The 144,179-nt window shown below is 43.6% G+C and overlaps 1 long non-coding RNA gene across 1 annotated transcript; it reads right to left on the bottom strand.

Annotated features, from left to right (window-relative positions):
* Nucleotides 1-34,386: 34,386 nt before the first annotated feature.
* On the bottom strand, nucleotides 34,387-96,976 carry LOC141568260 (uncharacterized). The gene is made up of 5 exons (XR_012491356.1): nucleotides 96,845-96,976; nucleotides 63,437-63,574; nucleotides 62,696-62,837; nucleotides 60,315-60,419; nucleotides 34,387-38,977 (listed from the first exon to the last, which is right to left on the bottom strand). It is a non-coding gene; the product is annotated as an uncharacterized LOC141568260 (long non-coding RNA).
* Nucleotides 96,977-144,179: the final 47,203 nt, after the last annotated feature.

Here is a 144,179-nt window from a genome sequence, read left to right as displayed (position 1 = left end):
TGAGGTGTTTTGTTTCATCATCTCCACGGGAGGAGAGATTTGCTAACTTCAGAGTTTTTCCAATTCCTTAAGTTTCCCTCAAAGACCCCCCCCCGTCTCTAACCACAGGACCATCCTCTCACAGGATTGCAATCACCCCACCTCAGCCCCTACAGTGCAAGTTAGCTGAAGGCTACATTTACAGAATATCAGAGAAAGATGAAGAATTACAGTATCCTAGTTGCTGGGAGGCTAGATTATAGCTATTTCAGGAGAGAGATTTACAGCAATATTTAATGAATATAATTAGTTTCTTTATCAGTCAGTAACCATATCCATGTGTGTGTATGGGGAGGATTAAATTAAGCCATTATAATAACCTTACAAAAGGTGACTATTTGGCGATGGCAAGTCTGGCTAAAGGAAATTGCATTTGCTGGACGCCATGGTATTTTTCAGTTTGACACAGGTTGTTGGTCAAATCGGCTCAGAATGTGCCTCTAATTTGGGAGCATTTCCCTTATGAAGGAACATGAAAAGGTCTAGTCTTAGCATGCAGAAATTATTGGAGTTATCAATCTCAGCCTACTTAAAAATATCACTGGCTAAAACTTGGGAGCACCGTTCTTTCGCAAAATTAACATTTTCCACCTTGGAGCGATTTTCACACATTCAGTTTTACTGGGAATTATTTTTTTCAGGGATTATTATATAAAGGGTCATTATACAGATAAGCTAAATACTGGAAGATTTAGAACATTAATTCAGATTTTTAAAGAGTTGCTAAGAAAAAAATATTCAGCCTGGAGCTCATGAAAAATGATCAATAGACAACCACGGGTTATTTTAAAGTCTTCATTTAACCTTGGAGATTTGGTCATTTATACATATATTTAATTCTGAGGGAATCGTGCCTCATTAGTAGATTTTGGAAGTAAAATTTCTTAATTATTTCTCTTTCCACTGATATTTTTCTATTTTCTGTTGTTCAAACTTGAAATAATCTAGGCTAAAGAGAATAAGTTGTTTGTTTTGTCACAATTTTCAGATTAATATCTGGGAAGGTCAGCAGTGCACTGTTAGTATTTTTGTTTTGGCAACCTGATTGGACACAGGGTACAAATAGTACAATTATGTAAAAAAATAAAATAAAATCAGGATTCTTAGATTTTTCTACGGAGGAAAAAAAAAATCTGAAACTGGAGAAATTGTATGGCGATGTTTCTTAGTCTCATGTATGAATATTTGCTATGAGATGCTTATCTTGTGCCACTGAAAAATGTAAGCATTGCTATCATACAACTCCCCAAATTCAGACCCTGGCACCCCAAAGAGACACATGACTCACCCAGCTGATCCTGCAGCCGTCGGGGTCCAAAGCTAAGCTGAGAACCTCCTAAACAGTCTGGTGTTTCCGATGGATGGACTCAGTGTGTGTAGCCCCCTTATGAGAATAATTCTAAGCAACAGTGCAATTTAGAGGCTCCAAAGGTGAGCCCATGGGGGATTGGCAGAGTTTGTTAACCTCCCGGCCTGAATTCCCCGCTTCCAACAGCACTTCCCTGAGTAGACACAGTCTTATACAGTCTGCTATCCCCCTTCTCCATGGTCTTCCTGCGGTTTGTAGTCATATGTCTGCCTGGTCATAGTATAAAAGTCTCTTTCTCCCAGGTGATGACTCCCTCTACTGTATGTACCTTACCTTAGCATCCCCGGCACCTGTCACAGCACCTGCCACATGGTAGGTGCTCAATAAATGTTTGCTGTGTGAGGGAAAGGGTCCATTAAATGATTCAAATGTGTTCTTTCATACAGGATACAGACCCAGGGGGCTGTTCAAGACTGAAGTCGCCTCAGAGGTAAGTGACTTCATCTTCCTCTAATGATGATGGTACCTACATTTTGTGGAACATATCTTCAAAAAGTTTATTTCAGCTATGAGATTGACTTAGAGGAAAGAGGAAGGAGGCTTCAGGAAAACCCCAGCTGTCTTGGAGCAGTATTTGTTTAATGTCAGTGACATGTTTCCAGCAAGCAACATTTTGTATATTTATTTATGTGCCTAAAAAGCACTCGGTTCACACGGTCTGAGAATCCTTTCTGAGCTGGGCAGATAGTTTGGGCAAAATGAAAGGCAGACGCCTCTTATGTACGTAAAATAGTTGCTATTAATTCCTTATTAGCTATTACTATAAAAATTTAAATAACAAAACAGCATGTCTCACTGTAAAAAAAAAAATTCACAGGTATATTAATGAGAAAGACACTTGACTCTATTGAATGTTTCTCTCCTTTCCTCAAACATCAATGCAATTCTAATTTAAAATAACCAATTTGCTTGTAAAACAAATGTTATATACCATTTAAAAACTGACTTTGTAATAATACCTCTGAGTTCTCCCGTGCTCTGGATATTTAAGTATTTACATATATATTACTAACCCCTATTAATTTTACATTGCCATCAGTGGAGGCCTAAATTTTATTTTTAGCTAGTGAATTGCTCCTGCCTCAGGATCTGTTTCAAGATAAAATTAATTTTAACCTACTAATAGGAAGGGAGAATTTTAAATCACATTCAAATTTTACATTTTAGCTAACGCTTTCTTTATAAATTTTCTTCAAAGCATATATTTACCAAGGGATTTTTATGTCTTCTCACTTCATAAAGCCTTTTAAGACTCAGTTTCGTTAATGTTGTAAGGAATTTTATTTATCTAACTAAAAATTAATAATTAAACATTTGTGGATTTAAAAAATCACCATCCCATACCATTAGCAGGCACTAATTCTTAAAAAAAAAAAAGAAAGAAATCACCTACAATTTTTTGGCCCATATCTTCACATGGTTAGTTTCTTATGGACTTAAACAATCTGTGTTTTCAGATAAATTTATTAGTAGCTTTGACGGTAAGCTTTGCTGTCAACTGCCTTCCACAGCGCACACACAAAGTTGTATCTCAAGAAAGCGTTCAAGCTGAAATAGATCTTCGGAACTTTTCAAAGGTTTAAGAGTAAAAGAGTCAGACCTACATAACCCAGAGTTGTCCTGCATGGCCGTTGTGGGGATACTAACCCTGTGACTGACACGTCAATTCTATCCCATTCAGACGCATTTTGATGCCCGTGATATTAGCAGCACTGCCCTGTCGCTACTGGCACGGAACAGTCCCTGTAAATGGCAACACACGTAATTCTAACCTCCGACTCTCTGACAAGCAGCATAGATCCTCTCTGCTGCTCTGTCTTTCATTTCCGTGGCATCAAAGGAAAACTCGAGGCGCCTCGGAAAATCACTCTAGCCCCATGTCTCTGATAAAATAAAATGCTTACCCACAGACATAAATTACCATGGAAATAAAGAGAGGACCAAAAAAAAAAAAAAAAAAAAGAAAAGAATTCACACAGTTTCCTAAAGCTCTTACAGCAGAGGCAGTGGAGGGCCGTGTGCAGAGCACAGCCTGGCTCTCTGGTGAGCAGCCTCGGTCGGCTTTCACCCAACAGGTGTGCCCAGTGGATGACGGGAGAGCAGGGTCTTCTAATAGTCATGTCTGTGGATGCCCGCTTGGAAATTTTTGCTCTGGAGACGTTCTAAATTAGAATTCAGTCAACAGAAGCCAGAGCTGGGAGGTTGGCTGTCACAAAACTATTGCCCCAATGGAGTTCCAAGCAGCAAACACAGTGACAATCTGCCTCCATGCCCACCTCATAAGCCACGATTTTCCTGTCCATCAGCTTCCCTTCTTCCTTCCTTCCCTCATTCAGAACTCCCTTCCCAACGTCCTTCTTTATTTATGCCCGAGAAACAAGTCTCATTGAAAATAAACACACACACAAAATTAAATTGAAATCCCGTGTGGCACCTACTTTTTCCTCAGAGGTAACTATTGCAAGCAATGCGTTTTGCATCTTTGTGGGTTGTTTTTGTACATATGCATGGACAGAAATGTAATTGGTGTGTTTTCAATCACAAATAGGATCGAACTGTTTGTTTGCAAGTTTGTAAAATGTGAACAACGTCACATATCAGTACATAGAGATTTGCCTGATTCCTTTAACACACTGCATAATGTTCCATAGTACAGATATAGTTTATTTAAATATTCCTTTCTAGATGAAAATATAAATTGTTTCTCGTTGTTTGCTATTGATGACCATGTTGTAAGGAGTAGATGTGGGTGGGACTGGTGCACGTGTGGGGCTTTCTCCAGGGTTTAAACCAGAAGTAAGAGCGCTGAGATAACGAATGTGTCTATTTGCTGTTGTACTGGGTGCTGCCATGTTACCCTCCAATGCAGCAGGATTGACTCAAGTCTCACCGGCCTGTATGAGACTTCTCATTACATTACATCCTCTCCAGCTCTTGGGACCGCCAGATGGGTTGACTTTTGCAAATCTGATGGGTTTGAAATGATATCTCATTGAGATTTTAATTGTATTTCCCTGCTTGCCAGTGGAGTTGAGTTTATCTTCATTTGTGTATTGACCTGTGGATTTCCTGTTCCACCCTTGCCCTTTAGAAAAATAGCAGCTTATTTCAGAGGTAACTCATGAACTTTAAAGTTCACCCCTTTAAAATGTATAATTCAGTGGTTTTCGTATATTTACAAAGTTGTGTATTGATCATTCTCAAAAGAAATCTCATACCCATTAGGAGTCACCCCCCCCATTACCCTCCCTGGCAACCATTAGTCCATTTGTCTCTAAGGATTTGTTTCTTCTGAACATTTCATGTAAGTGGAATCATTCAATACATGGCATTTGGTGACTGGCTTCTTTCACTTCATGTAGTGTTTTCACATTGACCTCCATGAAGTAGAATGAGTCAGTACTTCACTCCTTTTTGTGACAATACTAGTCCATGGGATGGAGAGGCCACATTTATCTGGACGTTCTTGGCTGCTCTTATATTATACATTATTTTATTATCTGTCTTTGAGATCAATAGTAGAGTTTATTTAAGTTCCAAAAAGTCCTGTTGCTATTCTGTGTTGGGTTTTCTTAAATTTATAAATCCCTTTGATAGAGTACTGTCATAATTATAGTCCCCAGCATTACCATCTGGGGGTGTAGGATGTCTCTTTATTTATTTGAATCTTGTAGAGCCTACTACCTACTTTCATAGTTTCCTTCAAATTTCTCATAGTGTGACCTATTTCAAGGGTATACTGGATGGCCAGTTTTGGGGAACTGGAGCCCGATTTTCTGCAGCAATTATGTAACAAGTGGTGGTTGGTTCCCAGACAGAGCCACGTGGGCTGTGAGTCAGAACCGAGGGAGGCGATGGAGGTTGGTGGTCAGGGTCTGTGTCCAAAAGGTAGATGATCTGGGGACATCCTCCTGGCTGTGTGACACTGAGCGTGTTACCCTTTCTTTCTGTGCTCCTTTTGTTGCACGTACAGTGGTGATAATAATACCTCCCTCGTAGGGTTGTGATGTCAGACACATAGAAATGACTGAGTACACGCAGCTCTTGTTATTTGTTTCCACGAGGGCCTGATTTGAGATCCAATGCAGAGCTGGTTTGCACACACGCCTGACTCCCTCCTAGTTTTTCGGCTTTGTGACTGAGGCAAAGCTGTAAGGAATGGATCTGGGTCGGTACGTGAGGTCGGGAGCCTTGGAGAGTTCATGGAGGAGGGAGGACACAGAAGCAGGATGGGATTTAGCGATAGCCATTTACACACGAGAAGCAATTTGGCTGCTGCCTTCTCTCTACCAGAGGCTGCCCCACCATCCCAACAGCTTCCCTACGACCCAACCCCCTCTACAGCCACAGGGATCTCCCTAAAATGCAGATCTCATCATATCATTGCCTTGTCTTTAGCCCTAATGGTTCCATGATACCCTCAAAACAAGAGCTAGGCTCCGGAAGTGGTTGTAGAATCAGGCTCCTTATTTTCCAGTAATACCTCCTTTCTCTAGTGAGCTCTAATTTCTTCCAGGCCCTCCCTCCCCCTCCCCCCTCTTTCCTCCAATCCTCTAGGTTTGAGGCAGAAACATTTCCTTCTGGAGAGCTCCCTGCACGCTGGTCTCTCTCCTTACAGGATAAATATTTGTTGTTTTGTTGCTTAAATTGTCTTCCAGAATCTAGTTGTCTTTAAGTAGCTTCTAAAAGTGTCCGTGTCTGGCAATTGTCCATATTATGTCTAGCGAAAGATACTGTGAAGAGAAATGTGTTCAGTGGATGCACAGATATTCTCCTTACCCCACATTTCATGGCCCTCTGCTTACCACACAGAGATTGGGTGGAGATAAATACGGTACAATGTCTATAGGTCGTCCGTTGACTTTCTAGTTAATTTATACCATGCTAGCGTACGTAACATACTGCACATATCCCCCCCCTGCCCCAGACACACATTTTGGGGTCCTGCACAACTTAAGGAAAGCTGAACTGCTGACCAGAAGATCAGCGGTTAACCCTGGCATTGCTAGTCGGGGATGGGTGCCAAGATGAGTGACACCCAAGATAATGGAAAGCTTAGCTTGCTGTTTCTGTGAAAGGACAGGCCATGATTCTGAGTGTTCCTAGGAGCAAAGAGGACAGAATGCTCATCCCAGTTCTGGAACTGGCCCTCTGCCCTGGAGAGGGTGTGGAAGGTTCCAGGTCTTGTTCATTTACGCTCCTGTGAACCATGCAGAGGCTCCCCAGGGTTCTCCATGGTTTCAGCTGACTAAGAAGTATTGCCATTTTGCACCTCTCTCCTAGGGAGCTCATAGGTATTTGCTGCATTCTGAGTGATGGGTTTAGTCTTTGGTGAAGGACGCTGGAAACACAATATCTGACCCCTCCCTTTGTGGGATTTGCAGTATATTACAGAACTAAGTGATACATAGGCCATTTACTTTAATTTCATGTTTGGTGTCTTGAGTTTGCATAATGAGCCTATTTGTTCAAAATCCAATTATCCATTCTATTTTCTCACCCTCAACGACATACGTGAATACGTTCATTACCCACTTCCCCAAGCCACTCCCCGTGCCACAGAACACATAAAGAGAGCTTTGTGAAGGGGGAGGGTTTCAAAGCGCGGGGAGGGGCCGACTGAAAGGGAAGGCATTATTCCAGGTCTCGGAGCCAGTGTGGAGGAACTAGGAAACCAGGAGTGGGAAAAGCAAACACCAAGGGGTTTCGTTTGGAGAGAACAGAGCAAGCCCTGAGGGCGAGGCTCTTCGGAAAGGACAGCGTGGAGAGAGAGGAGTGACGACAGTTTTTGAACCGGTATTCAATGGCAGGTCCACAAGAAGAGAGACAAAGACCAGAATTAATCTTCACAAAGAACAAACTAAGGCATAACTTAATAAAGATACTGAAGTGCCTCAAATGGTCCCCTTGTTTCCCTTCATTAAGGATAAAACTGGGCAAGGTCCAAATACCTACCCATGACGTGGCCTTGAAGTGAGACATTCGGTACCCGTCCAATTATATCTGTAGAGTCGTCCGCTAGGCATCTGTTCTCTCATCAAAGCAACGTGACATTTAAGACACAGAGTCAAACAGATGGCTGTATTTTGCTGAACTGGACTTTAATGAAAAAGTCCAGATCCTTTCGTGGCAGAGAAAAAGGGATTATCACCTTCGAGGAGATTCATTGCGGGGGAAGGAAAAGCTAACGCTACATCAAAGACTTGAAACGGAAGAGGGAATATTGCGATGAGAGAGAGAGAAAAAAGAAAATTTAGATAATGCAAACTACTCCCAAATCATGACAGAGCAAGTTCAGTCAGGATCCATTGAAAATCCCAGGTACCCTAGTTAAAACGAAAGAAAATTCAGTTGACCTGACGGAGAGCAAAAATCAAGAAATGCTGAACAAGGGCACCTGCAAAGAGGTGTAACCACTAGCAGATTATCAGAGGGGGAAGATGGCAAAAATTCAAATTTTTCTCCAAAACCTCAGCCTTTCAAGCTAACAGTTCCCAAGTGACAATGGTACTGTCATATTTGAAAGGTTGTGTGGTTTTTCATAAAGGTTGTACCTTTATGGATTTGCCAAAAGGGAAGCTAGACATCAGCTGTGTCTCATGGCATCTTTTCAGAAATCAGCACTCGCGTTTGGGACCATACCTGTCTCAAAAACAATTTCTTAGTCTTAATGATTTTTTAAAAAAATGCAATTTAAATGGTTTAGAAACTCCTGACTTTGGAGTTGCCATTTCCCAACTAATTCTCTATGTATCATTTTAAAAGGGAAAGTGTAGACGAGGATGTATGGATATGGTTCTTTTCCAAAGCTCATTAATTGAATGCAAGTAAAGTGTCAACTCAGTATAACGTGGGGTGCTTTAATTAAAAATGGGTACATGTGATGTAATAGAACCAATAAGAGAACGGACTTGACTTAGATTCGATAACCTCTTATAAAAATAGTTCTTCATTAGTTGAGCAGGAGGGGGGCACAAGAATATTTGAGAATAGCTGATACATGTAGATGCTTTTCCAGTAACTGTCTTTTTAAGTAAAGTCATACATAGGAAAACGGAGTGGAGTGGAGCATTCCAGCACAGGGCTACTCAAGATTCTGAGAATCGAGTGTCTCCAGAGAGGCTTTTATTCGTTCACTCAGGACCAACTCAGGATCTCATGACACAGAAGGTTTCAAATCATGGGTTTTAAGTGCATTTTCTAATAACTACAGGCAAAGGAGAAATCAGCTTGCATGCCTCTAACTCATCAAAATAGCACCGATTGTCAAGTAAACATAAAAGGAAGTTATCGGTGAACTTGACTTTGACAAGTACTAAAGGTTCTTCAGCGGCATGTGTGAGAATGATCACATGTTACCTTGGATGTGTCTACTTCATGTGTCAACCTTCATGTGTGTACTTTCCCCACTTGATATTTGAGTTCATTTAGTTATAAAACATAAAAAAAAGAAGAGCAATTCTCAGTGCTCTTACAGCAGGGTAAACAAAATCAATAGCGTTCTTTTTCTTTTTAAAAAAATACTCTTATTATTACAGACTTTACTTCTGTTGAGGCCTATGCTTCTGGATCTTTCTATGTGCATGTAGGTTTTGCAGCAAAATGAGATCGTACTATACACACAGTTTTGCAATCTTCTTTTTCCAGGCAATGACTTACATGTTTCCATTTCAGTAAAAATTCATTACTGATCTTCAGGCTGTGCTTGGATCACACAATTGACACACACTGAACTTGGCTGTGATGAGTCTTTTTCAGTCGAGCACGTTTCCTTTCCCCTGACTACGCCTTGTTAGAAAGGATGGGCCGGAGGCTCTGCTGAAGGTCCCACCTTTTGGACAAGTCTGCTTGTTTCCAGTTCTGCTCTTTTTGATTCATCATAAGAAGAGTCTTCTTTTGCTCGGATGGTCTGGTTTTATTTTTTTGGCTAGACATTAGTGATTTAGAGACTAAAGGATAAATTTACATAGTAACTACAGTGGCTAATAAAATGGTCAGAAAGCCGAATTCGAGTTTTCACAACACTGTAGCATCATTCACTGGCTTCCTTGTAGAATCCTGAGCTCTCTCCATGTGGACAGGTAGATTTAACAGCAGCTTATTTCAACATTTCCTTCCCTATTCTCTTGCTTTCAGTACTGTGTGGCTGAATTCAAAGTTTTGTTCGTAACATCCTTTAATAATAAAAAAAAGGAGATAGAAGATTCAGTTCTTAGTGGTTTGCTTTGTTTCCAAATAATGCTCCTGATAAGTGGACAGCATGAATATATGCTAATATATTGTAATAATTGGAGATCATTTTCATTGTCCTCATTCCTGGGGAGAGTTATGAGTTGCTTTTCTATATTGCACCTCTCTCTGAGAATCGTTCCAAAATAATGATGAAAATGGGTTCGTAGTCGAGGTGTCAATCATTTTCTCAATCTCTCTGATTTTCACGTAGTTATGTGAAAAAAAAATCAGAGAGATTTATTTTATCTGGGGCGGAATTTAATAAGCCTTTTAAACCAATATTAACAGCAGACCATGCAATTATAACTAGATAAGAGCTTTAAGACTATTTAAAAATTAAATACTCTTTTAAAAACTAGCAAGAAGTCTGTATCAGTGTTACTGTCCGTGAGTTATTTGTCAAACAAATATATTATTACTGTCTGGAAGTAGATACTTAGATTTATTATAATAAAATGGTAACATTTAAAAATAGAAAAACTTACAGAGGGCTTACTATGGGTCAGGCATTGGAATAAGTACTTGGTGAGAATTATTTTATTATATTTATCCCTCACAAAAGCCCCTGAAGTACAGATATTATTTCTGTATCCATTTAACATTTGATACAAAAAATAGAAAAGTTCAAATGTGTTTTATTGTGGGGAGAGGCAAATGTTTAATTGTGTACATTTGTTGAAGAAACAAAAGTAGGAAGATACTTTGTGACCTGTAGTTTCCAGATGTGTCTATTTTTGAATAATCCCCTGGAGAAGTCGTTACCATAGCTGGCTGCATACACCTGGGGGCAGGGGGCCAGATATTTACCCAAGGCAGTAGCACTTTATTCCCTAAATAGGAGGGGCCAGGAAATGGGGTCCTGCGAGCACTCTGAATTTGCCTTAGGTATTGATCTATCGAGTAACTGAGCATGTTGTATACGAGGCAGTTTAGATTAGCGGACCTTTGAGGGTTTTCATAGTAGATACCAGTTTGAAGGACCACCCCTAATATCGGAAGAAGCCTTTTAATGGAACCCAGGACACTGCGTGATTATTTGCCTATGGGTCTAAAATGTAAACAGTGGGGATTATCAAGTAGATATTATAAGAAAACCTACTTCAAACCAGTTTCTTACCAGCCACATAATTTACCTTAGAAATTCTCTCAGTAAACACCATGCACCCAAAGAGAGCTGACCAGTGAAGTCCGGTATACAGCATGGCTTCTAACACATAGTATGTGCTCGCCAAATTGCTGTTCTTTCTTTCTTTTTAGATTAAAGAATGAATAATAGACATTAAAAAAATCCTGAAGTATAGGTTGTCACTTTTGTAATGAGTCACACATATTACTTAAAAAAAAAAGATTTTCATTAAAATATAACTGACGTACACTATTATATTAGTTCAGGGGTACACCATGGTTATTCAACACTTATAGACCTAAAGAAGTGGTCACCCTAAGTCCAGCCACCATCTAACCCCAGACTACACTGTCACAATCTTATTGACTATGTTCCTCATGCTGCATAGTATGTCCTCATGACTTATTTGTTTCATACCTGGAAATCTGAACCTCTCTTTCCCCTTCACCTTTCTTATTTGGGGATGCATGAGTGTCTCAAAAAAGGAAGAGAGGCTGCAGAAACCAACACCGCTTTAATTATCTGACTTGCATTTCGTATCGGGTGCGGTTCCTGACCTTGGAACTTCACAGAGGAGCTTTCAGTCGTGCTCCCTTCGCTGGGGCAGTAAACGGAGCTTGAGTTAGGCTCCGCGCTGGCAACCCACTGAAGGATCAGACGGCAGCATCTAACAGTGTAGGTCTGTCTGGCTCGAATGCTTTCTAGATGCTCTGGACACCCAAAGTGGGAGCAGCTACGACCCTGGAGAGAATTGCACGAAGCCGGTTCACAGTGGGTCCATTTAGCTTTCAAACTGGCCAGAATGTTGACTGCTACACGTTCCAGGTAGCTTTCCTTTGGGTTTTCTATGTAACCGACAAAGGAGACAGTGAGCAAAGAGCGCCAACACGGGGGATGGGGAGAGGACACATTTTCCTGTGCCTCCCTGGCTTGTCAGGCTGCGGGCTGCAGTCTGGTTGTGGTTCAGTCAAGGAAGCAGGAACCTTCCAAGTTAGAGGAAGGCAGAAAGCAAGGACCCTCCGCCCCGACTGGGGTCAGGGCCTGGTCGGCACTGACTGGTCTGCCCACGGACAGATATGGTGATTCTTGGCTTCTGTCCTGTGTCCTTTTCGTCCTCTGTCATTGGGCGTATGCCTGGCTTCCTCCCAGGTTTCTAATTCCCTCCATGATTCAGTGTGTGACAAGAGCAAGGGACGTTGCAAGGAAAAAGATGAACTTCTAATAAAACAGAGCTCTTGCCATGGGTGATTGGGGGAGCAATGCAAACTCTGTATCTGAGTTTCTTATCTGTCAAATGGGGCTAAAAATACTTCTTTCTCGTAAGACTGTTGGAAGCGTTAGAGAACATAATATATGTAAATGGAGCCAGCAGACATGGGTCATCAGGTATCATTTTTCCTGTTATTATAATTAGTCATTCACAGTGACATGGATTCTACTTTTCGCTTCAACTGTTGACCAGACCTCGGTGGCTGGGCAAGCACCTGGGGACTCGGCCAGCACAGCGGCCCAGAGGGTAGGCTCAGAATTCCATTTTTGTGCAATAACAGTTGCCTAACTGTAGCCTAAGTTTTTACACAATTAATTGCCTCTCCTTTGTTATTGGACTCTTTCTCTTCCTTCAGCTTTTATTAAAATGATGACAAAAATGAATCGTACTGCACACTGTACAAGGCAGTTTTACACACAGGATCTCATGTCACCCACAGGAGAGCAAAAATTAGTGTGAGGTGACTGACCTGAAATGAGTAAGAAGTGAGTGAGGGAAAAGCAGAATGGATACATCCAGTCAGGGTTACAGAACTGCTCTCTAGACCCTAAATCATTGACTTGGCTTTAACGCTCATAAAGCCCCTCCCTTTGAATCTCTAACCTATGAATAGAGAATTTATGTTTACCAATTTTCATCCCCCACGGATGCGTTCCCACCTTTTAAATAAAGAGCTTCCTCTGAAAATCAAACAGGGAGCTGCACCTAGGAAAACGTGTGTCCCCCGGAGCCCATGATGGGAGATAAACCAGTGCCCAAATTACTGCCCCTTTCTTTCATTTACCTTCTTGTAATTAATCATACTGGACTAGAAAGCGTTTTTCCAAATTCTCCTGGCTGGCTAAAATACTCGAACGGTTAACACATAATGACCAATTCTTCACGTGTTAAGACCAAGAACCGTTAAAACAGAGTAGAGGGCCATTTATCTGTTTTCTTTTAAAAAATTTAAATATGTACCATATCTGAATATATATGTTGTGACTCCTCACACATATTATAAAAACATTGAAACCTAACAATCGTGCTTCATTCCTGGCCTTTGATTTTTATACCCATGCATGTTAAAACAAAAAAAAAAAAAAAAAAAAAGAAGAAAGGGATAACTAAACATGTGTGCTGCCTTTTAATAAAGATCATATTAAAAATTCAATAAATAGCAATATCTCTGATCTCTTAACAAAAGCTTCTGGTGTACAGGAAATTAAATAAAAAAAAAAAAACCTTGTTAATCCTTTTTGATTTTTGTACATTGTAGCTAGAAGCAGAATTCTTTACCTCACAGATTTCTCCTTTTTTTTTTTCTTTTTAACATTTTTTAATCTTTTCTCGCACAAACGTTGTCTGGGCAACACTGTAGATGCAGCTTGATTCTTGGAAACATTTAAAAATAAAGGGGGGTGGGGGAGGGAGCGAGCCAGTCGTCTCATTGTCTCTCGTCCCGCTGGCCTCGCGAGGAGGAATCCACCTCGAACCAGGTGATAACCCGCTAGACCTTATCTTGTCTTCTCCTGGCCTCCCTGAAGCCTGCCAACACTTCGTCTGGCTGTTAGGCATTTTAAACGTCCCCCCAGAGCCCTAACCTCACCCCCTTTCTCTTCTTGTCAGCTGGAATGTCTCGGAGCTGTCAGAAGCTTGTTGCTTATTGATGTTTCCGTGTGTTTTATGTCTTTTCTGAGATATGACAGGCCCTGACACAGTGCTGATTTCAATCGAGCTGCTTCTGGAGAGGCCTAAGATTTTGAGTTGCACAATCCACGTCTCGGGTGTACTGCAGAGGCTTCTGTCTAATGAAAATGTTTCAGGAGGCGAAATCGAGGCCCATGGCTCCACAAACAGCAGCAGGGGAATTCACAAGGCTTGAAAAACACGTGTGCGTGCGCGTACACACACACACACACACACACACACACACAGTCCCCCTGCCCCCTCCTTTCGTCATAAGAAAAGCAAGAACAGAAAGCGACCTCTTGAGCCAAAGGTTCTGACACTGAATCAAATCCCTTTAGACCTGAACTGACAGGCTAGGCCCGGCTTTAGATTACGTTATCACATCTCAGAGCGGGGCTTGTGTGGACCTCAGGAGTCCCCACATGTAAAGAGCTGGTGATTTTAACCCTCTGCCTATTAAGTCAAGTTCTGATGACTTGTCGGGAATGAAAAGCCTATCACACAAGAGGGCTGGAATAAAGGGGGAGGGGACACACCAAACCACCAGAAATGGAAAATACAACGTGTAGCTGGTGGCGAACTCATGTCTGTTATCTACAAGGCTGGCTGTGCGGAGATGGAAAATATTAGGAAACTATTCTTGGTAAATCATATGTGATTTCCTGAAACGTACACAAACAACTAATTGTATACCTACCCTGTTGGACATATTTAAACAGGCAAGTGAAGGGCTCCAAATACCGAAGGCATTTTCGTTCGCCCACATTAGCACACGGATTCAAAGGCTGCCATCAAATTCATCCTAGAAACCTGAACAAGAGTGTAGACCTTTTGCGTGTGACATGCACACCTTGGGTGTATGTGTCTGGCACGTTGTACACACTCTAGCTCGTCAAATGACCTCTCTGTGTCTGTCTCTCCAGTTTAAAAGAGGAATGCTGTAGTCTGACTCCTCGGCAGAAGGGTGGCGTCTCATTGCGGGGCTTTCGGACTTTAAAAGTCAAGCAGTGCAATTAGCATGAGCTTCTCAATAAGTCAGTAAGGCCTAATGGTGACCAGATTTCAGGACTTCTCAGAGGCTCCTGTGTTTCTTTTCTACATGACAACACACCCCTCGCTGGCCTGCAATGAATATTTGTGATAGAACTAAGGATTTCGGGGCGGGGGCTTAGATTATAATATTATGCCAAGAGCATCTAGAATGAAAACATTTCTTGAAGGATAAATATCCAAAGAGGAGCAGGTATGAATCAAAGAATCTCAAAAATAAATTTTTTTTTTGGGGGGGTATTTATTGGTTTTCTTTGTAGGGAAAGTGTGGAATTGGGCAGAGGATACAGTCTCGTGATTCACTGTGCTAATGTTTAAAAAGTGAGATTCCATATTAGAATAAGGCTTTGGGGCCTTTTGGAAAAAATCAGCCAGTCTAGAAATGGCAATAGTGAGCTGGCTGAGCTACAGCAGCCTTCACTCGACTAGCCCTACATACTCCAGGGGCCGTCGTCGACCCCCAACTTTTGTCTCCCCTATATTTAGGGTCTGTCTACGGCAGCACCTGATTTAAGAAAAACAAAACCAAACCCTAATTTGAAGCCAGGCAGCCTTTTTGGTGGGTGTCATCTCTGTCACCTACTAGCCGGGTACCCGAATGTTGCGTAAAAGTCCCACCTCAGCTAGTATTTTGATGACGAGTTGACATTACAAATGCATAAAGTTGGGCTTTGGGCTCCTAGGAAAAAAATCCCGTCAGTAGACGTCATTCCCATTTCCTATCCCCTGTTTGCAGGGATAGAAATTGGATCACCTCGGGGCTTGCTCTATGTCCAAGTCCGGTTTTTCACTGTGCTAAGTTAGAGTTTTAGTGGTTTTAGCTTGAGGGAAAAAAAGAGGGTCTGCCTCTGAGCCACGCTGAGGGAAAATCACTGCTCCAAAAAGTGTCCCTCCACCTTCATTCCATTTTTTAAAAAATGTTGTGATATTTTTAACAATATTAATATAATGACAGCAGCATGTGTTTATTGGGTTAGTCTGTACTTTATGACTTAGTATCGGATTTATGCCTTGTTTCTACCAGCACTGTCACTATTCATTTTTGTTCCCATTTTTTTCATCAGCTGGAACATTGTCATAGGACTATTGCCTGCCTGTGACGAGGTGCCTTTGCTACGATTATTTCAGGTCTGCTTATCAGCCGTCACCACATCCCCCCAAATTACTATTTTTTTTTTAGAACAACTATGTGATCAATTTAACCTCTTGGTCACCAAAGGGCCCCTTCCCTTCAGCCACTCCTGAGGGTTCTGGAGTGCTGTGCTATGAAGTCAGAGAATTAAGAAGGCGCTCAGAAAGAGAGCTGTCACGACGAAGATGCTGTGGGAGGAGGAGGCAAGAATGATTTGCGCTATTACTTTAAGGTAGAAATTTATATCCGTGCTGACTCCTGACTCAGCCCTGGCCAACTGCGGCCCGGGAGCCACAGCTGCTGCTGACCCTTGGAAGGGCTGGTTGGGAGAGAAACGCTGCCTGGGAAACTCCCAGAGATCACGGGCCTGCCAGGCTTTCCGAAAATGACTGCCAATTTGGCCTAGTCTCAGCTGACTGCATGCCCAGGAGGGAGGGAATGGCAGTAATAAAGCAGTTTAGTGAAGAAAGATATTGCTTCCAGCTCCCAAGGCCTCCGGTCTACTTTATGACAACATTATTCACACGCGGGCACGTGCACACACACACACACACACACACACACACACACACACAGACATGTGGATGCTCATATAATAATCAGGATTATATATAACCTTTTGAGCACAGAAGGAATGATCTAGGCCCAAACTGGAGATGTTATAGCTTAAAGCTAAAATTCAGATTATCCCAGGAGTGGTGGAACGCTTTAGAGTTCTCCTTCTCTAGTTCAATAATGTCTGGATGGCATCTTCTGATTAATAATACTTTGCTAAATTTTGCCATTTGAAAATATTCACGCTTTTCCAAACAACAACAACAACAACTAAAATTCTGACACTTCATAGGAGAGGAAACAAGTAATGGGTGGGGAGAATTTTATATACAGAGGGTGCCAAACATATATATATATATATATATATATACACACACATACACACACACACACATACATACATTTTAAGAAAGGGAAAAACTATTAAAATTGTAATATTCAACATATACTGATAACAAAAGATGAATACAAGTCACGTGTGACGTCTGCAATTACAAGAGGTGCTCAGAGTGGTTCCCATCAGCGTCCAGACCCTTCTGATGACGGCGAACTACTGCTTGAGCAACACTGACCACAGTGGCCACTTGTAGACATTTTTTTGGCACCCCCAGTATTTTAGCGTAGTCTCTATTTGAGGAGTGCCGTCACCACATTTGATCGTGATAGTGAGAAAGCCGATATGCTTTATAGTGAACACGAAGAACTGAATTTTACTTTCTGCCGTGAGATCGAGAAATAATTATCAAGTGCTTGGAATGCTCATGTGTTTGTGAAATCCTCACACCCACGTGGAAAGTTGGAGGCATCCCTGTCCCCACTTCATGAAGGGGGATACTGAGGCTGGCGACCTTACACAGCATACTCAGAGCCACCCAGTTAGCATACGAGAGAGCTAACGTTGTCACCCAGGCTTTCAGATGTGCTGCCGCTAATTGTATTACATTATACAAGTTTGTATAAACAAACTGCTTACATGTCGAGGCTCCTTGTAGCAGAATTTTGTTACATAAGCACCTGGCGATACCTTAAATATTTTATACACATTTCTAGTAGGAGTATAATTTTTTGCAATACACTTAAATTTTTTTTATTACAGTATAGTTGGCATACAATAGTATATGAGTTTCAGGTGTACAACGTAGTGATTCAACGTTTATATACCTTATGATGTGATCACCACACTAAGTTTAGTCACCATCTGTCACCATGCAAAGTTATTACAATATTATTTACTATATTCCCTGAAGAGCACAATTTTTCAAAATAAAAATAATAATGCCACTTAACAATACCTAGCTGAAACTAATAGATGTTATTGCAAAGTGTTTCTGCAGCATCTGTCTGCCACGTAGTCTCTAAGATGCAGGTAGAGAAAGTAAAACCGTCTCCGATCCATTTTACACACGGAAGCCTTTCTCTTCACACTTTCTGCAAATTGAGATTCAAATGTAAAGATTTGATCTCCAACATCGGAAGGGAGATAATTCAGTCTTTCCTCTCTCGTGCAAGTAACCGCATCTACGATTGACTAATTACAAGGAGAATTGGGCATTCCATGAAGATTAGGGGCAAGCAGCTAATTACACCCACAAGTGGCTAACAGCAGCTACAATTAGCTGTTTATAGGAGCAATTATTGGTGCAGCCAATTTTGTACCCCAAAATAATTACAGGTGCAAAACCTCACAAGCCATCGGAAAATTTCTGTTTCAGAATGCTGGCCCTGTGGGTGTAGGTCTCGCCTAAAGAGAAAAATAACCAGAGAGATCCAAAATTTTGAGATGAGCAAATGGTATCAACTTTAAAACTGTGTTTAATAAATTTGTTCTTATGTTTGACAAAGCTATAATGAATTTCCTTCATATGCTGTTAATATTTGAAGCATTAGAGAAAGCAGAAGGTACAGGTTTCTATTTTCTGAGGATAATTCACTAATATTTTAAATTATACTGTATTAAAACATGTTCTGAAATAAGGCCAAGCTATAATGTATACTACAAGTGTTATTGTTCAATTTCCATGTCAATTCCTTGACCTTGAATCAGCATTCCTTCATGTACTCAGTAAGTGTTTCTGGAATTCCTAATATATTCCAGTATTTTCTGGATGTGCAGATTTGAAAGGAAAGGCACTCATGGGTGATTTTTAACTTTCCCAACTTCCTGAAATTTATATTCTGCCCTGGGCAGAAATCTAGATATGATCAGAGTTTATTTTTGGCTCAGAATGGAAGCCAATGACCTAATTACTTTAATATACCACCCCCAAATAAACAGTTGTACACCTCCACCCCAAAACAAACAACAAACTACGGAAAAACAGTAAGTCATGACTGCTGGATTTCAGAAGTTTTCTATTTACCTTCTAAATTACATAATAATATGATTTTTTACATGCCTACATTTTTTATCGTTTTATGTATCAGGAGTTTCTCACTAAGGAGAAGTAGTTTTAGTTGTCGTGCTATTCTATTGTGGATTAGTTCAATAATTATTTCCTTGGAGTCACTGTGCAGAGTGTAACCGATCTGAGTCAACCAAGGGGCATTATTTCAAAGCTGTAATGAAAAGCCAAGCTTGGGAGGCAAGCATGAGACTTAATGAGATTGTGATCTCTTCATGACTGTGTATTTCCTGAAATGAATCAAAGTCCCGAAAAATTCCAAATCCTTTTGGTTGAGACATATAGAGAAGCTACTGTTTGATCAGCAAACGGAGTTATTTATAAGCAGAAAAGGGGAGGGAAAATAGGAAAACGGAGTACTTGGTCTCGGTGGAAACAGCTACGAGCTCGACTGTCACTGCAGAGCTTTTGAGTTCTGCCTGCGCCTCTAATTTATTTCTCTGAGCGTCAGGGAGGTATTTCCATCCAGAAGCAGCAAGGTCTTTTCTGGGGAGACCAGAGGGACCTGGGCTTGAATCCCGGCTCTGCCACGTACTAGCCCTGTGACCTCATGCAAATTCCTCAGCCTCCTGGAGACTCAGTTTCCTCATCCATAAGACCCATGAAGCAGGGATCAGCATTCCGTCCTCATGGGATTGCTTGGAGAAGTGAAGTCATTTACGGTATCCAGCGGGGACCTCGGCTTCTGTCTTCCTTAAATAAGAGGGATAAACTTCATAAGCTCTAACCTTTCAAAAATGAAATCAATACGCACCCTAAAGTACTCCTGGACTCACTTTCTCTCTTTACAAAATGTTATTTGTGACAGCTAACTCTACGTGGATCACAAGAGAGGGCTCTAATCAGTTCATTCAGTCATTCATGGAACAAATATTTAGTTAGTAGACAAAAATCTAATATGTATATCACTTATTGTGTGCTTGGCACTCTTTTAAACCCCTTACGTATATTGACCCTTACAACCATCTTTGTGAAATAGGTACTTGTATCTTTCCCATTGTATAGATGTGGCAATTGAGTCACAGAGAAGGTCATTGCCTTGGCCAAGGTCAGACAGCTGGAAAGTGGCGCAACCAGGGTCTGACCCCAGCAGCCACCTGTCATAGTACCTCCCTCCCCATGTCCAGATTGCTCGGGGACGGGGCTAGACATACAAAATCCCAACAACTAGAAGAGTTGTCCGACAATCTCTCTCGTTGTTGGAGAGCGGTCAGGCCAGTTGTGCACCGAGGAGGTGTTGTGCTGGGAGAAGTGCCATCCACTCACCACACCCATTGTACCACCTTATTGATATAACACGTATTGTCTTTCCAGGGAGACTGTGAGTTCCCTGCGGTGCCTCTCTCCCTATTGGCTGGTGCTCGGGTGCTTACTAAACCTGTGCTGAGGGACAGAAAGCACTCCAAGGTGAAAAGCGTTCCATCCTGCTCTAAAATACAGCACATCGCCTAAACTAAATATTTAATTCATTTAAAACATTGTTCGCTTTTAGGAGGTACAGTGGATATGTACTTTGGTAGAAGAGGGTAAAGGGGATCCAATATATGGTGATGGAAGGAGAACTGACTCTGGGTGTGAGATACAGAGATGTATTATTGAAATGTACGTTTGGAGCCTATGTAACTTTACGAACCATTGTCACCCCAACAAGCTTAATTTAAGAAATGCTTCAGAATGAAAGAAAAAGTTCACTGGATTCAAATCCCATAGAAAAACCACAAATGCAAATTGTAGCATCTGTTTCAGATGTATATTAAAACAGTCAGTATATTAATAGAGAGATGGACAAGTGAGAAGCCAGGAAATCCTACCTGACTCCCTTAATGGGAGTTCCCAGTGTGGAATTCAGTATGGCTAGGTCAGATTTGGCACGAGTGTCTCACTCCTGCTTTCGTGGGGCCCGTCATGTAATTTGGAACAAGGTTACGGTACATGGTCTGGCATCCCCACATTAAATGAACCTGGGGTGTACCAGAAACAGATCAGTTTTGAAATCTTTACTTTGAATGTAAAGTTAAATACCTTTCAGAATCAGATTTGGGACTCCGTCCAGAAAACACTGGAGTGTAAAATTGAGAGGATTAAGCCATCCAAACAGAATCTAGTTACTAGAAATTCAGCAAACGTTCTACTGCTTTCAAAACAGAGGAATCGTATGAAACTGGAAACACTTTCAAATTCTCACTTGGGTCGTGACCCCCTCCCCCCCTAGTACAGCTGACCTAGGGAGAGACAAGAATGGCAGTGAACGTGTTTAAACTAATTAGCCATCTAATTATTACCTTCCTGTAAACTGGTATGTTAATTTGTATAGCAAAACCAGTGGAGGACCGGTGGTACTCAGAAAATACTCGTGACTTGAAAACTACATTTCATATTCATCAGTAACATAAAATTGGGACAACTGCATCCATCTTTCAAAAATAAGTCTTAAAAAATTAGAAGAGACATAGCGACCAGTGCGACCTGAGTTACTTTTAGGGATTGGAGAGGCTACCAAGGTTTTCTCCTCCTGCCAAACGTCTTTTCCAAAAATGTGGCTGGTGGCTGGGCCTCCATGTTCAAGAGTGGGGCTCTTTATTCGTGACCATGGACCCCTTGCCAGGGAGTTCAACAAAATCATGTGTGTTTGTCCTAACATTGAGTCTACTTTCAAAGGCATCCACGACCCACAGAGTAGAGAGAGCCCCCTATTTTAACAGACTTACCTGAGCATAGGTACTAACTGCCCCCTCAAGAGTGAAACACATCCCGACCCTGACCTGAACGTTGATTTCAGGATTCTGATGCTTCGTGAGATGAACCAGGCCACTGGATGACAGTCTGTTTCCTACCTCGATGTGTTACTCCTGCGCCTGGGCGCTTTGCCACTTTGCTCCTCGCTCCTTGTTTATTTAGTGACTGAATTTCAGCGGATTTTCATTGAAGCTGATTTTTTTTGTTGCTATGTCATGGTCCTGGTTACTTCCCCCCACTGCCCACCTTTGTTGGTCTAGAGAATGGGAACAAGTGTCACCATGAGCCGCAACCAGAACAGTCAGGAAAATTGTCACCAAAAATGTATGGGGGCCTTGCCAACACCTAGCAAGATACGTTTGATGATTTTTGGTGGCACTTGTTCTCATTCTCTGAGAGCAGAGAATTCCCATCTAGGATGAGACACTTTCCAACTCTCCTGGCAGAAAAAACGGAAACATAGATCTCCTGGGTGGAACGAGGCTCCCAACAGAGTTGCTTAGACTTTCGCCTGAGGGTAGAATTCTCTCAGCAGGGGTTGGTCAGAGCAAGAGTTTACTGCCTTCTTTCTCTAGGAGATAATTCAAAATTCAGACAATCCTGCAAGAGATGCAAGCACGTCACCCCCTTGGGCTTTGCTTAAAAAAGGTCACGGCTACCCACACCCACAAATTCCAAGCATGGAATACAAAGTCATGCAGAGTCTGCCTCTACCTGTGGTTAGCATGTACTTTCCTGCTCCCTTTCGTCCGTCCCAGCCTCACAAAACTGGGACGTACTTCTCAGTACACAAATTGTATGCCTGAGATTTCCCACATTTTCTTACATTGTTACCTCTTGGGCATATAAAAACGTTTACCTCTATGTCTGCTTGGCCCATTTTTTTTTTTTTTAATGTTGAGATATGATTTACCTATAAAATTGTGTATTTTGAAGGTGTGTGATGTGTTGATTTGATACATTTACATATTGCAGTATGATTCTCACCATAGCTTTAGCTAATGCCTCTATCACGGCACATAATTATCACTTCTTTCTTTTTTGTGATGAGAACATTTAAGATCTATTCTCCTCGTGTTGTTGACTATAATCCCTACCAGCCATGAGAAGAGCTTTATATGTCGTCAGCCTGGGTCACCTCCCCTCGTGGATGGAAAACTGTCTCCCCCCAGGGTCCCACGCTTAACCAGACCAACCGTGACAGGAGTTACCAGAGGTCTTCATTTACGCAGATCTCTGGGGACATCAGAATCTAGGAGCTGGAAGAGCGAGCGTGGGTTCTGGAGAAGCACAGAAGACTCAACTATTTCTTTGACTTCTGGTTTGCAACCATTTGGAGACTTTCAGATAGTTTATCATGTCCTCTGTTCAGAATATGACACTATGCAAAATGAAAGCTCTTGAGAACTTTTGTGCAAAATGAGTTGGAATTTTACCTAGAGGGAGAAAGTAAAATAAAAATAACCCCGTTATGACCGAAGCTCTACAAGAAACCAAGGGAGGCTTTCATTTCAGAGTTGAAGTGGTGGATTTATGTTGTTTGTAGCCTGAATTCTCTGGGTGATACATGAATATGCCCCGGCAGCTTATTAAGTAGCATTTTTGTTTCTTGTTTTGTTTCCATCAGCACTCTCTCCAAATCTTTTTTTTTTTTTTTTTTTTTTAGTTTTTTTAAATTTATTTATTTATTTTATTTTTTATTTTTTCCTCTCCAAATCTTAACACCCTGAGTGGGAAGAGAAGGGACGTCAACCAGCATGGACCCTTTGCCATGTGCCCAGCTACCTGGCTGCTTTTGTTCCAGTATCTGTTGTGATCAATAACCGCGTACTGGTTTCCTGTGGCGCTTTTGTTAGTGGAACCTCACTGTGATTTTGTTATGGCACAGCATTAGGTCTGAAATGTGGCCGTGAGCCCCGTTAAGTTTTGCAGCGATTGAGGTGCCTGCCAAAAGGGGCGTCATCTCAAAAGTGGTCTCCCCTTTGAGGCAACCTGTGGGCATGACTGTTGATGTGTAGGATGGCTGGTGGCTCACAGCCACCGCTGCCCTAGGCAAAGCTGGGACGTTTGAGTTACCTGGGCAGCCCCAGGGAATGTGTTTTTGTGGTCAGGAGTGAAGCAGAAACTCAACCTTTTTTAAAAAAATTCTAGATTATTACAATATGGCTTAGGTTGGGGCTCTCTGCATGAAGAGGGGCTTATTCCTCTTATTTTCTAATTTCAATACTTCAAAATGGCACTTTTTTTTTTTATCAGTCACTGCAGACCAGGAATAGAAAACGGCCCCGTTAAAACGATACCTTCTGCATACAGTAAGTTGCTAATCTTAGTTGCCTCAAATACTTTTCTTCCCATAAATAAGCCAAGTCTCTCCTTTCAGCAGGGCAGTGGGGCCTTTAATTCCATAAACTCTCAGATAAGCCAATGCAGCGTTAATACTTGCATTGTGCGTGCCACAGGGTTTCTGATATTGTGAACAGTTTCCCTAAAGTTGTTGCAAACGACACTGTATTTGACTTGTCGGCTACAAAGAAACGCCTCCGAGAGACACACGGCTCTTCTTCATTCACAGTAACAGCTGAACCCCTGGTAAGGGCGTCTGGTTGTTCATCGGAAGTAAAATATAGAGGACAGGACACATTTTAATCACTTATCTGTGGAGACTTGGGATTAAACTCAAATCCTACTTAAATACCGCATCGCTATTTTTTATTTTGAGGCCTGGTGAGTCTTTTTCAATTCTTCAGAAAATGAATTTAGGTGTGGAAAGAGGTAAGCAACAGTGTGTGGACTTCTCTGCTCGACCTCTGAGTGGACATAGCGCACGATGGATGGATAATTGGCTAGTGCCGGGCAAATGTCCCCGTCGAGATGGTTGACGGAAGGGTTCAGAGTTTCATGGAAGACGAACTGGAGGCAGGAAATCCAATTGTTATGGAGGTCCACCCCTGGGTTCTCAGCTAAGAGGAAACAATGAGGTCTGCCTATGTAAACACCGAGTTTTATACATGGTTTATTTGTGACTCTTCGAGAAACTGTCAAGCATCATTTATTACTATCGAATTAGTCTCTAGCTCAGAAGGGGTAAGTTCCCATAACAGACTCCTTTCCTTCTCCTAGGGCCGTGTTCTTTGTTTCCTCCTCAGTTCACCTCATCCGGGGCGCTTTTAAAAGAGACATCTTAAATGTGTTGGAATGGGTGCTCTGGAATGAGGCCTGGGGATATGCATTTTAAACTGGCCATCGTCAGTCCTTAATTTTGTTGTCCAGAGCTGCTGCACGCCTCCAGGAGCCCTCAGCAGATGTTTCCACGCGAAGGAGACCTTATGACAAGAAATGCCTGCTTTCCAAACCCCACGCGTGTGACAGAGTCCAGGCATAGAGAGAGGACTTTGCAAAACATCCCTAAGTTAGAAACACCTGGCTTTGGACAGATGTGCCATTGGAGAAAGTCCTTCCCCATCTTCCTCCTCTCTGGCTGAGTTACACTGGGGGAACTCGGAGCTTTTAGAGGATGTGAGAGGTCAGAAGTACAGGAAAGGAAGAGACAGCAAAGAAAAAAGTTAGGGTCGCCAGCAGCATTCTCCTTACTGGGAAATCTCACATGAAAATCTGGAGTTCCAGCTTTTCCTAAGGAAAGTGAAAACCCTGGCAACCCTGGGACTGCTATGTGTCAGTGGTTGTGAAATAGGACAGGAGACAAGCCCTGTATGAAGGTTTAGTTTTACTCGTCAGTGTGGCTGGGCTACGGCGACCAGCTGTTTGGTCAAATAGGAGTATAGACGTTGCCATGAAGGCATTTTGTAGACGTGATTAACAGCTACAATTGATCAGTTGACTTTGTGTAAAGGAGACTGCCCTCGGTAATGTGGGTGCGACTCATCGAATCATGTCATGGCCGTAAGAGCAGAGCCTGAGGTCTCCCAGAGAAGGAGTTCTGACTCCAGACTCCATGTAGAAACCCTGCCTGAGACTCTGGCCTGCTGGTCTGTCCCAGAGATTTCGGACTCAGGACCACAACTCTTGCTTGAGATTTTAGCCTACCGCCCTGCCCTATGACTTCAGATGTGCCAGCCTTACAATCCCTAAGCCAATTCCTTCAGATAAGTACGCCCCGCACTATATAACCCCCTGCTCTTCCAACACACACATACATACATTCTGTTGGTTTTGTTTCTCTGCGGAAGAGCCCTGACCGACACAGGTGTCTACTTCAGTATTTGTTCTGGGGTACCATGTGACCAGAAAAGAGCTCCCCAGATGTACTATGTGGCTGGTCCTCTCAGCATCATGACTTGATTACATATTCACCCAATAGCGTCGTGTGGTCTGTCCTGGATCTCAACACACCCTCCTAGGAGCCATATTATGAATTATAAACAACGATTTTGAAATCACTATTTGGAAACAATTGTCCATGAATTGGGGAACGCCTAGAAAGCATACATGAGATAATGTGAAAACTAGAAGTTTACTGAGGGCCAGCCTCTCCAGGGCTGAATACTTGCACCATCCTGCAGCACGTTTTAGACAATTAGTCTGTTGGCACTGACTGGTTTTTGTGTGGTGTGCCGTTAGAAAGTTGGCTTTGTTGTTTCATATTCACATTTTCTTTCTTTTTCCTAACTTTGAGTTGTTTTGTCAGGCTGGACTATCAAATATGCATTTTATAGCCCTGGCAGTAAATTATTTTTGTCTGATTCCAAAGATAAAAGCTATTCCTTTAGGCGATCATTTCCTGGCTGTTAAGATGTTCACAAGTAGATATGAGAGTTGAGAACACAAAAGGAGTTTCCAAATTCTTGAAACTCTATGGCTAAGCAAATTAAAACAACAAAAAAATAAGTTACTAGCTTGTTAAGTAGGCTTTTCCGGAGACTATGTCTTTTGTATTTATCATCATATTCCCAAGCACTATCATTGTATCTCTTTACAGTTTACAAAGCACTTTACATTTTTTTTTTTTAAAGATTTTATTGGGGAAGGGAACAGGACTTTATTGGGGAACAGTGCGTACTTCCAGGACTTTTTTCCAAGTCAAGTTGTTGTCCTTTCAGTCTTAGTTGTGGAGGGCGCAGGTCCAGTTGCCATTTCTAGTTGCAGGGGCAGAGCCCACCATCCCTTGCAGGAGTCGAGGAGTTGAACCGGCAACCTTGTGGTTGAGAGCCCACTGGCCCATGTGGGAATTGAACCGGCAGCTTTCGGAGTTAGGAGCATGGAGCTCTAACTGCCTGAGCCACCGGGCTGGCCCCCAGCACTTTACATTTTTAAAGGTAATTTAAGTGTCCTTCATGGGCCAGGAAGTATGTAAGATGCTGGGTTCTATGAAATCTGCAAACAAATGCATTCATGAAATCAACAGGAAGTAAAATTCCAACTGTATACCTGAAACCTATGTAACTTTACTAATCCAATAAACTTTAATTTAAAAAAAAATTAAAAATTTTACAAGAAGCCATGGATTTAGGTGAGATAATTTCAAAATCTTATTGAAGGTGAAAAATAAGAAACAAGTTAGGATAGTTAATCATACTTTTATTCTAGAAGATCAGAGAATGTCAACCGTTTTCAAGTTATTATATAAATCTAATACAATTCTATTTAGAACTCCAATCAGTTTTTTGGAGGATGAGTAAGGAAGGAATGTGACGGAAGAAATTTGAAGTTCACATGGAAAAATAAATATTGAAACTAGCCAAGAAAATTTTCCAAAAGATAAAGGAAGTATAAAAATAAACTAATTAAACATCCAATGAATATTTGAATAACCTTAGCGTGAGAAAAGGGCCTTTCAGAAGACTTGAGAAAGTCTGTCTAAAGGAAATCAGACATATCCTGGAAAGAGATATTTGCAATACACATGACAAACAAAGAATTAGTCTTTGTTTGTCCTATGAATTTATAAGAGAGACAAACCACTTAATCGAAAAATGGGAAATGGATATCAGCAGTACAGTTCAAAGAAGAGGGAATCCTGACAGACTTAGTAAGATACTGAATTTCTCTCACCGTAAAGGAACCACAAATGAAAATAGGCAAAAGGCCCTTTCCTATACAGCGGATGGAAGTAGAAATCATTACATCCTATTTGGGGAAACAATCTGGAAATCTCTATTAACTTTAAAAGCGTGTGTCCCTTTAGACCCAGCAATTCCACTTTAGGGAATCGATCCTTTTGAAACAAAGGCATCAGTATGTAAGGACTTCCATATGAGAAAATTTGAAATAGCATTATTTTCACTTGCCAAGAAAGAAAAGAAAAATGCAAGGAAAGAGAAAGGAAAACAATCCTGAATATTCAGTAACAGCAGAATAGTTTTTAGTAAATGACAAGGTATGGGCAGCGTGAAATACTTTGCGGCATTGAAAAGAGTATGTTCTATTTCTATCTCATGGCATTGGTAAGTGGCGGGGCCGCCTGACTCATGGGACTCCAGGTCTGTAAAAAAGCCTTTCTATGAGTATATATGTTTGCATGTGTTTGATGTGTGTGTGGAGAAAGGTGTGCATAAATTCTGACAAGGCTGTTTGGCCCGATTATCTCAAAGGAGCAAATAATGCGGGATTTTAGGGGGACCAGATGAGATGGCTACGTTTTCTTTAAAATAATAAGTCATGACCATGGATCCCAGAGCAAACATAAAAGAATAATCAGCTGTTAGCTAGGAGGAAGTGGGGAAATGCTCCAGGCTAGAGAGGGGGACGTCCCCGGAAAGAGCCGAGACTGGAAATTGAAACACGTTGGGAATGGGGAAGAGGGTACAGTAGGAAGAGCCAGGCCGAGTGGGGTGGTGAGTTTGGTTTGGGACTGAAACCCAGTGATAAGAGGCTGACTGCTTTTAAGCCAGGGAGAGGCCTGCTCGGATCTGCATCTTAGAAATGATTCTGACAGTGGAGCCAAGGTGGCCTGCCGATGGCAGGGCGGGAGAAGGGCTGCTACGGTAGTTCAGTTATAAATGCCGAAGGCCCCGGCAAACCCCCGGGCCTTGGTGATTAGTGGGATGTGGGTGGTGAGGGGTCAGAAGAAGTCAGAGTTAGATGGGCCGCAGGGCTTGATGTTCCCAGGGGTGTGGAAGGAACGAGGAGGCCGGTGGGTCAGGTGGGGAGAAGAATGAATGCAGCTTGGGTGAGCTCTCCACGTTTCCCCTTTAACACTCAGCCTCCCTGGACTAAGCGCTTCATGTCGCCCAGCGGGGGCGCTTTTGGAGGCCGGATACTCGTTTGGAAGGTTCGGGTCTCACATGTGAGTAGACCCGTCACTTGCCTTGCTTCACAGTCACACTCCCAAGTCTGGGAGGCAAAGCCAGTGACAGCAGGTGCCATGAGCCTGCTGGTCTCACGTGCATCTTGTAGAGAGGAAGCATGGCTACTGGTGGACGGATTTTACAGCGGCTGTAGCCATTTTAGGGCAGCTAGCGCGGCCCCCCTCACCCCCACACCCCTGGTACTTCCAGAAAGGAGACTCAGCTTCATCCTGTGCGCCGTGGGGATCCAGGCTGAACGCTCCCGGCGACTCAGACAGGAAACCTGCGTTATCAGTGCCTGCCTAGCGACTGAAAGGTGACACGTGGGGCCTTCTTTTCAACCCATTTCCTCTTGATGAGAGGAAGGGATTCTCCTGCGAGTTATTACCTGAAATAATACCATATGGTAAAATGTAAACAACATCTGCATATTCATGTAATAATTTCATCTGTTTAATTAGTTCCAGCAAAGCAGTTTACCCTCTGAGACCCTGGCTGTCAGCTCAGCGCTCATACATCCGGGGCTGGCTGTCGGGCTTGACAGCCTTCCATTGTTCATTCTCTTCTCGCACCCCAGCAGTTACTGTAAGCGAATCTTCCGAGGGGTGGGGCGTCTGTCCCCACCGATCCAGATACTGGGGGTGGGGTGGGGGTGGCTGTCAGCTCGGCGTAGGGTTGCTAAAGACAGACTTGACAGCTCAGGTGATGCTGGGGGGGAAAAAGACAGGCAAGGTTATTTATTTCTTGTCCTTTCCTAATTTGGATGGGAGCTTAGATGAGCTCCTGCGGTACAGAGGTTTTCTTTCTTTGCACCACTACCCCGGTGGAAAACTTCTCAGTCAGACCAACGACACAGCACAATTAGGGTCCTCATCCCATTTAGCTAAACATGAAGCTAGACACGGGCCCTCCAGGCTCAGGCATCCATGTGGTGAAGCAGCTAAACATTTGGAAGGGAGCATGTGGGCGTGCACACACACACACACACACACACCAGAATTGTTGGGCCGTCCTTCTAAATGTAAGCAGTTTGTCTCCCTTTCCCCCCTGGAACAGGGTTGGAAGTGATCTTAAAGGTCCTGTAGACCAGAGCTTCTCCCCGGGGATTTTGTTAAAATGCAGATTCTGAGTCCGCTGGTCTGAGGAGGGGCCTAAGATTCTGCTCTCAGGTGATGCCCCAGGGCTGGTCCGTGGTCTGTGCGATGAATAGTGAGGGGTGAGACGCCACACTCCTTGCAAAGATGAGAGCGAAGACCAGGGAGTTGATGTGACGTGTCCAAGGTCAGCCAGCTCATTAAAGGTCAACCAAGACTAGAACATTCACTTCCCTGGAAGCCCACGGCTCTTCACATATGGCTATTTTTTTTTTACCTCTTACACATGAACAAATAGTGCTAAGCTTCTTGAGAAGCATGTAGTTACTATATATAGCAACATACATCAGTCTCTCAATGACCAACAATTTTTTTCAACCTCTAAGGTCAGGTTGACATAAAAAATGTGAGGCAGTAAGTGATCACTGTAGTTGCTTCACCTGCTAAGAATTCCAGGATATTGTCATACGTCTAGAGAGGCAGTTCTTACGTCAGGGAATCTGAAATCAGCAAGAAGCCAGGTGATATCTTGAATTCGGGCTGTGACGAATCTGAGATTTACTGGTTCTTTTCTTTTCCCTCCTAATCAAATCATTATCCAGATGTGGTTTGAGCTCCTTCTGTAAATATGGAAATAACGGATTCTTGGGACATAACTTGGCATTTTGTGATAGCAAGCTAACAGTTGTATATGTTTTTTATATTGATCCCCAAACAGTCCCAACATTTGGATGTGATTCTACTCTTTTGCACCATCAGAACTTGGACGCAAAATTAGTGGAGATGTGCTTTTTCCCCCCACCCCTCTGGGGAAAAGGCAACTCTGCAAAGGATAAAACCATAGAGCTAGTTGAGAGATTTGATTCATCAGCCCTATATCCACATATTCATTTAAAAGACAATGTTATTTTTGAAGGTAGTTTTATACCACAGTCATTTTACTATGGACCTGGCTGATTTGAACTTAAAAACCTCTCACTGTATAGGAGCATGGCAGGCCCTCCCTCTTTGTTTTTTAGCCATAAGGATCGGGAATACCTACCTTCAAACTTGTCAGAAGTTGTGAGTTCATTGTCACTTTGCTGTACATTTTCAGTGTTTCTTTTTTTTCCTCCCTATTCTAGGAAGAAATTGTACAACTAATGGAAACGTTTCCCCCCCGCCCCCCCAAAGTACAATAAAATCATTCTTTTAAGTTTCTCCTTCCATTAAGTGGCTCATATGTGGAGATTTTTATGCAGCCCTAAAGTGATGCCTAAATTAGCACTCAGAAAAGTCAATTATACTTTTAAAGCTACTGTCTATAATTGTTATGGTCTCCTCGTGCATGTGTCCAAATGGTTTCTAATGGGCATTTCAGGGCATGGGGGTTAATGGTATCTTACTGAGGCAAAAATGCTGGCCAAAGCAGGGTTAATTTATCAAAATAACTTTGTACGGTGTTGTTTCAAAGCAATTGTTGTGGTCTCCAAGTCTACTTAACTCATATCTGGTCTTTGGCAGTGTTTTTAAATGGAGATATACTATTAAGTTGCTTTATGTTACGCAGCTGCTGTAGATTATTTGATGTTGAATCTACCCAAGGAGAAGATTGACTTCAACTTCTGCAAATGAAAAGAACCCTTATCAAAGATGAAAACATACCTAATTAAGCTATTTTTGATATCTTATTCTGTCAGTGCTTTTTTCTTTTTCTTTTTTTCTCATGATCTTGACAAAGGAAACTCCCACATCCCGATTTGCTGGTCTCTGACTAACCCAATGGCATTGGCCATGATCAATAACTAATTATTAAACCAGCAATTCTTTCCAGGGCTCCTTGTTAAAAAATTGCTTTTGGCTGAGAGAGAAGGGAAAAGGTCGTCACTTTGACATGGTCGCGAGTCTTTCAAAATCCAGTGGGCCATCCAATTGAATTACTGTCCTAAACTAATTGATATAAATTTGAACAGAAGAATGCTTGTTACTGCAGAATCTCATAATGATATCCTTGGCAAGAAAAGGTTGGGGAGGGGAAAAAAAAAGTATCCCAGCACCAATTACAAAGCGTCCACACATCACTTTAGAATTGGAAATTGGAACAAAAAAAAGTTGGGGTGGGGGTACGTACGGCTGGACAGTTTGATGGCACGTTCAGACTTATCGTATCTACAATATTGTAAACACTGAGGTACTCTTTCCTCGTTTTATAGTCATAAAAAGACAGAGCGTCCTTTGATATATTATTTAACTTCTGTACTGATTATAACTTGCAAAGCATTTGAGTGACAGCTGTCATTTCATTGTTACCTCAAGTCTTGGTTTGAGCCAATCCAGTAAGATGTTGCTTTCTGAAAGATACAATGTTGAAAACTGAGATTATAAAAGATCAGCACAAAAATAGAGCAAACGTTAAAAACTAAACCGTTTCTCCCCATCACCGACCCTCCTTCGCCCATCAAGTGGGGAATGACATTGTAGCTTCCTGTGTGAAATGTTTTATGTTTGCCCATTGATTTAAACGTAAGCTTAGACTAAGACATCTGGCACATCGGTTTGTTCTGATGAAAATTTTAGATTTGGAGGAACTGCGCTAATTGAGCTATAGAGTGAGAAATATCTCTACCTGTCTGTGGGGGAAAAAGTCTGTGATTCTGCTGTTTCTAATGTGCTTCAGATACGAACGCGCCCAATAGGAACCACACGTTCCCTTTTCTTGGTGACTTTGTGGGATTGCCCCCGCAGGCCAGGCCAGCCTCTCTTCCAGCGTCAGCCATTCTCTGTGTATTTATCCTATTTGAGATTGAAGTTCCAGAATTCTTCTTTCCTCTCAAATGCTCTCCGCCTTGTCCAGATGGAGTACCTTCAAAATTCATATGATTTATTTTCCATTTTATGATACTGCTTAAAACTCATTGAATTATTTCCCTTTTTATTTTGCCCAATTTAAATAATGAGTTTTCAAACAATGGCCTGTATGGTGGAAATAAGCTCTAGCACTCAATCTTATTTCGCAATGTCTCTTGGCTCTGTGGTACACTGCAATCTGATGTAATACTTGGAGATTTTAAATGTCTTTCATTGAATGAAAATTAAAAGCAGTGGTCCCGTAGATGTCCTTTGTGTGAAGTCTGTTTTGATAGCGTAGTCCCTTGGCCATTCTAGAAAACCGAGTGCCGCTGAGTTATAAACATCATACCCATAATCAATCAATAGACATTGAGTCGGCAGGAGGCCTGGCCCTTGACGACACGCTTTCATTTTACCTCAAAACAATAGAATAGGGCACGTCTTTTATTTCAGTTTTACAGATGGGGAAAGTGAGACCTATAGCTCTGAAGGAGTTACTCACCGGTACGGGGTAGATTTGAAGCCCTATTTGGGCCCGGAGCCTGTAGCTCACAGAGCAGTCCTGTGATCGCGATTGTGCGCTGAGGACCTGGGAGGTTCAGGGCCTGGGAGAGGCCGGGTGCTAATGGGCAGGTATTTCCTTGAACTCGACCCCTGGGAGGAGGCTGGTGGCCGCACTGTCGATCAGGAAGCATGAAGATATTACATGAGTAAGGGATGTGGAGTTCCCTCCACCTTCTTTACGAGCAGAACAGGCCCGATGTTTCAGGGAAAGCATTTGGGGGGCACTCTTCAGGGCGAGAAATGGGGGGCGGGGCTGTAGCGTGAGATTTTTCTAAAGTCTATAGGAGTTTTTGAGCCCCCCAAGAAGGTGGGTACCAGCTTCCCCCTTCTCCGGCAGCAAAGACCTTTGACTGAAAAACATCTGTCTTACACCACCTGACATATTCCACTTAGTCAACTACCTGTTACCTAGGAAGTTTAAGTGGGGATGGAAGTAATGGACCCATCCGTGAGAATTCCCTTGTTTCCAAGAGCAGTTTGGAGGAAGAGTGATGGGGAAGAGGGAAGGATGAAGGGAAGAGTGTGGGAAAGGGAGCTGGCAGGTCTGGGTGGTAAGGGAGGGATGGGCACCCCCAGTCAGAGCAGCAGAGGAAGGAAGGAAGGAGGGAGGGAGGGAGGAGGGAAGGAAGGAAGGGAGGGAGGAAGAGAGGAAGGAAGGAAGGAGGGAAGGAAGGAAGGGAGGAAGGAAGGAAGGAAGGAGGGAAGGAAGGAAAGCCTCAAGAAATGGCCAAGGGCCTCACAGAAGGAGGGTTGGTTCCAGTTATTATCCAACCTGGAGGAAAGGCCTGCGATTTCATCCTGAGAGTTTGCGGAAGATAAAGATAAAGGCTATTCCAAGGGACAGGTGAGCCATGTCTCCTGATAGAAATAAGACCAAATATCAGTTCTAACACTCACTTGCAAAGAGATTGTAATTTCTTCTACAAAAGAGGCGCTCAGATTAGATTAATAACGAAATCAACTGTCTTAAAAATAAAAAGGCAAAACTACATCTGGAAAAGCACAAAAGGAATAAAAACAAAGGCTTATAATTTTAATACCAAAGTACAAACCTGGAGATGTAGAGGGAGAGAAAAGGAGGCCATGACAATAGCGAAAACCACAATGAAGATATAATAATATGAATTTCATATATGGATGACATTGTATTGAGAGAAAAAAAAGAAACAAAACCTGTAAAATACAGGGAGAATGAGAATTGTGCTGGGACATTTTAACCCAGTAAGTAAGCCAAATGAACACGGGTTTGGAATATCAGAACAATATAACATATTATAATAGTATAAGGCTGTGTGAAAACAGACTTTGCATACTAATGCCCCAATGTTCCCAAAAGAACTTTTGAAGCTCATACATTCTAATCAAAGAATTAGGCCTCACCTTCCCCTGAAATTAGATTTGTTTATCTGTCTCTCCTACTAGATTCAACAACTTAAGAAAAGAGAAAGAACAACCATGCCACTTTAATTTCTCTTTCAAAGCCATCTCCTTTTCAGTCTTTAGGTGTCAGCATAAACATCCCCTTTTCTGAGAAGCCTTCTGTAAGGCGTTAAAGGGTATCCAGGATTTGTTTTTAGCAGGTATTTTTATCAGACACGCAAATGCAAGAATGACTGTCGTGAAGGAAGAAGTCTGTCTTCACACATTCCGAGAAACAGGAGGTATGCCAGGACACACAGGGCCACCTAGAGAAGCACCAGGGCTGGTCAGGAGGCAGAGGAGTGAAGGGAAAAAGGTGGGCACGGCAGGCTGATCGGGCTTAGCTCTGGCTGGTTTGAATGATTCCAGTGGACTCTGGGGCGTAGTGGTTTCCTCTAGTCGTCTGGGATCTGGTGCCGGGGCAGTCATGGTGGCCGGGCAGTGGCCGGGAGTGTGAGCGCTGGGGAAGGGCGATAGTTGAGAGAGGTGGGCTTTGGTCTCCCCAACAGTCAAAGCCTTACAAAATACAGAAAAGAAAAAAATCATGATTAAGGCACCTCTGAGAGCCCATCTCATTATTGTTTCTGTTTTCTTCCTAGCCCTTCTCATATGCCATCTATTCAAAACACCTCTATGTGCTTCTCCGAGATGTAGCTGGGCATGGTTTTTTTGTTTATTTGGTGTGTGTGTGTTGTAGTTTTCATCCCTTCTTGCACATGAAGATCACCTGGGGAACTTTTCTAAAATACCGTTGCCGGAGACCCATGCATAGATATTCTTATTTGATTTCTCTGGGGTGAGGAAATGATGGCTGTGCTTGAAATGACGTGACTGTTACGTGCTGCCAGAGTTGAGAATCACGGCCCAGCCAATGAATGCAAAGCATCTAATGACCAGGAGAAACCAGTTATGCTAATTTCTAAATGTTGGCATTAAGTCTGAGACAGGCGAGGAGGCAGGGACTATTCACGTAAATTATTTGCCTGTAAGAACATTTATTTATTTGTGTTCTAAAATTTAACTTAGGGTTACACTGAAGAGTATCATCTGTTTTGTACCTATTGCGATGCATTACTATTTTCATGCATTTATGAGTTAATTTTCTTAATTGAAGAATTTTATGCATTGCAAGCCCTTATTAACTTAGAGTTTTAAAAGTTTTGAGATGTCATCTAACAATGCCCGAATCACATGAGAGAACTCGCACAATCCAGAGAGGAAATGCTAATGAAACGTTAGGAGCTCAAACAGACCTGAGATGGAAGTGAAATTCCTAGCTGAAACTGGATAGAGAATATTGAAAAAACAAACAAACAAACAAAAATAAAGAAAACCAATTGGAAATGAGAGGGGGAGGAAAGCAATGTTGGAATATGAAGTGAAAAGTACGGATGTGAGTGATGAACAAGGTGAAAGCAACATGGAGAAGCAACACAGGAAACACGACGTACAGCCCAGAGCACTGTAAGATATGGGGGCAAGAATCAAAGCCATCAAAGAACACACTGACTGCTCTCCTGCTGGGGCGCTTTCACCCAAGCCGCTGTTGGAGGCCTCCTGCCCTACGAGAGCTGCTCATAGCTGAATAGAGGCAAAGACACAGGAAACCCACGGGTGAATCACGCCCGACCTGGAGATGCCATCCAGTTCCATGGGGCTGACGGGATGTCACCAGCTAGCCTTTCGGCATCTGAGCACTGGTTTTATTAAATATTCTGTATGAAAAGATGGCTTTGTTAATTGTGTCTTCATGAATGTTTATTAGTTATTATTGATATCTGTCAGAACACTGCATTTTATACCAGCTGGAGCTGGTTGGTAATTATTTATTTGTTTCCTTTTTGTTGTTGTTTGTTTTTTGGTCTGCTTTCCCCAATAGACTGTAAGCTTCCTGAGAGCACAGAGCATGTCAATCTTGTTTTCTCTTCTCTAGGTACCGCGTGGGTGCTCAGTAAATGGGGGCTGTGCTATGACATAACGCCTGTATCATGGGGGCGCGTCGTGGAGTCATAACACCAGCAGGAAAAAGAGAGTATGGAGTTGGGAAAGAGCTGGAATGACCGCACCTGGAGATGATGGGAAAGGCTTTTGGAGAACACGGTCACTGCAATGGGCCTGGGAAGCTTCCCGCAAGCCACGCTATCAGTGCAAGCCCCAAACTGACCCCCCAGGCCCACGTCACGACCACTTGTTGGGATTTACAATATATATTGACTCTGAAAATTGTGACTTGAAGTAGGCGGGCCCTACCTTGGCCCTACACTTAAGCAAATAAATGCACGTGAACCAGCCTCCCCACGTCAAGACAGAACGAGCCCACTGCCATTTCCACTCACAGGGCGACCTTGTTTTGGGGCTCTGCTACTTGCATTTAGATCTGAAAGACAATTTTCAGCTTCTGCTTGCCCTTTCTCAATCAATCAGCGAGAGCCATGGAAATAATTATTAGGCTGGCTAATTATCTTACAAAATAGAAGGTGCTTTCTTTGTCCATGTACATTTCCGTGCCATTCATTACTTCCCCGAATACTAATTATGGTGTTTAGCCTCCATCACTCGTTTGACAACAAGGGGTCAACTGAAGAGAGCTAAGGAGGTGTCTGGGCGTCCACAATGTAAAGGAAACCGCCCAGAGAAGAGTTCAGTAGTAAACGCCTTCGGGGTGATGGCACCTTGCCTTTCAGTCCAAAAAGGACAGGAGTCCATGGAGGTCCCACCATTGGCTGTCTGCTCCCGGAAATGCGAACTGCACAGCGAGTTGTCCAGTGTTTCTCTTCCAGGTGGGAGCTGTTCTGTAGCGGTGGTGAGAGGAGAGAGGACTACATTTTATCAGGATTTGGGAGCTTCGCAGGGGATCTTACCACCTCCTATTTTTTCGTGCTCACACTAGCAAATGTCCGAGCGCGGAAGCAGAGTTCTCTCCTCGCTATGATCATTTCTGTCTTCACCCCAAGCCAGCTGCTGGGGAGACTTCATTTCCTTTTCCAGTTTAGGTTAGCTGGCTTCTGGAAGCATCAGCTCAGTTTTGCCCCACAGCTGATTTCTGATGACTCTTATTTTTGGAATCTCTTGTCTTGAATGGGGACATGACTCAGTCGTCATAGCCAGTCTATGCGGGGGACGCTGGCTGGGCCTCGATGAAGCAAAGCCTCCTTCACTTTGGAAAATTAACATAAATAAATACATAAAGTGCTACTGCTGCAGAAATCCGGTATAAGGCCCAAGGTCCAAGGCAGGCCTCACTCCAGTTTTAGTTAAGCCATCTGAGGTCTAGGGTTTTCTACTTTGGGGCTCCCTCTAAGTCCTGGGGTTCAGGACCACGAAACAGTGATGGTTGCAAAGCTAGGGTGACTTTGGACTTGACATTTGCCTTCTGGGTGGATTTGAGGGTACAAGGGTCTCCTTTGGGATTTATAATACAGTGTTTCCCCGAAAATAAGACCTAGACAATCAGCTGTAATGTGTCTTTTGGAGCAAACAGTAATATAAGACCCGGCATTATATTATATTTTATATTATATTAAAGACCTGGTTTTATATTATAGTAAAATAAGACTGGGTCTTATATTAAGTTTTGCTCCAAAAGACATATTAGAGCCGATGGTCCTGCTAGGTCTTATTTTTGGGAAAACACGGTATATATTGGCAAAATTATGTAACTTGGAAGCAGGTGGGCTCTACCTTGGGGAAGAAAAGGAATTAGTGTGCTTAAAAAGTTGTCACCTGAGTCTTCTCATGTCCTCTTCACCACAGCTGTGTTATACAGGGGTTCTCGTAAGGTCCAGTTTACAGGTGTGGGGACAGAGGCCTGCTGGCAATTTGAGCCTTTGACCCCTTAACCCCGAGCCCCACATCTCCGCTTATTTCACACTGTCTCCATCTTCTGCACAATGAGGCCAAACAAGCATCACGGCCTCTTTCTCTCCTCACACTCTTCAAGGGACCCTTTTACTAATGATTCCATTTTAAAGGTATGGTTTATGTCATTGGTTGTCTCCTTATAATACACCCCGTTGCAGGATTGCCCGCTTTTGCATTTCTCAGTCTCCTTTGCAGCCGGCTGGGAGAGGCCATGTGTGCTTTGCCTGAGAAGATACGAGCTGAGGTCTGTTGGGGGTGTTCCCGTGAAAGTTGTTATTGCTCAGTCAGCAAGGGACAGACGCCGTCGGCTTTTTGCTTTGATCCTTCCCCTTCTTTCTGCCTTGATTGGGATTGCGCCTCAGCTCAGATGGTGCAGTAGCCGTCCTACAAACACACAAAGATGAGAGCGACATGTAAAAGATTGCTGAGTGGAAATAAAGAAGGTGCTTGGGTCTGGAGGCGTTATAGAACTGCCATAGCAGCCTTGGAATGGCCTACCTTGGCAGTTCTTAGTACACAGGAAACTCATCTTAGTGGGGTTTCTGTTCTATAAAGCCCCAGAGTGGCTGGGATTCTTCTGGAATGCCAGCTCTTCCTGAGTGACCCCTTTCTCCCTCTGTCTGCCCAGCCCTAGGGCAACAATGACTCCCTGTTTGTGCTAATGCCAGCACTGCTTCACCATTCCTGGTTGCGTTTCTAGGCCCTTCCATAGCCTGTGAACCAATCTCCTGTATTATTTGGTTTTAAATCATCAGAGTGTCTCTTCTGGTTGGACCCTGATTGATTCATGCATTATCTGGGCTTATTGTTGAATGGTTTTGGTGGTGTTAAGACACTGTTAGGAAAACTGTGCTAGAGAGGGGCAGTCAAAACTAGTCAACATTTTAATAAAGTTTATGTCATCCGGAAAACTGATGATTCTACCCAATGTCTTCTAATAGCCCCATAAGCAATTCATGCTGGAGTTCAGAGTCAGGAATGTGTTTGCTTGCAGACTGCAAGCTCCTCGCAGGTGCAAACTAGACTTTCTTCTTCGTATCCCTGGCACCCAGCACATTGTGGAGTGTATGGTGACACGCAATAAACACTTTCAAATAAACAACTGATAAAATGGAGGGACTTCCATGTTTCTTTTCATCAGACATGAGAACTTGCAGCCTAAGATTTCTTTCCACTACATGGCCTCCGGGAAGCTCTGAGGTCACTTTCATATTCTACCAGACTACTCAGATCACCTTAGGTGCTTGGGGTATGTCTGTTTGCTTTAAATACTTTTATACTTTTCTAAAAATGTTCAGGATTTTGTTTTGTTTATAAACTCCCTTACGTCCTTCATGAGTCCTTATAAATACAGATGTCTAGGAATATGGAAAACTAATTGGATATGTGGTAAGCAATGAGAGAACGTTTTATTGGAAGGCATGACGTTATGTTTATTACTGTTTATTCATTTATATTTCCTGTTGCCTGTGTTCCATAATGCTTAGTCACTTATAGAGCGTCACTAAAATCATTCTAATCATTCATTTTCCTTTTTCTAGCTAAGGTCATATGTAACTGTAAATGTTTACTACTCTGTTTTTATAGCCAAGGGAGGCGTTTGTAGAGATCAAAGCATTTTTATTTCTCACCTGAAGGTGTATTTTTCAAGTGTCTGAACTCCAAGAACAGAAGGATTTTTCGCTAGGAATTCAGTGAAATGGGTCACTCTTCAGTTCTTTAAGGATGGAACTATTTAGATAAATAATAATGCGTTAATACCCACGTAGGTGCCCCTACTCTCTTGAAAGCACTTTCATCCATTAATTCATTGACTCTTCGTGCCAACCCTGTCAAGTCAATGCTGTTAATGTGCCCATTTTATGGATCAGGAAACAAGCAGAGAAAGATTGAGTAACTCGCCTAGTTCCCACTGCGCACTGACAAAGGATTTGAACCAAGGCTGTTTGACGTTAGAATCCACAGTTTTGACCCCAGCAATAGGCATGCTGCCTAAGAGACTGACTAGAAGTCTTAGGTAGATACGGTTGGCCTCGAATAGATATAAATATTTGCAGAGAGAACAGGTCTGACACATCATAGGACGACTTAGATCAAATTTATCCCATGAATTACAAGCTATACTGTAACTCGTATGCTTTCCACTTGATGAAGGGAGAGAGCTGAGGGCCAGAGATATTCAGAGTCTGCCCCAGGTCACACAGCGAGTTAGCAGGACACTCAAGCCCAGAGCCCTGTGATCTAGTGCATGGGGACACCTGTAAATTAAGAGCCATCATGCAAGAGACACGTTAACTGCCTCGACTCTTAATCCTGAGCTCTTTCTGCTAATCTTATGCTCTGCAAACAAAAGGTCGCTTTTCTGAGCTAACTGAATGGCCCTTCAAAAAAAAAAAGTGTAATTTATGTTTCTTTATTTCAAATTCCCTGATAAAGAAGTACATATATGGTGGTAAAGAGTTAAACAAAAAGAGCATGAATTAAAAAAAAAAAAATTCCGACCATCCATATAGGGCTTCCTCCTCGCTATAATGATATTATTTGCAACAAGTCCAAGGCCCGACCTCATTACAAGGGTTTAATTGCATTGTTACACAGTCTCACTTCTCCTCTCTGGCCTCTTTCTCTTTATGACAGCTTTAGAAAGGAATTTCAGTTCAAGGTCAAAGGAAATTAATTACTGCTTTCTTAATCTGTGCTCATCTACATTTAGAAAACTTTGGGCTTTCTACCAACATAGTCTTGTCTCCAATTTGTATAGACCCAAACTTATAAAAGTAACATCTTAGACCTTTGGAAAAAAAAAAAAAAACCTGCACAAAAGCACTTTAACAGCACATATTTAATAAATGTGGATCATATCCCAGGAAAGTACCAGGTGTAGAAGAAAAATTCCTGCTATTGAGCAAAGAGAAGCAGGCTTTAAAAGTTGAGAATGATCTTACATAGAAAATTGCATCCAATAATTAGGCTGCAGGTATTAGTGGAGTGTTAATAATGTAATCTAGTAATGCAGTAAAAAAGAATGATCAAAGATAAAAGGACCGTGAGTGTGTATAATGACTGCCAATAAAAGCATGCAGCTACAGACTGAAACACAGCTTTCTGTGGAGCATTTCTGTCTATTGTTGGTTTAAGCTTTAGGAGGAACTGAATGTTTGCATTATTGCATTAACATTCTGAAACGTCCCTTCCTTTCCTTTCTCATTTCCTCATTGGCCAGGGAGATGCCAAATCCCCAAACACGCACCCCTGCCACAATGGCCAAAGCTCAGTTGATGGTGTCATTCAGAACAATCAGGAAGAGGAACGTAGCAGCCAAGGGTGGTGGTGCAGTGGACAGACTGAGCAAGGGGAAGGAGACTCACCCGTGCAGCGTTGCAGCCAGCTGCACATATAAAGGCAGAGTGATAGCACAGACAGGACGAAAGTGGGTAAGAGGCACGAGACGATCATTGGCAGAAGCAGTAGAATCTTAGATTTGATTCTTAATGGAATACCTGGCAATAGACAGATGTGGAATTGATGCAGCAGAGTGCCAAAGAATCATTTAAATTTTTGAAATTCTGCAGTTATTGATAAGGGTCAATGAATTTTAAGGCAGGTTTGCTTGGAATAGGGGCTCAAACTCTGTAGCACCTCTCCTCTTTCCTGCCCCTCTCCCCACCTGCCAGTCTACCCATGCCAAAACTGTCTTTTTTTATTTTTCAAAAATATAAAAAATACTGTCTGCAGAGCTTTTATTGAAGTAAAATAATGAAGAGTTTCCATAAAGGCCTTCATTTGTTTCATATCTCTATTTTTTTTCCTTCAAATTTATTGGGAGTGATAATAGTCACCAAAACTACATAGATTTCAAGTGTACAATTGTATAATACATCATCTATATATTACATTACACTGGGGGTGCAAAAAAAATGTATACAAGTGGACACTTGGGTCAACGTTGCTCAAGCAGTAGCTCGCCAACGTCAGAAGTGTCTGGACGCTGATGGGAACCACTTTGAGTACCTCTTGTAATTGCAGAAGTCAAACGTGACTTGTATTCATCTTTTATTATCAGTATATATTGAGTATTACAATTTTAATGCAGTTTTCCTTTCTTAAAATGAATATACATTTTTTGTTGGTATCCTATCTGAGCTCATCACCCCAGAGTCTGTTGTCCTTCCATACCCATATTTTTAACCCCCTTTACCCTCTTCTACCATCCCCCCCTTACCCTCTGGTAACCACTAAACTATTGTCTGTGTCTATGAGTTCTTGTTTCTTTATTTGCTTGTCTTGTTCCTTTGTTGCCTTCAGTTTTATATCTCACAGATGAGTGAAGTCATATAGGTCTCGACTTTTCCTGTCTGACTTATTTCATTTACCATTAATAATCTCAAGATCCATCCATGTTGTCGCAAATGGCAGTTTCATCTTTTCTTATGGCAGAATAGTATTCCATTGCATATATAGACCAAATCTTCTTTATCCATTCATCTATCAAAGGTCATTTTGGTTGTTTCCATGTCTTGACCACCATGAATAATGCTGCAACAAACATCGGAGAACATATATCTTTATGGATAAATGTTTTTAGATTTTTTTGGGTAGATACGCAGGAGAGGGATTGCTGGGTCATATGGTAATTCTATTCTTAATGTTTTGAGGAACCTCCATACTATTTTCCATAGTGGCTGTACCAATTTAAATTCCCACCAACTGTATAAGGGTTCCTTTTTCTCCTCTAACACTTGCCATTACTTGTCTTGTTGATGATAGGCATTCTAATAGGTGTGAGGTGATATCTCATTGTAGTTTTGATTTGCATTTCCCTAGTAGCTAGTGAAGTGGAACATTTTTTCATGTATCTGTTGGCCATTTGTATGTCTTTCTGGGAGAAGTTTCTGTTCATGTCCTCTGCCCATTTTTAAATTGGATTGTTTGCCTTTTTGTTGTTGAATTGTGTGAGTTCTTTATACATTTTGGATATTAGCCCCTTATTGGAGGTGTTGTTTGCAAATATCTTCTCCCATTCGGTTGGTTGCCTCTTTGTTTTATTGATGGTTTCTTTTGCTGTGCAGAAGCTTTTCAGTTTGATATAGTCCCATTCATTTATTTCAGTTTTTACTTCTCTTGTCTTTGAAGTCAAATTCATAAAATTATCTTTGAACCCAAGGTCCATAAGTTTAGTCCTATGCTTTCTTCTATGCAGCTTTCGGTCTTATATTTAGGTCTTTGATTCATTTTGAGTTAATTTTGGTACATGGTGACAGATAGCAGTCTAGTTTTATTCTTTTGCATGTGGCTTTCCAATTTTCCCAGCACCATTTATTGAAGAGGCTTTCTTTTCCACATTGTATGTTTTTGGCTCCTTTGTTGAAAATTATCTGCCCATATTTATGTGGGTTTATTTCTGGGTTCTCAATTCTATTCCATTGGTCTGTGTGTCTGTTTTTCTGCCAATACCATGCTGTTTTGATTATTGTTGGCCTATAGTACAAGCTAAAGTCAGATTGTGTGATACCTCCAGCATTTTTCTTTTTTCTTAGGATTGCTTTGGCTATTCGGGGTCTCATGTGCTTCCATACAAATCTGATGATTTTTTTGTTCTATTTCTTTTAAAAAATGCCATTGGGATATTGATGGGATAGCAGTAAATCTGTATATTGCTTTGGGTGATATGGACATTTTAACTATGTTGATTCTTCCAATCCATGAGCACAGGATGTCTTTCCATTTCTTTGTGTCTTCTTCAATTTCTTTTTAAAAAATGTCTTATAGTTTTCAGTGTACAGGTCCTTTACATCCTTTAAGTTTATTCCTAGGTATTTTATTCTTTTTGTTTCAATTGCAAAAGGAATTTTTCTTTTAATTTCTTCTCCTGAATGCAATGGATTTTTATATGTTGATTTTGTAGCTGGCAACTTTACTGTATTCATTTATTGTTTCTAATAGCTTTTTGGTGGAGTCTTTAGGGTTTTACATATAAAGAATCATGTCATCTGCAAAAAGTGATAATTTAACTTCTTCCCAATTTGGAGTACTTTTATTTCTTTGTCTTGCCTGACTGCTCTGGCGAGGACTTCCAACACTATGTTGAAAAGCAGAGGTGATAGGGGACAGCCCTGTCGTGTTCCTGAATGTAGAGCAAAGGGCCTCAGTTTTTCACCATGAATTACGATATTAGCTGAGGGTTTGTCATGTATGGCTGTTATTATGTTAAGGTATTTTCCTATCATACCCATTTTAATAACTGTTTTAATCATAAATGGATGTTGTATCTTGTCAAATGCTTTTTCTGCATCTACTGATAGAATCATGATTTTTATCTCTATTTTACGTGGCGTATCACATTGATTGCTGATTTGTGTATGTTGAACCATCCTCGTGCCCCTGGAGTGAACCCCACTTGATTGTGATGTATCATCTTTTTAATGCATTGTTGTATGTGATTTGCTAGAATTTTGCTTAGGGTTTAGCACCTCCCCTCCCCTGCCCCCTCCCCCCGGCCAGTCTACCCCTTGCCAACGCTGCCTTAAACATCTGGATGCCAGCCCCTCTGAAACCTGCTCTTTCTCATATTCTAAGTACAGTCATTTGCATAATGAGGCTAAGCTAATGTATTGGCTGAGTCCCAGCCCATCCCGAACTCTCACAAATTTGAAGTCAATTATAAACCAGCCTAAACTACCAGCCTAAACGGAATTCCTTATATGAAATGAGATTGATTGATTTACAAGTTGAGTTTTATGGTGATAAATGGAGAATTTTTAAGGTTTTATGTTTTGCAAAAATAATCAGTTTCTACAACCAAATAGGTAGATTCTGAACTGAGATTTTCTTAAAACTAGAAATTAAATTTGGGATAAAAACTTCCTCTGGGGCAAGTCTTTTTAGCTGGGCTTATATTACTGCGGATTGTGGAATCGTTTCCTCTCAGCTGTCATTATTATTGCTGCTGCTACTGTTATTAGCACGTATTGTCATTTATTGTGTATGACATATGGAACCTGAAGCCCAAGGCCACAGCCCCAGTAAGTGGCAGAGCTGCGACTGCATGACGGTAGCTCACCGTCGCTCCGATTAAATGTATATTTTTTCTTATGTTGTAGAAAGTTGAAGTCAGGATAAAGGGTAGAGTGGCCTGAAGATCACTGAGAGAAGTTCACATTTAGGAACAAAAATGTTGATGTGTTAGGATGTAATTATTAGCGTGTCACGAGTGAACGAAAACCGTAAAGCAAGCTAGCATTTCCTGTACCTGTCAGAAAGCAAAACCCAATTATCAAAAGTATAGTAAAACATGTTTGAATAGAAAGTTCATGTCTTCCAGCAGTGGTTGCTTAGCTGGATATCCTTGCACCCTTATTTTATTTTATTTTTTGGTGTTCTAAAGTAGTCATCAAAACACTTACATAGGTTACATTGAGCGGCTGTGCACGGATAACACAGGAGCAGGAAACAGGAAAGAGAGGGAAAAATAAGTAGTTCAAACTTAGAGAAGTATTCGGCCCATAACCCTTCATTTTCATTTCCTCTTCTCTAACACTACCCCGCCAGCTTCGCCCACACGCCGCTGCAGGCTGGGTTCGTTGCCAATAGCTAACTGGTTTCCTAGCCCCTGTGTTCTCTCGTCTGGAAGCTCGCAGCACATTGTATTACGATTGTCCCTCGTCTGGGAAATCTTCGTGTCTCCAGCATGCGCTGTCATGCCAGGCACATAGTACAGTCTCAATAATTTCTGGATAAGCACATAGAAAATTCAGCATCATTTACTTTCTTTAGTTACAGATAAATACTCTCTCCAACGATGGTTTCGCTCCTGTTGGCAGCAGCAGGTCATCTGTCCTGCTCAGGAGTCATGACAGTTTCCCACCCACTGAAGGGAGTGTCTGTTGTTTGGAATCTAATGCTAAAAGCAAGTATCAAGTGAGCTCTATACTTCTGGTATATGCCCTACAAACACTTGGCCAGGGTGCCAGAATTAAGTTGTAAAGATATGTAACAAAATGCTATTATATGGACTCTCTCTCTCTCTCCTCTCCCTCTCTGAACACAGTTTTTAAATTTTTTTTTTTTTTTTTTTTGTATCTGAAAGGCCCTGCAAATGAAAAACTATTCATCAAAGAAGGGTCTGGCCAGGTTAGACGCTTTGGTCAAGCAATGTAATTCCACCTACCTGCAGTGTAATTCACTGCAAAATTAATGCGATAGCATGTAAGGCCATTGTCCCATAAAAGTAATTGTTAACCTAAAGAAAAAGCAGAATTTCCTTCTTGCTAACATGACAAGATTAAAACCTTTTAATAAGTGAGGTTTACATGTGATTCACTTCTGATGATTGAAAAAAGAGATCTTGAACAGGTTTGGCTGTATTTTTCAATCATTGGCCAAATCTGAATATACTCTAAAAGTTATAAAAAAGAAGAAAGCTATTCACTTTGTTTAAAAGTACTTTTGACTCTGGGTGGAGACCATACAATACAATGCAATATATAGAAATGTATACTTTAAACCTATATAATTTTACTAACCAATGTCACCCCAATAAATTTAATAAACATTAAAAAATGATTAAGAAAAAGGACTTTTGACTCATGGGAACTAGATAACACAAAATCAGTATCTTTCTAAAGGAAGACTACTAGTTTTTCCAGTAAGTTCCTCTATTTTTTTCTTGTCCTGTATTAGAAATGTATTGTTTTTACAGAACCACCACTAACCTTGTCACTCAGACTGTTTCTTAGTTTAGACAGGAAACGGTCAGATGTTTTCTGTTCTGAGATAGCCTCCAGCTACCTTTCGTTTTTAAAGGGGTCTTAGAGTCCTTGAATCAGGTTCCTATCTCCTTCTCAGGAAATGTCTTGATTTTGGAGCCTGAAGTCTTTCACTCTGCACAGTCCCCTCATGCCTTGTGTCTGAGATGTTCTGAAGGCAGGTCTGAGAAGGGACGTGGGTTAATTCAGAAGGCCGAGGTATATAGCTCCATAACCGCTAGAGAATTCCTCAGGCCCTCTCCGTGCATCCCCCAAGTTCTGTTGGCCTCAAGGTGATAGACCCAGACCAGTCCTCTAATCAGTTCAGAGAACATAAGGATGGCAATTATTGCATTTTTAATTAATAGTCTGCATATGTCTACTCTACCTTCGTATATATGTTCAAGCTCATTTGATCGTGTCAACAGCTCGGAATAAACAGGAAGGGCGTTATCTCCACCCTACACAGGAGGCTCAGGGAGGCTAAGGCATCACACAGCTAAGTAAAGGCCTGAACCGGGCGCCGTGCGGGTCTAGCACTGGTCTCTCTCCCGGCGCGTAGGCACCCAGGCCACGTAGGAGCTTTGTCGGTGGGTGTCCTACTCAGCCTTAGGAAACATTTCCCTTCAAATTTATTTTGACTCTGACTAATGAAAACTCAAGGGATTCCTTGTTCATTAAATTGCTTTTAGCCAGTGAGCTGTTCCACGGGCATAAAACACTTAGGTTTTCTAGGAGTTTCTCCCGGAGACAGCGACGTAGTCAGTGGGTAAAGCCTGGATTTTGAAGCGCGTGTGGCCTGTTTTCAGGCCTTCATTTCATCTTTTAGTGACTGTGTGAAGCAGGCAATTTTATCAGCATTGAGGCCCCTCAGTTTCCTTGTCTGTAAGGTGGGGTCACCTCACTGGTGAGAATTGTGGGGTCTGCTCTGTGTAATACAGCTCAATAAGTGGGTGCTATTTGTTTCATAATTCTTACTTTTATTTTTTGAGATCGTGGTGACTTATGAAATTGACTGTCTTTCTCTCTCACTTCCTCCTCCATGAGCTGCGTCACATTCAATACCGCGTGTACTGAAAGGTAAACGTGTATGTCCGTGTCTTACTGGTTGGTTTCTGTCATTTCGGAATGGAGGAGGGGGATGGAGAGAAAGAGAAAAAGATATTTCGTTTCTGAAATTTCTTAAATTTTTCAATTCAGTAAAATACTTGAACAATTACAAAGTAAAAGAAGTGGAACAATGTGGATGCAGGCTGCTCATAAATATTTATTGAAAACCCTGACCTAGGTTTAGACTATTTCTTCAAAATCAATAATGTAATAGTCATAATAATAAATAAAATTAGCCTGGTATTTTTGTGTCACCGTCACCGATTTTGGTGCAATATACAAATTACTTATAAAGTGCCACAAAAAACATTTCCTGATTTCTTAAATGCTGGTGTTTTCTTTAAAAATACCATATAGGTAAGATCACTTGAGAAAGAGCTTCTAGAAAGGGTCAGTAAGCATGGCAGCCCTACCAATTCTCTGAACTTTCTGCTTAGGCTTTTCTAGGAAATAATAAATTCGGAAAGAGATGTTGTAGTAAGTAATGGCTAGATTTAATTTGAAGCAGCACTAGCAAATATAATAGTATTTAATCACAGCCTTTGGGTCATGGTGCTGTGAACTGAAGAAACTGCTCCCTAGGAGACCTTTGAAAAGGTCTGTGTGATGGCTGATACCCACTCTGACCCCCCTTTAGTTTAGGAGAGGTTCTGAGCTCACACGCTTTTCTAAATGAATGGACCTAGGCTTTCCCTTTGGTTTAAGCCTCTGGACCTTTGTTGTTTCCTCTCCCTGGCATGCTCTCTCCCTGCCACCTCTGCCCCTTCTGCCTGGAGGATCGAACTCAACAGTTGAGCAATGTCTGGGGTCTAAGCACTTTCGTGATGCTCACGCCCCAAATCCACATGGTCACTTGATGAGGTAGTTCTGGCTATTATCCCCATTTTACAGATGAGGAACCTGAGGTATGGCAAATGAAGTTAGCAGCCCAAACTTGTACAGCTAGTCACTGGTGGAGTCGGGGTGAAATCATTGTTCGTTTTTATCATTTGCGGCTGTTTCCGACACTATAATAACTTCTACTTAGATGGTGAGCAACATTTAAGCAGTTGCGAGCTGGACTTACATAAGTGGTGTGAGTCTGTCGTACTGTTCTGCATGGACGTTTGAGCAGTAAAATGGTGACCATTGCGAAGGGCAGCTAGGAGCTTTGCAGCCGTGGTGTGCGTGGCCTAAGTGTTAGAAAAGCTAACACGGGCCTTGGAGGAACAGGAAGAAGGGGAGTCTATAAGGTCTTTGACTCCTGTGGCTGATGGGCTATATGAGACCATGGAAAGTTAATCTTTCACCAAGGCCTCCCCCTGCCCCCTCTGGAAAGCACCTACTATGTGCAAAGAGCATATAAGGCTTAGGAAATGCGACTGGCATCAATTCATACCTCAGACGGTTCATGACCCAGAAGTCCATGCACAGAAATAAACACAAAAGCAGGAGAATATAATAGAGGAGTTCAGAGAACGTAGACTGTATGTCCACCTCGGGACTTGGTGGTCATGGGAGAATGGATCTTTATGGAATTTGAGGAGCAGGAACTTTGATTTGTGGATTTGGAACAAAAGATATTCCTTGTGTTCTAAGCAGAGTGAAGCAAGGTCCAGAGGTGAAAAAAATATATATACTATTTAGAGAATAGAGAGCAGCTCTGCTCAGAGACAGCGCCTGGAGAATGGAGGGAGAAGTGGGGGTCTCTGCGGTGGTTGATGGAAAATGTGAGGGAAACCACTCTGAAGCCCCTTTGTAGCAGCCCTGGGGGGAAGACGTCAACTTCTTGGCGCACAGTAGGCGCTGAGCTAATATTTGCTGACATAGTGAGTGACTTGCATGATGCAAAAAGGTAACGTGATTTTTTCAGCATTTCACAATTGCCCATCAGTGAATTAACCTGAGGTCAAATAGGAAACATGGCTCTAGAACACGTTTAGCCTTCAATTCCTGGACTAAACTCCCGATGTTGAAATGCTGGGTCGACTCTCCAGGAGTGTCTAAAACGACCCTGGGCACGTAGCATACTTTCTTATGGCTGACCTATATCTGCCGTTGCGAACTACCTTTCTTCGGGCTGGGCAGGGTCTCTTCTTGTTTAAATCAACAATGAGAAGACCAGACCCTAGCACCTTAGATGTATCCACATATCTATAAAAGTCTAGCAACCAAAAGGTATTATCTCCATTTGGAAGAAGTAGAGCACTTTTAAGGTTCAGAAATATATACATATATGTGTGTGTGTGTGTATATATATGTATATATATATACACACACACATACATATATATATTTATACACACACACACACACACACACACACACACATATGGGTTCTGAAATGGTCATTTTTTTCCCCCTCAGCTCTGCCATTATAGTGATCAGCCAAGCTTCGGTAAGGTAAATACTTTTGGAAAATAAGTGGAAATTTGCTGCAAATCAGTCCTTTTGTGCATGGCCGCGGGAGCATGTTGAAATGTTTGGACACTAATACCCATTCATTTTCTTGGCTCCATAAATAAAAGCCGCCAGCTCTGTGGCGGCCGTGAAATGGTATTCTTCAGGGCCCAGCAGGAACCCCCATCCTTATTACCACTGCAGGGGGCAGGACAGGCCCAAAATAGCAAGACAACTAAATCAAGACATTTTCAATGTCTAACAAAATGACTGTGTTTCAGGAGGAACCAAAAGGTTGGAAAAAAAATTGGACAGCTTTTGTACTTAGTGTAATACCTTTGTTAAAAGAGTTCAGATGGGAAAAAAGGAATCTTTTAAAGATGGCATCAGCATATTTCTGAATATCATTTAAAATCTCCAAAGATCTTATGAAACTGAAAATCAGATGCACTGATGTAATCGTCAGGGGATTCAAGCTGAAGCTGAATTCCTTTTGGGGACCCCAGACCATGATTTCCATGGGGCTGTCAGAAAAACTGGAGGTTTGATTGGCGGGGCGGGGAGGGGGGGGAATCTTCAAAAGGAGGTCAGAGAAACATTGCAAGAGACATGAGTGGCTATTTTGGCCTGCAAAATCTTTCCCAAATTAAGATTTATTTTTTTCTAAGCATGGTTTTTTAGCTATTATGCTTTCTTTTTATCTGAGAGAAAGATTAGCAAAAGTATTTTCTAAGAGTCCTAGAGACATGGCAATAGCTGGCTGGGAGGGCAGCCGTGGAGGAAAGTGTTCAGAAGATATTTTTGGATCTTCTTCCTCTCTTGGTCAGCCTGCCCTGATGGTTAGGAAGTCCTGTTCACCCATTTTGAATAAAGAATTAATTCCTTTTGTTGTCAGATGAGACCCCATAAGTAAGTACCCAGTCCAATAATAATTAGTACTGAATTCTTTTGCACGGTGCAATGCTACGAGGCTGACATTATTATAAGTAAGCACGTATGGTACATGTAACTCCTATTTCTGATTAAAAACTAGTCATTTTATGTCCTGTGACTCAAGAGATTTGCTCAAAGTGTACACGCCATAAGACTCTTGCCAAATTCTTCAAAGCTAACATGCCACGCACACTCTGAAACACAGGTCTTTTGGATTTTCAACAGTTGATAAACAAAGAAAAAACGACGTCCTACCCCCTGCGCTGTGTGCCCCCCATCTTGTCTTCACACTGTAATGAGAGCCATAAACATTACGTCGCCTAATAAAAACTCCAGTGTTTCAGAGCCGGCTCGGAGACTGTGAACCACATCTGGTGACAACTGGGGCTAATTAATATCTTTATAGGTGTCTTCCATCCTCTGGAGTGTAAGCAGGGATAGTTGGGGTGCTTACATGAAAGCCCCAGGCAGCCCCGCGCTGTTGCTTGCTTTCCCGTCGGAACTGATAACAAGTAGACCAATTTTTATAGGACTGTAAAAGCTGAGTGTGGAGATGGGTCACGCAGAGGGGCGTTTCGCTCCTCTGTTCTGTCACTGCGCTCATGTCTCTGGTTCCGTCTGCTTTGGGCTAGCCTGGCTGGTTAGCTAGACATATGGAAAGGCAAGAGGGGGAAAAAAAAAACACTAAAAAGGGGTGGGGAAGCGAACAAATAGCTGTGCTCCGATTTAGACAAAGCACACCGTGACCCATACGCACCAGATCTTCTTGCAAAGATCTTTAAAAAATCTGCTCCATGAAGTATTTGCTTGTGGCACAGATAAGGTTTATCTAACAAGAGCGAGGGAAAATTAAAAAGCAAGAGGAACTAGCACAGTGGTGGTGATACGTGTTTTGAAGCGCACCGCTTGGCCAAGTGCAATGTTACAGCTCTAGGCTAAACATGCAGGTGGTCGAGGGACGTCTTTTTCAAAGGTTACCCTACAAAGAGCATGCCAGCCCTTCTCTGTCAATACGGGCCAGTACCCTGGGAGCTCCCGGACAATCAGAAAATAATGACATCAACCTGACCATGGTTAAGTACATAACATGCTGAAGGTTCACGGGTGTGTAGCCTGGAACAATCAAGAAAAAATAAAGACGCTTGCTTGGCGGGCCCCAGCTGTTATTAGCCATGCTGTGAGATCAAGGAAAGGTAGGATATGGCCTGCCACTTCAATTGGGACCAGGTTAATCTCTCAATTGGAGGAGAAGAGAAACAACAGCAAAGCAGCCCTCAGAAGGAACAGAGGCGACAAATGACAATATCTTTATTTGCATAATCTGTGTTTAACCCTTTCCTAATAGAGACCACATTGCCTTCAAATCAGCTTAATTTTCTTTTGACTGGTGTGCAGAGAACCCTAACACCTTCAGCCAATGAGCGTGCTATCTAATATTCATTTAATACGTACTGCGGAGACTTAGGGCTTAGGGGGGACGTCTAACCGTGTAGATTAAAAGTGACAGGCATCCCTTCAAGGGAGCACTGCTGGAATTTATTCTGGCCCGGCCTTCACTGCTGACTTTGTGGTCTTCAGAAAGTGGCTTAATCTCTGTGCTTTGGCCTCCTTCCCTTGGAGAATGGGTGAAAATTAAGAAAGAGAGTTGGGAATTAAAGAAGCCTCGCATACCACTATGGTTTGAGACATTTTTTTAAGAACACAAAGGGCTGTGTGTGTGCTCGTAAAGAAAACCAGAATTGCTGATTGCACATTCAAATATACGGGCAGCTCTGTGTGAGTGGGTGTGTGTATGAGGGCACGTATTCTAGAAGGTGAGCGGAGTTACGGGGAGTTCTCCTTCTGCAAAGAAACGTGAACGAAAACCTTGCACGAAAGTGGTACGTGGAGCTGGAATTTGTCATGAGGAAGACTGACTTTTTAGCACATGGTTTTTCTGTTCGTTTTTGTATCTGTTTTATGATTTCCTGCCCCATCCCTTTCTACCTATATTTTTTACTCCCCAATAAAGTACGAGGACAAAGACCTTTGCAAATTTAAAATATACTAATTTTCACTTAGAAAAAGCAGATAGAAAAAGATGTTTCAGAAGTGTTTCTAGTTCATCAAAGGAGTCTGCTCTTTGGGTCCAAGCCCACGGTTCACTGCTTCTTGTGTTTCTCTGGACTTACAAAGAGGCGATGGGCGAAAGACAGGTGCCCCTATAGAGGTGGTGCCATTTTGTACGGCATTAACTGTGGTCCCATCTCCACAAAGAAACTGCTCTGAACAATCAGTGTGAAACATTCTTTCCCCCCAGTTATTTACTTTTGTTTAATTATAAAAGTACTTACTACGGGGGAAAGTATATTAGAGTAAAAAAAAAAAAAAAGGTTCACATAATCTTAGCTTCCAGCTCAAACAGAGTAACTGTTTTGATACAGTTCATTCTCTTCTAATTATCCTTCTATTTAGTTCTTCCTTATAGAGTCAAGATTATCTCATGTGTAAATTGTGTTATACTTGTTTTCACAGTCAATATTACTATATATTACTAGAATCTTTATAAACATACTTTTCATTTGTTTGACATTTCATCTTCTGAGTTGAACATTTTGGGTTATATCAAATGTTTTATTTAATATTAAAATACTACCTACTAGAGTCATGACTCACTTAAATCTTTTTGTTTAAGGCCTTCCATCATTTGAGATTTTTTTCCCTCTTAGTATACATTTCCGCTAGAAAGGCAGAGTAAACTTTTTAAAAGCAAAAGGTTTAATTAAAGGGTGTCTTTGCAATTAATCCTATTAAAAAATTACCAAAATATTTTTAGCTTTGGCTCCAAGAATAGAAAGGAAAATATGACAATACTTTAAAGACACATTTTAACAGTGTGTTCATGCCTGCTAGTCAGAATAGGCAGTGTTATCACACACGCGTGGAAATTAGGCTGTGCGAGAACTCTGCCTTAGTACTGGAACCAATCCTGACCACCCTGCTAGCTTAGCCCTGTCTCTGGACATTATTTTATCAGCACAATTGACTGAATATTTAGGAAAGCTCTGGTATAGGGCTCTCACCTACCAAATGCCTGGTTAGCTATGTCCTAGGAAACTTCTGGGGCTGCAAGGGACTTTTTATTATTGACTCGAACCCATGGACTCGTATACAGAGTATATATGGTTTGGATCCTGTGAGTATAGCCTGAGAACATAATAGACAAGACTTTCTCTTTTTTTTATTTTTTTTATTTTTTTTTATTTTTTATTTTTTTATTTTTTAATTAGTTTCAGGTGCACAAGACAAAGCAAAACTTAGACATTTATCATTTATATCCCTCACACTGTGTGAACCCACCTCCCCCCATCCACTATCCCTCTGTACGTTCCCAAAACCTCTCACCTTCCCCTTATCCCCACCCCCCCCGCCCCTCTAGCAACCCTCTGTTTTTCCTCCATGTTTCCAAATAAGTGAATGAACTAATCAGAAACAGTTTTGGAAACATGGAAGACTTTCTCTTAATATATATCGTTTCTGTCTTTCAGGCTCTACTCTGGATTAGTGTCCACAGTCCTGCTATGCTTTCAAGTCTGGAATGTTCCCAGTGGACGAAAACTACCCCTGTGTCACACAGCAAATAATATAACTAATAGGTAAGTGCAGCCTGATACCAAGTTGTTCTTCATCAACATTTATTTTTGCAAGACAAGTGGCCTCCTTGAGAAAGCATGCTCAGCACTTCTGTATCCCAACCCAGTGCTGCCATGTTTATGACGTCCTCCCTAACAAAACAAACTGTGGCTTGCGTTTTCCCACATTTTGATTGTCTGAGGTAGCTTTGGATTTTGAAAAACTCCACGTACCAAGGCCAGTTAGCTAGTAAAATTACATTATACACTCATTAAACATGTGGCAAGTTTATTCAAGGTGGAAGTTGATTACGGGTCATCAGAATTATGAATATTTCAAAACGAAAAAAGGACCGAACCCCAGGAGTCATAAGATTCAATGTGATAGGAAAGTAACCAAAAAATAAAACTTTTTCCCATTAAAGTTCCTCTTTAACAGTATCTGATTATAATGTCACAGATTAGATCAAAGAAAGGAAGAAAGATGGGTAGAAAAACTAGGAAGTGGAGAAGAACTACTGTTACCTTTTTTGGAGACAAAAATGCAAACCCATAAAAAAAATTACAGGTTTGTTAAAATAAGTTGAAGCCAAACTGACTGATTTTTTAGACTGTTTACCTAACGATTTCAGAAGGAAAAACACATTGGAACGAAATGGCAGAAGCATCTATCGTTTGTCAGTCTCTCCATTTCTTTAACTAAAGAATAGATGGCAGTGTTTTGCTTCTGCCCTTAGTGAAAGTCTCATGGAAAACTAAAGATTGCATTTCTGAAAGATTTGGCCAAATCTCCTATTAAACACTGACACGGAAGACTATGGAATCAGTTTCTCTTTGGGGGGTTGGGGTGGGGATCTAAAGACCAATATTCAGCAGAGGTTAGCTTTAATCAAGGCTTAGTCAATAAATGAATTATCATATGATCTGAGAGAAGCCTTGTATGTTACTTCATGTGGCACTATTTCATAGAGCTACCGTTAAATCATTCCATGAAAAATGACAAGCAGCCCAAATTAGGAAACACTTTCTATTATGAAGACATACAATAAATCCCATAGGTTAAAATATCCTTTCTCAGCTTTCTCATTCTTCACCAGCTTTCCTTGGCCAATATGCTTTTTATTTAAATGGGAAATCAGATCAAGTTTAGCAGCTGAGTCATCAATTTGTTTCCCTGGCAAGTAAATTAGTTTCAGAAACACATTAAATCCTATCTCATTTCATGCAAAACTTACCCATCGCCACAATTTGGTGCTGAGTGATAGGTGGACCTCCTGGCATCCAGAGAAGTGTGTGGCATTCCTGTTAGCCATCTGAGCTGTCGCCAACCATCCTGGCCTGGAAACTTCACAGATATGTTTCCTCATGAAGCCTCTCATATAATCTACATGTCACCAGCAGCTGCTATAATTATATACATACTTACAGCCAGCTGCTTTTAAGTCTGGGTGGGAAGAGGGGGGATTAATTTTGGCGACTAATATCCCCACTGAATTTATTATTATTCCAGATGCAATCTTAAAATATTATCTGAATTTTTTTTCCATTCATTTATTCTTTCCTCAGATATTTATTATAAAGGAGTGCTATTGTCAAGGTCTATATTGGCAAAACAAAAGTAATGTTATTACTGTATCTTCTAATAGCCAAGCTTCATTAACTGAAAGTGGTGGGATTAGAAGTGAACAGAAATAGAAAGAGGCTCACAAGGGGAAATAACATTTGTTGAGTACATACTACGCATTGTCACATAATCCTCACAGCAGCATTTACGCACTGGTATCACCCCATTTTAGAGATGAAAAAACAGATACTTGAAAAGGTGAGGTCACTTACCAGCGATGACAGCTCCGGTGGACCAGCTGGGAGCTGCATGTGTCTGCCTGACTTCAAAATCCTTTTTATTATCGACATATTACCTGTTAACACGTTGTGTACGGATCACGAGAATCTTCACGAGGGATTTAAACCCCGCCGTACGCAACGTGTTAAGTTCCTGTGATACTGCTTGGATATCTAGGAACTATTTCTAGGAAATACACAGACCCTCACTGAATTCACGAAGACATTCACCATATACATAGCCAATTCTGACCACCTTGCCATCCGCCAAAACTTTCTTCCATTGCCACTGTCTTGACCATTAAACTTGTGTCCCCTGCATCCCCTGAGAACACATTTCTAGAGTTAGCGCGGACAAAAAGAAAGGCTCTGGAGAGGGTCTCAAAAGCCAGAGACTTTGTTCTCATCTCAGGCGTCATCTTCTCTAGCGTCCCTATGATTACTGGCAGATTATCCATGTACGAGAGGTTCATGAAAATGATAAGCGATTGAAATATACTTTCTCATTCAGTTTGTCATGTCGGCAGACTGCTTTCTAACTACAACTTTCATGACTTTTAAAGGAAAAAGTAAGACGAAAAAAACAAAGGTAATGGATTGATTTACCGCTTTTCATCTGAACTCATTTATGACAAATTTTCTTTTCTTTTGAAGGAAGGGGCAATTTGGAGGGTGCATCCCTGGTTTTCAAAGAACCTGGAAAACCTAATGAAAAGAGCTGACTGACCCAAGAACACCGAGAATGGAAAAAAAAAAATCTCTGTTTATGCACAGAGTGCTGCATCTGCAAGATTCCACAGCTCCCGGGATGAGCCCCCCACCCGGGGCCACCTGTACGAGTGTGAGCCCCTCAGCCTCTTGGGCCTAGGTGGTCTCTGCGTTCCAGTCCCACAGCCAGCACACATTCTGGCCCAGGGTACATCCGGTGCTGGCTTTCTCAGGTGCCCACCTGTCCATTAGCAATGGCAGTGAGACTCCCAACGCATTTTACAGAGGCTACCGCACAGCAGTGGCTGTTAATGACTTTGGAATCTTCTGTCTTTGACAATAAGCTGGAATCTTGACTATGCAATTGCCTGCAACCACGCAAATTGCCATTTAGAATGAATGTTAACATATACACTGGGGTACGCACACACAGCGAGCTGCACTCTCCCCATACGATCATGGTGGGTGACATTCTACCCATTTTCAGTGAGCAAATTTGAATAAAATGGCCGCGTAATACATTCTGCGTTAACATCAGTTATTTAAAAAGCCCAAGGATTAAAAGTTAATTCCATCCTTTTAATTCAAGGGACATATAAATGGCATTATGGGTAAAGCCAACTCCTCGTTTTATCAGTCCTTTCATGCTGCCTCCTCACTAATTCTTGGTTGTTCAAATGCTACCTACATAATAAAAGCCTTGAGTTAATTTACTAAGATTTTACACCAGTGCAAATGAAAGAAAGGAAAGTGCTAAACAAGGCAATTAGCACTCTGTTTAGTGCACTCCCAAAATAAATGTAGGCAATTTGCAATTTGGCAAATGGCACTCTACCCACATCCAACTCATTTATGCCTAAGGGGGTGGCACAGTTCATTAGGGGAAAAAGTGTTTATATATATTACGCTATTGAGACCCAACCCATCTTGTACTCTAGCAACAGATGCAACTCGTCCTGAGGTTTATTAGTGTTTCTTGCAGAAAAATGCCAAACTATTATGCTTTCGAATAAATGGTCCAAAAAGAATGTCTTTTGCTTCTACTAGTGAGTGGCTAGCTTTACAAGATGGGGGCGTAGAGACGTGTGTAGGGGATGGTTTGCAAAATCTATAGTCATGAGTTGGAGCTCATCTCCACTTGAGAGAAGTGATTTCCAGTTTAATTTTGCAGCATGCATCTCCACTCTGATGCCACTTGCAGAGATCCGCTGGAATTGTTCATTTGAAGTACTACTGACTGTTTCTTAATTGACAGGACAGTTACTCCAAGCCTTTCTTGTTTATTCTTGTTTGCCTCTTATTAGTGCAAAAGTAATAGACGCTCTTAATGCAGAATTACCACCGACATTAATATTTAAGATGCAGGAATGATAAAGGTTAAACATGTGTTTACACTGCCTTTGTACAAAGAGCTTTACAAAATAGTTCAGAAACAGAACTCTGGGCCAAACTTGGAATAATTGTGCCCAAATGCTAGCCTCTCATTCTTTGGGATTTACTCTTCATTTTAGGAAGACGACATTCTTGTATTTCACTTTTAACCTATTACTGTCAGCTGAACTTTGGATTTCTGCTGGAAAGGAAATATGAAAAATTGACATCTGAAGAAGGAAAGTACAATAAAATCCACCAGCCTTCCCTGTATTTTTGTTTATTTTTGAGTCTAGATAGTTCCACTCAGTGATTAGAAAAAAAAAGACAAGGCAAGGTAAAAGCATTCTTTTGTGCCCTCTAGCTGCTGGAAGCACAAATGGAAAATAAAATTCTCCGATGATTAAATTCTTCTACTCTGGCTTGGAGGAACGAAAACCAAAAAAACAAAACCCACTATTTCTATGAGCTAAAGTTCTTTTTTCTTTATAAAAAGAGAAGTTTACCTTCCTGAATTAATTGCACTTACATTTTCACAACACAAGGCAGAGTAAGGGGGAGGGACTCTTAGAAAGTTAAACCGGAAATCACTTCTCTCAAGCAGCTGACTGATACAACCTATAAATAATGGACTATGTACACTGCTTTGAGCATTGATCATTGATTTGCACTCTATCCCTACAGAAAATTGAGATGACAATCCAGAGTGACTTTCGTTTGTTTGTTTTAGGAATACTGTGATGGCTTTTGGAACTGATGGCAAAGCTAGGACGCCTGTGCATGTTTGTGAAAATGAAGGGGTGTGTGTACTTCATTTACAGACAACCTTCTGCCTTTGAGGTCATTCTTAGCACAGAAATTGTTACCAAAATCAGTCCTTAAGAAAATGGTGAATTTGTGGATGGCAGTTTGGGTTACAGCTCTTTAAATCTAGGCTACATTTCAAATACAAAACTCAGCACCCCATGTGGTTCTCTTGTCAACTGAAGAGGAGAACATTTTATGAAAGACTAAATGGCTTACTTGTGGGATGATTCACAAAGGAAAGTTCTCGATGCCCAATGCAGCGCACAATTCACTTATGAGGAGGAAAAGCCTTGCAGCTTGGTACATACATGCTGCCCACAACTGTGGGAAAAAAAAAAAAAGAGAGAGAAATAGTTTGAAATGTGCAGAATTATTTAAAAAAAAAAAAAAGAAAAAAGAAAATCTCTCCAGGTTTCCCAAGAAAACGGTTTTCTAAGTGCCCTACATTTTTCAGTGTGTCCGGGAGAGTAGGTGTGTGTGGGGGACTGAGGGGATGGGTTGGGAAGGGAGTTGAGCTGCTTAATGATTCAAGGAACTAGATGAGAACATTCTCTCCCTGATGTGGCCGTCCATGCAGCTCACAGGACTAAGCTGACAGTCTCACTCCCTTTCCCAGTAACTCCCCATCCAGTGCAGAGCTCGCCCCGAAAGGCTCAGTCTCCACAGATGTTCTGAGTGGCATGTCCTGAGTTGCCCTTGTGTGGTGGGGAAATACAGAAATCAAGCTAAATCGAATTAGTCAGCAGAGGGAGAAAATAAAGGTCAGGTCCACCAGCATCCGAGTAAACAACCTATGCCAATATGGCCCTCTTCAGTCAGGAACTCATTAAGAGCTGATTGTCCTTCTTGGTGAAATCTCAAAGATGCATGGTGCTGAATTATTAAAAACAACATATACAAAATCCAAAAAAAACAAAAAACAAAACCCCAAAAAACAAAACAAAAAAAACCCCACAGAAAACCCCCCACACTGCAGTATGCCAGATGAAAAGATAAGGAGCCATAATATCCCACGGAATTGTGTCTCTTGGATAGAGATAGTCCCTAAATCCCCAGCTTTCTTTGTTTTGATGACAATTTTTCTTCCTTGAAGGGAGCAGAAAGTATGCTTGAAGCCGGGCTTGTGTTACCTTTGTCTGCCTATCTCAGCTGGTATTTAATTGGTCAGCAATAGGAGGGAAGCTTCCTTTGAGGTAATGAATATTGACTGTTTATGTTGAAATGTCACTGTGAAAAGAAAGCCAGCACCAAAGAGGGAGAACCCAGTGTGAGAGCCTGAGACACAAAAGAGACACCAGTGAAGCAGAGGCATTGAAAAGCAAAGCAGCTGAAATTCAAAGAATGGATGAAACAGAAATAGCCTACATGTGTGGGAATTTTAAGCGAGCCGTTGACAGGTGAAAAAGTCATTATTTTACCTGTTATAACCCAATGTAATTGTGTGTTTTTCCTAACATGACATACAGGCCATGACTCATAGAAACGTTTTAATTGAGAAACCATCCTCGTCTCTTAATGAATCATTTTTGTCCCATAAAGGGAAATGGGGCAGACCTAACACTTAAGGACTATGTGGATTCTAAACCGGAGAAAAGGGAGAAACGGAGGAGTGACTTCCGCATGGCCCGGCCAGCCCTCTCTTAAAATGCTTAGGTCTTGCATTTTCAAACGAACCTGCTGGATGGGAAAAGTTTGGGGCCTGTTAATTAGAGATTTCAGGGTAAGAAGGGAAGGAAGCATGTTGTCACAAAGCACATACGGTCTGCTCCTTAGCTTAGAGGGACTGAAAACCTCATCGTTTTTAATCATCTGGGACATTACTGTGGGCGTATCTTTGTAATTTGAGGGTGGCCCTGAGCTGACAGCTGAGATGGGGCGTCTTCAACCCCTTCAGCGTGGTCAAGCTCTCCGCAGTTCAGTTGGGTTTTGCTGGGAGGTTTGGCTTTATTCACCCACAATGGATTTTATGTCATTGTGTGAATTGGATTTTCCATTCTTACATTTCCCCCAAATGATGACCAGCCGGATGAGTAATATCAGAAAAAGACAGCAAACGGGGAAGGGCTAACTGATTTCAATGCGTAGGACGTGCCAACATTGCCAAGTTTTAAAATCTGGGCGGACTCCTCTCCACCCCCATCTTGGGCTTGACCGTTGTGCAAATTACTGATAGCCACAAGTATTGTATTTGTTGCCTTTATATTGTGTATGAGAAGGGAAATGGAACAAAGAGACAACTATGTAACTATTGAGTCACACTCATGGGAAAAATCAAATGACTGAAGAACCCAGATAAACAGAAAACTTGAGTTTCTGGTCCCCATGAATAGGCAGTTGTATTTACAGTGTGGCTTTACTGTTCACGTATTTAAAGTTCACATATTTGAACTTTATCATAATTGGGACCCCATCATCGCAGATTTCTGAGACAAGAGCTCATTACCTTTCCCTTTGGATCACTCCCAAATGCAGAAAGCGTTCCCTGTTTTATTGCCCAACCATTCAGTTATGTTTTTTAAAAGCCCAATAAATAAAAGATGACATCCTGAGTCACACCCTGTGTCATGCTTGAACCCTAACCTGTGACACCCACCTACCTCGAACTAACAAGCTGCATGGCCCACAAAGAGTGATATTTCTTCATTAGCAAGATCCACTTCACCTTTAAAAACCCTGGGCTCCCCGTTTGCATCCAGCGAGATTGAGACGTCTTGGGTCTCTCAATGACATTTAGGAATCCTCCAAGACAAAAAAGGAAGTCATTACATTTCCAGTTCACCTGCAAAGAAGATGTCATTAAAAGAGGAAAGCAAAATGAAACCCTGTCAACTTGTTAGGGCCCGAAAGGCAACTCTGCCATCAGAAATGGAGTCGGGACGTGATACAGAACCCTGTTACTACTGACACGGAAGACCCCGCCAGTGTCAAAGGCGTCCCGTGCCAGAAATTTCAGGTGTTGCTAAATTCATTAATGTGTCAGTTTGAAAAGATGTGATGTCATCCTGTTGTCTGGTGGGATGAAAACTGGGGGCTGCTCGCTCCTGTCAACACACTATCGTCTTAATTCCCTTTGCTGTGCACCTGATTTTGCCATCTGCAAGGGGTTAGGGGTCATGGGCGATGGCTTCTTAAAAGGCTACTAATATTTGACATATATCATGTTAATCTGCCCTTTTCATCACCACTCCCTACCACCAACAAAAAAGGGAAGATGCTGTTAAGTCAATACTCCTTGTGGTGGCTTGCTTGCCCGATTTTTGCAAATGACGGTAGGAGAGGGTGAGTGAATCTCCCCTGCTCTTTCATTTATTTGTATTATTCAAGATAAATGTACTTACTTTTCTTAATAAGGTCCTGTGCCTCCATGATAACTTTTGACAGGAATTTGATTCTAAGTCGCCAGACGGTGGACTTTCTTTGACAATCCGAGGGACTTCGCAAAGAGCGTCTTGATAAACAGGATGCAAATGATTGCTCTGCATTTGAAATGATAAAAATAATACTTGTTAACTGGTGCCAGAAAGTATGAAGGCGATTACTGTCTAGGAGAAAATCACCTTCAAAAACCTTCAAAATATAGGAGGCAAAATATAGAAGAAAATACATCATTTTGTGAATAAACAAATCACATTTCATATTAATATATCATCAGAAGATATCACACTTATTTTTCTGAAGATATGTGTTCTAGATGATGGTTTTAAAGACCACATTGTAATAATTTAATTTTTTAAATTTCATATAGCATACCAGTATAATCAAATTTCAGTTCACTGTACGGGTTATTTCAAAGAAGTGAAATCACCCATTTCCACACCTCAGTTCAAGGCAATATTTGTTTGTTTAATTCGATTTTCAAAGGATAAGGTGGCTTTTCACATTATTTTTTTCCATCCTGGAAAATGTCAGTCAAACCATCACAAGGAAATGACAATTGTACTTTCTAGCTAAGACCAAAAAAAGAAAAAAAGAAAAAAACAAAAACGAAAAAACAAAAAAACAACCAAAAAACCAAAACAACAACAACAAAAAGTGGAGTGCCTTTGCAGTTTGGGTTCTTCTAATTATTACTATTTCTTTTATTCATATAGAGGCCGGGCTTGGGAGGTACAGCATATTGTTCCTCTCGTGACTTTGCCATTAATAAACAATATAACATTATTTCATGCATGGAGAAATAACGCCGTCACTTCTTTCGATAGGTTTGCAGGTCCACACTGCTGGTGTATGTGGAATCCGGTTGGTCTACCTCATTGTGCATTCAGATTGTATATTTTGCATAAAACAGAAAAGTACTTTCTTAAAGTGCAGAAAAGTAACCCTCTTGCAAACAGATTTGCTGTCAGTGCTCAGTGAAACTTGCCTTTTCTATTTCCCCCGCTGTTTCTATTGGAAATCCAACTATTTTCCCAAGTCTATCAAGCCTGCTTTAAAGGGGATTTTCCTAGTTCTGAACAGGACAACTTTTATTTTTAAGCAATCTATGTACATGTTAAGGCAGCCCGAGTGCTAACAACGGCCATAAATAACACTTGTAAGGAGAACGTATGTGTATGGCCATGATATTGATTTCCTAACCAAGCAAAGACCTGGTTCTTTTCTCTGCTGCCCTACACCAAGATGCGGTTTTTCAGGCCCCCATTTCACATTCCACCCTGTGCAGGCTTTCTATGCAGGGGACAAGAGGGGTTACACAAATTCAGCAAGCAGCTGTTGTGGGAACTCTGGTTCGCAGGGGCTGGTCTTCATTGGGACGGGGAGCACTTAACCTCGTGAGAAGCACAGAGTTTGGTGGGAAGGCTCCCCCTGGACCAGTTTTTCAAGTTGATCCTGGTGGTTGTATTGTCGGTCCCTCTGGGTAGTGGGGGGGCGGGAGGGGGGCACACACTCTGGACTTTCACTTGTAGGAAGAAAGAAAATCAATCTTCGTGCCCCAAAGATGGAATTGCTCATGCAGAAAGTCACTGAGGCATTGGAGTCTTGTAAGGGAGACTCTGAGGAAACGGCTTCAGGCTTCAAGCAAGATGCTAAACTACATCACTGCTCTCCGGAGACACAGGGGGCATGGACAGAAATAGAAAGGGTGTGCGCTGGCACTGGCCCCGAGTCGGTGTGTGCTTTTTGATCAAGAAAGAGGGAAAAAGCAACTGCAATTGGGGATGGATCCATATACTGGAAAATAAATATAACTGAAATGCTTTGTTCTTTATTCATTAGAGTGCGTATGGCCTGTATCCTACTCAGGGAAAAAAAACACACAACAAAAAACGTGCTCAGATTACCATCAATCATTTTTCTAGAAGGGCTGTTGTAACCCTTTTGATATGTATCAAGGTTTGCATAGAGTGCTTTTTGTCTAAAGGTATTATTTGATAGTTGTGATTGCTGGCAATGATGCAACACCCTTCAACCTGAAGATTGCCAGAGCATTCTGCAGCTCAAATCATTCAAAAAAAACATCTTCTAGATGACATATTCTAATGTAGTCAGTGACTGAATTGCTGTTACTACTTGGGAAAACAAGGCATTTATTGAAAAGAACCATTTTAATGAAGTGATTGTTTGAAGACCAAGAAAAGAAGGCGCAGAAGCTTTTCACGGTCCCCTTCAAATGTAAACACTGGCCTTACTGCGGAATTCTCTTGTTCTGCAAAGGCCCAGCCATTATTTTGGGGGACCCCCATCTGTGACACAGGAAAGTCAAGGATTGCAAGACCCAGCTAAGGGGACCTGGTTGCACTGAGATTGCCTGGATTCTGAGATTTAGACCTTACTTTTGGTTCCTACAAAACCACCCACAATTATACAATTTTACTGGCTCCCCCTGTTCAATGCCCAGAAAAGAAAAGTGTGCAGTCAATACTAACGGGGATGATGGTCTCTTTGATTTTTCACTAGGCTTAGAATTTCCAAAATCCTTTTACTTACCCAATTGCTTTGCATTACGAAGGCGGGGACAATCAAAACAACCCCAGAACCAAACAAAAAGCCCCACTCTTTCCATGTCATTTTCAAAGCATGGAAGCAGGCGACACTGGATATTGACAAGGCATTCTCTGGTTAGACGCCCCCCCCCTTCTGAACCTCATCTTCAGACTGGTCCCCAGCAGACCACAGGCAGGAAGCAGTGCTCCAGAAAGCTACGAAGTGTAACTAGGGCCCCGCCCCCAGGCTTTCTAGGAACCTTTATTGCTTGTTGAATGTGGGTTCATGGGACTGAATGCAAATTCTACTTACCCCACATTCTACTCTGGAGAACTCGAGTACCGGCCCCAGTTTCCATTCTTACTCTGTGGGAAAGGGCCACCTGTTTATTTGTTCCTATAACATGCAGCCACTTGGCAGAATGCAGTAGGTCTGGAGTGGGGTGTTTAGGTAGGATAGCGGCAGAAGCCTACAGTGCATCCAGCCGTGCTAAAAGATGGAGAAAACAGGGCGTGAGCCTCACACGCTCATCTTTGGCAGCTTCTGACATTGCCTTTGAGGAGGAAATTATGACATTTAAAAGAATCTCCCCAGCTTTATAAAAAGCATGTGAATATCTATAAATATTGATCCAAAATGAGTGCAATGAATAATTTATCATGAAATATACTTTCTTTGTCTTTCAGTTTTTAAAGCAGCTTCGTTTTTTTTTCCCTCTAAAAAAATTACGGTCAGACAAGCATATTTTTCCTTTATCATTTTAGAGCCATTTCTTGAAAAGTGTGTTATTTTCAAAAGATGTTTGAGGTTGGTGGAGGAGAAACCCCAACGATGCACACATTACCAAAATGGAAACGTATTGTAGATGATTTAGTTTCAGGGAAAAATATTCCTTGAGATTTAAAAGAATGTGGATATAATTTGTTGTCATAATTTTGTTGTCTTCGGTGCTTATTCTCATTTTGCAGAATCATTTAAACATGTCTTATGTTTACTTGAATAAAAATAGGGATTTTATTTGTTGGAACTAATGGTTCCAACCAAAAATGTAGTCTTGTGTAATGAGAGCAAAACAAACAGGTGCTCTCAGCATCCCTCCCCGTACGGCTACCACGGGGCGGCCTCTGGAAGAGGCACTAAATATCCTCCAACCTCACCAGGAACCGGGCTTTAACTAATCACGATTCTGGGTCTTTTCTGGAATGTCTATCAATATTTTCACAAGGGGTTCAATGTGTCTTTCTCTCTCTACCCAGAGACACGGATTCGTAGACATGAATTCCTCCCATTAATTTCTTGGAGAAGTTTTCTTGGAGAAGCCATTGGTTGGGAGTTCATTTCAGCCTTTCCTGAGGCTCTAAATCTGTTTATAGATACAAGGATTTTATTTTTTTGTTTGTTTCTTCCCTGTTGAGCTTGCCATCTCAGACGCACTGATTTTTTTTTTCTGCTGTTGCTGTTTTTATATTTTATTCCTTTTTCGTTCCACTCATGTGATGGAAAGGAAGATAAGAAAGAAGCCATTTATCAGTGTGGACATTGTCCCTTTCAGAAGACTTCGGTGGCTGTGGGCTTTTACCCCACATTCTAGTATTTCTATTTCAGTTCATCCCGTGGACTCGCCAGGTCTATTGTACACACCAGAGGTTTGTGAAATTTGTTCCAAAGCACCGTGAATTCATGGGTGGCCTAAAATCCAGCCAGTGTGTGTGACTTTTTTTTGAAGTCTCTTTGTGTTTCACTAAATAATCGTTTCAAAATTAAAAAAAAAAGGAAATCAGAAAGTTTTACTGAATTGGGTAGATTACAAAACAGAAATGGCATGTGGAGTTTTCCTGAAATAACTCAATGGGAATTCTATTTGGATACGTCAAAATGTGTGTGGGCTCTAAGCTCGCCTCTTGTCCCGACACAGCTTGGTGCCACACGAGAGTGTGTAAGGGTTTTTGGGTGATAGAGGACTTGGGTTCAAATCCAGGCTCTGTACTTGTTGGCCGTTCCCTACGCAGGTAACTGAGCTTCTGAATACTGGTTCTTCATTTCTGAAAAAATACCGCCACTGCCACCAGGAGGAATAATGTCTTCCTCATAAGGTTGTTCAGAAGATTGCATGCGTGCATGTTGGACCTGGTATGAAAAGCTTCCAACTAAGGCCTTTCTCTTCTCACCCTCGTCTGCAGCAGCAGCCTCCTAAGCATTCTGTAATATTTCCCCTAATATACAGGTATTGTGGGAAGAGAGCGCGCCTTGAAACACATATATCTGACCATGCAGCTTCCCTGCTAAAAACCTCCCAGACTTCCAGCTACTCACACGATAAGTCTAAACTCCTTAATCCATGTTCGAAGTACTTAGCACATGCCCCAGTCTTCCATCCTGGTCTGTCTGTCTTTCCCTCATGGGCCAATCAATGCTGTCTTCCCCACACCAGGCTCCTTTTCTTGCTTCAGCCCCTTGGTGAATTCCTCTAATCAAGATTTACTTCACCTCCCTCTCTGCTCCCAGAGCATTTTACACCCGAAACCTTCCTCCTGTCTCTCTCGCCCGTATTGTAAATGCCTTATGTCAGGGGCAGAGTCTCAGTCCTTTGAATAGAGTTACTCAGGCCCTAGCATGTACATCATCACGTTCCCCCTGTGACTACTCACATATACCTCTAGGTAAAGCGAAAATACAATTTCTCATCTCAACTGGGACACTTACTCAAGAGAAATGCCAGGCGTCCCAGAACTCAGACGTGGGCCTAAGATGAACAAGGAATGACTGTGGTCACTCAGTTTTCCAACAGGTTTCAGAAAGCGATGGACACTGGAAGCAAGAATGTACAGTGGGGTCCAGACAGTCTATTCAGTCAATGGTGCTGGGAAAACTGGGCAGATACATGGAAAAAATGAAACTGGACCCCCTTCTTATGCCATATACAAGGATAAATTTAAAATGGATTAAAAACTTAAATGTGAGATCCGAAACCAAAAAGTCCTAGAAGAAAATATAGGAAGTAAATTCACAGACATTACCCTTAATAATATTGTCACTGATGTATCCCCTCGGGCAAGGGAAGTGAAAGAAAAAAATAAACATGTGGGATTACATCAAACTAAAAAGTTTTTTCGCAGCAAAGGAAACCATCAATAAAACAAAAAAGACAGCCTACTGAATGGGAGAAGATATTTGCCAATGATACATCTGATAAGGGGTTAATATCCAGAATTTATAAAAAAACTCATACAACTCAACACCAAAAAACCAACCAACCTGATTAAAAAATGGGCAGAGGAACGAACAGATGTTTCTCTAAAGAGGACACACAGATGCCAACAGACATGAAAAAATGCTCAACGTCACTAACCATCAGGGAAATGCAAATAAAAACCACAATAAAACATCACCTCACACCTGTCAGAATGACCATCATCAATAAATCAACAAACAACAAATGCTGGCGAGGATGTGGAGAAAAGGGAGCCCTCGTGCACTGTTGGTGGGATTGCAGATTGGTGCAGCCACTATGGAAAACAGTATGGAGGTTCCTCAAAAATCTGGAAATGGAACTACCTTACCACCCAGCAATTCCACTCCTGGGCATTTATCCAAAGAAATCCAAAACACTAATTCAAAAAAATACATGCACCCCTATGCTCATTGCAGCACTATACACAATAGCCAAGATATGGAAACAACCGAAATGCCCATGTATAGACGACTGGATAAAGAAACTGTGGTACATTTACACAATGGAGTATTACTCAGCCACAAAAAAGAATGAAATCTTAACCATTTGCAACAACATGGACAGACCTAGAGAATATTATGTTACGTGAAACAAGTCAGACTGAGAAAGACAAATACCATATGATCTCACTTATATGTGGAATCTAAAGAACAGAATAAACGAGCAAACAAAACAGAAACAGACTCAGAGACATAGGGAAAAAAAACTGACGGTTGCTAGATGGGAGGGGAGTGGGGACGGGGGAGGAGGTGAGGGGATTAGAAAGTACAAAGTAGTCACAAAATAGTCACGGGGATATGAAATACAGTGTGGGGAACATAATCAATAATGTTGTAAAGATTATGTAGGGTGTCAGATGGGCACTGGACTTATCCGGGGATCATTTCATAGGCTGTGTAGATGCCTGACCACTGCACTGTACACCTGAAGCTGATGTAGAATTATATTGAATGTCAACTTTAATTAAGTACACACACACACACACACACACGGTGCCAAAAAATGTAAACACATTTTAAGAGAGGAAAAACTATTAAAATTGTAATACTCAATATATACTGACAACAAAAGATGAATACAAGTCACCTGTGACGTCTGAAATTACAAGAGGTGCTCAGAGTGGTTCCCATCAGCGTCCAGACACTTCTGATGACAGCGAGCTACTGCTTGAGCAACACTGACCAAAGTGTCCACTTGTATACATTTTTTGTCCCTCTCAGTATATATAGTCACAGGATGCAAAGTACAGCACAGGGAAGATAGTCAATGGTATTGTAACAGCTACATACGCTATCAGGGGGTAGTGGATTGGTGGGGAGCGGTTATCACTTTGTGAGGGGTATAAATGTCTAACTATTACGTTGCTTTGTACACCTGAAACCAAAAAAAAAAAAAAACCCAAAAAGTGGAAGAAAAAAAAAGCAATGGCTTTGCTATCGAACATATCAGCCCACAAAATAGTGGTCGGCGGGGGGAGAGGCACTCATTTCTTGGGTCTGGTTCTGCCTCTTTTTAGAGTGCTGCTTCTGAGGCCACAACCTGGCTCTAACTGTGGAAACCTGAGTATTTTTCCTTGCTTTTCTCAGTCCCTCAGACCTGCTAGAGCTATGCTGACAAAAACCTGGTTGCCAACAATGGGGTGAACTGAAATCTGTTTTTGAGGAAAGGGGTAACTCCTTTAAGGGCTTGAAAAGTTGGGTCCATCTCCTCAGTATGTGCACAGCTGATTTTAATGTAAGCACAGCCACTGTATCTGTTGGGAAGGGTGCTGCCTCTGAAAAGCATTTGGGGGACATATGTGACACATGATGGAATTTAAGAAATGATTAGAGCACGCATACAAGATATTTTGTGGGGATCGCTGCTCCCAGAATACTTGTTTATGGCATAAGTGATCACGGGGTGAGACCTGCCGTCTCCCCTTTAATAAAGTTCAGGGCGCACGGTAAGCTGGCTTTGTCCATGCTATTTACGTCTTGGCCATAAATTTGGAGTTGACGACTTGGAGAGATTGGTATGTTACACAAAATTGTGTCTGAGATTCAAGCACCAGATCTTCTTAAAATCTACAGTCTTTCCTGTGTCAGTCTTGCTCTTACTAAGGAAGACATTTTCTAATGTCATGTTAATCCCATTATCTTTAATGGACTGATTGTTACTAAATGTGGAGGGGCACCGCATCTTACAGTAAGCGCCTCCGTTACTTGGATACACTCGTGACAGGAGGAAAATGGGACAATCCGATGATGCTATTTGCACCATTTTATGTAACGTCTACCTCGCATGCACAGATGCATCATTTGCATGGGAAGGTGGGACACCCAACCCCATTCGCTGTCTGCTCTGACAGCGGCAAGCCTAAAGGACATAAATGCCACATCCCTCAGACGACTGTGTGAATCACTGTCCCTGGGTCCTTCCCTTCTGGGTTTCGGCCTTGGCGCCCGGTGTTCACAGCGTTAAGAGGGTTAAAGGTTCTGGCGTGGGGAATTTATTGTTGCCATCTCACGGTCCTTACAGATGGGATCACTAATGGGTGACCTTGGGGTTCGACCGCTCCAGACCCGGGAAGATCAAGTCTCACCCCCCTCCTGCAAGTGTGGTGACCCCTCCATTCTCACCCTCCCCGGCCTAACCTTTCACTCACTGATCTTTGACCAAAATATTAAGCAAACACCTGCTTGGGTTTGTGGTCAAAGACTGTGGACTTGGAGATCTCTCTTAATTTCATGTGAAGAAGCTGTGGTAATAATAATGAAATGTGGACCTGCGGACACGCTTACAGGAAGCAATTACATTGTGACGGACCGCATACAATATGGGTTCTGTCACAACCCGCCCGCGTACACGGCGAAGCCCTATTAATCTACTTGACCAGGGTATTAATGAATCACTAGTGGGTACACGAAGGCTTCTCTTATTTGCATTTACACTGACAATAGTGCCGGGGTATTTATTCCCTCTTACTGAGGAGACCAAGTTTAAAATGAGTTTTGGAATACGTTCGATTCGCCATTGACAGTAATGCAAAATGCATTCATGTTTAACAGAGGTACCAGGAATCATTTAAATGATTAGATGAGAAAAAGTATTTGGTGAGGTCGGCTGAGACGGATTTCATGCTTTGAGGGAAGCACGGAGGAATGTGACACTGAAAATGACTGAATCCTTAAAGATAAAAAGAAGCAGAGAACACCATTAGCCCTGAATTGTTCCACTGATATTTTGTCAAAACAGGTTCACCTGATATGATACAATGTCCTGAAATATGAAATAACACCAATGAAAGTTTTTGCAAAAAACTGAGGGTTTCTTTCGCTATGAAGAGTAAGGTGTTATTTAAAAAAAAGACATATTTACTAGTAGTCCCTAGCCTAAATTGTTAGGCCTCATTATTATAAATCAAAATAAAATTAAATAAATGAAAAAATCAATTAAACCAAATAGTTAAGATTTAACTGCTGCTCAGACAAATGTTTTAGAAATAGACGATATATTAATGATACATGACTTTTACACGCTACTTAGAAACCTTTCATTACTTTACAGTTCTGTTTTAGCAAGTGACGATGTATCTCTCCTGTCCCAGAGAACACCAATTTCTCCATAGTCACAGTGTTTGCCTTTATACTAGAGTACTCACAAGTCTGAATGAAATAATTGCTAGTTCTGCGGAACAATATGACCTCGAATCGAGATTTTTTTCTCTAACTTAATACCGATAGCATTTTTATCAATATATATTGAACTCCGTTTTGTCCTATTTCCCATTTGATTTGGGCAGAATTTGCCATTCCCTCCCTCCCCCCCCCCCAATTTTAAATATGTGTCAGGAAGCAGAGCCGCAGTTTAAAGCCTTGGATAGCACCACCTGTCTCCACCGCTCTCATTTTTCACGGTCCTGTTTTCAGCCCCTCCTTTCTGGCATTCTCACAGCCCTCCCCGCTCACTCAGCGCCATCACTCCTTGGCTAGACTGGGCGAGGTGGGAAGTACGTGCATCTCCATCTTACAGACAAGGCACCTAGGTGTGGCAGTCACACACGTCGTAACTGACAGAGCCAGGATGCGAACTTGGGCCACCTGACCCCAGAACCTTTCTGGGCCACTGGGCCACCTGCTTTAAAACAACCCAAGCAACAACTCCACTGAGAAAGCCACGCAACGGGGTTTCTCCCTCTGCCACGAAACCTTCTTGGACACGATACCAGGGTCCGCCGAGCAGACACCAGCAACTTCCATAACTTCCGAGACCTGTAAGAGAGTCTCCCTCACTTTCCTCCAGCACTTACCATTGTGTCTGACACTCAACCAACATCTGAAATATGTACAAATAAGGAAAACCACAATGGGAGTGTATATAAATTGTAACAATACATTTTTTCTTATCCAACGTAAACCACTTAGGACAAGGGTCTTTCCTTATTATTTTGGCGTCTGACTCGATAGAAGAAATTTAGTTCATGAAACGTCTTTTCCCCCAGTGAACCATCATGGCTGTCTTGACCAAAAAGTCAAGAACCTGAAACAGAAGTCACACAAGTGGTAACGGACAGAGCCAGGTCGTAAGTGACATAAGCCCAACCAATACAAAGCCTTAGGAGGGATGTGGCAATTATCGGAGGCTTGAGCAAGGGGAGGAAAAAGACGCTGATCCACTCCTTTCCCTGTGTGGCTGGTGGCGACACCATGGGGTGTGTTTCGTCATAGTGGCTCATTATAAGCCAATCAAGAACCTGGGGATGGACCTGACGAGCTCTGCGACCAAAGCCTCAGAGCACCTGTACTTCAGCCGCGTGAGACATGCCTGCAGGAGAAACATTTCAGAAGCAAACTTCTCACTGAATATTACTGTGTTTTCTCTTTCCCCCAAATGTGTTTATTAGCAAAAGGACTCAAATTACTTAAAAATAAAATTGTGAATTAAATGAAAGTGTCTGCTACTAATACTGTGGTACGAGCCTGAAATATCTTTAGCTGAAACTCATAGTTAGACACAAATATATTTTCTTCTCTGGAAGAAAAGGATTTTAGGTCTGTGCTTACGAAGGGGGAAAATACTGTAGAGTCATTACTTATTCCAAGTGGTTTTAGAAACATAAAGGGTTTTCAAACCAGAAATTGTTAAAGCAACAATTGAAAGCTCTCTTAATGGCTACTTATGTATATGCGCATGTAGACATATATACCTATATATATGTGAGCGTGTTTTAAAGGACTGTAGCTTCGAGTTTTCAAAGAGAAATTCAATGGTACAGGAATGATTTGAAAAGAGCATTCCTGAATGAAAAATGGACATCAGTCAACAGCATCAATAAATACAACTTTTTCATATGCAAATGAAAAATTCTAAAGTAAAGAAGGCATTGTTTTATAAATAGTGAGATAATATTCTTGAAAAAGGTTACCCGTGATTACGTAAGTTATCTCCTTCATAAAGAAATTGGGAGCTCCAGTTGCTCTTTTCATTAAAGCGGGCTTCGCATCGAGACTCACGCTGAAAGCCAAACTCTGCATGTTAATTAGAGATAATAAATACTTGTATCACTTAGGAAACTGAAACTATTAAAGACTGCTGGTACCCTCCTACTGTATGTGAAGGGCGGGTAGCTGATATATAACTCACAGTAACGGCTGTAGGGGAAGGTGACAAAGTGACAGGAATGTGGATAAATTCTAAAGCTAAGCCGATGAACAGACACACATTTGGCCACTCACTGTCTTGGGTCCATAAGGGCTGAGCTCCTTATTTTGAGATGATTATAACATTCTCCACTCCCCAAATAAGGAGGTTACTCTTTCTATTTCTGATGGGGGTTGAAGGGGAAAGGGCAGAGTGAGCTGTAATTTATATTTCCTCCAAGCGAAAAGATTAAACTTTTTCCCCCTCCGTGCTTTTTTTTTTTTTTTTTTTTCCAAGAAAGCACATTGACATCTCGAGAGAAATTACTACCCCAGAGTCAAGGGCAGAAAAAAATGGAGAGACAGACTTCCCCAACCTACGCAGCCCAGAGGGACCAGCTGACGTGCAGAAAGCGGAGACCTGAGCCATTAGAGCCGGAATTGGGGCTGACACTGACCCGTGACACACCCGGCATTGTCCCGCCATCTGCACAAACGTGAACTTTGCCTCCCAAACTTGGCTTCTCAATTACCATGTCCAGCTGGGGGAGAATTCCGTCATTTCCCTAATATCCTTATTGCCACTGGCCTGACATATTAATAGTAAAAATATATGTGCCCAGATCAAGGATTTTCTTAAGCACTTCTGTTTTTATTGCAGATAATGGGCAGGAGGTGAAAGCAGACACAATATAATGTGGAAAGCATAACCCTGATTAGGCACTGATTGGAACGCTGTTCTACCTCACACTGAAAACCTTTCTATTATTAGAACGAGCTGTCACAACCAGTCCTGACTCTCCTATGAGAGCGCCAAGGGCGTGTGAGGCTTCTTGTCCTCGGTGCAAATACATTTATGGTTCAAAGTGCCATTTTCTTTGACTATGTCCTGAAGTCTCCGAGACCTGTCACGTGCATTGCTGAGGTGTTGGTAAAGATGTGCCGTGGGGCTTTAATTTGCTCTCTTTTAATGGACGCTCATTGTTCTCAGCTATTGTTCATTTCAATGTGTTATGCATCGACGAGGTAAAGAAATAAAACCTTTGGTGTCACTATTTGATGATAAATGGACAATATTTGTGAGGCGGGGGGAAGACGGAGAAGTTATTACCTCTCATCTTGAAAGGGAAGGAGGTTTTCACGTGATCTCAAAGTTACAGGCATAACTTCCAAAGCTCGTGACCTAGACTCAAATCCTGGCTCTTTTCCTTCAGCTACAGAACCTTGAGCAAATTACTTTACCCCCCAGCCATCGGTTTTCTCACCTTTAGAATGGGTAGTACCCCGCTTTATGTGTTACGAGAAGATTCATTGAGATACAGTGTGGAACGTCTCCAGAAGAGCACTTGGCACAGAGTAGCCACATTAGCCAGCATTTAGGGATTTAGTTGTGTTCTAACAATGTCACTAAGTGGTTTTCAAAGGCGCTGCTTAAAAATACACGTCATGACAAGGAGCTCACTAGCTGTCTGGCCAACCCTTTGCACAGTTTTACTCATCAGAAAGCTCCTTCAAGGACCCTCATGTGCTTTTTGTCTGTTTCACCCTTTCTCCCCTTTCTGTCCTCGTTTGTCATCACAGAGAACCGAGCGAATGCTGCTTCTGGCAGAACCCCCACGAGAAGTCTTGGGAGATCAGAGCAGGACAGCTTTCCTCAGAGTCCTGCTACTTTAAATACTCTACTCTCTGCCCTGGGCTCCTTTTCCAGGCTCCTCAATTCCTCCTGTCACCCAGCTTAAAATTGGCCACCATTCAGAACTGCCCAGCCCCACCTTAGTCTTCAATGGCCCACACTTTCCCTACACACACACTTAGCTGCTTTTAGCACAAGAGCCTGAATAGTGCAGGGGTGATGGCCCAGGCTTGGCAGCCAGTAAGAGCCGGGTTCGAATCTCACCCCCACCATTTCCTAAGTGTGTGACTTAGGCGTGTGGGTCAACTTTTACACTCATGAGCTGGAAAGTGTAGACAGTATTTGCATCCTTGTCACATGCTTTCAATCATTTAGGGCTGGATTCTCTTTCCCATCACTTTTGAACTGAGGCCACAGAGAAGATAAAATCAAATCTAGGTGGACTGTCCAGTTAAATTGTTAGCCAGACACCTGGAAACGTGGGTATGAATGACTTAGTGGGAAAGAAAGCTGGACAAGCAGATCCTAGTGGCTGAGTCTGAGGCCAGGTCAAGGACACATGGCCTGGAGACGTTCTTTGAGGTTAGGAGAGTAGCTGCAGGAGCCGTTTACAGGGAGGCCGGGCAGGAGGTGGAGAGACAGCTACTAGGGTCACCGACCGGGCCGTTGTGTGCTGTGACTCGTCACAGGCCTGTTTGGACCTGCTCTCATTCTCTGTTGATTGACTGACCCCTCTGCCTCCCCCTGAGGGGGGATGTGATGCAGGGGAAAAAAACACAACGAAAGTGAAAACTGAAAATAGAAACCAACTTGAGCTGATAACTGACTGCCATCCAACTCAGTTCGCCAGGGTCAGACTCTGGACACCTCTCCAGCTGGGATATTTAAAAGAGCCTGAAGACTGTTATTTCAGCACGCAGGAAAACTAGCATCATTCCATTGTTTGGTAAGGTTCGAAAACCAATCCTGGAATGTTACTCTAACGAACATTAGATTTTCATGGATTTTGATTCAGTGGGATTTTGTTAGGTTAGAGCACTTATTATTATTTTGTTCCTAATGGTAATTGTGTTTATTTTATTGTCTGAGATAATTTGTGTTGCTTCTCCTAATTTACACTGAAATGCTGATAAAGTAGTACTTAATTTTACCATTGTTCTGTTGGTGACCAAATACCATCTGGATATATGGATATATTGATGAAACGTAGCATATATGCACACATTTATAGACACAAGCTATTAAATTTTACACATATGTGCACCTATCCATCCACCCATCCATCCATCATCCATCCATCCATCCATCCATCCATCCATCCATCCATCCATCCATCCATCCATCCACTTACCTACCTACCTACCTGCCTGCCTGCCTGCCTGCCTGCCTGCCTGCCTGCCTACCTACCTACCTACCTATGTGTTATCTATAGAGAATTTCAGACAGACAGAAATTCTGTTATCCACACGTCAGGAGTAGCGATCGAAGAGAGACAAATCCTCTTTAAGTAGCTGGAGTCAATTTTTACCACAGTTGAGGAAAGAGAAAGAGAGGGTAGGAGGCAAATATTGGTCAAACACCTACAATGGGCCATGTATCATGCTAGACAATTTTAAATACATTGTTTCTCCTTAATTCTTACAACAACCTGAAGAGGAAGATATAATTATCTCCAGGACAGCAATGAGGAAGGAGGCTCCTGGAGGCAAGTAAGTCATGGAAGGTTGTTCAGCTTGAACTCAAGCCTGTCTGACTCCAAAACAAAGGGCCAGGGATACACAAGCCTCCAACACATAGTAACAAACCGCAGCTAAGTTCTGCAGCAGGCAAGAAAGAAATAGACAGATAATAGATGATGGATCGGTACATGATAGATAGAAAGGTAGACAGACAGACAGATGATGGATAGATAGATGGTGGATAGATAGATGATAGATATAGACAGACGATGCACTGATAGGTGATAAATAGCTAGAGGTAGACAGATGACAGATGACAGCTAGCGAGCTAGACAGCGGGTGTATCATCTCTGACTCATATTCCCCTTATCCAGGTGAGTGACCTTGAGCAGGTGGGTACTCTTGTGGAGCCCCACTTTCTTTACCTGTAAAATACGGGGTTTGCACTAAATTGCCTCTAATGTCCTTTCATCTGTAATCCTCGACAGCTTTTCCCACTTGCCCGCTGGCCCAGCCCTGGGGTGTGTATTGCTGGACTCCCTGGAACTCTCTCGGAACGTGGTGAGTGATTTTTTCTGAGTGTGACATGCAGCGTCCTAAACTGCAAACTCGACGGAGGTAGCAATACACAGTTTCATTCCACAATGGCCACTAATGGTCCCTAATCAAGACACAATCTGAAAGCTAAACAAGCCAACAGCTCCTTTGTTTTTGTGAAGTGAGAACTAAGGGTTATTGATTATTCTTCTGACCCAGGACGGATCTGTATAGATCTGGGGAAGATTGATGGCTCTTTTGATCTGAGGCTCAGCCACGCCTGACAACACAAAGCCACACGACAGCTGTACTGTCCCTGCCACACCTGACCGCACTCCCGGCTCCGTCTTTCTTGTCTTCGTTCCCTTCAAAACATTCTGGTCAATTCTAGTCACCTCATCGCAAGATCTGCGGAACTCGGCCTCGGTTCATGGTTCTCAGCCTGGGCACCTCTGACACTTAGGGGATGAAAACCATCATACAGATAGTTTTTCAGGCTGGATGGTTCTTGCTTCCAAAGCCTCAGAGAAATGATACATCCCTTCACAATAATGGGGTCCAGACCATTTGCTTAACTGTGGCTGCTCTGTCTGCGTCACAGTCAAACAAGTAGCAGACTTGGTATCGTGCAGTCTCTGCCACCCAGTCTGGGGACTCTGTTTCATGCAAAGCCCATATTTCCTCCACTCAATTGTTGGGAGTGCTGCCGCAGGGGCGACCCAGAGGCTGTCACCGTCACTGGAGGTTTAAAGTTAATCCTGGGTGCTGCAGCCAGGTCTCGGGGCGCTGAGGGACTCGGAGAGACCTCCCAGGGCCTCACAGGCCCGGCGGTCAGTGAGTTTCTTGAAACGCCACGCAGCCCCATCTGTAGCCAAGCAAGTCTTCTTCAAGGCTTTGTGTGGTACAAAAAAGCAGGGTTTTGAGAAGGGACGCACGTCATTACAAAGATGCAGGTGTGAGGTCCTAAACATTTACCTAATTTGGAAAAATTGGAAGTGAAGGCCATCAGTCACCTATTTGTTTGCATAAAGTATCTTTCTGGGTTTAAGTGTAAAGTAGTTAGACAAAATACACACATACATTTATGTACTGGTATTAGTGTGTGTGTGTGTGTGTGTGTGTGTGTGTGTACTGGGGATGCCTCCAAAATGTATACACATTTTAAGAGACGTTATCTATGCTCAAGCAGTAGTTCACTGTCATCAGAAGTGTCTGGACGCTGATGGGAACCACTCTGAGCAGCTCTTGTAACTGCAGATGTCACAGGTGACTTGTATCCATTCATCTTTTACCGGAATATATTATTACAATTAATACAGTTTTTTTCCTTTTTAAAAATATGTATATGTCTTTTTTGGCACCCTCTGTACACATATATATGTAAACACTGTTGATATTTTTATCTACGGTTTCCCCCAGTGTGGTTATACTTATCTAATGAGAAATTTGGCACTGCAATAGTTATAACTACCTTAAAAAGCTGACCACAGGTTAGCCCAGCTGTGTAACTAGGATTTGAGGTGAGTGGGAGGTAGGGAAGGAGAGGGAAAGTCACTAAGAGTCATCGAATCATTCTAGAATATTTCTCTACCGCTGCACGTTGACTTTTCTCATGTGGGGGAGTATCTGGTTAAAGCTTACAAATGACCTTTGATAGCACAGTTCATGGGTCTGTCACCAGGTTACATACAAGTCGTCCAGCTGCTGCCCACTGCCTTCCATGCTGCCTCCAGGTCTCTGAGGTAAGTTAGAAGCGAGGAGCCCCAAGTTAGGGGCACTACTCAGGTAGCTCAGCAATGGTCCCTGATGTTCTGACCCTGCCCTGCTCCCTGTCTCCCATCCAGCACACCGGCTGCCATCAGAAGGCCTTCCAAAGGCAGTGACCCCAGGAGCAGCGAGACTGTGCCCCAGGCTACCTGTGTGCCCCCGGCTACCTGTGTGCCCCGGGCTACCTGTGTGCCCCGGGCTACCTGTGTGCCCTGGGCTACCTGTGCTATCCACAGGGAATCCCTCACTGACCTTTATCCCAGTAGCAGCCACTTCCCCAGAGGACACAGCCTCACCCCTGCCAGTTAGCTCGCCCTGCAGGGGTCAGACGTGATCTCTGAGTGGCCAGAGTTAGGTCATTTACAAACACAGAACATGATACACCTTCCATAAGGCGTCTGGACGAACAGACTGTTTTGTCTGTTGGCACAATTATGGGGAAACGTTTTCAACCTTGCAATATGGCCAAACATACTCGTCTGAAGCATATGTTTGGCTGATATGGTTTACAAAGTGGCTCCAGTTTCACCAGAAAGCAAAACCATTCTCTCTTCCAAAATGTTTCTCTTCGGTCTATATTTCTATAGTATTTCCAGAAAGGATTAGAAATGACTACAGTGAACATAATACTATAGCAATAAACCATTAATAACAAATTAAGGAGAAGTCAAGTTAAAGGGGAAGAAGAAATTTTTGTCAAGGTTGAGGAAAGCTACTGCAATAGAGCACAAAACTTTTCTGTGAGCTTCCTAACGGCCACGGCAAAGAGAGAAACTTGATCAACTGTCTTTAATGAAAGGAAGCCTGTCTGCTCATAATGAAAGAAATACTGTTGTCCTGGTTCTGTTCTGTTAAAGAAGAAACAGCAGGAGGAGGAAGACAAACTACATAGAGACATGGAACACACAATGTCTTCAACAGAACATTAAATAATTGCTACTAGGAACTGGCATCCCACTTATTCAGGGCTGACTTTTCACTGAGAATAACTAGCTAAGTGGTATAGATTTGTGGGAGTTGTTCCCCTCCCCCCCATGCCATTCCCTGCACCCCGCCATTATTTGATTAACGTAGACGGTGTTGGCAAATTATGTCCTCCAGGCCAATTCCAGCCCATCTCCTGTTTTTGTAAATAAAGTCGGTGGGAACATGGGCTGCCTGCATCTATATAGTTTATGGATGCTTTTAAGTCACAGTGTAAGAGCTGAGCTCTAGTGACCATATTACTTGCAGTCTAAGATATTTACAGCCCGGTCCTATACAGAAAAAGGTTACCAACCCCTGGTCTAGAGAAAGACCTGGAAGGTAGGTCGGTAAAACTAAGAATGACCTGCTTAAACTCAGTGACGCTGGGAGAGGTAAGTGCTAAATCATTCTCAGCCATTAAGCATTCTATGTAAATGAGTCTTTAACTAAATATCTATGTATGTCAAGTAAGGAATAAAGAGAATGGAGGAAATGGGGTCCAGGACAGGTAAATTTTCCTTAGGAAGACAGCAAAAAGCCACCACCGGGAGCGAGAGGTATTTTCAGCATAGACAAGCCCGGCTGAGGGGTCAGGAAGGGCGGCTGGTGGAATGATGCCAGCCAGTGCCCCTGGGGTGAAGGCAAATGGTTTGGAGGGCACGTTAAAAAAAAAGAAAAAGAACGAAGACGTGCTTCCTTTCGGAATTTGACCCCAAACAGCTCTGCGGAGATGGAACATGGACTCGAACCCTTGATCAGGTCTCCAGGGAGCACACGACAGCCTGTTGGTTAGTGGTCCCTTCACAGCAAGCTGCCCAGCACGAATACTGGGAACTAATAACGAATGCGGGGGCTTTTGGGTTCAGCGGGCGCCCATAGATCACATTCTGCTTATTTTTAAGAAGCACAAACGTGCATGTATAATTTACCCCCACATGTCAGTGGAATGAGGACATTTTAATCTATTTTTATTTCGGGTCAGGTCTAGCCCTCTTACCTGTGCTGTATTTGTAAAATTAATTGAAGAGGCAAATGAAACTGAAAATATAAGACAAGCTCTAAAGGTCTTTTCTACTTACTCTTTTACAGACCTTAAACTTTGAAAATTTGGGGTCTGATGTTTTTCTTCTCATAAAGAGATAATTTGACAGTATTTCTTTTAGAAAAAAAATATATCTGAATTCTGTTTCTACATATGAGAAACCTCTCTGGCCTCCATACTCAGTTGATTTAAAATGTGTGAAGTATGGAGGACCACTTTCTATATTTAATTAGAAAGGGAGAACCACATTTCAATTCAAGGATATATATTTTGATTTTCATGGGCTTATTATATTTTGTTGAATAAAACTTCCGATTGACATGGATTTTTACCCTAATATGAAAATCTTCCTTTTTAGAAATTAGCAACTTTTTTTTTAGTACTTATTATCAAAAATCCTTTTGCAGACCCAGCGATTCCACTCCTGGGCATTTATCCAAAGAAATCCAAAACACTAATTTGAAAAGATATCTACATCTCTATGTTCAGTGCAGCATTATTTCAATAGCCAAGATATGGAAACAACTGAAATGCCCAGCAATAGATGATTGGATAAAGAAATCATGGCACACTTATACAATGGAGTATTACTCGGCCATAAAAGAGAATGAAATCTTACCATTCACAGCAAAATGGATGGACCTAGAGGGTATTATGCTCAGTCTGAAATAAGTCTGACTAAGAAAGACAAATTCCATATACTCTCACGTCTATGTGGGATCTAAAGAACAGAATAAATGAACAAACAAAACAGAAATAAACTCGGAGAGAACTGATGGCTGCTAGAAGGGAGGGGTTGGGGTGGGTGGGTGAGGAAGGTGAAGGGATTAGGAATACACATTGGTAGTTACCAAACAGTCACAGGGATGTGAAATACAGTATGAGGAATATAGTCACTAATATTGTAAAAGCTATGTATGGTGTCAGATGGGGGCACTAGACTTATCGGGAGGGGAATCACTTCATAAATTATATAAATGTCTAACCACTACACTGTCCACCTGAAACTAATACACAATAATATTGAATGTCAACTACAATTAAAAACTATATAGTCATGGGATGTAAAGTACATTAGAGGGAACATAGTCAATGTATTGCAACAGCCATGTAGGGTGTCGGGTGGGCAGGAGCCTAATGGGGTTCTCGCTCTGTAAAGTGTGTAAATGTCTCATCACTATGTGTTCTGTACACCGGAAACTAATAATTTAAAAAATCCTTCTGCAGTTTTAATGAATCTAGAACTGAGCAATTAAGGGAAACCTGGTCAATGGAACTAATACCAGAAAATCAGTGATTGCTGAATTACGCAACACTTACTAACACCTGCTGTAAGTTCAGTGGAAAACCTAGATGGTAGAAATTAACTTGGGATAAACCAGTTGGAAAACAGTTATAGAAAACTCAAGGCTAACCATCATGATTACTAATAGAAATATACTAATAAAAGATGAATACTGATGATTCATAGAATCTCTCCACTGTAGAAAAAATGGACAAATCTCTTAGAAATAAGTTAAATAATAAATGTTATATTTCTCAAAAATGTTTCATTGATGAAGACAATTTAGACATATGGTAAAGAGCAAAATATTGAATATCCTTTTACACGTTCAATTTTTAAACAAAAGAGAAGATCTCTTTGATTCCCTGATGACTGACTAGGCATTTCTGCTGCTTCTTCAAGCCTAGTAGGTATAAAGAAATGGAAGTCACTTACATGCAGCAACTATTACTAACTAGAGTAGAAAGAACTAGAAAAGCAACTTAGATGCCCACATGTTACTTGTACCACTTTGTGATTCAATTTGTACACATACCCTGAATGGGAGAAGATATTTGCCAATGATACATCCAATAAGGGGTTAATATCCAGAATTTATAAAGAACTCATACAACTCAACACCAAAAAAACCCAAACAACCCAATTAAAAAATGGACAGAGGACATGAAGAGACATTTCTCTAAAGAGGACATTCAGATGGCAAATAGACATATGAAAAGATGCTCAAAGTCACTAATCATGAGAGAAATGCAAATAAAACCACAACGAGATACCACCTCACTCCTGTCAGAATGGCATCACCCATAAATCAGCAAACAGCAAGTGTTGTCAAGGATGCAGGGAAAAGGGAACCCTGGTGCACTGCTGGTGGGATTGCAGATTGGTGCAGCCACAATAGAAAAGAGTATGGAGGTTCCTCAGAAAATTAAAAACAGAACTACCACATGACCCAGCAATTCCACTTCTGGGTATTTATCCAAAGAAATCCAAAACACTAATTTGAAAAGATATATGCACCCTTATATTTATAGCAGTGCTATTCACACTAATCAAGATATGGAAACAACCAAAATGCCCATCAACAGACGATTGTATAAAGAAACTGTGGTACATTTATACAATGGAGTAGTACTCTGCGATACAAAAGAATGAAACCTTACCATTTGCAACAACATGGATGGAGCTAGAGAATATTATGCTACGTGAAGTAAGTCAGACTGAGAAAGACAAATACCATATGATCTCACTTACATGTGGAATCTAAAGAACAGAATAAACGAGCAAACAAAACAGAAACAGACTCAGAGACATAGGGAAAAAAAAACTGACGGTTGCTAGATGGGAGGGGAGTGGGGATGGGGGAGGAGGTGAGGGGATTAGAAAGTACAAAGTAGTCAAGATATAGTCATGGGGATATGAAATACAATATGGGGAATATAACCAATAATGTTGTAAAGACTATGTAGGGTGTCAGTTGGGCACTGGACTTATGGGGGGGGGGTCACTTCATAGACGGTGTAGATGCCTGACCACTGCACTGTACACCTGAAGCTGATGTAGAATTATATTGAATGTCAACTATAATTATAATTATATATATATATGTATATAAATTTCCCAGCATGTAAAGTACAGCATAAGGAGTACAGTCAATGGTATTGTAACAGCTACATACGAGGTCAGAAGGGCAGTATAACAGATTGGGGGGGCGATTATTACACTGAGGCGTGTAAATGTCTATTACATTGCTTTGTATACCTGAAATTAAGAAAAAATGCATTTCTTTAAAAAATGCATAAACTCAATTTTCATTGTTTAAGGGCTAGAAAACCTATGCCTTCATTCTAGGAATAGTTTCCTCAGTGGACGGAAAATAGGAAATAAAAATTATTATGAAGAAAAAAATATTTTACGTAATGCACTTTCCCCTTTAAGGTAAGCCACTGCATTCAGAAATAACTGGCACACCGAATGGTAAACAAGATATATTTAACGAGTTGAAATGATTTTGGAATTTTCCTAACTATTTACAACACACGGGGGATGACAAGTTGTTTACCTAAATCCTATGTGATATAAAACTCTTACCCCTTTGGCAAGTTATCTGATTACAAAAAGTGAATTTTACTGAATATAATGTTCTCAGGATGTCAACCATGCTTCTTGCTGTAAACTCCCAAATATGTCAACGTCAAGGACTTCCATTTCATGAAAAATGTGCAAAATTTAGTCTCAAAGTATTCCTGTCAATTGGGAACAATACAAGCTGTATTTTCCGCCATAAACATTCCATTAAAACGTCTCACTAGCAGGACCCCCCTCCCCCAATTGATCTATTCCTATTTTAAAATAAAAAGATGCAATTAACACAATTCACTAAATCGCAAAAATAAGTCTTTTTCATATTAAGACCCTGGAAGTTTCAAAAGCTATAGCTTTTCTCTTTGGTTTTCTCTCTCAAGTTTTCTTTTTCCATCTTAAAGGAAGCATTATATGATCAAAACAAGAAGACTCCCTTGAACTTTGGGTCTAGAAATATAAACCAGCTAAATTAGATGTCCGACCATTTTGGAAATATGCAGATAATGAAGATGTCACTTACAATGCGCTGCATTGGGGATATGTAAAGAAAAGTAATATCTAGCCGTGATATCTTTGATCATGGCAAGAACTCCGAAACATGGGAACTGTGTTGAGGGTGGTTATTTATCATCAGCCCATTTTCTAGTCCCTGTGCTCAAATCATTTCATGAGTTCTACAAACCAAGCCCCGTCGTTGGGGCTTCAAAAGCAATTTCAGCAGCCAAATAAGGTGCTTTTCTTCAATTTTCCAGCCATTTGTACGAGGTTAGTGCTGTTTACCCACCTGGTACACTGATATTTACATACCCCTTTAAAGAAAATTGGTAGGTATGATTTATGGAGTACTGTACGAGCACAATTTTCCATGTACTGAACCTAATCTGAAAGGGCGCCTGCAAAGGTCGTGCTGGCCATACAAATACCAAGTCTTCTCTTTGGAATAAGTTAGGATATTCATTTTTCTTGGAAAATGTCAGCCATACCCTACTCCAGGGGTTAGTTTATGCAGATAAATGCGTAAGCCTTTAATCTTAGAGCAAAAATACTCTACACAAATGTAGAAGCAGTCCATCTATCACTGTTAAGACCTGTAATTTGTTTTTATTTAAATCTCAGGCCAGGGCAGAGTGGGCAATGGGACCATTGACATGGGATCTCATACATAAGCTGAGATCAGGGCACATAAACACACTTTGACTCTCAGCCCAGGTGCCTGGCACACCTTGGGGCTCGCGCAACCCGGACGGCTGTTTGTAGCTCCCGTGTATTTGTTCCTTTCGCAGCTAGAGGCTTTCTGTGCAGTGCAGTGTGTGGGAAACTGTCCAGTGAGTTTCCTCGGACAGCCCACATTTTCGCTGCCCATGGAAAAAAAGCAAAAAAGCACTAGCCACAATGCAGGTGATCTAAATTTGGGTTTGCTTCAATGCGAGGAGGAGAAAAACCAACAAATGATATCCTTTCTGACTTTCTTTTCCAAAAAGAATAGTCATGTTTAGAAAAAAATTGCTCACTTTTCCCATTAGTAATCACCCCCAAATCCTGAGATTTTTTTACATTTGCCACTGAGAAGACACCCAGTGAGCAGCCACACGCTTTGAATACATATTGTCATGTTTTATATGCTTGCCTTCTTTTCATGTTCTGTAAAAGCTATTCTGGAAACTTAAGCTTTATCCCACATCACAGTTAGTTCTCGGAAGGCCGTTTTCTAATATGACATTTAGCTGGCATGAAGAAATGGTGAAATATGATTATGAAGTGTCTGCCCTTCTTTCTATAAAGTGCGAGAAGAAGGTGGGTGTGTGGGAAGAGTTATTGTGACTTTCCTCTGATAAGATTTTGCAAAGGAGCATTTGGAGTTTATGAGTGGTGAGTGGGCAGTAGAGTGTGATCCCTTGAACGCAGACCAACAGTTGGCATTGATTTTGCCATCTCGGTATTGTCAGAGTGAAAGGAAATTGCACTATGCTTTTGAAAATGTGGGTATCAACGTGGAGATGCGACGCAACATGGTATTAACAGCTGACACCACTGTGTTTTTCATGGAGAGGAAAACGTAAAAATATACCCCCTGTCCGGGACTCAGACATCATCCTAAAAGTATTTTTTTCTTTCGACTTTAAGGATTTCAGTGGTTTGGTCATTTTTGATCAATTTCTGTAGCACTACTTGTGCTAAGCGGAGCTCAATTGATATTAAATACGTTCTAAATATCAAGATTACAAAATGACCAGTGCTGAGGTTAGCAAACGAGGAGAAAACGATAATGTGTGAATAGCAAAGAATCTCGAACCTCCAGGTAATAAAATGAAACATGACGTCTCCAGCTCAGCACGTCACACATTTCAGCAGGACTGCAGACAGTTTCCGAACAGGGTCATACTGTGATCAGTGGGTCCTGGCCAAACCTCCAAGTTGTCGAAGAAAAACGTAAGCTAGCAGATGCCTGGAGAGCGTACCAGACGCGTTCTCAATCTGCCGGACAGGCCAGGACCGACGGTTTGTCCCTGCTCCCCGGGCGCTTCCTCCGGACACTCGCGGCTCCTGCAGCCTCAGATTCGTCTGCGGCTGCGCCGTCAGCATCCCCATGTGGTCACGTGGTGTCTAAGAGACCGCGCACACTTGTCATGTCCGAAAGTGAACTCCTTGCTCTTCCACTTCCAAACTTGCTCCTGCCCCACTGTCTTCTCCATCTTAGTTACTGGTGACCCTCTTCTTCCTGCTGCCTGGGCCCAGAGCCTGGGGGTTCTTCCGTGATTCCTTCTTGCTCTCACACTCTTGTTTGGGAATCCATCTGATCCCGCCTTACCGTCCATCAGAGACTGATGTTTACGTCCCCACCTCCCCAAATTCCTATGTTGAAACCCTAACTGCCAAGGTGATGGTGTTTCGGCGGGGGGAGCCTTGGGGATGTCATGAGGTCATGAGGGTGGATCCCTCATATGCGGGATTAGTGCCCTTTACAAGAGACGTCAGAGAGCTCTGTCTATGGGTCAGGAAGAGTGTTCTCATTGGACACCACATCTGCCAGGACCACAACCTCGGACTTCATCTGCAGGACAGTGAGAAATAAATGAGTGTTGTTTATGAGCCCCCCCATTCCGTGGTATTTCATTATAGCAGCCCGAACTGTCTGAGACATCACTGTTACAGCTACCAGATTAGTTGAAGTCCCACCATTGGTCTACACAATTGCGGTAATTTCTACCCTCACCTTCTACAGTTTCTTCTTAGCACAACTTCTGGAGGGATCACACCACGTTACAGAATATGCCACTCCTTTGCTTAACACGCGTCAACGGTTCCCTCAAAGTTTTTCCATTGGGCACCAAATCTGAATGCTCACCTGTCACCTGTCAACCTCCACCCTACCCTCATCTCACCTGCCCTTTATCTCCTTGCTCACTCAGCTCTGTCACCTTGTTCCTTACAGTTCCTCAACCGTGCCTCTCGCTGTTCCTTTCGGGTACAATCCTCTTTCCCTGGAAGGAAACACGGCCGGTCCCTCATCTCCTCCAGGTCTAACCTCAGACACGGCCGGTCCCTCATCTCCTTCAGGTCTAACCTCAGACACGGCCGGTCCCTCATCTCCTCCAGGTCTAACCTCAGACACGGCCGGTCCCTCATCTCCTCCAGGTCTAACCTCAGACATGGCCGGTCCCTCATCTCCTTCAGGTCCATCCTCAGACCTCCTCCATGATGCATCTTTGATCAGCCTCCTTAAAAGCACGTTCCAGTCTCTCTCTCTCCTGCTCCCACACCATTCTGATCATCCTCCCGATCACCCTCTGCTGCTGATTTCATTCCCACAGCACTTAGCACCATCTGACATCGCATATGTTTTACTTATCTTATTGTTTACCGCCTGTCTCCCCCGAGTCTAACATAAATTCCCGAGAGCAGCGCTTTCCGTCTATTTTGTTTACTGCTGCACCCTCAGTGCCTAGAAAAATGTTTAGCCCAGGGTAGATCTTCAAATATAAATATTTGGCCGCTGAACTGACAAATGCCTTTAACTACTTGTGAGATGCCAATAATTATATTGCTGTGTTCTCTTACTTACAAAGTTTTCCCCAGAATGTATAAGCCTCAGGCCTCCCACAATTGCTCCTATGTATTAATGTTTCTTAAATGAAACATACGTATGGACTGCGTGAAAAATGCGAGGCCAGAAGTAGCCTCGTAGGAGTTCTGGAAACGTTGGGTCACAGGCATGACTGACTGAATTAAAGTCTTGACCTTGAGTGTGAAAGATCTGAAGGGATGAGGACCCTTAGGAGAGAGAACAGGAAAGTGTGGGCTCCAAGTCCAGCTCTGCTACATACAAGTGGAGTGGTCTTACATACGGGATGGGGTCTGATGACCCCCAGCTTTCTCATCTGTCAGATGGAGACTTGCAGTAACACTATATCCCAGATTTGCAGTGTGGGTCACGTGACACCATGTCACATCTTGTGTAAGCCCATGAAAGCACTCAAGGTGGGCAGAGTCCCATAAAAGTATTTTTCTGAATTACTGTCGAGTAGGTTGCATGTGTCCAGGCAGGAAGACATTCACAGAAACACATTTCACGTCATTTCTCTCTCAGCTGTGCTTTTACACCCTCAGCTCTGGCACAAAACGGGGGGACACATGTTATGTCTTCTGTAATGAAAGCCCCCAAATGGGCAGACAGGTTTATTCTGTATCTCCCACTGCTTTCAGACGCGGCCAGCCATGGGCTCCAGGTCTAGACAGAATTTGCCCTCAAACCTTAGTGCTTTTCCAGAATTACTGATTTGAACTCGTTTCCTTAGCTTCAGAAGTTTGCATGCCGTCCTCCTCCAGGTGTGCTTTTCTGGAGAAGTCAAGGCCTACTCAATTTAGGAAGAGTAGGTTGCCTTGCTCTGGCTAACCTTTTCCCTTTTCTTCTCTTTCCTCCTACTTTAAAGCCCCCATCTCCTTGCCCCTCCCTCTGTAAAGCTCATCAATTGATAATTCATTAAAACAGGCGAGCACAGTGTTGTTGTTTGTGCCAAGGGTGTGGGTGGGTGAGAGGCAGCCCGGGGAGCAGTGCCGGGGTGTCAGCATCTGTACACGGCTGACTGCAGGACCCTTAATTGCACCGTGTTTTTTCTCTGCCCTGTCGGTGGGGAATTCCCATGGATACAGCTGCCGGGCTGCGGGCCCAGGGCCCACCCCTCTTTGGCTCAAAGGCTCGTGATTGGGAGACAGGGCAGTTTCTGAGGCCCCCGGAATCTTGCTGCCCCTGTTATGAGCCTGGTGACAGCAATGAAATACCAGAGCTCCTTTCCCAGTGTCCCCCTGCAAAGGGCCCTTGCAGCCAGAGGACTGACATTTCCCTGCATTTCTGCTTTAATTAATGTCTAGGAGATGAAGTTCAGTTCCCACCCCCAGCAGCATATTAGAAGGAACTCAATGCCACGCTTCTTTTCAGGCCTGCTATTTTTACCTGCCGGCCATCCTTTTGTACCTCAAAGAATACAACCCCACACAGTGGAATTCTAGACTACATCCTAGAAGTGAGCATACGATCGCACAAAACTCTGAAGTCCCCCAGGCCTTGGTGTTCACTGGATGCGCCCAGCACGCTCTGGGTGGGGGACTGCATGGTGACAGGGGCAGCGCTGGGTTGTGGGAGGCAGGGCTCCCCCGCCAGTGTTTCTCACTGAGGAGTCCAAGTTTGGGGAACAATGCTATGCTCCTGGCTCACGACTGCCAGCCCTGTCATATGCAAAGGAACCCGGCACAGGCACGTCAAGTGTCGTCTCCCACAAGAGCAGAAGGCTCCTTCCTGACTCAGCCGCATGCCTCTCGCTTCTCCATCGGTGCCCCTGCAGAATGGAGGACCACGTAGTCGGTGCCGGTCCTCTGGGGTCCCCATGCTGCCCTCACCCTGAGCCCTAGACTCTTCTCCTCGTTCAGTAAGTAAACGTCCGTATCACCAAAGAGAAATCTTTTGGGGCTTCGGGTCACACGCAGGTTCTGAGCTGCCATGAGGGAGGCCACTTCTTGCAGTGCTAATGTCAGAACGGGAGTCCGGACTCACCGTTTACTAGTTCTGTGGTTCCAGGCAAGCTCCGTAACCTCTCCGATCTCATTGTCCTCACTGGGCAGCGGGGATAATAACCATCCTCCTTCACAGGCTTGTGGGAAGACTAAGTGAGAAAAACCATACACAGGGCCGCAGATAGCCGCAGCCTCAGCGATTCGGTAAGTGGTTAATCATGGTTACATCGTGCTCTCGCTGCTAAGACGATAAGACATGCCGCGACAACAGTCCTTCCTTTGCCTCCAAGGACCTCTTAAGATTGTAGACTCTTTGGCTTTATAAAAAAAAAAAAAAAAAAAAAAAAAATATATATATATATATATATATATATATATATATATATATATATATATATATATGAAGGACATAAAAATAGTGACTCAGACTGATTTGAGTCGAAAGGGTAAGACAGATTAGAAACTTCGTAAGCACCAAGCAGGGTATTCTCACCCCTAAATGTGCGCAAGTGTTTTCAGACTGTGTTCCTGGAACTGTAAGAGCCAGACGCCCAGAATCAACGGTCCCGCTGGGGTTATCGGGTCCAGTCCTGGGGGCTATTCTGGGTGTTTCCAAAGGGCTCCTGACCAATGAAGGAATGACCAGGGGGAAGTGGGAGTCACATCACAGCAGAGGTGACAGACTGAATGAGAGGCCACAGGGGCCAAGGAGGCTAAGGGTCACAGGGTTATGGCCCCTTCAGAGCAGCCTGGCACCAATCCGGAGAGGGTCAAGGAGAAGGTTCCCAGCCAGATTTACGAGACTGACATGCTACCTACTGTGCTAACGAGGCACCTCCGAGCCAGATTTAGAATGAGTTTTGGAACCAACAGACCGGCTTCTTGGTGAAATTTCCCTTCTCAGGGAAGAGTGGAATTCTTCTCCTGGGAAGAACTGTCTTTCTGGGAGGTCCTTCAAGGTCATTCTCTTGATGGGGAGGTTACACGAGCTGGTTTCTGAGGTCCCTTCCAACTCAAAATTCTGAGAGCGATCTTTTGTTTGCTTGCTGCAGGGAGAGACTTATTTATATGGCTTTGTGTAGTCAACATTCCCCCTTCCTTCATGATATCTAGATGTACTCACTGGGTCTGAAATATAAATTTATGTGTCATGCCTATCAAAGCAGCTTTGTCACTAGGGGATGTTCTTCAGAGAATGAGAAGCATTAAAAATATGTACTTCCCCACCTAAGGAAAAAAAATCCCTTATGCTCTTCAAAAGCAACACAGGGGAAAGGAGTCATACGGAAACCCCAGTCTTGGAACGCAAAGTGTTACAGTCACTTCAGTTGCTGCCACACATGCACCCAGAGCGGTGTAAACGGGACGTGTTTCCAAGCTTCCAAACACACGGTTAGTCTGCCATTGAAGCATGACCAATGTCTCAGCTACAACAAGCAAACAAGCGCTGAACATGTTAACATGATTTTCTATCATTTCTATTTGACGTGGATTGGGTGGAAAATCTGGGATGCAAGCCATGAAGTAGATTTTCAAAATTGATTAGCATTTTCTGGACATTGGCAGCCATTTCTATGGCATTTCAATGGGAGTTACAACTGGTTAGTGCTTTTAGAAAAATGTGTACCAAATTGCTGTGCAAGCGGAGCGAGCTCCAAACATGGCTGATAATGGGATGAAAGCCTACAATAGTCACACGAGGTCCATGTGACCAAGGCCATTCACTAGTGAGACGAGATGGTGGAAGAGAGGGTGTAAATGGCTCTGTCTAGTTTTTTATTAGCTGTTGGTACTCATCGAACACTGACACCCTACTTGTGACAATGTGTAAAATGGGTTGCCTGCTGGGAGGAGAAAGGTCATTGGATCCTTTGTCTTAACGTTAATCACAGAAAAACTCATTTTAGTTGTTAATGTGGACGCACGGTGCAATTTTGTACAAATTCCATTATAAACATGGTCTTGTCTACTCTCTTTCAAGTTTTGGTGGTTTTCAGAATTGTCATGGCAAATACTCAACCGACCCCAGATAGCTGCTTGCAGGAACGATACATCGGTTGCAGCTGTGCAATTTTTTCATTCCCTTCTAGTTTGTGTCACACAACCACAACTCTCTGTTATCAAACACAGACAGAAAGTTAAGAAATGAATCCTAGCAGGGAAGCGTCGCAGAAAAATGAGACCCTTCAAAGGTCACCGTTTCTTGCTTGTCAATAGCTGACATTTAAGCATTTACTTCCGACGTTGCTGATAATGTGTTTTGAGATAGTCAGGAAGAATTGCTGTGTTGGTATGCAAGTATGTCATAATGAGATGCAAAAATGCAAATCTGGTGTACGTGCCAGTTCTTTGGAGTGCCTTTGTCAGAACTGCAGGCACCGTGAGACTTTGACAGATACCGTGTCACTACGCAGAGTTGGAGAGCTGATAGCTTTTAAAGAAGCATCTATAACATGATATCTCCAGATGCTAATTAGTGGGAACCTTTAGTGATGATAAATGTAGAGGTCATTTGTTTTTTCTTGGTAAATTTTGACAACTTCATTGAACCAATTATATCAATAGGAGTTGTCGGTATATGAAGCGAACCGCTTTATCGTTTTTTATTTAATGTGCCACATAAATGCGTTGTACATTCACAAATGTATGCACCAGAAGGCTACCTTGCATGATTGATTTTTTAAAGTTCATTTAAAATGTAAATAAGAGTGCAACCCATTAAGTGACTCCATCAAGTACTTAAAAACTACATGATATCTTTTCAATATGTTATTTCTACCTTTGCATTTTGTGCTTTTGTAAAAAAAAAATAAAACAATCAAAGAGGCTCTGTCGATGATGACTTTGAAATGATTGCATATTAGGAGTTCTTCAAATTCTTAATCTAAAACAATGTTTAAGAATCATAAAGTAATTACAACTAGAGAAATGACATAATGAAGAAGACAGAGAGCAAACCCTGATTCCCAGCACTTCCTTCCCCACACGCAAAGTATCTCCCCAGAATTCTCACAATGGCAACAGGAAGTGATACTTGGCACAATGAATGATCTCGGCCAACAAACCACAGAGTGAGATGAGAGTTAGGGTACGTATCCAACAAATATTGCGTGACTGTCTACTGGGTGCCATACTCTGGCTGGATATGGATGAAAGCAACACAGCCATTCCCCTCAAGAGTCTTAGGGTTTTCTAGGCCGCATGTCAATGAAATATGTGGGATATAAACCTGAAAACAACAAAGGAACAAGACAAACAAATGAAGAACCAAAAACTCGTAAGACACAGACAATAGTTTAGTGGTTACCAGAGGGTAAGGGGGGTTGGGGAGGTAGATGAGGGTAAAAGGGATCAAATATATGGTGATGGAAGGAGAACTGACTCTGGGTGGTGAACACACAATGTGATACATAGATGATGTATTACAGAATTGTACACCTGAAACCTACGTAGCTTTACCACCAATTGTTACCCCAATAAACTTTAATTTAAAAAATGCCATTAAAAAAATCCTACAAAAACGAGTCTTAGGGTGTAACGGGAGTCAGATATGAAAACAAACAGCTGCGTTACAAAATGAGAAGGCCACACAGAGGTCCTGTAAGGGGCAATGACATTCTGAGGGAGGGGTCTCACTCCCCAGTGGCTTGGCCCACTCCGTCACAGCCAGGACACTCTTTTGTCAACTCCCCACTTCACTTCTTGACTCTAAAAAAGGGTGGTGGATGGTCTTCTACTTTATCTGCATTGTATAGGGCAACCGAGCAGCATACACCAGTGATGGAGGGCACGCTGGCACCAGCAGGCTGGGGTGGGGGGCACAGCTTTTCTGAAGGAACAACTCCTCTGTCCAGTCTTTCATTATTCCTAGGACATGAAGGCCACAACTGCCAGGGAACTGGTTTGGGTCAATGACCTAACTCAAAATGACAGCTCCATGAGGGCAGGAACAATGTTCTCATCGGCTATAGCCCCAGTGCCAACGTATCACCATGCCTGGCACAGAGTAGATGTCTCATAAATAGGAGGTAAGTGAATGAAGGCTCAACATGCCAAAGAATATTCTGATTTGTGTAACTAGTATGGCTTGGTAAAAGAAAAGTCACAATTATAAACTATTTTTTCAGAGGTAGAGGTGAGGTCAGAGAAAACCAGCCTGAGACAATCTCCCAATTTACCTAATAAGCAATGGCTTGCACAAGGCTCATGGCTGGCCAGTATTACTTTCCAGGTGGTGTTATTGTGTCAAACAAAGGTCAAGAAGCCAGACCGTATGCAGAGCAAGTGAGGGAACTGGGGTTGTTTAACCAGGAACTGAAAAGACTTTGAAGGTTGGGAGTGTTGCCTTCAGCTGTCTGGAGATAGGTCATACAGATGTCACATGGATGAGAAACTCGTTTCATTTCGTATATCCTCAACAGCTCGGATTTAGGTGACTGCTCCAGCAAGCTTAAAACAGACAGATTCAGAATAGAAAGCTATTTCCAAGGGTTCCCCATCTGAGGGTGTGCAGAACTACAGAATTGAAGACACTTTGCTGACCTGTCTGTCATAAAGGGGACTCAGGCATCCGTTAGATGGTGGAAGTTCCAAGCTGCAGCGCAGAGCCCTTTCCCAGCCACCAGTGAAAACAGATGATGCTAAGCCAGCAGCTGGGCATGTTTGCGATGCTAGCTCCACTCTTACAAGAGTCAAGTCTGGCAGGATCTGTTTCTAGGAAAGGGCAACTCGAGTTGACTACTCAAGAAATGAACTCAGTGGAAATAGAGTAACATTGTGTATCCGTCACAGACTAGTCAGCCAGACCCAGGGATCACAACACATCATATGTAGTCACGTCCATTGGCCAGGTTTCTGCCACCAACGTTTTAGCCGAGTCTCTTTTTCTCCTCTCACGCTCTTCTAACTCTGTTCCCTCCCCTAGTGTCAGCCATTCAAAATGACCGCGCTGTTCATGCAGACACTTACCGCTGGCGTTGAACGTCTTTCTTCTAGAGGAACCGGAAGTGAGTCCTAAGTGTCTTCATTGTTGGTTCTGAGCTTCGATTTAAACTTGGCTGTTGTCACCCCTTCCAATATGCTAGCTTGCTGGATAATATTCAGTCTGCAAAACATGGAATGGAAAACAAATGTGTGCCTTACATTAATGAAATAAAAACGACTTATCCTAACACTTTATGACCAGGACCAAGGTGGGAGTAAGGGCAGAAACTGGTATCAACAATAGGAATAACTATTGTGATGAGTGGGAAAGAGTTATCTTATGAGAGAGCAAACCAATTTGGGTCTGTTTTGCTCTTTCATAAACCAATCCGAGTTTCACTGTTAATTATGAATTAGTTCTCACATTCCGGACACACATATTCTGGCTGGCTGTCAAGGATCCTGCAGCAATAAATTGTACGCATAGGTCTCTCCTTGGATATAAAATTTCCATTTTGGAAGAAAATGATACCTCAGACATTGCATTTCAGGGTGATAATTGCACTTCTCAGGGGGTTAAGAAAAAGGTGATCTACAAATAATAATTAAAAAGTTGTGTCCCAAGGGAATGGGGGTGTCAGAGATGGAACTCAAACATATGAAATATTACACTTAGAGCTTGACCTTGTTCCACTGTATTCAGTATTATAAATTCTAAGCACATTTATTACACTTCCAGATTTAGAGGTGCCAATTTGTGGGTGCATTAGGTGGAGAAAAGGTAACGTTTAGACTAGGTAACGTTTGATGCCATAGCTTCTTCTCAACACTTGGAAAGTGTCAGGCTATTAACGCTCATAATTAATCGGCTCCAAGCTCTCCTCTGAACTTCAGAGGCACACGTTTAGGGGAGGGGAAGGCAGACTTAGTTTTCCCACCCCACCCAGGAACAGGATGAAACGAGGTTAGGTAAGGCTGAGGCTGAAATCACACAAGTGTTACACTTTGGACTACACAATATTTTGGAAGTTTTAAGATTAGTTTCTCTCACTTAAAAAATCAGAAACATTCAAACAGAAAGTTTGGATTTCTGGAGTTCTCTTGGGTCGGGTGGGGGTCGGGGGGTAAGGGTTGGGGTGCGGCAGTCCTGCAGAGCCAAGATTCGCTGGAGCTCATTCGTGGCTGCTTCCTTAGAGCAAGTCACGAACACTTCAGTTTGTCGCGGTGCCAGTCACTCATTGCATTTCTGCGGCTGACCCGGCTCCTGTACGAGCTGAGTTTGAGTTTGGCCTTGATCCTGAAGGAAGTCCTAGCACTTCCTGTGTTTCACAGATGTAAAAAGCCGAAGTTCCCAACAGGGTGACAGAGTGTCTACCTAGTACGTTCCACATGCTCTGCCAGGGCCCAGAGGAGAGATGAGACAGAGCAGCCCTTTCTCGCCAGGACGTCCGGCTGGCTCGGAGTCACGTGTGTGGAGAAGGACAGCGGGGGCAGCAGGCCTGTGCTGCCGTAGGAGCGCGTACAGAAGAGGGGCTCGCTCTGCTACAAAGCAGGAGGCAGCAGCTGAGCTGGGCCTTGAAGACCCAACAGGTGTTTCCCAGGTAGCAGGAAAAATGCTAACCCAGGGGTGGACGCTTCCCAAGTAGAAGCCAAGAGGCGCACGAGCCCACATGGCCGATGGCTCATATGACAGGTCATACCACAGCGTTTGGTCCTTGACATTTATGAAAGGGAAGGGTGGGCTGGCGGGGCCGGGGCAAACCTCAAAGACAGTAAGCAGAGGAGTAACGTGTCAGGGTTACCTTTAGAAAGAAGCCTTTGCACAGTGGTTGAAATGTAGGTTCCCTGCAAGGCGGGCGAGCTGTGCTAATGACGTGAAAGAAATCTCGCCTGTGGGTTAGCAGCGAGGCATCTGCAGAGGAAAATCGGGTTCCAGCCAGGGAGGGTGTGTGTCGTTCTGCGGATGGCGGCGGCGTTGTGTCTGCCGTGCTGCATCCATACTCAGCGCTCGGACTGTACCAGACGCCTGACCACAAGGGCAGCTCACCACCACACCAGTGCATAGGTTCTCTGTGCTGTCACGGCACCGCATGCTACCATCTGAACAATCGGGATACACAGACTATGTACGTGGTGTTCCTGCCGACACAAGCAGCTGGGTTCCAAAGAGTGCGTGGGAATCTCAGCACTGCTCCTAGGACACCCTGAAATTCAGCTAGAGGTGACCCTTTCAACTGAAACAGTGTGGCGGGGGCCTGAGGACAGTCCGTCCTGAGAAATGACACTTAGTGGAGGAATAACGGGGCCGGGCTGGATCGAAGGCACTGTAATGGCGCCCATGGGGAAAGGGAGAACCAGGAGGCTGGTCACGTGACTGGACGAGGCACAGTGCACGCTGTGTGCCCACGCCAGTCCGGGGCCTGGGCAACCTCGCTCTGGATGGAGGCAGGTAGAGGCATGTGGCAGCTGGAAGTGGCCCTGAGCAGCACTGTGATGTTCAAAGCCAAGTGCTGTCTGCACAGTTTTCTGAAATGACGTGGTGTACTGTCACTGTGGATCGCAGACAGTAGCTGGTTTTCAACTTCTTTGGCAGGTGCGCAGGTAGGTCACTGGATCCCCTGATGGCTGCGTGAGCATCGAAAGGGAAAGACGGCCACAGCCCAGAGGGCTTTCAGTACACCCTACTGCCGTGTCCTCATTTGTCATCCCTGCTCGACTGTCAGGTACTTGAGGGCGAACACTGTACTTTTCATCTCTTTCTTCCAAAAGCCATGTTCCTCAAATTGGGTTGAGTGGGTCTGGTGGTGCGTATTTTTCATGCCAATGTGTATGGCTAAGTGGGAGTGCCATCTCATGCAAAGATTTTGGAAACCAAGCACTTTATATGAAAACGTTTAGCTATAGTAAGGGGCACAATGCCATAAAGGGCATTTCTCAAATGTGTGAGCTTGGGTTGGGCTGCTTCAGGCTATGCCCTTGGACCTGGTAGGGGCAGCGGAAGACCCATCATGCCCTCTGTCAAGTGTCTAGTTAGGCAATGTCAGTCATCCAATCAGGGGCCAATGTCTGGATGGGCCAGCTGGCCACTTATGTTCCAGAGTTGGAAACGTCACCCGAATGATGGCAAACTAGCTCCATATACAGTGACTTCCAAGGGGCTGGTAGGGACCATGAGTGGGGAAGCACAAATGTGTCCCTCAGAGGCATGCTCTGGGAGGTGACCTCGGCGCCCAAATGAAGGCTATCACATTCCATTAGATGAAAACCTTGGGACTGTCTCCATTATATACACTTCCTGGCTCAGTGATGGTGGTCTCTCTACCTTGTCACACTGTTTAGTTCCTCACTACAGGCCTTTCTCCTCTAATACAGACTTTTCCCTTGTTCCCTAGAAATAACCAACCCCTGGCCATCCACTCACCCCTCATCCTGCCCCTTCCTGAGGAGACAGATGGTAGGTAGCGAGATCATCTTAAGAAACTGTCCAGTGGACACGCCAATTACCAATCTTAATTTCTTCCCAGCTCCTATGCATGCTCTCTCTCCTCTGAATGTACTTCAGAGGTGCTTAGGAACTATTAGGCACATTAATAAGTAAGTGACTTTGTGAAGGAACAAGTGGAAGAATATCTCATCACACATCAATCTTTGAACGTAATCAACATGGTATCACTCTAGAGGTCTCCTACTGGAGAAACAAAATAGCAGACAACCATCCAGGAGAGGTAGCTGAAAATCACCAGTCACAGCGTCAACAATAGCAAAAATCCAGAATTATGTTTGTCATGACTGGGATTCATTCATGAAATTATTTCCTTTGCTTTATGTCAAGGTTTTACTCTGCTCCATTGATCTGTACGTCGGTCTTCACACCAACACCACACTGTTTTCATTACTACGGCTTTCTGAAATCAGATCATTTGACTTGTTCACCTTTTACAAAATAATTTTGACCCTGCGGGCGTTACATTTCTTTTTGTTTCTAATACTTGATGACATGACACTTTTACAGTATAAGAATGACGGGTGAGGAGACTCAGTTTACTATTAGAAGAATGGCCCTGGAAGAATATATTCGTATTATTGAAAACTGGGTCTGTTGACAAATTTTTCAGTAATATGAATATATTTTCAATAATATACGGATATATTGCAGGTGTGAATGTATACATACATAGTACGGGTGGATTGAATGTGTGTATCCACGGGATGTCTGTACGTACTTTAGGAAAAATGAATTCTCTCTCTCCCTGTAAATTTGAGGTCAGTGGTACTCGGGATTCTGTGCCAGGCCTGTTTTGTCCCACCCCGCTGCTCCCCATGGGCTGGTCTCCATCACTGCTGGTAGGTAACTATGTGATATATAACTTGCAAGCAGCCCTGCTGTTTGTTACTGGCAATTAATCTCTCTGGGCCCTTTCTTCCATTCAGAAGAAGCCTTTATGTTCTAAATCCAGCTATTCTAACGCTCCCCACTTGTGCTGTGTAGAAAGGACTGAGACGGGCAGATTATCGCAGGGCAGTTAAGCATGTAATTGCTCAAATGAGTTAAAATCCCTTCAAATATCTGTCTTTGTACCTCATCACACCACTTCACCGACTCAAATATTTGACAATTGATGAAGATAAACTAAAGGGGCCTTCATTAGCTACCAACCACCGTGACAAGCTTCTTTCAGCGAAAGGCTGCTGAGTTTTGGAACTTATTATCTACTTAAAAACTGCAGGAAAGCAGAAAAATACTTCAGTGAACTTTAGAATAGAGAAAGCTAGGAGCTTTACATGGCAGCGAGGGTCAGAAAAAAGAGTGCGGTTCGCTAATCTAAGGCCGCAACTTGTTAAAAATGTGGGCTAAGGTGGGCAGATGCACTTATCCCAGAAAGGGAGCGAAATATGATCACATTCTCGTGGCACCATCATTAATGACCGGGTGTTAAATTTAGTGGAAATTACAGAAGTGGAGAGAGGGTGGCAGAAATCCAGTGCCGTGCAGAGGCGGGTTGGAGTGTGGGGTGGCCTGGCTGCCAGGACCACAGCCCCCTGCTCTGGGAGAAAGCCAGGGGATGCACTGAGCAAGCGTCCTGGGAAATACACGGAGCTTTGCTCTGGCAGAGACCCCAGCAAATCCTCTGGCTTCCAGGGCCCTCACTGCTCTGTATGAAGCTGTTCAGACCTGATGCCAAGGAAAACAGGTGCTAAGATGACCAATGGGCGTGAGGGTAGAGTAGAAAGCGGGTGTCAAGTGTGATGGCCTTCTATCTCTCTCACCATTGTGAGATGAAGAGCAAATGATAGCTTCAATTTCCTAATGTATTAAATGGACCTACTGATTCATAGTGTATGTGGTTTTCCTGTGAGGAGTAAATGAGAGGGGCATTTGGTACACGTCGGTCATTACTTTACAAAATGGGGTAGTTGGAATTTTGCGCCATATAGTTTATAGTTATTGTGAACCTACAAACTCTGTTCTTTGTGTTAATGAAAGTAATTAGAGAAAATCAATATTCCAAACACTAAATGTGGACAAATGTGGGAGGAAATTTCTGAAGAATGACGTTTTCTTCTTCACAATGGGTTTCCATTAGCCTACCGTGGAGAGCTGTAATAGCGTGAACGCTATTGGTTTCCAGGCTAATCCATCTGTGTCTGGGGAGCATAGACTCATCCCAGCGGCCCCTGGTCGCCCTGGGCCTGGCCAGACACGACTCTCCTGGTTGGTTCAATAAGGTGGCTGGTTAAACAACAACGGTGAGCAGACATCTGTGAATGAGTCTTGACTTTTTGGGAATTCTAGTGTGTCATTTTGAACCCGATGTTGGCTTTTGAATAGCTCAAATTAAACGTTTAAGCAAGACGTTCAAAGAAGAAAACGACAACATTAAACCACTATTAGCTTTGATAGATTGCCCAGCTTGTCTTTTAACATATCTATCCTCTATCTATTGCCACATACCCACACATACACACACACACACACACACACACACACACACACATCAGGGCTGCATAAACGTCGGCCATGGTTTTGATATTCTGCCCATGTTGACAATTTGGTTTTGCTTGGCCTTTGGAAGGCTCAGTCATTTGGAATGGCTATTACTGTCATGTCTAATAAGTGGATGTAATACAGCGTAACACTTATAATAGAAACAAGATATATCTCTTGAACACACTGTGATATCTTAATATTCCATTTTTGGAAAGTGTTTTAATTTCATATGTTAGAGTGCTATTAGTCATGTATAAAACAAAAAGATTTAAATGATACAATAACCAATTATTGTGAAAGATATTACTATGTACAAATATAATTAAGAATTTGCCAATTATTAATAAAATGAATTGGCAGTAGCTAAATGGAAAGAGTAGATTCGATAAGTCAATTAAAATATTTGGGGGCAAACAACTATAACTTTTTAGTTAAAATAAGGAAATAGGGATAAGATTATGTCAATTCCAAACTTCATAAAATTATTTTGAGCTGGCCTTCATAACAGTAAACTTTAGTAGCTGTACTTATTATTTCTGTTTATAGTCGAAACACAACTATGTTATTTATATAATTAAAAACTATTTAAACTATTCAATGAAAAGACTAATACATGAATCATTATAAAATTTAAAAGGAAAAAGAGAAAAATACACGGGAGCATCTGATCTTAGGCCAGGAATAAGTCTCCAAGCATAAGAACAAAAGAAGAAACCATGATTTGACTACATTTAAAAGTATCAACTTCTCAACCTCTCTTTTTACATACATATATACCTATATTTATAAGTTTGTATATTTACTATACATACATATATACACATATCTAACATTAAAAGGTCAATTTAATAAAAATAGTTATTTCTAATAAATCCAAATCAAGATATATAGTCCTCATCAGAAACCATGGATGCCAGAGGAAAATGGCATTTCTCAATTGCTCAAGGAATCGTCAACCTAAAAGCCTATAATCCAGTAAAAGTCTTCTTCAGGAATGAAGGGGAAATCAAGGCATTCTCAGATGAAAGGACTTGTCTCCGGCAGACCTCCCCTCAAAGAATGAAAGAAGTAGCTTCTAGATGCAGGAAGGAAGCAATAAAAGAAAGACTCTAGTCTAGCCACATCCGGTGGGAAGAAAAGAACACGGTGAGCAGAACTATGGCTAACCATAGTGATGAGCTACCACTACACATCTACTAGAATAACGAAAATTACAACACCACCAAAAAGCCTGACAATCCCAAGGGCTGACAAGGAGCTGGATCACGGCACTAGCACAAACGTTTCATTTACTCTGTGTTTGCAATTCAGCTTCATAGGAGACAGCCTTTCCCACCATCATGGCTTTCTACCAGTAATGATGGTGGAAAAATCTGTTTTCTCAAAAAGTTAAACATACAATCAGCAACCCCATTCCTGAGATTTCCCCGCGAGTGTATGAAAAGCATATGAAAGCATTATGTCCATGCAACTACCTGTATTTGAATGGTTTTGGCAAATTTATTCATAGTCACCAAATCTAGAAACAGCCGGATACCCATTCCTCAGTGAACAGAGGAAAATCACGGCGCATAAGTACATACGATGGAGTATTATTCAGCAATCAAAAAGAAGGCAATGACTGATACTTGTAGCAAATTGCAGTGAGAGGGCAAAGTGACAGTCACGGGAGGACACAATTCACTTCTCTTTCAGGAGACTCCGTTGTGGAGGTCACATGTGACAGTCCCCATGTGGCCCCCTTAGACTTACCCTCATATTCGTGCTTGAGAAAAACACTTACAATTTACTTAGGAGTAAATTAATATGACTAATGGAGATTTGTCATCCTGCATTTAGAAATGGAATATTCTGCAAAAAAAGAACCTGTGACTATTTCTCTCTCCTCTGAATAATTTGAACTTTTAGCCCCTTAACTGAAGTTAATCACATTTTGTAGTCACACAACCACCTAGCCAACTGTCCCCCGTGTCTTTCCTTAAGGAAAGAAGAGTCTGTGAGACTGTGCCTTTCTGGGACTCTGTTCCATCTTTGTGTTTACACCTTATGTCTCTCTGTCTGGTCCCCAAAAGATGGTTTGCAGCCAAAGATGGGTAAGATATCTCACGGGAGATACAACCTAAGCCAGGCAGAACTGAGTGGGGACCCCCAATGAGCTGCCTTAGAAAAATATGGGAAGGAACCTTGCCTCCCCTTCCCCCTGCCTGGGAAAAGTCATTGCTGGCTCTGGCTTTTCCCTGGCACCTGTTTGTGAGAGAAGTCATGAGAACAATAAAGGTCAGTTCTCTCCACTTATCTCAACGGAGCTGTTACAATATGAGAGACTTGACCCTGAAAAGGTATATACCTTAGGTAAGACATCATGGGATCTTGTGCTTCGGCTGTTTACAGACAAAGGGTGATCGGAATAAACACTATTCTGCTATGATGTATGAGTCTCACAGACCGTGTAAGAAACAATGTTACTTTCATGTATTTGTATACCTATCAATAAAAACCTTCAGTCGGCCTTATTCTGGGCTCCAGTCCTCTGAGACTGAGAGACCCCTGGCCTTCGGAGAGATTTAACTGTATTAAGTCTCTGTTTCTTTCTTAAAAACTTAACCCAAGCCACCCCTTCTCGCACCCTCACTGCCCGTGTTGCGCTGCACACGACAGCATTTGATCTTGAGTAAAAATGTTTTTAACGCGAAACAATATTCCACCGAGATTTAGTTCAATTGGTTAGAGCGTGGTGCTAATAACACCCAAGGTTGCCGGTTCAATCCCCGCATGGGCCACTGTGAGCTGCGCCCTCCTTTAAAAAGAAAAAAAAGAGTCTTAGGTCTGTAAGGATTAAAATTTTATCCTTTTACAAACTTTTTTAAATATCTAGAATATATTAAAAAAGTTTCTAATTCTTTCACAAAACATTTTTTTTATACCCAGAAATATAAAGTAATTTTCGACAATACCAAGCGTTTGGCCAAGACAAACCACGTGTTCACTTTTTTTTTTAATGCTTCAGGTCACATACTTTTTATTCAAAAGCTGGACATATTCTTGTGATACGTTGTGCGCTGGACGAGAGAAAAGAGTTAATCAATGAATTTAATCACTTAAAACAATGTATCCGTATGAAAACATTAAAGAAGCAAGCGAAGTGGTTGTGAGACAACTCCCACAAGAGCGAGCTGATACCCCAAAAGAACAATCTGTGTCCGAGGCTTTACTGGGGGTTACGTCAACGTTATCACGAGCTTAGAAGCTAAGACTCAGTATTTGAAGAACACCTGAGAACAAACGAGAAGTCGATTGCAAGAAGCAAGAGATCGACACACAGAGTATGTATCGATATAAGATGCATGAGAAGGTGCAAGAAGTGCTGAGAAGATGCAACATCACGCGCTTAAAAGTGAAAATGCTGATTTAAAAGTGACAACTGAAAAGCAAGCAGGCAGAACTGAGCAGCTTCACAAAAACCACGTGTTCATTTTGCCCCGACTATTTTTCCCTGGTTAAAACAACAACGTCTCTGCATGTATGAGACAGTTGCTTCTCAGTTGCTACCCAAGTACTATGTGTGGCCTCTGTATCTGCTATCTTTATTTCTTGGGATGTCCACTCTTCTGTGTCCCATAACTGTCCTAGGAACTCATTTGTATACCCAGGTCCATGCCCAGCTGGGAGTGGAGAAAGTAAAGGCTTCATATAGACAGAAAAATTGTGCCACAGCTATGTGGGTGGTGCCACGTCCTGTATTTCCCCCACAGGCATAATATACTAAGGGAGTGATACTAGAAATACGATTTCCGAAAAGTAGTAATAGAGAAGAACCCATGGGGGATATTGGCTATAAAATACAATGGTGTAGATAAACATCCATTGGATGAAGAACAAAGCAGATGCCATAGAAAAACCAATCAGAGGCTTGGAGGACTTGGTTAAGAGCCTCTCCCAAAATGCATCAGACAGAGATAAGCATTTGGAAAAAGACAAATGCTAAGAGAAAATGAGGCTAGAAGTAGAAATGGCAGCAAAGAGAAGATGAAGAGGAGGAAATAGGTCCATCGATGCTTTTAAAGCATTTCAAAAACAGAGCTTTGACGCACACTATAAATAACACTAACGTTTACCATTTATTGGGTGTCTCACATGTGCCACGTACCTCATACCTACTATCTCGTGCCATGGGGTGGGTATCACCATGTTCCTGACCACACAGCGGCGCCTCCTTCAGTTTGTGCATCTAAATGCAAAGCTGGGACTTTTCCCTTAGCAAATATTTTTGAACGCCTAGCTTTAGGGATGTGACTATGTAGAACGAGGCTATGTTGTGGTCCTGTGTCATCAAGTTTTATATATATATATCAAGTACATGCATTTAATTATGTGTCAAAATGTTTTGTCCTGATATATGCCTTGGGAGCAAGAAAATGTGGTTCGGATCAAGTAATTTACTCAAGCAAATTTGGAGGCCTCTTTCTATTCCCAAATAACAGGTTTATAGGGTTGTTTTGTTTTTTTTTTTTATAGGACTCGTCTACATCGTTAAAATTATTGGTCTCTCTCCGGGATACTGTCCAACTTTCGCTGGTTGCTTTAGGCTTGGCTCCCAGCCCTCCCTCCGTGCGATGCCCTTCTTCCTCTCCTCCTTGCTTCCTTCCTTGTCAGCTGGTTGACTAGCTCAATACCTACCAAAGCTGATCCCAGTATCCTCTAGTTCCTTCATGTCACATTTGGCCCTCTTACACCTAGCGGGAGGCCTTTCTCTGACCTTATTAAGATACTTCCACTACTTTTCTGCTCTGCCTCATGATTTTCTGGCGTCTTCTTTCTCCCAGAGTGAGTGTATGCCACTTCAGAGGCTAACAGTGTTTCATGTCTTACTTAATCAAAGCCCTGTGAACGGCTTGGTAACTGGGGGGCTCCACACTCTCCTGTCCCATCTGCCCTCCCGTGAGTGTTTCACCCCTCCCTGGCTTAAACGCCACCCTCCGATGGACATCTTATCTCTGTCCTTATGCCACTTCTCTCCTCTTTGTGTCTGTCTAGCCCTTCTGGGTTTGCTTTCGCTTGCTAGCACCCATCTGGCTTGCACGTAGTTCATTGTGTGCATGCTGTCACTTTGTCACTGGTAATAAACCCTTAGGTATGCCCCAAATCTTATTCTCCTTTCCACCCCCCAGCGAGCCTGTGGGAAAACACAGTGCCCACCCTGGGGGCTTTAGGATCCAGGAGAAAAGCCACAGGACTGCCGGAGGCTAGACCGGGCTCTCAGAAGGAGCAGGAAACACGCCAAGTGCTCACAGCGCAGCAGCGGGCATTTGACTTCAGCGGGCACAGTCCGCACGGAAGTTCGCCCATGTCAGTCCAAGGGCTATTCTTTCTGATCCTTCAAGTGAGAGCTCCTGGATGCAGAAGGGAGACTCCGCCCAGGCACGTGTGGGGGCTCCCCTGCTTCCAACTAGTCCCCAGTATCTTCTGGTATCATCTCTGGGTTAGTGCCCAGGGTCCCTGCAAGGCCCATGTCCTGTTATAAGACTCAACCCCAAGTTCCCTTCCATTTCGTCTCACACAGGCTGCAATTCCCCAGTTAGGGATCGCTTTAACTACGGCAATGTTGCCTAGAAACATTTTACTTCCTGCCTTTATCAGACATCCCAGCAAAACAAAGATACAAAGTTAATCCAACATCAAATGCACCTCTGCAGAGGAAGAGGGTTTCGTTAACCCCTTAGCCACAGGAGAGAACTGATATCTGCTGAGCATCCATTTTTTTGTAGGTCTTTTCCATAGGTTGTCTCACTCTGTCTTTATAAGAATTCTAAAACTATTCTTCGTATATATTTTACAGATGAGGAAATTGAGGTCCAGGGTGTTCAATACCACCCAAGGTAACAATTTAGACCTAGCGAGTTACAGAGCCAAGCTTGAAATTCTCATCTGTTTGGATTCAAAGCTTGTATTCTTGTTTCTATCCCATGCTGATTCAGTGTCAAACAGAAGGCATTATGTAAGGCATTTCATATATATATATATGTATATAAAATACCGTTAATCATCTTCCATCTTCATCTTTGAGTACCTTAATGCTAGAACTCTATTACTTTGAGTCAGGTCTTTCCCGGACAAGATACAGATGGGTTTATCACGGAAGAGTTATCTCTCCAGTCCAGAGTAATTTAAATAGGCGTCGTTATCTATTTTTAAAATAGCCTGCTAGCAAGCAGGTAAGAGAACTAAAACTTTCCATCAGTTTCTATCTGTCAGGTCAGTTACTATGCGCCTCAGTTTCTTTGCAGAATAAAGGGATTGGCTTTGATCATCTCCAAGGCCTTTCCCATCTTTCATGCCCTGTGAGAAGGGAGTGTGATCCGTTTCTTCTACACCTGGCAAGCCTACAAGGCCAGTTAGGAAGCAAGGAAGACAGCAGCTGAAATGACTACTTTCTTGTCCAGTGTTATAGTGAAGTGTTCTGACCAGGAACCTCTTGGTTGTGAGACTAGGTTCTGGTTTGAACCAAACATTTAACAGGGACGATTTTCCAAGTAAGTGGTTTGGCCAATCTGAAAAGGAAGCACACACGTTGGTGAGTCAATCGACCACTCAGGGAAGCAGAGAACTGCCCTCTAAAACAGGACCAACATTTCAAGTGGTGTTTGAAGCAGAACAAGTTTCCATTTTGAAAGTTTACGCCCCTCATTATACAAGACCTTGGGGTTTGTATTTATACGTGAGAAAAAAAATCATATGCAGAGAGGATCACAGATGTGGCAGAATAGAGGTTGCTTTTTAAAATTTTCTGTAGTGAATTCCCTAAAGAAATTTCTTTTCCTATAAGGCCTCATCTTCATGCTCTGTCAGGAAGTCAGTCATTTAGTTATTTGAAGTCGGTTATGAAATACAAATGTATATTTAAAAAATCTACTACCAGGTTCTCTTAAATGCGCTAGAAAAATAAACGCTAGTTTTAATTAGACATTAATCTAAAAGATTATTTCATTGTCTTACACCTCAATGAGAGTCACCAGTAGGAAACATGCCTTCAAGATCCCATTTTGCTGCCCTTTCTAAAATCGTATCATGGAGGTAAATTTCTCTTTAAAATTTATTCTTAATCACTTTAAGATTTTTATATATTTTTTATATTTAATTTAAATTTTTTTAAATTTTTACATTATAAATTAAAAAAAAAAAATCACATGTTCCAATCCTCTCAACAGAACAGTATTGGTAATAGCAATTTAGCATTTCTTTTGCTAATTTCTAAAGGGAAATTTAGTTTCTATAAATATTAATGTGAATGTCGTGAATTCAAATTTGATCAAGTTTTTCCTATCTGATGTCGTCAAGTGTTCCGCGTACGACTTGCCCAAGCTGAGCTCAGTCACGTAGTCATCTACACTTTCTTTGTCTTCTATTTTCAGGAAATAGTGAACTCCTTAAATATTCCATCCAATTTAAAAACCGGATGTTTCTTGCTTTAACTATTCTGGCTAACTTTCTACCACAGTCCTAACCCGACCGTCAGCAGCAGCCACTTTTGCAATTTCAGACATTTACACAGACATCTACGTTTGACCTAGGGCCGTATTGATCCACCGGAATAATTGACATGCTGTCAATGAGAATGCTGGCGAAGATTATTGGATATGCAAATAACAAGTCAGTATCTGACATTAGGGCAGGCTCAGATTTGACTATATGCTAATTCAATACGAATTTACTTACGTTTCTGCTATATGGCTGTGCTAAAAACTAAACCTGGGAGGTGATACAAAAATGGCAAAGATAAGACATACAGCTTACTCTTAAGATATTCACTGTCTAGCAAGGAAGCTAGACATTTAACAATTATGATGAAAAAATAACAACAAAAAAAAACCCTTCCAATATTTTATGTTACCCAAAGCTCTGTGGGAACACAAAGGTTGTGATTAAAATCAGAGCCAATCCTATTATCTTTAGTTAGTTTTCAACCTGATATATAACCTAAACATCATGTATTTGTTCTGCTGTTAGGAAAGGTGTCAAAATGTGCAGTGTCCATTTCTTCTCTTCTCATCATTGCTGTGTCAACGCACAAGCACAACAGATCAGAACCGTAAAGTGGGCCCCTGGCATTTACTAAAGTTCTCGCTATACTTTTCTTTTCAAGCTTCGGTTCCCAGTGACACCTCTGACCAGATTACGTCCAGGCTTTCGCAGCGCTGGGGCCGCCTGAGTGCAGCCACCTCGCTCAGTGCTTGTCAACCCGTTCCTGTGTGACCTGTTATAACGTTAGATCAGGGCCAGCACCTACCCTACGCCGAGCAAAGGGTGGTCTAGTCTTTGAGCCTGCCCAAACTTGTTTCCAAAAATCAGAGGTGTTAAGAGATACGAGGCCTGACTGTTTTATGATGATGTATTGTTAATCGCGGAAGGGATGCAAAGAAAGCTACCATCTCACACCCACGTTCAGACCCGCTGGGCATGGCAAGAGAAGGCATCCGTCTGGGCTAGTGGCTACATTCCCAGCCCTTTGCTGGGCGCTAGAGACAGAGATTCATCAGACACAGAACCTGCACGTGAGGAGCTTTCTTGCATTTCTCTCTCTCTCTCTCTCTCTCTCTCTCTCTCTCTCTCTCTCTCTCTCTCTCTCTGTCTCTGTCTCTGTCTCTCTCCTCTCTCAGTGTTCATTTAGGATAGACAAGTACTCGATAGACTTGGACTAGGAAACATGGACTCCCATGAAATCCATCCACCCCGAACTACTGGAGATAACATTTGTTGTCATTAACTGAAGGATGGAGTGAGATTTTCATCTCATATGAGTTTTGATGGTCTATATGTTCCTGGGAGACTGGGAAGGGAAATGTGAAGGTTCTGGAGAAGGGCGAAGAATTTGACAAATTCAAAATTTAATCATTGCCTTAGAATTTTAGAATCTTAGCCCTTGTATTGCTTACGTTTTCCAGAAGACTGGTTCAACTTTCACGTTGTCTGCACTTAGTAAACAATGCATTTTTATTGTATTATTCATGAGGTAGGCACCCCACTTTTTAACCACTTACTTAAACTATAGCTCTTTTGAATCTGTTTCTTGTTGTATTTTGAAAACTATTTGTGTTTTAGGGTTTTGGCTAGAATAAGCATTTACTGAAAAATTTCTAAAACTTCAGAGAATTGATTATCTCACACATTTTTAAGGACAATAACAGCAACTGAAATATCCAGCTGCTGGACTGTAATTTAGTCCTGGTTTTGCATTTCAGCAACCTCCTGGAAAAATCGATTGTACATTTTTATCAGATTTCAGTTTACTACGTTTTGCCCATCTGTGAAATGTCTATCTGGATGTGCTGCTTTCCCCGAGTTCATCATTTAAGTGCGTCTCCAAATTAAAATTTTACAGACGACAATTTGAACGTGAGCGAGTGACGTTTCCTATGAAAATCTGGCACCAGTGAGGGCGGCCGCTGGACGGTAAGAAGGGAAGCCTCGTGCAATACGCGCTGGCCCGTCGTCTGGGTTCAGAGGACACACTGACAGCCTGGAAGCTGCGATGAAATGGAAAGGGGCTAAGAGGTTTCCGGAGGAGAGTATGATCACATTTCACCAATGCAGCCGCACACCTGGTGAGGCTACAGCTCTGAGAAGTCGCCCAAGGCAGGTGAATAGAAGAACCCTCAACACTGCGGAACTTTCCTGGCCAAACGGCCCCGGAGCGTGGCGTCATCACCACCCTTATTAAGGGTCCTGCCTACAGGGGTGCGGGGCTACACCTGGTGCTTTGCCATCAATTGCAAGACTCATTGAAGGTCTCGTCCTGTACTACCTACTGCCTGTGAGGCTCCGGCTGGCGTTCAGCTCAGCTAGTGTCTTCACTGCCTGTAAGTCTAACCATGACCATCAAATGATTGTTTCCTCCAAGTGTAGCCCATGAGCCAGGCTTTGCTCACGTGAAACTTCCTGAGCTAATGGCTGCTACTGTTTCCAGATAATCCAGTGACGGAAGCCGACGCTGTGCTCTGTATCAGGGACCCCCCTCCAAAATCTCACAGCCTCTATGGTTCTGTCTCTGACTTGATTTCCTCAGTCCTTCTGCATGGCCCCGACTCAGGAACCAGTCACAGGATTTTTGAGAGCCCTGAGTTGGACAGAGCACTGATTTGCATTCAATCTCCTCAGCAGAGCTGAAGAAGCATTTTCTACCTCCATTTCTGAAATCCAGAGTGCAATTACTACTAATTAAAGATATTCCAAAAGTATAGCAGGCTGAGCAGCTATAGTAATTTTTCCTCCATAAAAATATTTAGGTTCAAGGAATGGTACCTCACTTACTTGCTTCTTCTTCTCCTTTATAATAAAATGTGCCTCTGAGTTCCTATGTCTGTCACTTAAAAGTTATCAGTACTTATTTTTAGGTTGCGTCTTTGCCTTGATCTCACTGTGCCAGGGTCCCAGGAACTGTTTGACAAACCCTGGTCTCTGGGTTACGGTGTAAACAGATATTCTGATGGTCGGCAGGGGCCTGGGAGCTTGCGTTCTGAGAAGGAGCTTCCCTAAGATACATCCTGACGCCATCCCCGGGGGTCCAGCCACGCCCCTGGGATACTGTTAGGGTGACAGGCCGTGACCTTGAGGTTGTACGTTAACTCTTCTGCTCTCGCCTCTTTTTTCTACCCCTCCCTTTCACAAATACTCCACCTCACCGAAGCCCAATGGCCCTTTAGTTTTTATTTTTAATTTTTTAAATAAATTTTATTGGGGGATATTAGGGAACAGTGTGTTTCTTCAGGGAGCAGTGGCTCAGTTGGTTAGAGCGTGAGCTCTGAACAACAGGGATGCCGGTTTGATTCCCAATGGCCCTTTAAATACTCCCATTGTTTGTGGAGCTGAGGTTGGGGAATTCTGGCTGACCAGTGGGGTCTTTTGCTTGTTTTTTTATGTAAACCTTGTGGAACAGCCCTGCCCCAAACAACTTCATGGCAGAGCGTGCCAGCTGCCTGCAGACCTGAGAACTGGCACCCTCTCCTGTCACCAACCCATACCACAACCCCTCCATGTCTGATTTCCCTCTGACAAAAGTCACTGATGTAAAAGTGATTTTACATCACAGACACTGAAATTAAAATTCCTGCTGGTGACCAGAAAGCAAGCAGAAGTAGGTAGGCATACATGCAGCTTGTCAAAGAAGCCTGCATTGATTCCACAAGCATTTGGTGAGCATCTACCATGTGCCAAGAAGTTTCCTAACCCTCGGAAATAAAGGAGTAAATATGATGGAATCCCCTGCCTCTCGAGGAGTTTACAGTGTTTGGGGAGAGACCAAGGACGAGGAAACAGTCAACGATGACAGAGACTTTTGAGATGCAGAGATAGGCAGGGGGTGCCAGTGGAGGCGTGTTTGGGGTGAGCCCTTCTCCTCACCTGGGGAAAATTCCAGAGACTTTCAGAAAGAAGCGAAACCTAAGGTACATCCCCCCTAAGGACTGAGGAGGGAGAAGAAGGGTGGGGGGAAGCATATGGCAGAAGAGCCAACAAACGTGGCAGGACCAAGAAACCAGAGAAAAAGGCATCGGGCCACAAAGTTCAAAGTGATTTGCACGCTGGCGGGAACCCGTCCTGCCGGACAGAGAGAGGCCAGAGGGAAGCCTGTGAGACCCAAGAGCAGGGGAAGGCGGAAGGCAAGTTCCTCTAACAACTTACAAGACCCAGCGCCCCACGATTCAAGAAGCACTGCTGATGACTGACAAGCTTCTCTGTGAAGCTAGTCCCCGCCCACCATCGTCTCAGAAAACTCAGGCAGCTTCCATCATTTTTCCAGAAACTGTCAAGCAATAGCCAGCCTCCCGTGCCAGTCAGTTTTCGTCAGACAGATCATTTTAGTAACTGAAGTAACCAGTCTTGTGCAACAGGCAAAATGGTGGCCTCCACGTAAAGAGCCTTTTCCCTCTCTAACCCCCAGCTTGGAGCTCACCCCTCCTGGCCTTGGTTCCATCCCTGTGTTCAAGGGTGGGCAGTGGGTTGGTTCGCATGGGATCAGGGGATGGCACCCGCTGGGCATGGCGCCCATCCTGTGTGGGGCGACTCAGTGTCGATTTCCCCACAGAGCACAGCTACCTACCCTTCCCGGTCACAGGCAGTGAATGTGCCCTTTTCAGACCCACACTCCTTCCCACCACGGTATGCCTCTTAAAAAGTCTCCTGGACAAGACAGGAAAATGGTTCCTGGCCAGCTTTCCCCATCGTGGGCCACACGTGTGGTGAGCACGACCCCGTGAAGCATGATGGCCCACTTCCCAGGGAAGCTGGGTCCCTGGCGTGCAGCCCCAGCCCCTGTCATGACCGCATTCCCCTGTGGGCCACCAGCAGTGCACTGGGCTTTGCAAAATCCAAGGGACGCAGACATGTCTAGGGCCCTCGAGTCTGAGACAAAGGGAGGGAACTAGCACCCACCCCAAGAACTTGCTCCAAAGAAGCTCTTTCTCTTTCCCAAGCCTCAAGCATTTTTATATCCTTCCTGTGGGTGTTAAATTAAGGTTTGGGATTGGTTTTTGACCACCTTCCCTGTCTTAGCAGAAATCATCCACCATTTTTTGGGGGAGGGTCGGGGTGGGGCGGTGAGGGGCCTTTTCAAACAATGAAAACAAGAGTCCTGTTTTAATATCCTGTTATATATCACATTTGTATTTATACAAAGAGTTGGGGCTTTACCTTGGTAAGGGAGGGACCCTTACATTTGTTTACTAGCCCTGAACCTGAACGTGGTAACCGAGGGCATGAATTCCGAAGTCCAAGTGGCACCACCTCAGTACCTTCTGCCTCCCCACCCCACAGCCTTGCACAGCAAGGCTCCACCCTTACAAGGGAGGGGGTCGTGGTTTCTGGCTGTCAGCTCCCCCAAAGGCTGCCCAAGAATAAGGGGCAGTGCTATTTGAATCGAATTAGACTGGGATAAGGAAGGTAAGTAGAGGCTCCCACGTGGCACGCCGAGCTGAAGGCTCTCATCTGCCCCATTTCTTTATTCTCTTTATTGCCTGGAGCTGAATCGGATCAGACCCCTGACCCATGCACAGGAGGGAACAGGTTGACTGAGTCAGGGAGGGATGGGCATTCTTCGGACACTCAGACTCTTCCCATGTTCTTGACACACGTTCCTCAGCTGCTCCCTACACCGTCTCTGGTGGCACCTCTTTCTACAAACCAATCTCTTCTTTTCAGGAACCATGGAGTAAAGCTGCCCAGGACACGTCCCAGCAGCAGGAGCTAGCGCCGTGATGTGGTCTAACGCTTCCCCTACTCCCCACGCTCCGTCCTCCCTCTTCCATCCACCTGGGATTCTCGCTGCTCGTGAATTCCCATCTGATCACATTTCCCGCCATTGCTTTTTTCCCCTGCCCCACCTTTAGTTTTCTTCCTCCAAGCCTCTATCTTTTTGCCATTATATCTCTGTATTTCCCCTGCTAGGAACTGTGAAAATGTCCTTGGCTCTCCATGTCTTTCATGCCAGTTTGCCAGAGTCGGGACCTGAGTATTTCTCTCTTATCTTGCTCACCTACTATGTATTTTAGACAAGCAGGGGTGGCGGAAGCCTGAATTGGGCACCGGGTCAAGAAAGGCATAAGAGAGGACAGGGTGCCATTTCACTCCCCAGAGGACAACGGACTCAGCCAGGATCACACTGCCCTGGAAAACTATCGGCATCGCCCATTCCCACACCCTTTCTTAGCTGCCCTAGCCCATCTCCACCCCACACTTATGAGCCATGAGAAGCATGACATGTGATGAGATCAAACCCCTCATTCATCATTCTCACCATCTGGCTCTTTATTCTCTGGAAAAGGCAAGAAATCACCCTCTGGTGTTTTACTTGAACCCCAGTGTTCATAAATTCCCACGGATAACCCCTCACAGGCCACCCTGCCCACCTGCCCCCGCCTCTCTGTCTGCATTCCGTCCTCTCTCAATAGTGACATTTTCAGTGGAGGAAAAATCAAGTCTCGGTTGACTTTGAATCCCCAGCACCACCAGAAGCCTGGTATAAAGTAAAGCTCAATAAATGCTTGTTAACTACAGTGATATTCTTCAGTGATGTCAGACGAAGAATTCTAAAGTGTTTTTAGGTGTCTAAGTGAGTCTGAGGGGGAGGCCAACTAAAGCATGAAGACAGGACGAGACGACGGGAAGGGAGAGAAAAATAAAAAGGAATGAATACTGGGCTGGTTCCTCGAGCAGGTTCCCCGGTCAGTCCTCAGACTGTTGCAGCTTCTTGAACAGCCCTGGAAAGGTGTACAACTCTTGTAAGAATGGATCAACACCAACCCCGGAGCCCAGCTGAGGTTAAACCTGGGCCCAGCTTTTAGGATGGATTGATGATGGACCTGAATCATGATGGGACCATTTTTTGAGCAATGCAAGACCTTCTGAGCCTCGCCACCCCCTTCCACACCCCCGTACGGCTTGCCACAGGGCAATCTGGGTCAGCCTACTGGTGAGGGCCTCTGCAATTGGGTTTCGCTTCAAACAATATTTTAGTGAAATTGCTGAGAAAGTAGACATCTTGGTATGATCTACTAAGTACTCAATAGATGTTTGTTGAAACAGGAAGATTGTATTTTAGGCCCTACTGTGGACAAGGGTAAAACACACACCACTAGACTCTACTTTGGAGGAGTCTTCCTATGTGGCCATTGTCTCTAGGCTAAAAAGCAGAGGAGAAATGGTCCCCAACACTTCAACGCTCCCGATCTGGAGACTCGATCGACAGTCAAAGGTGAGCTCTCCCAACTGCAACCACCTGCCCCACCAGACACTCGTCGATGGCATGGGAGTCCTGGCCCTTGGTACCAGTAAGAACACCGGACTAGAGCCCCACTCGAGGCCCAGGCCAGAGATGGCCAACGATGGCACGTCATACCCTCACTGGACCAGAGGGGACAATTTCCCTGAGTACGCAGGAACACACCACTGATACCCAATGGACACGTCCTTTTGCCCTCATGGGGGGCCTGGATGCTGGGGAGCATCCAAACACATCTGACAAAGCGTCAGCACCGAGTTTGAATCATTTGTTTCAAAAGTAGAAGAAATAAATAAGCTGGGGCATTTTTAGGGGCCCCCATTTATCTGAAAAATCCAACCATGTCCCCCACTTTGCTTCCATGTATACCAGGGGCTTCTCTGGGGGTGGGAGAATGTGATGGTTGGGGGGGTATTTCTAGCCTTTGAGTTTCCTTATGCCCCACACTAATGGCCAGAATCCTTTCTCCCTCTCCCACTTCTTCAAATCCTTCCTGCATATGCCCTTTCTTTCCATGACCTCTTCCTCCCGCTGCTCAAGGCTTCCTGTTGCTCCTTTGCCTGTGAATGTGTGGGCAGGAGCCCCGGGTGCTGAGGGAATTACTGCAGGGGAGAGAGAGCCCAGCTCCGGTTCTTCTGACTTCCCTGCATCGCCTCCCATCTCTGGTAGAGACACTCTGGCCTCTGCCTTCTGCTGACATTGTCAGTTTTTTTTTTTTTTTTAACTGCCTTTTCTTTGCCTTTCCAGTGTATGCTTCCAATATTTTCTGCTGCTTTTCTTGTCTTCTGTGAGAGTGTTCCTGCACCTTGTTTTGCCATCTCTCGGTGTCTGTGTAGCTCCCTGTCTCTGGACCTACCAGATTCTCTTCTGCGCTGGGGACATTCGAGTTCATTCATTTGTGCCTCTCCTTCCCCAGGAAGGCGGGACACAGGGACAGCTGAGGTGGGGCTGGGAAGCAGGGGTGGACTCGGACACCACCTGACTGTTCCATGGACGTGCTCCAGCCAACCCACTTAGGGACTGGGGAGTGGGGACCCGTTTTGCTTTCCGGTGGTGTGCCACCCCTTTTGTCTCCTCTGGCCTGGCCTTTTCTTGCTTGCTTTCCTTTTTCTTTTCCAACAGCCACCCTTGGACTGGCCGCTTCATGAACCCCACATCTTCTGAGACTTCTCCCCACCTGCCTGGCTTGCTGCCTTCCAGCTAGGAACTGATAACATGGCTGCCCTCTCCAACTGGGGGCTCCATACCCAAAAGGGCCGACTCCTCTGAGATTTCTGAGCTTCCTGTCAGTCTGGGAGTCGCTGCTGTGTCAGTAGGCTCCTCCCCCAGGGGCTCCTTACACCCAATCCCAGCCACTCACTGAGTAGTGTCTTTAGGGTGCCTTCCATTTGCCATCCAAGAGACTGACTCCCTGTCTTAACCTACAAACCCGGAAGGTACAGAGGGTTATTTTACATTAAGGGCTTTTAGAGGAAAAGACACTGTTTTCCAAGTCTTTCCAAGACAACTTACGAGTATCTGACTTATACTTGAGTTGCCATGGATGTGTTTTGAATGACATTAAAATGTTAATGTCCAATTTTCAACGTGTTTTATGCAGACAAAAGAACACGCAGTCATTTGGGAGGCACAAGTGGCAAAGCAGCGAGGAGGAGACGGCAGGAATCCACGAGTTCTAGAAAGGGCTGGAAATTGTCTTGCCAGGCAAGGCACAGCTTCTATGTGTCAGAGAACTCGCACCCGAGGGGCCCTGATGGACCCCAGGCAGCCTGAAGTCAGTCAGTGTGACAGCCATGGCGGCAGTTCCAGAAGGTCATGACTTTCCAAGCAGCTGTAGCCAAAACTACAGATCAAGACAAACCCATTCAGCCTTTGGCTAAAACAAAATGGAAGCATTAAGTTTACAGGTTTATCACTGACTGCTTGTGAAAAAGAACAGAGTCCACAAATGCTCCCTTCAAAATAGGCATTCTCTCTCATTACGGTGCAAGATGCCATCGGGCAAAGACCCAGAGGCCCACGGAGCAGCAGGACGGCGCCCCAAAGCTCAGGGGGAGGAAGGACCTGCGAGAACAGCCGATCCCAAGAAGTCAGCTAGGAAGGAAGTGGGGCTGGCCGCGGCCACCCTTGGGATGGGGCGAGCAATATAGAGCCAAGGGGAGGGTGGGGAACGAGGGGGGTGGCTGGTGAAGGCGATGGGAGCAACGTGTTCTGCTCGAGAACCGAACTTTGCCTTGTTTTCCTTCAAGGAGCTCTACAGGCAATCATTTGGGAATTCCCCACGGCGTGGGAAGAGGGTTAGTTAAGACCAAACTGGGGCAGGAAAGCCATCTGTCACATCCTGGGTCAGACAGCTCGCCCTCTGTCCTAGTTGGACGTGTGTTCTTTCTAGGCGTGAACGGGGCATCAAGGCTAGTCCTAATTACTAGGGTTCACCCTGGGGGTGATGGGCCCCGGGCCCAAGTCCGTTTGCTTTGGGAATGCCTATTTTGAAGGGAGAATCTGTGGGACTTGGTCAATTTACTTCTCTTTTAGTACCCAAGCTGGGCTCTGGCCTGGCTGGGCGCCACATCAGGATGAAAGCCTCCAGGGAACAACCCAGGAGGAGACGTAGCAGCTGCACTTACAAGAAGTCCTCAGTGGACCTCTCCGAAACCACAGCCTCCCTCTCTGCCCCCTGCCCTCCCCTTGCACCTGCCCGGGCCCTCCCTCGGGGGTCAGGCCCTGTTGCTTTCCCCCCACTCCCGGCAGATTTCTGCTCAGAAGCTCCTGCTGAGGATCAGGAGGAGGAACAGGCAAGTCAGGCCACCATCACTTCCCACCCGGCGCTGCCGTTCCTGGCCACCGAGTGCCGGCTCTGAGGCACGCCTGGCGCTCGCCAGGCATTCCTGGGGAGAGGCCCCTTGGCAGCCCCCACCCCCAGGGCCCGTCTTCTCGCCCCGCGCCCTCGCTTGCCCCCTCTGTGTCCACAATGGCCTGTGTCCTCTCTGCAGGGCTCTGCTCTGCTCCCCCCTCAGGCACGTCTCCCACCCTTTCTGGATACATATCTTGCGTCTGCATAGGTCTACTTAAAAAAACAACAACAACAAAAAAAGGAACATTGCGTCTGCATAGGTCTACTTAAAAAAAAACAACCAACAACAAAAAAGGAACATTTGTCAAAACGGGGACCACGAGGCAAGCAAGGGCCATGGACCCTATTCCAAGGAGGACAAAATCACCTCCCGCGCCCTCCTGGCCCCGTCTGGAGTGCTTCCATGTCCCCTTTCCTTTCCTCCTGGGTGCCTCAAGGCTCCACAGTCTGAAAAGGGACAAGATCCTTACCCCCCCCCCCCCCCGGTTCCTTGGTTCTCTAGTCTGCAACTGGAAATAGCAAGGAGTCCCCATCTAGTCACTGGACTTCGACCCCAAGCCTGGAACCCGGGAAAAGCCCTCTCCCTCCACAAGGAACAGCCTAGCGGGTCTGAGGACCGGCCAATGACCTCTGAGAAGCGTTTCCACTGACGGTGTGGCCAGGCCCTGCAGTCTTTTACTTTGGCTGACTTGACGAATCTGGGCTTCTCTGGGGGTTAGGGCACAGGGTCACCATAGTGCACTCCACACAGGGTCATACGATGACGCCCTTGACTTTGTCTCCTTCCTTCAGATGTGAGGGGACTGAAGGCAGGGGCAGCTTTGTACGGTGAGGGCTTAGCCCCGTTTCTAACCTTGAGCACATTTAGGGAGGGGATCTGTAGGCTGGTTGTATGGAACATGTCTTCTGGCGTCAGCCACGTTTAAGGAAAAAGCCAACAGACTCGGGCCGAGGAGCGGTTCTCCACCTAAGACCCCAGGTCCGGATACCTGGCGTATTTCATTAAATTGTGATTTAGGCATTTCCTGAGCAATACATCACTGATCCCCAGGAGAGCTCTGCCTGCTGGGGACCCATTTCGAAGCCTTTGCCAGCTCTTGGCTTCTCAAGGTTGCCTGGGTTCAGGATGGAGGAAAAGGAGACAGTCCCAGCTCTGGGCACCTGGCTTTTTTGCAACAACCAGCCGCTTTACTACAGGTCATCCAGTCTCTGACCCTCTATTTCCCCCATTTGATGTTAAGAAATGTCTGCTCCTAAAACTTTCTCTGAGGAGAGAAAGTCACGCAAGTGCCATGATCTTTCTGCTTCTGAGAAGGAGGGTACTTGTCACTGTGTGTGCAAGAACGCTGGGAGAGGGGCCTGTGGACGGGGAGGCAGAGCGCAGTCCTGGTTTCTTAGGGTGCTCAGGAAACAAGAGCCCGTCAGGAGGAGGGAGGTCTGAGGGGAAAGAAGCAGGAAGATTTCCCGCGTGGCGGGGACAGGGGTCTCCTCAGGAGGGGCCACCAGGCATGTGCGCAATGGCAGTGAGCATTACCAAAGGTGTAGCACAGCCTGGCCTACCGAGCTGGGGCTCTCTGGGGCAAAGGGGATCCACGGCAGCGGCAGGGGCCAGGCCCCCTAAGGCCAAGGGTATCTCCCAAGTACTCTACGGACGCATCCGTCTGCGCACTGCAGCCATGAGTGATTTCCACAGGTAGGGGCAAGAGGGTCAGCTAAGCTAGAGACTTGGTGCAGAGCTTACTTCAAAAAGGGAAGTGGGTCTCACTTCAAAACGGGAAAGGTTTCCTGTCCAGCCAGGCCCTGGTCCTGACTGCCGTCCTTCTCTTGAACCTTCTTAGTTCATCGGGCCATCTTGGGCCAGCGGGTCAGGGGGCATTAGCAGCTAAGTGATGAGACACTGCCTAGAAGACAAGGGCTGTGCCATATCTCAACCCTGGAATCCGGCTGACCCGGGTAAAACCTTCCCCAGGAACCTCTGCAATGCCCCAACTTCTCATTTTCTACCTCTTTGAGCCCTGACCTTCAGAAGAATTTGATTCTCCTCCTGGAGAGCTGGCAGCCTGGGGCAGTGTGTGGTTACCAACCATTTCACATCTGGGGCTGGGTCCCCATCGCTCCCCGCTGTCACTGCATGCTCTGGATCAAGGGACCTTGTTCACGTGTGGACTCAAATGACTGCTGCCTCTGATACCCCCTCCCACCTCTGTTCCCAACTGCAAAGCAGCACTATATCCTGCTGGTACCCTAACGTCACCCCACTTCACCCTCGTCCCCTCCGTGAGTCTCTGAAACCTCTCACTGGCCACCATCTGGTGATCTGGTTGGGACCAGCCCCTGGCCTCTGCCGTAATAACTGGGGCTACCAAGGCGGCAGCTTCCAGACACAACCCCAGCCCCTGTGAGCACCCACATCCCCAAGGCCTGGATCTCTGCCCCCCCACCCCGCTCCCCCTTTGCCAGGTCTGTGCTGGTCTCAGGAAGCATCTGACTCTTGTCCCTGACAGGCCATATGGTAAACTCAGAGCCCCTTATAAACGTCAGGTCTCCCACGTTTTGGGGCAAGTTCAATGGCTTCCTTCGTGGCTACTCACACTGGACTATAAAGACCCTAAGCAGCATCCTTTCCTAAAGGTCACTGTTGCTCAAGACCGGAATCCTGATAATATGGGTGAGCGTGCTTTTCTTTTAACGCAATTTCCAACTGGACAAAGAGCACCTTAGTTTCCACCTTCCTGCCAGGTCACAGGGAACACTCAACATTTCCCGGATGCTGTGATTCTCCCAGAGCGTTTTTGGAATGCTGCTTTTCTCTGAGATTTATTTATCTGTGTGAGCCAGGACGTGGGGGTATGGGTATCTTGTTTTCTGCCTTTGTTCTCAGCATTCAACCTGGACTTTGTCACTATGGAGGAAGGTTCTTGAAAGCAGGAACTTTGTCTCATTCACCTTTTACCCCCAATGCCCAGCAAAGCTCAAAACAACCACACACATATGTATATATATCTGATAAAGCAATGAGCTACTGGATGGGTGAATTCCTGCACTAACAGCAGAGGACAGTGGCGTCCAGGAAGTCGAAAGGGAAGTGAGACCCAGCCTGGCCAGGCCTCCACTGCCGCCAGGCTGCCTGGCAGTTGGGCCACTGGGAGGGGGTTTACGGGGACAGTCTTCTGAAGGGACCTTCCCACCAAACCCTTTCTTCCAGGTGTGCTCGGGCTCTACACAGGTGAGCATGCTCTGACAGCAGCACCCGAATTAGATGTCCCTGACCCCCCTTCCCAGCCTGAAGGGTCGCCCGACTCCAACCCTTCCTACTTAGCTGGCGATCACTGAGCAATGGTGAGAGCCATTCAATATTGTCCTTGAGACCACACCCCTGCACCAGGCATCTGACTCGTTCCCATTCCTGCTCATGGACTGTCTCCCCCCAGGGCACTGGGCCCTGGAGGCTGCAGAGCTGGTGGGCAAGAGGACCGCTCTGAGAGGCCCGGAAGCAGTACCTCTGTTGCCAGGCAAGAGGGAAGGAAAAGTGCCAATTGCTCCTGCTGGGGTTTCCTGAGCGGCCTGGCGGGTGCTCTTGGGGACGAGGGGCAGACGTGGCACCCTTGTCCCTTGCCTATCCCTGACATGTCTGCACCCACAATTCTTCAGGCAGGTTAACCCTTGTCTTCTCGGAGGATGCAGCACAACCTTTCTCTCAGCATGGGAACCATTTCTGTTCCTTTCTCAGACTTGGCTTCCTCTTGGGCTCCCAGGTGGAGTGACCTAAGCTGGGGTTTAGGGGTTCAGGGGGGCCCCCAAACCACCCCTCTGCCAGGGCTCAATACTGGATGCTTAACTCTCTACCATTAGCGGGGCATGTCCTTATTACTGAACCGACTACACTTAGGCCATATTCTTTCTGGAAAGCACGCCCATTTCCCAACCTTGTACCCCACTTTTCCTGCTTCCCTTCCCTTTCCCTGTTCCTGGGGCTGAGCCTCTGGGAGTGTTGGGACGACAGGAAAAAGAAGAGGCCGGGGCACTTTGGGGCTTTCTGTCCTTCTCCTCTGTCATATTGGTCCCCTTTGCCCCCCACCTCGCTGGCCCCGGGCTGGCAGGCCAGTCTGGTTGGCTGCCTCTGCGTTTTAGTCCTCACTGCCTCCCTCCTGACTCAGCCTTCCCAGGTCTCCACCTTCCTTCCTTCCCTGGTACACCCTCACCCACCCCTGCTTTTTTGTTTGTTTGTTTGTTTGTTTTTGTTTCACATCATGTCCCCTCCTTCTTGGCGTCTCTGTCCCATCTTGCCAAGGGCTGTCTTTCTCCCTATTAACTTTCTCTGGCCCCTCCACCCCCCCACCCCGGCCACTTGGCCCTTGGAAATTTTCCTTTCCTCCTTTGTGTCCTTCTCTTGCTGGCCCTCTTTCCTTTCATAATAACTGGGGCTCCGACAGGTCAGGGGTGGTGGGGTCCGTGGGAGGGCGTGGCTGGGCACACACAGCCCGATGTCCTTGCTGCCTCAGCCTGGCTTCCTGGGGCCTCCTTTGTGCCCAAGGCCGGAGCTCAGTGTCCAGCTGCAGGGCTCCTCTGTGGGCCAGGTGCCCACAACCCCATAGCCATCGCCCTCGCCCACCTCCTTGCTAGCAAACTGCTTCTGGTGGACCACAGTCAGCCTATATAATTATACATATTTGTGTGCACATACGCTTTCTTTTTAAGGGCCTGTTTATGAAGGAAGGCTCTGTGTGCAGGCCCTCAAGCTACGCAGGGGCCTCCCTGAGCCCTGGGATGCTCCTAGGAGCGGCAGGAAGCAGGAGGTCTCCGAGCCACTGTCTCCCCCAGGACTGAAGGCCAGTGAGTGGGCCAGTGGAGGGGACCGGGCTGTGAGCCCCTCCCCCAGGCTGCCCAGTGGCAGTTACTTCCGTTGAGGCTTCTGAGGCAGCCTGGCCGGGTTCTGAGTGGGTTTTGGCAGTTGGCCTGTAGAACGGCCACATCTCCCATGTAGTTCCTGAGTGTAGAACTCTCTGGAAGCAGGGGGCCTCCAGTTCACACCAGGCAGGCCCGTTGAGCCCGCGGAACCACTGCTGCGCCCTCCTGGAATGCTGCCTGCTTGTGGCAGCTTGGGCACCGGCCAACAAAGGGCTTGAGGAGCTGCCTTGACTGGAGTTTTGGGGGGCCTGAGAAAGCTCCTGCCTTTGCCAGGAACACCCCCCTTCTTCCTAGATGCCTGATGTCCCACCATGAAAGATTCGTTCCCTGGGTGAAGCACTGGCTCCTGTTAAAAAAACAAACAACAACAACAAAAAAAAACAACAAAAAAACCCCCACTTCTTTATGGGAAAGACAATGCTTCAAGCTGTCAGCCTCCTTCTGTTCTTTAAAGTGCGTTGTCAGGACCCCCTTGAGACCAGAGGCTGGGATCAGGGTGTGTGTGGGGGGTGGTAAGGGCCCAGGAACATGCCCAGTGCACCTAGTAGGGTGGGAGAGCTGGAGAAAGCATCTGGAAACACTCCCCAGATGTCCCAGTGGGCTGTGGGACCCCAGCCCTGAGGTGCTGCCCCCCCCGAGGCTGCTTCCCCAACAGGAGGGCTCCCAGTGTGTGCGGCCGGGCCGCAGGACTCTGGCTCCGGTGGGTTCCTGGGACTGAGGGGACATCCTGATGCTTCTGTCTTCTCCCTCAGAGACCCGCCCAGCAAACAGCTCTCAGAAGCCATGACATGTCTCTGCAGCTGGAGGCCTCCTGGGCCCAGCATGACCGGAAAGGAAGGTAGGTGGCAACTCTGAGTCAGCATTCCAACAGCCATCACTGGGGTGTCTGGTCTTCCCCCCTCGACCATTTCCTCAATCTGCACGGCTGCTGCCTGGGGTGGCACGAGGGCCAGAGGACACGCCTTGTTTGGAAGGCCAGCGTGGGGCCTCGCCTCCACCTGCGATGTCCCCTTCGCTCCCTTTGGGTGCTGCTCCTGGCTTCTTACTTCTTCCTCCCTTTCCCTGAGATGACACGTCTGCTCCTGAGAAACTACAAGTTGCAAGTGACTTTTTGGGTGAGACCACAAGGGTAGCTGCTCACTGCTGGACCTTCTCCCACTCTTCAGCCTCTGTGTTCTAGAAGCTTGCCTCGGTCCTAAGTTTCTGTTTCTCTGCTTCTGAACACAACGTCCCTACTCCCTCGTCTCTTTTGGTAGAAGGCATCTCTCCAAAGCTTCCCGGTCACTGTGGGTCACTGGTGGGTAAAGACAGTGGTGCACGCTTTCCCCAGGGCAGCTGGGAGCCTTGGCCAGACATCTCTGCACCCACACGCTCTTCACTTCATCTTTGCCACGTACACCGCAGAGTGAGGCAGTTTAGGGGTCGCCGCCCTCCTCCTCACTCCTTTTGCTCTTTCCAACATACATCTGGACGTGTCTCTCTGTGTCATTTTCCGCTCCTTACCATCCTCTTTTTCTTTTGTTCACAGAGAAGATTGGACCTCAAGTCAAGGAAGGCGCCGGAAGATTGAAGGGCAGACGTCATCTGACGTCCTCAGATTCACAGCCCAGCAGCGCAGGGGATACTGACGGAAAACACCTCGCTCCCCGTACTACTGTGCCTGAGTGCCAGCAATCTCGGTCCCAAGAGTGTCCCCACCCCAAAGCTCTTCCATCGGCCATCACAAAGGGAACCAGTGTAGGGCACTGGTCTCTTCTCCTTTCCCTCTCACCACCTGGCCCTCAACTGGAAATGGCAAGAAGCATCCATAGCGGGTGCCACCACCTGGTCCCCAGAGGTGGTTTCTGTCCTGCCAGTGCCTCTTCTGAGCTAGTCCCTCCTCACCGGCCTCTTGGCGTGTAATTCTAGCCCTGGAGTGTTTGAGCCACGGCGTGTGCTCAGGACCAGCCCTGCCCCATAGATCTTTCTCTTGCTCCCTGGACGGCAGGACACTATTTGTCATGTATCCCCAGCAATTAGCACAGAACTTGGCAACACATGCTCTTCTGAATGAAATTATTTCAAAACGGCGCAAATGTTGACTTTTTTCCCCCCCGAAAGGAGAAACCAGGGAGGTAGAAGAGAGCGTGGGACAACCCTGACGTGCTCAGGAACACAGACGGGGGTGTAGGAGACAGTGGGACGCGCGTGTGTTCCAGGTGGGGACTCAGGGGCCACGTTTGCCTGCGGAGGCAGAGTTGTGGAGACTCCGTCCACACAGGAGGGTTGTGAGGGCCCCGCATGAATTTCAGGTTTGGGGACCACGATAGATACGGAAGCAACCTGCTACGGACACAGAGTTGCCGCTGAGACACTTGGAAAAGACAAGTCCCATCAGACTCTGAGCAAAGAGGAAATCCTTTCTCTGCCCAGGTCAGTCTTCAGGAACGGCTGTAGACATGGAAGTGGGATTTAAAATACCTCTCGACCCACTTTGTCCGTGCACCCTCACGCTGTGCTGTTTCCCCTCGAGAAGAGACATATGCAGGTTAGGTTTCTAGTTATGGCTTCAAAAGCTACAACCTTAAACTGCTCCTGGGCCTCCAAAAGCACATGTGTCTGGACGTGTGTAAGTGGGAGGGAAATGGCTTCTGCAGCGAAGGATCATGTGTGTGTGTGCGCACACACATGCGCATGTACAGGTGCGTGCACACACCTGTCTGGTTTTTGCTGGCCCGTGTCAGTGTGGAGGCCCTGCTGTAGGCAGGTGCTGTCACATCTATTGTCCCCACTGCTGGCATTGCCCAGGAATTCCCTTTATTGGTGGTGGCTCGACAAAGCCCACCGCTGCCAAAGCTGCTCGCAGCAAGCCTGGGCCCAGCAGGAACGGATGCAGGGACGGCCGAGCGGCGGTGTGCCCTGCACGGAGGACCATTAGGCCTGTGTCCGCAGCCTCATCCACATTCCCCCAATCTTATCCCTCCTCTCCATCCTCACTGCCAGGGCTGGGAGTCAGACCACCAGCTCTTCTCTGAACCTTCTAAACCTACTCGGCCATCACTCTCCACACTGTGCCCGCACTGGCCTTTCAGAACGTGAATATGATCTGGTTACTCACGAGCTAGAAGCTCCATGGGCCTTCCCAGCACCCGGCTCACTGGCCTGCTGGTCCCAATTTGGTTCCAGCCACACAGGACCATTCGGCCTTCCCCAAGGCACCCCTTGGGCTCTCCTGTCTCTGTGAGCATCACGCCCTCCTCTTCCCAAACAGGCCCACAGCAAGACTCATCAGTATTACAGTGGCAAAGGTTAAAGACAGAGCCACGGGAGCAGCAAGAGAAACACAGTTAGTTATCCACAAGGAAGGCAAGACTTTCCGCTGATTTCTCACCAGAAACTATGCAGGCCAGAAGGGATGGGCACAAAATATTCAATGTGATGAAAAGCAAGGACCTAAACCAAGGGCACTCTACCCAGCAAGGCTATCATTTAGGATCAAAGGACAGATAAAGAGCTTCCCAGACAAGAAAAAGCTAAAGGAGTTCATCTCCACTAAACCAGTATTGCAAGGAATGTTAGAGGGACATCTTTAAGATGGGGAAAAAAAAAAGATAAAAAATATGAATAATAAAGTGGCAATAACTACATATCTATCAACAACTGCTTTCAATGTAAGTGGATTAAATGCTCCAACAAAAAACACAGGGTGTCTGAATGGATAAGAAAACAAAACCCTTACATATGCTTCCTGTAAGAGACTCACTTCAGATTGAAACTCTCCCTGCCTCCCTCCCTTTCCTGGTTCCATTTCTCGGGAGGACCCTGACTTACCGTCACTTGCAAAATTGAGAGGGGGCATCTGGATTCACTGAGCACCTGACTGTCATTAAACCAGGTGATAGTAAGAAGGTCAAAAGCCATCTCTAGAGTCAGAAGACTCAGGATCAAATTCCAGCTTTGCTATTTGCTTGTGCTCTGACTTCTAATCCTCAGCGTGCTCATCTATTACATTGGGCTAATACCAAGCTTTTGTGTCCTGAATCAAAGGAGCCAACGTGTGGAATGTTCTTGGCACGTCCTGGTACATAGCTCTTCAGTATATGGTCACAGCTCTTAACCACGCTGGACTGAGAGCTGGAGGGCAAGACTGGGTCTCTCTCCTCCTTTATCTTGAACATCTAAGGAGGGCCTGGCTCATGGAAGACAATATAAAGTTCTTTGCTGAATGAGTGGCCAAACGAGGAATTTATTTAATCCATCTCCCAATTTCTAGATCTGTTATCTCAAAAGTTAGATCATTCTCTACATTGACCATACTAACCTAGAACCCCTGTTCACCTGTGAAGATTGTCTGTGCATTTCTTTTAAACACACTGGTTCTTCTGTGACTGTGGGACAAACTGTACGGACAGCCATGAAGGAATGAGGGGAACTGTTTCATGCCAGCTGTAGCTAACTTTCTATGCAGAGACTTGAAGACGAAGTTCAAGGTTTAGCCACCCTTTCCCTATCTGCAGTGCTCGCAGAGGGCTTGGAGTCGGGGCTGATGTCAGTGCTGTGACTGAATCATGAATATGACACCATGAATAAGGCCAGCAAGACAATGCCCCACAACCGACTTCACGATTGGCGCTCACTTCCCTCACTAACACTGGGCTGTATTTCCCTCATCACAAAACGCAGATTCCAACTGGGTATTTTAATTTCATTGAGAATTTTGAGGGCAGTTACTACTTTTTTGAAGATTTTTCACTTTCGTTGTAGATTCCGATTTAAATCCAGAGAACTAAAGTAGACCAAGTTTTATTTCTGTAACTTTCTGACAACGCCAAACCTGAATCAGATCTCTGATTAATGATTAAGTAGATCGTATTTATTATAAGTTCTTTCCTCCCCCATTTCCATTCTGCTCTGTAAAAAATCTATCATTATATAAAATGTCTACATATTTTATGACCTTACCCTATCTATTTATGATGACCCATGCAGACCAACAGTTTTGCAGAAGCACTTCACCTTTGAATGTGGGATATCTGAGTCCTGGAAGTCTAATATTTTGCTAAGGGGGTGGGGGAGATGGAAGGAAACTGAGCTTGATGAAATACCTGTAACATGCCATTCCCTTTACATACATTAGCACCTTTCCTGGTTGCAAAGGCCCAGTACAGCCTGTGTTACTGCTTCTTTTATGGATGAAGAAATGGAGGCTGGGAACCTGAGATGCAAGTTGAAGGCTGTATGGCTCGGAAGACACGATGGTCTACAGCTCACTCGCTCCGTTCTGCCGTGCTGCATTCTGGAACCTGAGCAGAGGCAGACGTTTCCCAGACTCTCTGTAAAGCTGAGCGAATAGTGTTTTATCCACTTCCCCACCAAGCCATTCCCATTCATTACACTTCCACACATTGTAGGAAGCTTTTGTTCAGATAACACCTTTACTATTACATATTATAATCGTATAATGTCCAGTACATGGGTTTTGCCCTCAGTTTTGTCTCATTCATTTCATTGTATAGAATGATGACCCCCCAAGAAAATGAGTGGTCTCCAGGGAAAACATGACTAAGCCAAAATTAGCAGACACGAGAAGTCTCTCAAGTATTGCTAGTTGATAATTTAAAATTGCTGTCTTTGAAGATCAAAGATGGCAGAGTAGATAAACACTGTGCTCGCCTCACCCCATGAGCACATCAAAATTACAACTAAATTACAGAACAATCAACCTGGAGCATCATCTGAAGTCCAGCTGAACAGAAAAGTGTTGCAGCTAAGGATATAAAGAAGCTTCGCCGAGACTGGTAGGCGTGATGGAGACACGAAACAAGCTGGTCCCACACCCACATGTGGCAGCTGAAGACTGGGAGGGGTATCTTGGCCACAGAGGCTCCCCAGAGGTTCCGCATGAAGGAGCGAGGGACCCTAGCTTCCCACACCAGGCTCCCCAGCCTGGAGTACGGGTGCTGGGAAGAGGAGCCCCCACAACTTCTGGCTGTAAAAAGCAGTGGGGATTCCGACACTCTGGGTGGGATGGAAGGTGGCGGGAAACCCAGACATCCTCTTACTGGGCCCGTGCAGGCACTCACTTTGGACTCCAGAGAAGGGATGGTGACACTGGGGGCGTCAGAGACATATAGGGAGAGATTGGGTTGTGTAACTTTGGGGCGAGGACTGGAGGGACAGCCCCATTTGCCCTGTGTGGGGCCTCCTCCCACACAGGGAACATCTCCCAACAGGTGGACGCCATTTGTCCTGTGTTGAGCCCGCCCCCAGAGGCCAAATTTGAATCTGATTGGCCTGGTGAGCTCTGCTGCTCCACCCTGCTGACTCACTGGGACCCTGCCTCACCCAACTTGTGAACCCCAGGAGGCTTTATCAGCAGCTGAACCTTATGGGAGCCGGTAGACCTTGAGGTGTCCTGGCTTTTTGTGGAGCTACCCCAGACCCAGTACTGGTGACAGCTGTCCTTCGGTCACAGCATGGCCTCTACCACATACCTCCAGGGTTAGCACAGGCAGTGACCAACCATGGATTGCACTGTAGCTCCTACCAGGTAGTCCCCAGCCGGTCACAGGCAGCGGGTGACCTGGGCCTGCACCAGAGCCCCTCTCAAGAGCCCCCAGAACTTACATACTTGGAGGTTGGCTTCAGACCACAGCAGAGAACCACCCAATTAGCCCCACAAGCAGCACACACAAAGGGTGGTCTCAACAGGCACCAGAGCCCACTGGGGCAAATCCTGCTCAGTGGGGTAAGCTCCCCACACAGCAGCCCATAAGCTGTGGACATGGCCAAACCCCATAGCGAGTCAGCCTGAAGTCCAATCCCCCCTGACGTGCCAATAGCAACCAAGGCTCAACTATAACAGGAGGGCACATACAACCCACACAAGGGACACTCCTGGAGCACCCAGAGCAGGTGACCAGGGAGCCTGTGCCAGGACCCCACAGGGTACCTACTACATAAGGCCACCTGGTAAGACTGGGATACATAGCAGATCTACCTACTATATAGAAACAAACACACGGAGGCAGCCAAAATAAGGAAACAAAGAAATATACCCCAAGTGAAAGAACAGGAGAAAACTCCGAAATAGAATTGAACAAAATGGAGCGAGCAACCTACCAGATACAGATTTCAAAACAATGGTTATAAGGATGCTCAAGGAACTTAGTGAGAACTTCAACAAAGAGATAGCAAGCATAAAAATGAGAAACCATAAAAAAGAACCAGTCAGAAGTGAAGAATACAATAACTGACTGAAATGAAGAATGCACTAGAAGGAATCACCAGCAGGCAAGATGAAGCAGAGGATCGAAGCAGCAATTTGAAAGACAAGGAAGCAGAAAACACCAAATGGAATAGCAAAAAGAACAAAAGAATCCAAAAAAAATGAGAATAGTTTAAGAGACCTCTGGGACAACATCAAGTGTAACAATATTTATATCCTAGGGGTACCGGAAGGAGAAGAGAGAGAGCAAAGGACTGAGAATCTATTTGAAGAAATAATGACTGAAGATTTTCCTAATCTGGTGAAGGAAATAGACACGCAAGCCCAGGAAGTACAGAGACCCAAACAAGATGAACCCAAACAGGCCCACAAGCAAGACTCATCAGTATTACAGTGGCAAAGGTTAATGACAAAGAGAGCCATATAAGCAGCAAGAGAAAAGCAGTTAGTTACCCACAAGGAAGGCAAGACTTTCCGCTGATTTCTCAACAGAAACTTTGCAGGCCAGAAGGGATTGGCACAAAATATTCAATGTGATGAAAAGCAAGGACCTAAACCAAGGGCACTCTACCCAGCAAGGCTATCATTTAGAATCAAAGGACAGATAAAGAGCTTCCCAGACAAAAAAAGCTAAAGGAGTTCATCACCACTGAACCAGTATTGCAAGGAATGTTAGAGAAACAGCTTTAAGATGAAAAAAAAAAAAAAAAAAAAGATACAAAAATATGTATAATGAAGTGGCAATAGCTACATATCTATCAACAATTGCTTTCAATGTAAGTGGATTAAATGCTCCAATCAAAAGCATAGGGTGTCTGAATGGATAAGAAAACAAAACCCTAACATATGCTGCCTACAACAGACTCACTTCAGATTTAAAGACACACACAGACTGAAAGTAAAGGGATGGAAAAGTTATTTCATGAAAATGGAAACAAAGAAAGCTGGGGTAGCCATACTTATACCAGATAAAATAGACTTTAAAACAGAGGCTATAACAAGAGACAAAGAAGCACCCAGTAATCCCACTTCTGGGTATTTATCCAAAGAAACCCAAAACACTACTTCAAGGGGACACGTGCATCCATATGTTCATTGCAGCATTGTTTACAATGGCCCAGATGTGGAGGCAGCCTGGGTGTCCGGCAATGGGTGAATGGATAAAGAGGAGGTGGTACATACATACAATGGAATATTGCTCAGCGAGGGAAGGGAACGGGTTCTTGCCATCTGCAGCGGCATGGATGGACCTGGAGGGTATTACACTGAGTGGAGTGTCAGGCAGAGAAAGATAAATGCAATGTAATTTCACTTATATGTGGAATCTAGACAACGGGATGGACAAACAAAACAGAATCAAACTCATAGATACAGAGAACATTGATGGTTGTCAGATGGGAAGAGGGTTGGGGTGGTGGGTGAAAAAGGGTGAGGGATTAAGAAACACAAATTGGTTGTTACAAAGTAGTTATGGGATGTAGGGTGAAGCATAGGGAATATAGTCAATACTATGGTAATAACTGTGTATAGTGCTAGGTGGGTACTAGGCTAGTCAGGGGAGGAGGATCACCTCTTAAATTATATTAATGTCTAACTAAGTGCTGTACACCTGAAATTAATGTAAAATAATAGTGAGTATCAACTGTAACTGAAAAATTAAAAAGGGTGGGGGAAAGGTGAAGTGGTCTAAATTTCCAGGTATAAAACAAACAAGTCACGGGGATGTAATGTACAGCAGAGGGAATATAGTCAATAATATTGTGATAACGTGGGACAGTGTCAGATGGTGGCTGGACTTATCATGGCGATCTCTTCTTTAGGTCTATAAAGATTGAATAACTATAGTGTACACCTGAAACTAATATAATGTTGTATCTATGTTTTTAAACACAAATCTTTAAAAAATAAAATTGCTACATTTATTAAATATTGAGTAAGTGCAAAAGGTGACGTTGGGTAAACACTGCCTTTTGGCCCCATCTATAAGAAATAAGCCACATGGTATGTTATATATTAATTTCATATAATTAAACAGTATTAACTTTGTAAAACCATAAAAGCTTTTAAATCTGTATTAATAATCCTTTTGGAAGAAAATAAGCAATGTTTCTCTCTTGTTATGCTGTTACCTACTAATTAACAGGATGAATCAAATTTCCCTGTTTCTTTCGATGTGCATGAGCTTAAAATACTCTTTTATCTACATTAGGTAGAATGTCAAAACTAGTTTTTGGATTATTTTAAAGTGTGGTAAGATCACAGGCTTTCCTGAAACTATATCCTATCTTGACAATGCATTAAACCTTAAGAAAAGTTTAATTAACAAATGTCAGAATGTGTTTCTTCTTAAAAAGTGATATATTAACAATTCGTTCCTATCTCCCAGGTCTACAACATCTTAACCCTTAAAGAAAAATGCGTATTTTACATTTTAACATGACTTATGCTAACTGAAATTGGATGTTTTAAAATTAAAGTACATATAGTTTAACACAAAAAAAATTAAGCATATTACTGTTTCAATTCATTTTTAGATATACATTCTCATTAAGTTAGAGACTATTAGTTTACCATGTTCATATTATTAGATACTAATTCTAATTGCAAGTTTTTGCACAGATCAACTGTGGTCATCAAGCCAGTTTAAGACATTGTCTAAAATCTCTGGGTCTCACCTTTATCGTCTGGAAAATGGGGATAGCTATACTTCTTCATTCTGTGTCTATGTTTTTGGACATAACAGAGGAGAAAACACATGCACAAACACTTTGGTAACTCTAAAGGGGCATGCTGAAGGTTTTGTTTTGTTTCATTTGCTCGTACCTTTTTTTCCCAAAGGATGTACATGTGCCAAAAAAGAACAAGAAAAAATAAGAAAAAAAGGCAATATTAGTCCTATTTTAATCTTATAGCTTATATCACATTCTTTGTTTTTCTGTAGTCTGTTTTTTCTGCTCATGTAGAAATATACCCATGTGTGTGAGTTTTCAATGGTTTATCAGTATTTTACATATCACATTTACTTAAATCCATATTGCATATTCAGCTTATTTCTATTATTTCAGTTTTAAGTAATGATATGATGATAATCTGTGTAAATGCACCTTTATACACATCTCTGATTATTTCCCTACGAGAGAATCCTAAAAGTGAAATTGCCGAGTGAAAGGGCATGCATATTTTTTTAAGGATTTTGCTACATATTTCCAAATTGCCCTCAAGAAAAATATTTCCAATTTACGCTATCACCAGCAAGGGATGAGTATGCTGGCCCTCCTCACGCCCTTGTCAACGCCAGGTGTTTACATTGTTTTCAATCTTAATAAGATGGTTTTATTATTATGAGGTATATTTCAGTATCCTTTGTATCATTCTCCGTTTTTCTTTTCTTTTTGTTTTTTTTGTTTTTGCCCTTTCTCACCTATTTGGTGCGAAAATGCGGGTTGTGAAACTAGAGACTGTCACTCTTTGAACTAGAATTCCTTCCTCTGGAGGCTCAGAAGGCTATTTTGTACAGAAATGTTGTTCGAACTCTATAATTTTCAGCACCCCCATCACTGCTGGTCCCTTGTAGGCCGCAGGCCTACAAGCATGACTGGGCAGCCTAAGGAGAAAGAACATTAATATATTCGTCCTTTTCTCTTCATTCCTGCTGGCCACCTGTGCCTTTGGGATGTCTTTGAGATGCTTGATGCTTTTTGTAGCCAGACTTATTGATCAGGGGAGCAAAAGGGAGTGCTAGCGACGGACGGCGTTGGTGCTTATCCGGTTTGCAGTCCGGTCCTCGGGTTTGCCCACACTTCCGGTTGTCACAGGCCTTGATGTGCACGACAAACCTGGTCCCAAAGGGAAAATCCTGGATCTCAGCGGGGACATCAGGACAACCTGGCATTTAATGCATTACAGGGACGTGTTATGGGACACGTTTACAGTCATAATGAAATCGTTTGATTTGGCAGGCACCCTGCTCTTCTGGTCAAGTTGAAGTTCCACAAATGCCATTTATAAGAACGTCCTGTAAACACGTGTCCCCTCAGATCGCTGCAGTAAGCGACCGTGCGGTTCACCCAATTTCCCAACCCTTCTCCCGGGAGAACAGATGGCTTGAACTTCAGGTCTGGGGGTTGGGTAGGGCCATGAGATGACTTCTGGCCCTTTAATTACGAGAAGAGGTGACATGAGGCACTTTTAGGCTGGAGCGTCTACTTGGCTGTGTGTGACCCTCCCCTCTGCCACAGGGACAAGAAGCATTCCAGGTCCCCGAGTGGGGACACCATGCAGCAGCGTCTGCACAGAACTACAACAGGACATGGAACAGATATGGGAAATCACCCGGTTCTACTCTGTGACATGAAGATTTTTGACTAATCGTTTTCACTAATAATTTGTTACTGGAGCATATCCTAGCCCATCTTGACATTCTGAAGAACTTTTTTTTTTTTTTTTTGCTAATGAACATTTAATGATGACTATAAACCCTATAAAAATAAAAATCATCATTGATTACAGGGAGAATTTAATTTCTGATGAAAATAAAAATAAACCCCGTAAAAGGCATCTTTAAAAAAATGAAATTATTTAGGAAGTCCCCAGTTCTTGTTGTTATTAGCAGCTTTTATGGCAATCTCTTCTACTAAAAATAAAATTTGATATGTTAAATTATAAAGTGAAAAAGAAAAGAGTGCCTGCTATGTGCCAGACACAGTGCTAGATAATTTATTGGTTTTATTTTCCCTAACGCATCCCAGTAACCATGGACAGCAAGTGACACTGCTATTTAAGGGAACCTGAGATGCACAGAGATGGAGGAATTTGACTTTGAACCCAGGCTGGTCTTGTTCTACTATTGCCTTTGCTATTTTCCCTCCTCACAAGTGGTTTTTCACTTTGATTGTTTATGGATTAATACAAAAGTGAGTCACATACTTGAAAAAGATACACACTTTTTCTGTTCCAGCGACAAAGGAGAAATCTGGTTTAATTCAGATGTGGAGTCTTTGTACGTTTGGGGATTGCCAACATCATGGGTTCTGCTGAGACTAAATTACAGTGGGACTGACAATAAAATGTTTCCAGGGACTTTCCCTTTAAATAATATCTATATTTTCCTGGACTCTAGGTGATATCATCTCAAGTTTACATTCAGCCCCTTGTCCAGGTCAATCAGCCCTTTGTTAAGTGTCTCAGCGGCTGCCTTGATTTTCGCAGCAGTTGAAACAATTTTATATTTGCAAGTGGAGACACAAGTTAGAATGTGCTACTGATAAGAGCCCAGACAGAGCAGCCTTCCTGCTCTGGGAAGTGGTGTAATTTTTCCAATGCACTTGTCAAAAAAGCAGCAGCGGCAGATGGAGGAGGAGGAGGAGACAGCGAGAACTGTGGACTGTAGCTGAGCTCGTCACCCCCTTTGCTGTGGCACAGGGACTGCGGGAGCTTCCTCCGCCGAGAACCCCTGGCGGCACCCTGCTCGCCTGCACCCAAAAGTGTCCTGACCTCTCTGGGATGTGCAAGGTGGTGTTCAAAGCTTCACGGACACAGCACCTCAGGAACACAGACCCTTAATTCCAACCAGCCAATCTCTTCAATGTCCTCTAAATACACCTTGTTTATCCAGTCTCCTATTAGTCTTTCTCAGATCAGTGATATTCATAAATGCATATCTCTATCTAGTGTTTTCCTATTCACGGAGTTGCTCTTTCACCTTCGTCATACAGGAGATTGTTTTGGGGTCTTAGTTAAGAATTCAGGAGGGCAGGAAAGTTGGGCACCCAAGGCTCCCATCTGTGAGACTCAGGGCAAGTCAAAATTCCTCCAAGAATCTTCTCTCCAGCTTCTCCTTCTGAAGTACCGGCCTCTCCTCCTTCCCACAGCAGCACACAGCACCCTCCTTACCCACTGCTGCCCCCACGCGCTTCGAGGCACTTGGAAGAGTGTGAACTAGCGGAGAGAGAAAGACTGTGGAGCCAGACAGAAGCTGAGTTGGAAGCCCGGCTCTGCCACTCCACTGTGTGACCTTGGACCAGACGCCTCACCTTCTGGGGCTCGGGCTAATTCACCTCTAACATGGACACAACAGACGCTCCCATGTACGACTGTTCTGCCGAGGAAACATGACGGTGCTCACAAAGGGCTTTGGCCAATGCCTGGCTCAAAAACGGCCCAAACACGGCTGGGCTGTCTTCCTTCCTCACAGGCTGAGACCTCGTCCCATGCGCCTTTTGCATCCCTCATTCACGGAACGCTGAACAGACAGGGAGCGTGCGATCAATACTCTCTGAATTGACTCATATAGAGGCCAGTCCTCAGACACTGCCCCGGAGGAAAAAACTCCTTCACGGGGCAGTCGGCATCCATACCTTACGTGTCAATCACAAGTGTCCTTTGAAGTCCAGGGACATCTTTGATGGAGCAGAGTTCGAACTTAGCTGATACACACGGATGTGCCTGAGTCCCACCAGATTCCAATAGGGTGGGGACAAGCCTGGAGGTGACCCGAGAACTGAATCCACCTTGGCACCTTTCACTCCATGTGGGAAAAATACCATGGGTAATTTTAGCTGAGGAAAAAAATAAAATCCATCTTGTGCATGGCACCGGTTAGTTCGGAAAGGGCTGGTGAAAAAGGAGAATATTCACTTATAATTAAGGACCGAAATATGTTTTCTGCTGCTGTCCTGAGGGTTTTTTTTTTTTTTGTATTTTGTTTTCCTTTTCCCTTTTGTTTTTGTGTTTTCCATTTGCCTACTGGTTTTAATTAATTTTGCCCTAGATTCATGAGTATTGTGAACCTGAAGAATTTTTTTTTTTTAATTTAAATAAATAAAAGCCTGCAAGTTTCCCCCAGATCACCAGGCTTTAATATTAAATTACTGTTTTCTGGCAAAGTCATCTGCAAAACTCTGATTTTGTTTCTTTCTCTGTTCCCATCCTGATAATTGTGGCTGAATTCCCTTGTCTTTATATGCCATATATTCTCCACCTGGCAAAGGATTCAGACAGATACAGATAATAAATACCCCGTAGACACAGACAGAGAAACTGCTGTAATTGCTTTCATAATGACTCTGAGACATCAAAGGAAGGCAAATAATGGTATTTAACACTGTTTCCATTCTTTAGCTGAAATGTAATTTTATAGAGTTATTGTCAGGCAGTAGGAACGTACAAGTACAACTGTCATATTCGGCTCATATTAATTAGCTGCCCACGAGAGGGCCAGGCACGTAATGGCAAAGTTCTCCTCATTTCAGATGGTCTGATATTCAGACAGAACCATAAGTACAATGGCTTGATTAACATAGTTGCTTAGATCAGGTTTTCCCTGGGAGTGTGTCAATTGGCATTTTGAAGAATCAATTAATTAGCACTCCAAATAATCCATTCTTGGGTTAATGAAAGTGTTTTGTACAGCTGCAAAAAAAAAAAAAAAAAAAAAAAAACTACATGAAGAAAAACTAAACCTTTCCAAAGTGGCAATGAAAAAGATTTATCTGGGAAAATTGTGATGTCCATTTTGAAATGCCAAGGAAAAGGTGTGTTTGCTTTTAAAGCCAGGAAATTGACATGTACGGTTTTGAACCACAGCAGGCATATTTTGGCTTAGAACAAGGAGGGTGGTGGACGCTCTGATGGCATGGAAATTAGAACTTTCATTTTCACGATTTTGCCCTGTAATCGTATATTCCCTAATCAGGGTAAGTCATGGCCAGCGTTTTTATTCCATTATCCACTATTTACCCCTTGACGGCAATACGCTTATTAACATTTTAAAAATGCAGCATCACACAGATATTCCTGCTTTTTAAAGTTTGAGGTCTAATTCTCAGACCAATGAGCACTACAAACTGAAGAAACAAATTTATGTTTCATCGAAGCGGTTTAACTTAGACAAAACATTTTTTACAATGCAGTTTAAAAGATCACAAACCAAACTGAAAATCTGAGACACCTTTGCCATCGTGAAAATGTCACGCTTGGCACAATTTATCCGTCCTCCCCTCTACTTAAGGAAAGTGCTGGTGCTGTTTTCCTCCCTAAGTCTCTTGGATCCAAATTTTACAGAACTGACTTTTGGGGCAGGCCTTTCTTATCTCTGAAATGATCTTAACCAAGCCTAGCAATGAATAAAATAGTTTGTTTATCTGGTGTTTCAGCTCTCTTCAGCGTCCAAAACTTGGTGTAACTTATACATAGAATAAATTTGATAATAATTCCTCCTTCAGGAAATTCTACCTTTATCAGTATTGCTGATATAGGTTGTTTTTCAGTCATGTTCAAGGCTCTTCACATCAAAGATGTAAAATAGATATTTGTCAAATTAAGTAAAGTTGTAATATCAACTCAAAATTATTTGGAATTAAAATGTGAATTTAATCATTTCCATGAGTGGAAGATTTTCTGTAGTATGAAAAATGTTACTCATTTTTCTCATTACTAAGTGATTTGTTTTCATTACTAAGTGATTTGTAACTTTCCAGTTCAGTCTCATTCACAAGATACGACTTTGTAGGTAAAAATCACCAATATTTAAAAGAGACCGAAACACGTATTTTGGTAATATCAGACTTGGCTTGCTTTCCTTCCCTTATATTGTTCCACTTAATAATCACTACTGGGATTTAGATGATATTGAAGGACATTTTTCTGGATGAGAGTTGTACAGCTAGTTACATGGTAACGGGAGGTCTCCAAGGGTGGTGTAGCCTCAAAATCAAACATACACAGGGGAAAAAGTAAACACACACACACACTTCAGTAGAAGCGAGTTCATGTCTTCCTATTAGGCTGAATAACTCCTCTAATCTTAACTGCTTGCTTTCAAAGCTTTAATGAGGCCAGTGATGTGGCTGAAGGAAAGATCCCCCTTTCTTGAGATGCTGAGGGCCACAGGCCACTCCTTCCCATCCCTCGTCCTGCAGGATGAGGAAATGGTGGGCAGGGGCTTGTTTCTAACACACTGGAATGGACACTCGTGAGATCCAGCGTCGCCTGTTTCTTGCTTATTCTATATTTCTCGCTGCTCTTAGACATGTAAAATGGCACAGTTTCATTGTCACTGCTCACTGTGGACTTCAGCCAGAAATGAGATCTATTGCTTATTTTGCTAATCAGCCCCTTCCATATCTGCATGCTCATTTTCTGATAGCTGATGAGGCGACAAGGTCATTGGACGTACAAGTACTTATTTAAAAACAGACATGAGAGTGAGATAGAGGTTAGTTGGGTCTATCAGAGCTGTCAATCAATTAATGAAAATTATTGAGCAAGGACACTGTGGGGAAAGAGAACAGAAGGAGGGAAAGTGACCATGGAGACACAACATAGGGAAAACGACAGAACTCACTAAACGTGCTCACGTGAGTGCTAAAAACAGACATGCTCACATCCCAAGTGAGAGACGGCTCCGAGAGACTCAGGCACTGGAGCCTCTGCTATTCCAAGGGCTGAAGGGCTGACAGCGCAGGGCTCTCACCCAAAGGTATACCCTGAACAATGCCTTTTCTCAGACAGGGAGGAGAGCGGCAGAATGCCTGATGAATATTTTATTAACGTGCCAAAGACCTGTGGCTAAGATTTCCAGTAATTTAAAGACACTATTATCCACATCAAAATTTGGGGTAAATAGAGGCCAAAAGAGTGCAAACAGCTCCCTTATTCAAGGAGAGGAAATATTAGATTTCTACTTGTATGACAGATGTGGAGAGTAAAACTGTGTAATACTAGAAGGCACTTTAAAAAGCTGTCTCTGCTCTGTCCACTGTTTGCTGGCACCAGACAAGCCCACACTGTTTATCGGCTCAAAAAAGAAATAATTCATAACTTGATCCTTGGATCAGAGGGAGTGGACAAATAGAAAAATATGTAAATGAGAGGAATGAGAGGAATGAGAGGAATGAGTGAGAGAGACAGACAGAGAGAGACAGAGACAGAGAGAGAGAGAGAGACTGACTGAGGAATGAGGGCAGAAAAATTGCCAATATGCTTGTGTGAATGAAAGATAGTGAGGGAGACAAATGGAAAGGCTGCAAAGTCAAAAACGGGGACATACTGACACCAAATCTCTGCAAAGCGTTCAAAATTCTCCAGCTGCCACGCTTTTAATTTGCTACCATTCTAATTAAAATGCAAATTAAATTTATAATTAGCATCAGTGCTTTCTAAAGAAACCTTCTTGTGCGCTGCACAAACATATGGGGTGATGCTGTGGTGTAAAGTTTGTAAAACAGAAGTAATGGCACAGAATTGGGGTGGGGGCGCGGGGGAGGACTTCGCTTTTTCCCGGGAAGTAAGTTTTATGCAGAGGCGGGTTGGTTGGAGCGGATGGCAGCCTTTCTCAGAGGAGGATGGAAGTGGGTGAGTGTCCCATTGCAACAAAAGGATTGCTGAATATGGGAGCTCAGCCAGCCGCGCTGTGCCTCTGTGTTGGATCAGGTGTCAAGGGTTACCCTGCGTGTCATCGGGGTTGTATAGGAGATGCCAAAAGGCAAAAGGGGTTGGACTTTCTCATCAAAAAGTCTATGGTCAAAATTAACCGCTGCGTGCTTCCAGATAATTAATTTAAAAATTGATGGGGAACAAAGTACCAAAATTATCTCATGATTTGCCCATGTATTATGTTTTCAGAGTAAACTCTCTCCCCAGCTTGCTCTCCAAAGCTGAGTGGGGGGGGCGGAATCCCAGAAACGCATTGGCCAGATGGGGCGCTTCCTCTGCTGAGGCTTTAGCCGAATGTACAGGTTGTATCACTATAATCCTTTAAACATAAATATATAAATCTGGCATCTCTGCAATTTTTCTTCAGACATAGGCTTGCGTTCACTGGAATTCACGAACAGAGACACGGAGCTCACAGCTGCAGGAGGAGAAAGAAAAAAACCCCACGAAGCTGATCTTCTGGTCATCGTGTTTTGGTTCACGGGAATCATTATGAATGGAAACAAAACTAAAACTAAAACTCAAAATCTGCGACCCTCACGGCAATTGTTCTTTACCTCCCAGTGGAGGAGCCTACCTGGGCCCAAGTAGCTTTAATATTCCAGCAGCTGTCCTTTAGCTATTAATTGGCCTCTCCATCAGATATTTTAAAATTTGAATGTAACAGGAATGAACGGATGTGTGTTAAGCTGTTATTAAACTATAATGTAAAGCAGGATTGTAGGAATATTTTTATATGTCACAAAGTCAATTAAAATGATAAGCCTGTAATATCACAATGGGGGTCCCATACACAACTGCATTTCATATGTACAACGGGGGCGGGGGTCCTAATCTCCCTAGCATTTGGGTGGGAGGGCAGATTCTTACATATTCAGAGGCCTATCTGTGCGTCAGTTTCACTGGCGACACTGAGGTCCGTTTTCAGCAAAGATTAAATGGAAAACTATGGGGGAATAAATGTCACCTGACTTGATTTTTCTTTAGTATTACAAACATGGCATTAGGCATTCTTAAAGTTAGGTGCTTACCTAAATGAGCTGTCGATGCATTGGAATAAAAAGTCAATACCTAGGACACTCAGGTGTCTATATTAAAATCTGTAGTCAGGGTGCCACCCTTAACTTGAATAAAAGTGATGTGGTGTCTCAGCGAAAAATATTGGATGAAACTGAAGACAGAGGAAGAAGGAAAACGATCGTGGACCATAATAATACGGTA

The sequence above is a fragment of the Rhinolophus sinicus genome, linkage group LG13 (genome assembly GCF_036562045.2).
Source record: "Rhinolophus sinicus isolate RSC01 linkage group LG13, ASM3656204v1, whole genome shotgun sequence".
Lineage (NCBI taxonomy): Eukaryota > Metazoa > Chordata > Mammalia > Chiroptera > Rhinolophidae > Rhinolophus > Rhinolophus sinicus.
The sequence above is the reverse complement of the archived record's forward strand: the minus strand, read 5'-3'. Positions and strand labels throughout refer to the sequence as shown.